At 43.3% G+C, this 144,179-nt stretch overlaps 1 protein-coding gene across 1 annotated transcript; it reads left to right on the top strand.

The window, feature by feature from the left end:
- Positions 1-98,249: 98,249 nt before the first annotated feature.
- On the top strand, positions 98,250-141,897 carry NCF4 (neutrophil cytosolic factor 4). Its single transcript, XM_089681949.1, has 11 exons — positions 98,250-98,328; positions 102,089-102,158; positions 103,482-103,566; positions 106,728-106,881; positions 107,115-107,185; positions 116,661-116,788; positions 124,764-124,812; positions 129,961-130,059; positions 135,568-135,698; positions 135,786-135,851; positions 140,426-141,897. The coding sequence occupies exons 2-11, from the start codon at positions 102,127-102,129 to the stop codon at positions 140,640-140,642; spliced, it is 1,032 nt and encodes a 343-aa protein (XP_089538075.1). The 5' UTR covers positions 98,250-98,328; positions 102,089-102,126; the 3' UTR covers positions 140,643-141,897.
- Positions 141,898-144,179: the final 2,282 nt, after the last annotated feature.

The raw sequence follows: 144,179 nt of genomic DNA, 5'->3' as shown, positions 1-144,179 counted from the left end.
AAACACATTTCCAGACGAATTACAATATTCATTTTTAATTTTTTATAAATTTTCTAATTTATAAGCGTACGGATGTGAAATCAACTCCAAGCCTTGACCAATCAACTTTGGAGGTGTTATCTCACATGCTGTAAGGAGAGATCTGGTCTCCTGACGTGGCTGTAAGTTATATGGACCAATTGGTCCCGATGGCTGGATCAGAACTAGGATTCCTGGGATCACTTTCATCTTACAATATTTTATTTTGATTTTATTAGAGATGAACATCATCCTTCTGATCTTAAGAAAGTGTTTGGCTGTTTCCAGACAGTGTGTAGTTTCTGTGTATGAAGACTTCATCTGTTCTGCTGCTTTTGCACTCGCACGGTCTGTAGGATTCTTTGGAGGACTTTTGAAGTGATAGTCTGACTAAGGTTATCTATACTACAAACCTACAAGTTGTGTTAGAATTGTGTTGCATGTTAGGTGCTAATTCAGCTCTGCAGTCTTGCTGAGCCCTCAGCATCCTCACTTACAATGCAGAACTTCTGGTCCTGTGTTGTACATTAGAGCTGTGCCTTCTGGATGGACTGCCAAAGAGAATTTGGGGATTGGTTGCATAAAAGGAGGAGTTTGAGGGAGCAAGGAATGAGGTAAGTGAAAAGTGCTTTTACTGGTACCATAGGCAAAAAGGAGAGTTTAAGGCTTGCAGTGCAGGGGGAGCCCCACTACAAGGGTAGTTTTTTTATTTCTCAGAAGTTTAGCATTAAGATTCACACCAGCAACCATGCTGAACACGTGAAGGAAATAGTGCCAATGTGCAGACCCTGACGCATCCTGCAATTTACCTTTTTTTTTTTTTTTAACTTTTTTGAGGTATCACAAGTAATATTTTATTCAGTTGTATTGGCCACAGTGGAAGGCAATGTCCTACCACGCTGTGGCAAAAAAAAAATACTGCATGCAGTACTTTTTTCAGTGCACCACTGCAAGACAGTGGTGTGAAATAATGTCATACGGAGCAAGGCTTTCTTGTCTTGCATTGGCTCAATGCATCAGGCATGAGCAAGATCTTAAAATGACTATAAAATACTGTATAAACAACTTTTTTTGTACTGTGTACATACTTTTTTGTTTACAGTGTCCCCATGACTTTAACACATGTGTATGTCCATTCTTCCTCAGTATGCTACAGCTCCAAAAAAAATACACTGAAGATTACTTTAATAGTTATTTATATACTGTATTATTTTATTATAATTTTTAAATAATATACAAAAAATATTAATAAAAACCTGGCTTTCTTTACTATGGTCATTATCACCAAATCATATTTGTTTAACCACTTTGCAAATTCCCCCATTCTATTCAATCTTCTGTCGACCTAAGGCCAGTGGACAGAGACTGCCATGTTAACAAACATCATTGGGTGCTAGATAAAGTCCCTTTTTGCACTATTGTGGGGCTTCAAATAATTTATTCAACTGCAATAGTTGCAATTAGTTTACTATAAAGTAGTAACCCTATTCAAATAGGGAATTGCCATTCTTCCTGAAAATCCTCTTTAAGTATGAGTATGACTAAAAACAACTTCTAACTATACTGTTTTATTTAGTTTGGTGGATACAGTAGTAAGGCATATGTAATGCATATATATGCAACATATACCATGCGTTTGCCATAAGTTCACATTGCCTTGCAATGACAAACAAAAGAAAAGCACAATGTGATGTCAGACTGACCTGTCAGTTTGTTAAATATTAAAAGTCAGCAGCTACAAATATTGTAGCTGCTGACTTTATAGAAACAGATACTAACCAGCTCATGAAGTCCAGCATTGTTCTCACCACAGCTAATTTTTCATTGGGCTTCATCTCTGTTTGCTATCTTTGATTTGGGTTTGCTATCTGTTTGCTATCTTTTGCTATCTTTGATTTGGGAGCCGGCTGTGAGTTCCTGATGTCTCACTTATAGCAAGTCCCCACTGCGCATGCATCAGTCATGGCAGTTCAGTAAGACTGATCCTTCAGCATTCTTGGACCTGTGACGTGTCCAGGAGACTGTGTGTGTGTGTATGTGTGGGAAGGGGGGGTCAAAATTATGTCTTTCACCTAGGTAAGGATTGAATAAGTGGGAGCAGTTGCCTGTCAAAAAAAGTACCCTATTCCGGAGAAAAAAAACGTCAAATGTGTTAGAGCAGTGGATCCCAGCCACTGGGCTGTGGCCCACTGTTGAGTAATGGCCACCCTCCTCCCAGACCTTCAGCCAGCTGCAGATCCCCTAACCTACCACAGTGCCTCCCAACTCCCATAGAGCATCCAACCTCCTATAATTGCCCACAGTACCTCTCAATTCTTCTTAGTGCCAGTAAGACCTCAGCCCCCACAGTGTTCCCCAACCTCCCACAGTGCTACGCAACCTCTCACAATGCCCCCAGCCTACTGTAAAGCCTTCACCCCTTAGTGCCCTCAACCTCCAATAGTGTCTTCCAATGTCCCACAAAGCCTCCTAGCCTCTTCAGTGCTCTACAGTCTTCCATAGTTCCCCTGCAAATCCCCCAGCCTCCTGGAGAAACCTTAGCCTCTCCAGAAATCTAATTGTCTGCAAATTCCCCCTTCACCCTCCAGGACTTCCATCCATTGAGCAACACCTAGCCTAATCCAGAGCCCTCCATCATTTCAATACATTTTTTACATTCCTGTACAGGTATTATGTGGGTACAAATGTGTTTACTGTAGGGGCATAGAAGGTTTTGGAAGAAGTTACCAGGCTCTGGTCTCAATAAGGTTGGAAGCCTCTGTGTGAAAGGCTAATGGAAGGAAGATGTCCATTTTAACAGGTCCCAAAAGCCCATAAACACTAGCCTTATGTGCATCTATATAAAGACTGCATCCAGTGACAAAGTTTATTCAGAATGCCTTAGGAAATCATTTCAACAGTGCTAAAGGGAATTGTGCCCTTCCTTGTGTATGCCCTCATAACATGCAGTACAAATAGCTTTGTGCTAAACCCAGTTACAATAGAAGACAAAGACATTTATTTCCCCGGCATCAGCACTTTTAGAATTTCAAAATTGAGGAAGGGTTATGCCAGTTGTCAAAGCTGGACATGGTTTTGAAGCCAAGGATTACAGCCAGGAGAATGTAAACAGCGAGGCATTGCAGATGGTGAGGGAGTAAATAGTTGGAGAGATTCGGAGAAAGGAAACCCCCAGTTTTCACTTGATGAAAAAATGATTCATCATATGTAATGGGCATTAAAGTATTTTTTAAAAAATCCTAACTAAACAACATTTGGTTTGCTGGGACGTTGTGTATCATTTTCAATTGCCATTTTTTTTTTTTCATAAAGTAGTTCTTTTCACTTTTTCCAGCCTGTTTCCAGCCACTTGTCTACAAGCATGCATTTCAGCAATTCATTAGAGGACCATGTCCCTGCAATGTGTGTTAAAACAGACAATTGTAGGCTCCATCAGATGCTTGTGTGGAAACAGGAGCACAATTGGGAAACAAGAACACAGCAATGTATTGCTATAAAATAAAATGCTTGAACCTAGAACTTTCATGACTGGATCACCAGGTATTTCTTCAATGAAAACTGAGGATTTAAAATATTGAAAACGTCATGTAAAAGGTTTTATGAGCTTTTAAAGTATGTTAAAGGGTATTAAAGAACAAAAATTAATATATTTCAGCTTATTGGCCCACAGATATGGTAGCTGCATTTGTTTTCTTTGTTCAGGCTTTTTTCTCTTATTGTCATCTGGTGATTTGGCCAGTGAGACACTTCCTGTCCTAGGGTGACAACACTCACTGTACTGTATCTATGGAGGGCCAACATTGTCGATCTAGGCTGCTCTTTTGACAAGAAGTACAAACACTTTACCCTCTCCTCCAAACCCTTAACATAGTAGGGAGGTGTTCTGTAGATTGTTTGAGATTTCAGTCCTGTGTACTGGAAATTACAAGGACATTGGCTTTCTGGCCTCTGTGCAGAAGTTCCTGTAATAAAGACTGCTTACCACTGCTATCTGTCCTTGTGCAGGTTGACTGGTCTTGCATCTGCACCCCCCAGCCCATAGTTTTCTGCAGACAGCTTGTAGTGGGAGGACCTCTTGGGCCCCTCCCACAGCTCCTCCCTCTATACATGCTAGGTGCAACACAGCAATGATGTCACTGCCACTTTTACATGATAATACTTGGGTTTACTAAATAATCTGGTGCACAAAACTGATTTATTTGGCTATTAAGGGATTTGTTCTTGGCAGGGGTGGACTGACCATTTGGAAACTCGGGCACTGCCCGAGGGCCCGGGGTCAGTAGGGGGCCCCTTGAGATGCCCCTGGTACCTTTTTCATAGGCTTTTTTGAGTTTGGGTAAGGACACAGGGGCCCCATGATCCCCTATTGCCCGGGGGCCCCATGAGTTGTCAGTCCGCCCCTGGTTCTTGGTGTTCAGCTTTAACATCTCCTGTCTAAAAAACACTACAGCCTGAAAAAGCGAATAGTAAAAAAAAATTAGAGCAAGGCTTACCTTTCCTATCCTCGCTGCCTGCTGCAAAATGATAGGGACGCATTAGAATCTGTAATTTTACTGTGCAAGATTTAATGTCGTGATACGCACTGTCAATAATTAACTGATTATAATTGTTTACTGAGTCTTTCTTATCTTTTTATCCTCATTAGGATTACAGAAAACAGATTATGTGGCACTTAAAAGATTAGTAAAACAACCATGTTTAAGTAGTAAATGTGGATTTGGATGAAAGTCTGATTTTACATGCTGCATCAACCTTTGCTATAATATAATGAAAACATTGCATCCCAGGTAGTAAACACAGCTGCTTTTCATAAACGCTGAAAAGTGTGTAGAGAACATGCTGCTATGCTGAGCACAATATGCGACTCTTAGTAAAAATATGCTATCCTTATAACTAAATATTTTCCTTTACATTAGCCAAACATTTGTACCACATGCCATGATAGCAGGGTCATAATATGTGTTATGGGAACCCAAAGAAATATATCTGAAGGCAATGTCTCTAGTGATAAAGGGACATTATCGTTTCGAAAAAACACATAGACCTGTCTTCAGTTACCTGAGGAAGCTTCCAAAACCTTGTCATTATGGTCGAATCCAAGGCCAAACTTAAACTAGTCATACATTAGTAGATTTCATACCAAAGTTTTTATGAATATTCATGGCAAGATTATCAGTACATTAAATAACTTGATGAAATGTTTGAAAGTACTTCAAAATTTTGTTTGCTTTTGTAGCAAGTAAATTACCGGTAGTAAACCGCCCAGTAATGCTATTACTAGTCTGCAGCTAGAAGGAGCTGTAATGATTTATAGTGTGAATTCAGGAGACTAACAACAAACAAGCTAATATTAAACTCAGAATGAGCAAGTGAGCACATGTGTTTTCTCTTCTCCTCTTGATACAGATTAGTCACACTTGGTTTATGCTCAGTTTAGTGTTTTGCTCAGTTTATCTTTGTTCAGTTTAGTGTTTATAATGACATTCACTTTCTCTGTTTAGTATCATATATGTTAGTAATTGTAACCCTCTAACACAAATTTATATGCTTCTTCATGTGGCCTGCGCTGTCACTATAAATAAAGTAATTAGTCTGATTAATTTCTGTTTGACATATTCAGATCAGAATAAGCAAGTGAGCAAGTATTTTCTGTTCTCCTCTTGATACAGATACCGCAGGCTGCATCTTTGTTTTACCTCACACTCAGATCACTGATAATCTTGTAACATTTTTAACATTCGACTTTGGAAGAAGTGGTCATTACTGAACAAAAACACATTCAAAATTTGTTAATTTGAGGAAAATGGTCCATCCTGCTCCTTTGAATTTTCTTATCACTGCGGTCCAAAACATTTTTGACTGAACTTCTGCTAGTGTATGGTCAGATTTAGGCTACATGCGCATATTGAGGCATAAAAACACACCTAGCATAAAATCCTGGTGTTTTTGTGTGCCTGGGGTACTGTGTGTGGTACATACAGCTGGCCATAAAACTGAATGGCTATATGTGGCTGTGCTCGAGTAAAGTGCATCGACATAAACATTTGCGAATTATGCATTTCTCTAAATGCAGAACTTCCACATTTGTGGAAATACATCATACACATGTGCATGTGTTTACCTGAGTACTGCAACGTACATCCATCCACTTCTATAGCCAGCTGTATGCACCATAGCCTGCTATTGTTTAACACTTATTCCAGAATAATCCCTTTTATTTGTATCCCCTTTTTCCATAATATAATATTTTTTAAAAACATCACTAAAATCTGTTAAAACCCTCTTTGCTTTCTTTAGTATTTATAGATGTTGGTGTAAATTAAAGCCTAAATTTAGTTAAATTTAAAACAAACCAAAAAACAAAATCAGCACACGGGATGTACTGTTACATCATGTGAAGTGTCCATTGGCTGGCTGGTTTCTTAGTTGAAATCTGAAGTTCTCTGCTCCCCATACCCCTGACCCCTGCAGCCGTAATCCTCCAGTGCTGAAGAGATTATTACAGTCGCTGGACTTGTTACAGCCACTTGCTAAAAGTGCTGTCATGCCTGCAATTTCCACCATCCTCCTTTATTCATAGAGGCTGTGGAGAATGGGCAGATGGATAAGGCCTCATGCAGCTATGGGAACATTTAACATATTCCTATAGCTGCAGCCACGCCCGCCGTCACCCCTCTGACAGATAGAATGGGGAGAGGTTTCACCTGTACTATCTGTCAGATTTGAAAACAGTGCGGACTTCTGTGAATGAATGAACTGCAAGTCCTGACAGCCGTAGCAGCCCTAGGCTTGTAGTTTTCAGTGAACTACCATGGCACTGTGGAGCGTCGTGGTACTTCATTGAAGCTTCCTGTTAGAATATCTGCTTGGCCGTACATCCTATACTACAAGCAGATATTCTGACAGGTCTGCAGGAGACCTGCATGGTATCAGCGATCTACTGATCACTGGTTCAATGCTTTCCAGGCTCCTGTGGACAAAAATAATAAATGCACATTTCTTTTATTTTTTTTGATCAAAAGGTAAACTTATCCTTTAACAACTCACCTAAACTGCGTTTTTTCAATCCAGTGTAGCAGAGTTTAGCAGCATTTGGACATTTATTTATTTTATAGTCTAGAGTTTTAATTTATTCTAGCTTTTGAAATGAATAAACGCTGAAGTGCTAAATGTAGCTAGCGTTTAGGCGCGTTTAGATGTGTTTAGCAACGTCAACTGTTTTTTCTGGCAGAACTCTGCTGCTCCTGGACGCACTGGCAGTGTTTTTTTTCCCCTGTCTCTAAACTCTCCTGCCCCTTAAAGCTGCTAAAAGCCTTTGTGTGCATGGACAAAGGCTAACATGCAGGGGAGTTTAGAGTCAGGAAAAAACAAACGTCAGATGCCCCTAGGAGCAGCTGTAAAAACGTCCATTGTGCATGAGGCCTAAAAGGTCCACCTCCTCTATTCATAGATTTGTTGTCGATGATGGAAGCTATAGTACAGCTTCTACTAGTGGAGGGGGCAGAATGGATGGGCATAGTTGGCACGCTGGACAAATGACTATGAAAGGTCCAGTTAATCATATTAACCCCTGTAATATTAGAAGATTACCACTTTGGGGGTAGCGGGGAGGCAGAGGACTTCGAATTTCAACTAAGAGACCAACCAGCAGCATAAATGAACACTTCATATTGAATAAGTATTGTCCATTATGTTGATTGTTTTTTTTGTTTTTTTAAATAAACTTAGGCTTTAACATTCTTTCGATAATATGATCCCATTTTAATGTTTGTGTATTTGCAGCCTGCAATGGTCACATGACTACTATTATCTTACCGCTGCCAATAGTAGCTTTCAGCTGGCACGCTGTAGCCCCATGCACCTGCTCTAAGATTTAAATATAGACAGCACATCTCACACTCGTTGAAATAGCAGCTGCATACTTTTCTGGCTCTATCATTTAAGTATACAGCGGAATACTTTTTATACAGTTAAATATTGCAATGTGCATGCAAATTTACGTTAAGCAAATGTACTTAAAGGGTTAATCAAATCAAAGGTGGTATTCCAGTTAAAGATGGAGCCTTGTGTGCTTAAAGTGATTCTGAAGATAAAGTTATACTTACCTGCTCTGTGCAATAGTTTTACACAGACCAGTCCTCAACCTTCTCTTCTACGGTCCATAGACACACACAGTGTGGCTCACCCCGCCCCCGCTCCCTCCTCACTGGCTATGATTGACATCAGTGGGAGCCAATTGGCTCATGTTGATGTCTCTGAGCCAATGAAGAGAGAGAGAGAGATTTGAGAAAGCCGCTGATCTCTTTCACATCGCTGGATAGAGATCAAGTTCAGGTAAGTATGGAGAGAGGAGTGAGCATTGAAGATTTATTACCTTCATGCTTCTACAACCACTGTAACTGAAACCAGTCGTAAGAAAAAAAACAGAGACTGCCATGTTTGATCTTTTGAAAATGCTAGTTGCCTGGCTGTATCTGATTTCAATGCATTCTTAATTAGTGACTCCTAGCAGGCATAAACTGGATCTAACTCTAGCTTTCTCTGTAGCTGCACTGTTCTTTATTAGTTATACCGCATGTTCTGTATAAATCCCACAGAAGGCCAGCAGGAAATGGAATCCTTTGTATTTCCCTTATCAGAGATTTCCTTCATTATATATATTGCGTGGCACTTTACAGAGCACATAAAGTGCCACATTTATATCAGTCCCTGTTACCACACAGGGCTGGATCTAGTGCAGTGCTGGGGTGGGCTTTACCCTCCCCAGATTTCAGTGGTGCCCCACTAGGGACAGTGACATTGGTGCCACGTTGGTATGGCAACACAGTGCTCTGCCCTACCCACTGCACCACATCATTTGTTTCTATGGTGCGGAGGGTTATGTGGACCAGGACCATCATTTGTTGCTATTTTTGAAGTGGGGGCTCTGTTGTGATGGGGGGACTCTGTTGGGATGGGGAAGACACTCTGTTGTGATGGGGGGGACCCTATTGCGATAGAGGACTCTGTTGTGATGGGGGGGACTCCAATGGGAAGATGGGATTCTAATAGGACAGAGGCGACTCTGATTGGAAGGATGTGATGTAAATGGAGGAGTGTGAAGTAAAGGGGGCTGACTCAGAAGTAATGGGTGGAAGCTGATGTGAATGGGGAACGCTGATGTGAAGGGGGAGCTCCCCATATGGCACAGGAGTGGACAACATTATCATCTAGTGCAGATGTCAGTGTGCTTCGGACCAATAAACACAGTTCAAGACTGGGGTGTCTCAGGATTTTGCATACTTTTTTAAGGGCGCCATGAATACAAAAAAGGTTGAGAAACGCTGGCCTAATACATTTGCTTTTCATTGCAGCCACATAGAAATGTAGGCAGTCGCCTTAGGGCTCCCCTATGGGGGGGGGGGGGGGGGGGCAGCAAAAATTTGAATCCCCAGCCACTTGCTGGGGTTTCAGATTTCTAAAGGGAGTCTCTAGCGGTCTGCAGGTCCTGGTGCCGGAAGTTCTGTGTCTGCTGCCACCTGCACTCACACAGGATTGGCTGAATAATGTGAACATAGCCCTGGAGGCTGCTGAGCTTGGTTGTGAGTGGAAGGGGGGAGGCTCGCCCCCAGTATACATTCACCTTGTCGGCAGTTGGGATGGAGATCGGGGCTGGGGGATGGTGAGCAGGCAGATCACCCTTCTCTTTACTGCCTGTCTGCTGACCGGACTGCGGGGGCTCAGAATGGTGAGTGCCAAGTTGTGTATGGTGGAAGAGGGGGGGGGGGGGTGAACACCAGCTTGGTACAGAGCATGTCCCAGCATCTGCTCTTCTGAACTTCTCCTCACCTAGATCTGGAACCCTCCTCTGTGTCTTCCAGTACCTGCCACTCGGGGGGTGGGAGAGCAGCTCAGGAAACTGTGATCAGGTAAGGGGAAGGAAAGGGAATGTGGAGATGTTAAATAGCATTTCTACTGACCACCAGTGTGTATGGGGGAGGGTAGAATGGCACTGCCACTGACCACCAATGTTGGGGGGGGTTTGTCACCATAGTTAACCATAAAGCCACAGGGTTATTAATGTGGCCATGAGTGCTGGGTGTCATTGATGTGGCCATGGAAAGACACTGACACCAATGCTGAGGGTTATTATTGAGGCCACTCATGCCAATGCAAAGGTTTATTATTGCGACCACTAACACTAATGCTGGGGTTTATTATTCCAGCCACTGACACCAATGCTGGGAGTTATTATTGTGGCCACCTACATCAGTGCTGGGGGTTATTATTGCAGCCACTGATGCCAAAGTCAGGGATTTTCATTGCAGCCACTGACACCATAGTTGGGGGTTTTATTGCTGGCATTCAACCCAATTCTGAGGGTAATTATGGCAACCACTGACACCAATGCTGGGGTTTAATATTCCAGTCACTGACACTAATCCTGGGGTTTATTATTGTGGCCACTGACACCAATGTTGGAGGTTACTATTACAGCCACTGAAAACACAGACGGTGGTTATTATTGCAGCACCTGACACCCATGCTGAGGGTTAATATTGCAGCCATTGACACCATAGTTGGGGTTATTATTGCAGCCACTGACACCTTAGTTGGGAGTTATTAGTGCTGCCACTGACACCATAGTTGGGGGTTATTTTTGCAGCCACTGACACCGTAATTGGCCTTTTGACACTGATGTTGGGAGTTAATAACGTGGCCATGGAAACTGGTGCTGGGGGTTATTATTGCAGCCACTGAACCACTATAGTTTAATGGAGCACAAATAAAGTGTATGCCATATTGGGGTGAGGGTTGCATTGTGGGGGGGAGGGGAGAGGAGTGGCGGGAAGACGGTTGAGGGGGCACCAAAATGCCTGCGTAGACAAAAATCCTTGTACTGGCCCTGGATATCGGGAACAAAGAGAAGGAAGGGTAAAATGATAATGTGTTGACCTTATACCCCCTTGATTTATTTTGCTGCACCCCCAGTTTAGATATATCCAGCCCTGTTGCCCCGCACACTCTTAGGTTAACCACCAAACAGCAAGTTTTTGGATCACGGGGGCAAACTGGAGTACCTGGAGGGAATAAAGTTGCCCTAGTTTTACACAAAAAAAGATGTGGCCCTGTGCATTGTACTGTAGCACTAACCCCTTAGGAGTTGCTGAGTTATTTTCAGGCTCCCTGTCATTCTGGACCCCTTCTCTAAAAGCCCATCCCCTGCTGACACCTCAAGTGCTTTGCCCAGAGTAAATTAACACCAGAAAGTAAACTCACACACTGATTAGAGTAAACTGGTTTATATTAAACTTCAATGCAAACTAGTTGAACAGTACAGACTGGTATCGATACCTGGAAGGGCAATAATTACTCTTAGCAACTCTAAGCAAAGAAGTAACACATATAGCAGAAGTTCAATCAATGTTGGCAGGCCTGCTTTCAGAAATTAACCCAATGCCTCCGACCTGAGGTGGTAACAACCCCAGTGAGCAATGAGCAACTAGCAACAATGAGACTAGCTCACTTTAGGCCCCCAGAGTCTGGCAGCAAGGTTTAAATCTAAGGTGAGAGAGCTCTTTGACCAGGGTAGTCATTGTCCCTTTAATTGCTGTAAGGACTCTTCTGAATGCTCGCTGGGGCCCAGTTGGTGCACAAATAAACAGGATTGTAGGTGATGTAAGTGATAGTTCCTGACAGAATTGATAATTGATACAAAGAAGAATAGAATTAAAGACAAAGACTTTCTCTTTAAATTACACTTGACTTGTGTGTTGTCTCTAATGCGCTGGGAAAAGAGCAACAAATAAAGTGTTAAAGGGCTTGTTGGCAAAAGGGACTCTGGGATGCGATGACCAATGGCAATGGTGACAGAAGTTCCTTTAGGAGGATAGGACAATGGTTCAGGGAGCACTGATGTGGTCTGACCTGCAGGAGGCATACACTGTGGTCAGGTCTGATGATTCAACCATACTGAAAATGTGTTCAAAAATAGCAGCTATGGGAACTAGGCCCAACATGTGTTAACTGAATGCAATGTCCACAACTATGTGCAGGTAAAGTAGCAGGTATGAGGAGAACATCAGTGTTCTCTCCCTTCTCACTTCCTGTCCAGTCTCCCAGGCTTCTGTATATATCTGCACCTGCCAACATGCCAGCACTCCTGGGAAAAGTAGTCCTCTGGTACACTGCTTCCCATTAAAGTCCTGTGATTCAGCATACAAGATTCATGGGGCTGCTCTGCAGAATGTTAGTGCCACTGAATTTGTGGACACTGCTATCTCTTGTTGTTTTAACAACCTGCAGCTGACATTACAGCAAGATTGTTACAGTACCTTAAGCAGGCCATACATGGGTCGAATTCCAAACGATTTTTCGATCGAAAATCGAAAACGTTGTTCGTTCTGTGATCCGATGGTGCCACCAATGATTTTGAAAATAGGTTGTTTTTCATCAATTTTCCAACCTGCCCGCTAAAGGAAATGGGGAGGAACCATGAAAATCGGTCGGTGCCATTGTCCAACTAACAGAGCGTAAATCGGTCGATTATTCTTAGATCCGATTGTTGAACGCAAAATCATTTGGAAATCGACCCTTAGCCAAAACATTCATTCTAGGTTTTTATTGCTGTCTGAGTCACCATTGAAGACATACCCATCTTGTTTGTTCATTGACACCAGAACAGAAAGTGACACTGAATTCAACATTTTACAGTTGTCACCAGAACAGAAAGTGCGTGAAAATTTTCCACTCAGGACACCTGTTCTACTGACACGTCTCTAGGGCAAAAAGTAAAAGTAAATCTCAATAGGACAGAAACATCCAAAAAAAAACTGATATCAGTTCTAGGACAGCTAAAGGAACCACGACATTTGGAGGGGCACAAAGCTTTCAACACACCCAGAAGTGTGTTTGATGCTAACAATTCTTAGTATTTAAGCTTTTTAACTCAGCACCCTTTTCAGAGGGGCAGATGTTTGGTCCCCAAGCCGGAGTAAATGCACATGGAAGCCAAGGAATGCAACTCAAAGTTCCAAAAAGGTAGCAATGGGACCTGAATCTCACAACCAAACCCAGTACAGCAGTACCTTACAGAGGGATGTATAGTGAACAGTCTCAATACTGTAGAAGACATGTTAGCAGGTTTGCAATACCCAACAGCATCTGGCAAAGGAGGTGACGGTAGGCAGAGTGGTGACAAAGGAACCTGAGAGGCAGAAGGAAGGAGGTCCAAGGTAGCAGCTGAGGTGTAAGATCCCTACACTGTCCCTCCTCCACTGGAACCTTTTCCTATACTAGACACACTGACTCTCACCAGCAGGTTCTTGTCCCTGACTTAGCCATTTTTTAAATGTATGCCAACAGCAGTGGGACAGTGCTATTTATTAGCACTGCCCTCACTAAAGATGGTCGTCAAGGTCATCCAGCACAGCAGTGTCTAATTGTATGGCTGCTCCTGTGATGACCCCTACCCCTTTCCTCCCCCATCCTCTCTGCATAGTGGCTATCATAACAGCGCCACCAGTGCACGGGGGCTTAAATTCATCTGCCTACACCCTGGAACCCCAGTGCTGTAGAATCTAGTATATTGCAATAAAGCTGAACTCCAGGTATGATCTTTATTGCATATGTACATTGGTCCATCTTGGCACAGTGTAAGCATATCTTATATCTGTTGGCCACTGAGGAATTTGAAAATCACTGCATTGGTTCTGTGTAAGTGGCTTTCCCTTTGCACACTGACCACAAGAGGTCACCCTGCTTAGCATTGCAAACATTCATAGAATGAGTTGTTAGAAATTCTGTATATAGGCGTACCGTGGTTTTCGAACGCTTCAGTTAATGTAATTTTGGGTTTACAAATGAAAATCCATTGAAAATAATGCCTCTGCTTACTCATTTTTTCTGCAATACGAATGGATTAATTGGTTTTCAATGCGTTTACAAATTTTTTTTAATCATGTCCTTATACAGTATTTATGCCTTTAAAGTGCACTTTATAAAGAGTTTTGAACAGATAAGACTTTTTTTTACTTTTTTTGACCTCCGGAATGCATTAATTGGTTTTCAATGCATTCCTATGGGAAACTGCATTTCGGTTTTCGAATTCTTTGCAATACGAAAAGTCCCGCAGAACACATTAAATTCGTAAACCGAGGTACGCCTGTATAGCCCTACAGACAGTGCACAGTCCACAGGTGTTTATCTGCTGCTTCTCTGTTAGCAGGAAACTTTATTCTATCAGAGAAGACATAGAGTTTAAACATAGATGCAGCTACAGACTTATAAACATTGCCATCTACTGGTTAAAGAATATATCTCTACTGAATTCTGAAGTAGTTGTTGCAGAAAGAATACATGAACATTGCATTCCAACACTTGTATTTTTTTTTTCAATGAATACAGTACAAGGCATTCTCTGATTGGACAAGATGGAGAGTAGGGGTGATAACATCACAATCTCTGCCAATTACTGGTACACCTTGTATTCATTGATAAAAATGAATTCTATCTCTTAGATTGTAAGCTCCAAGGAGCAGGGCCCTCCTAATCCTCTTGTACTGCTGTATTGTTTCCCATTATATTGTAAAATGCTGAGCAAACTGTTGGAGCTATATCAATCCTGTATAATAATAATAATGAATGGCGAAACTGCCGAGCAAGTGGCCTACTATGCTTTGGTCAGTGTGCAGAAGGGGAAGCTGCTCGCACAGGACCCTGAAGATTGTGGCTCTCACTGTAGTAATGATGACTACTATGGTGATTTTCAGCTTCGCCAGTGCCCCATTAGGTTTGAGATATGCATACTCATATTGTGCCAAGCTGGATCAATGTAAATATGTAGTAAGGGCTCATGTATACAGCAGCTGATAACTCACATTTAGGAGCTGTTCAGCGTTTTTTTCAACAGCCCCTGAACTCACCCTAATGTTTTCCTATGTGTCCATGTACACATCTTTGTTTACAGTTGTTTACAGGCATTTGAGTTTACAGTCGTTTTTTTGAATGCAGAAAACTTGCGTTTAGCAGTTGATTTTATCAGTGTTTCAAATGCAAAACACTTGTAAACGTGGCACAAAGCGACTAAACGCGGCAAATCACGTTTATAAGCGTTTGCATTTGAAATTTTTTTTTTAACTCTTCCAGTTCCAGATGCCGTCCAGAGCCTTTTTTCATCATGAAAAATGCATGCAAAGCCTTTTCAAGGTACTCAAATGGACAAAACACTGAACACAGGATGTTCCAACCAAGCTTGTCACACATTGTAATGACCAATTCACACCTCAGACCTCTTCCACCCTTGGAAACAAAAGATATGTTAATGACCATTCACACCTCAAATTCCTCATGAAGACCCCCTGGCAGGTGGCCTTAATGACTCACTCCAGATACCTTTCCCACCCTTGGAAACAAAAGAAATATTAATGAGCAACTCACACCTGAGCTAATCTCAACACATACTGCTCTCTCTGCTTCTACTCTCTGTATTTCTCTGAAACAGTCTGAAATAGTTATTAATTTACCACTTTTCAGTGCATTCTGGACATTTGGGAGGTTCTCCTGTGCTTATCTTTAAAAAATGCTTCTAAATGCAAACGTGCATAAATGCGCTATGTAAATGTAGCTAAACAGACGTTTTTTAACCTACGTTTTCCAGCAGTCAGTTTCCATCTTTTAGAAGTGTCCCGTGTACATGGGGCCTAAAGAACACTCCTGGAGTTCAGCTTTAAGGATGCACATAGCCAACGATATATTCATTCATGAATAAAAACTATTTGAAGTAAACCTGTTTGGCGTAATTATGGAGTTTATGTCTAGCAGCCCCTTAACAAAGCTTTACTGTAAATAAATGTTTCATAGTTCACAGAGCTAAGCAAATACATACTCCATTTGCTGCAGATGAAGGTGAATCTGGTAAATCCAATACTTTCCTGCTGCATGCCGATTTGCTGATTCTCTGAGTTCACTTGTGTCGATCTACAGTGAAACTCAGAATCCATTAATCCTGATTTGGCATGGTTCAATTGAACTGACTTGTGTATATAGTAGGGATTCAGTAAATCGAGATTTGCCTCAGCTGCTCTGATTTGCCTGATTTTTTGCAAATTGCTAAACAGTTGTCTTAGCTCTAATCTCGGCCTTATTTGTCAATGTGTCTAAATGAAGAACCTTCCTTTTTACCCCTATCAACAAATATTTTTTTTCTTTCATTGTCCTAGTGCAGGATGCAGAATAAAATGATCAGAACCTTGCTGAAAAATGGAATGAGGAGCAGTTCTTCCTTTACACTCTATGATAAATAGAAAATTCTATCTGGGGTCTGGGAGTTTAGATACAAAAATTAGCAGTTTAACAGTCCACATTTTCATCCTAATAGCATTCACTTTGGACACATATCAAAGGAGTTCAGTAAATGTGCAAATGTTTGCATATACAACAATCTACCATAACTTTATGACCACACAACTAATATTGAGTAGGTCCTCCTTTTGCCACCAAAACAGCCCTGACCCATTGAGGCATGGATGTAAGTAGACCTATGAGGGTATGCTGTGGTATCTGGCACCAAGCCACCAGTAGTAGATCCTTTAAGTCCTGCAAGTTACATGGTGGGGGCTCCACTGATCAGACTTTTCCAGCACTTTCCACAGATGCTCAATTGCATTGAGATCTGGAGAATTTGGAGGCAAAGTCAACACCTCAAACTTGTTATGTTCTTTAAAACATTCTTGAACCATTTTTGCACTGTGGCAGGGCACATTATCCTGTTGAAAAAGGCCACTGCCAACAGGAAATGCTGTTTTCATGAAGGGGTGTACTTGGCCAGCAACAATGTTCAGGTAGGTGGTATGTGTCAAAATATCATCCACATGAATGGTAGGACCCAAGGTTTCCCAGCAGAACATAGCCAAAGCATCATACCTTCACCGGCTTGCCTTTTTCTCATAGTGCATCCTGGTGCCATCTCTTCCCCAGGTAAGCAACGAGCACTCACCCAGCCATCCACAGGATGTAAAAGAAAATCTGATTCATCAGACCAGGTCACCTTTTTCCATTGCTCCATGATCCAGTTCTGATGCTCATGTACCCATTGTAGGCAATTTTGGCTGTAGACATGGGTCAGCACCCTGACCGATCAGTGCTCCTCCATAAAGCGGATTACACAGAATACTCTTAGATAGGATGTATATGGCTTGATTACCCATCCCCTACCTCCTCCAAGGACTGGTCATCTCCCGGAAATGTAGGTAGGGGGCGGATAATCAAGCCATGTATAGTCTGATCCAAGAGGATCCTGTGTAATCCGCTGTGTGGAGGAGTGTTCCACTTACAGGAGCGAGGAGAGCACAGAGAGTCTACACACCTTCCCAGCTCTCTCCTTGCTGACAATTCTGTCCAGACGTGCTGCAGGTGTGGGTACTATGTTCACGGGGGGGTGGCTGGGGGGGCACAACTGAAATCTTGGGGCATGCAGCCCACTCTAGCAGCACCCCCTTAGGTCCAGCCATGTACAAACAGGTACCCCTCTAGGGAGGTCACCTGTAGGTAGGTGCCTACAGTGCTTAATGAAAAATACACCCCCGGCTGTCCTGGGTCTCTCTCTCCTCATTGGTTGAGACACAGCAGCGGGAGCCATTGGCTCTCACTGCTTGCAGTCACAGCCAGTGAGCCAATGATAGGAGAGTGGGTGGTGGGGCTGAGCCACAGTTCTATGTGTCCTATGGATGCATAGAGCAGGGCTTGGGAGTGAGCACGTACCAGTAACCCCATAGCAAGAGGCTTGCTATTGGGGACCAGTGGTCAATGGGGAGGAACTAGGAGAACAGGCGGGGAACTCGAGAAGAAGAGGATTGAGGCTGCTCTATGAAAAACCATTGCACAGAGCGGGTAAGTAAAGCATGTTTGTTATTTGAAAAAAAACAAAGCTTTAATATCACTTTAACCTGTCAGTGGTTATAAAATTATAGCTGATCTGTGTATTTCCCACCAACTGTCAGTTGCCATTGTAACGAGATAATCAAACTTATTCACTTAACCTGTCAGTGGTCATAAAGTTATGGCCAATTGGTATATATCATGTCAGTAATTCCTAAAGGTATGTGTATCCACATGAAGTATTTACTGTCTAGCAGTCCTGTAGCTAATGATCACATATCATATTCATATTTTCAATTGCTGGCCATAAAAATGCCATACATTGTAACTGCACCATTAGTGTACAGTTATTCATAGCTAATAAGCTAACCTACCAATATATTATATGATCCCTACCTGTACCTTAGTATTTTATGCATGTACATCTTTGTTTCGTTAATTGCATATCATAATATTATATAATTTCCTTTCCAATCTTAGTGTGTGAATGTGTGATCCACATAGCATCTCTTTTCTGAATTAATATTAGCAAGTGTGGATATGCGTCATTCTATCAAGAAATGACAGCTTGTATACACTCACTTGACACCTTTATAACTCATTGCACCACTAATGTAAATGTATGAGAAAGTGACTGACAATTGGCAGACCAATGATTTTAGGTCTTTAAACACTCCTACGGTGCTGCTGGCCAGCAATCTGGCCACTAGACATACAGTTACACCTGATCCTACTTCCCAGTGGCTCCAAGTTTTAATTTAGCCTCAGGCTTGGCCATGTTTCGGATGCTGATAAATTTAGTGGGGGATTAAGGAGCCCAAAAGCCATGAGAGGCCCTTAAAAGGAGATTTAGGGCGGGAGAGAGAGAGAGTTAAGCAAAGCATCTTGACTTGCCTTGAATGGTGATCCAGTACGGAGATTCACTGAAGAAGCAGCTCGCACTGTGATTTTGGAGAGAGATGCACATCTTTTGCATTGAAACTTTTCTCCTTATTCTAACGCTTTCTAAATGTTCCTATTTATTCGGAAACCCTTAAAGCTGATGTATGTTATTCTTTAGGAGCCTTAAACACTTATAGAGTTAGACACCTTATGGTATGTCAAATGTGGTGGAACTAAAAAATTCCAGCATATGCCACCAACTTCTAAACTCAGATCCCAAAAGGGCTGGTCTGAGAGCACATTTTAGCTGATGAATTCCCCCTATGACCTTTCTCTTCCTCTTATAATCTTTTAATAATAAAACATCAGATATGCACAGATACTATATTACATAAGTAGCGGTAGCAGTACTTAAAGATTATTAACAATATTCAACAGGAGATTTTAAAGCATTTGCACCTTGCGAGTGCCAGCATTCTGGCGCAAGTCAGCATTCCTTACTGTTTGCACCTGTTGCGGTTAGCGGGTTTCTCTTTGCAAAAGTGAAAACTGCAAGACTTAACCAATGCGGCTAACAACAGATTAATCTATCAGTTACCACTTAGCAAATACTGTACGGCTGCTCATAACTGACATATTTGGTAAGCCACTTCAGAAGGATTCCATGATGACTTTGAAAGTCTATTCATTTCTGAGCGTGCATGGTTTTATTGAATTCCGATGTATCTAGTTTGGGTATATACCTAAATAGAGGCTACTATAAGTCCTAAATGAGGAACTGTTGAAGCGTTACAGCTTTCTAACTGCTGGTCTGTACAATATAGATGATATAAGCATTGTTTTGCAAGTTGCATTCCATGGAGTCACAAAATCTAGGAGTCTAGGCCATGTGTTTTGGGCCTTCCAGCTCAAGGTTGGGACTTTAGATTGCTGAACACTGGTGGTATTGTGGATGACTGTTCCTCTACAACAGTGTTTCTCAACTCCAGTCCTCATGGACCCCCAACAGGTCATGTTTTCAGGATTTCCCTCAGATGAAACAGCTGTGGTAATTACTAAGGCAGTGAAACTGATCAAATCACCTGTGCAAAATAATGGAAATCCTGAAAACATGACTTGTTGGGGGTCCATGAGGACTGGAGTTGAGAAACACTGCTCTACAAAGACCCAATCTCACAAATCCCTAGAGCCTGGTTATATAACCCAAGGTGTCACTTTGAGGGGATACATGGGACCAAATATCTGAAGGGTCAAGAAACATGTTGCTTCCCTGCACATTTTTAGAGGTCAGTATCCCTACACATGGCAGCTTGTCCAGTGTAGTTTGTCTCCAGAGGACATGGCAGGAAAATTTTCTCTACATCAGTCACTCCAGTGTGATCTCACGCTACTTGGCATATTTCCTGTTGTGTTTTTTTTACTATATTGCAGGCTCTTCAGAGCAAATTCTCCACATGGACGACTCTCCTGGGAATTTTCTCACCTATAGCAGTATTTCCACATATCATGCTCTTAACAAGACATTATGGGAATTATTTCCTAAAACTGGAGAGTGCAAAATCTGGTGCAGCTCTGCATAGAAACCAATAATCTTCCAGGTTTTATTGCCAAAGCTAAATTAAATAAGCTGAAGTTAGAAGCTGATTGGTTACACAACTGCACCAGAGTGCTCCAGTTTTAGTAAATCTGAACTGGTCAAACTTTGCTTCATAGTTGGCCCTGTAGACACCTTCCCACCTGACATTCCTTCAACTAAAAATTAGCAGGAGGCAGGCAGAAAATTGTCAGCTGAACAGAAGCTGAAAGCCACTGGCTTTGACTGTTATAATACAATAGCCACGGTGGTATAGCGTGGAGAGAAGAATCTGTTGGAATTTTTGCAGGCTGAATGAAAAAAATCCAAGTGTGTATGGCCAACCTAAGCTTTATCTTGAGCGAATGAGAGCAGGGAGATCAGAATCTCGTAATTTCAGGGTCCTAATATGTTAAAAATCAAGTGTTTCAGGACAGGAAAAGTAGGAACCATTTTAAAGGGTAAGTTTACAAAAATGAACAAACTCCAAATATCATGGTCAACCCTCCAGATCCCGCTGCATATAGTGGCTGTGATGCCCAAGCTGTAGGTATGGCAGTCTGTACACTGTACACTGCAAAGCACAGAGTGAGCATCCATCATAATGCTTGCAATGGCAAGTGCTCTTTGGTCAGGGTGATTATGTGGCTATGCTGAGCAATGAGAAGTGCTTCTTTCTTCTGGGATACCTTAATGGAAGATAACCTCATATGTGCCTTTTAGTGGTCAGCACTGTCACCTGGTTGCACTGACCAATGAGCACTTGCCATTGCAAGCATTATGATGGATACTCACTCCAGGGCTGTGCATTGAGATGCCACAATGGCAGCACGGGGCACCCTGGCCACTATGTGCAATAAGGTCTGGAGGGGTGGCCAGAATATGTAGAGCAGAGGCAGGCTGACAACTCAAAGGGCCCCCGGCAATAGGAGATCATGGGGCCCCCCCTGTGTCCACACTTAAGGGGCCTGCATGGAAGTTCCTGGCTTCTTTCTGTAGAAGCCACTGGGCACTACCAGGTGTAGGATGGCTGCCGGAAGTGTGAAAAATATTGGGTGTGGTTTTTGGAGACTCTAGGTAGTGCCCGCTGGTTACATACAGTGATACAATAAAGATGCCTGATGATTGAGGGGTTAATTGCCTTGTGCGGCTGTTCGGCTCCCACTCAGCCCTTCCTGACAGGGTTGCAAACCTCCCAAAACTTTTTTTTTACTGAAAAAACAGAAAATCTACTGGCAGAATGCATTTTTTAGTGAGAACATGAAGTATAGCAGAAACTCCTATTAGAAACTGAGGGGGAAGGGGGAGAGAGAGGGGGGGAGGGAGAGAGAGGGAGGGGAAAAGAGAAAAGGGCAGAGAGTGAGGGAGAAAGGGGAGGGGAGAGAGAATGTGAGATGAGAGGGGGGGAGGGGGGGTGAAAGAGGGAGAAGGGGTTGAGGGTGTGTGTGAGAGAGGGGGTGGTGAGAGAAGGGGGTGAGAGAGAGAGAGGGTTGAGAGACAGAGGGAGGTGAAGGGGGGTGAGAGAGAGGGTGAGAGTGGGGGGTTGTGAGAGAGGGGAGTGAGAGTCAAAGAGAGGGGTGAGAGACGGGGGTGAGTGAGAGAGAGGGGAAGTGAGAGACAGAGAGGTGGTAAGAGATTGAGAGGGGGGCAAGAGAGAGGGAGGTGAGAAGGGGTGAGTGAGAGAGGGGGGGAGAGAGGGAGGGGTGCTACCCTTCCCCCATACTACACTAGGAGACCCCCCCAGCCCCCCTGTATAATGTTCTACAATGTTCATATGCCTGTAATGTACCTGGATCCTATCAGCAGGCTTCCCTGATCACTACATTAGCTGTGGTGAAGGACTCAGCGTATTGTCATGTAATCTAATATCACATACTCCTCTCACCTTCCCGCTGCCTGCCAGCTCCATCACCATATAACGAGGCCAGGTCACAGCCCAGGACCCTGACCACCTCCGACACTACATCACACCTGAGCTACTTCCGGCATCAGGTTGGGTGCCACCATCACCTCCTCCTCCGCTCTCCTTACAGCAGTCCCTTGCTCGTCCTGCCTCCTCTTCCGCTCCCACTCTGGGCTCCCCTAACCCCTCTGCCAGGCCCCACTCCAAACCACATTCCTGTCTGGATAATGTGTCCTAGTTTCAGGGGGACTCATAATTCAGACCAAGTTAAATAAACCGCAACCTGTATGTGAAGCCTCTCATGGGGCACCCTACTGACCCCGGGCACTCGGGCACTGCCTGAATGGTCAGTTGCCCCTGGTGTGGAGTTAATTTGCTTTTTAATTTTTCATGAAAAGGTGAACTTACCCTTTAAATAGAAGCCCGATTTTCTTAGTAGCCATTTTGATGCACTGAGTCATCTTTCCTCTGCATTAAATAACTGACCTCTACTTGCTTGTGTTCATTTTTTTTTAATTTTTTTAAATCTGCCATGGCTTTGTGCTAGTATTGCAGCTGTTCTAGAGCTGGGAGGTTTGGTGGCAGGCTGCTAATTGGCCGCTGTTCTAAGAGTAATGAATTTTACAGCATGTCATAGAATGCTTCTAATTAAAAATACAACTCTCCTGCACATATTGGCCTCACCGGCTCCAGGCACAAGCTCCCATATAATGGACACGGAGCCTAACGCTGAAACCTGGGCTCTAACATTCTTGTGATTTGCTATTTTCTAGTCCTGTTGTTATGGATGATGCTGTGACATGCAAACAGAAGTAGTGAGATGCAAATGATCCTTCCAAGTGCATTTCTTTTATCCGTCCTTCATTCTGATCTGTTTGGAAACTTGTGATGACATTTTGAGGGAAAGGATTCATCCCCAAATGCTAATTTGTATTGTTTCCTAATAACTTCCTTTTCTAATTCTCCAAGAAGGAAAACAACAATTTCTGGGAGGTAAATAAATGTGCATCCAGGGGCGGACTGACCATTCGAGCAGTGGGCACTGCCCGAGGGCCCAGGGTCAGTAGGGGGCCCAAGAAATGCCCCTGGTACCTTTTTATAGGCTTTTTTGGGTGTGCTTTGAGTGTGGGCAAGCACACAGGGGCCCCATGATCCCCTATTGCCCGGGGGCCCCATGAGTTGTCAGTCCACCCCTGTTTGCACCTGTAAATCTGTGACAAACCTCAGCAATTTAAACCGAGAATATAATGAAAACAAATATTATCTGATGTATACTGACAGCTTAAAGTGGGCCTGTGGTCATCCTATGGATGTTCAAGTGTTCTCATATTTCTAACAAGCAGTAAGTGCTTGCTTACACATGTATTGCCCTCTGAAGAGTGATCTGCAGTGGATCACTTTGCGAAAGCCTTTTGACAGGGGGTGAAGGAGTGATATGTTGCCTCCTCGCCACCTGTTTTAACCCCTAAAATTCTGCACCACTATGCTTCAACTGCATTTCACTTGAATGGGTCGTATGCAATGGGCTGAACTACCCTCTGAACATGACAGGGGGTATCATTTTTGCTGAGCCGCGAAGCCCTTCTGGCTGTCTAAGCTTAAGGGAGGAGAGGGCCTCAAAATGTGGCTATACTGTCTGTTTTTACCACCCCCAAACTACAAGTGTGGATTTAGCCTTAACCGCTTAAGAACCGCCCTATAGCAGATATTCTGCTACAGGGCGGCACCTGTGCGCAGAATCACGTATATATACGTGATTTTGCATTTCCGGGTTTACACTGAGCATCTCCGATGGGGAGGAAGATTGTTTCGTTTACAAACAATCTTCCTCCCTGTCAGCTTGAGCACACTGCTCGGGATGGCTGTGCACAGTACAGCTATCCCGATCAGTGTGCTTAAAGTGAAGAACACATCCCCCGCCCCCTAGTAAAACACTCCCAGCACACAGTTAACCCTTTTATTGCCCCTCACATTCCTGCCCAGTGTCAGTGCTTTTTTTTTTTTTTTAGCACTGATCACTGTATTGGTGTCACTGAGGTGTCAGTGACACCAGGTTAGTACCCCCCCCCCAGTGTCAGAATGTTTACCACAGTCCCTCAGTCCTGCAGTCCCGCTAAAAGTTGCTGATCATCGTCATTACTAGTAGAAAAAGAAAATCATATTATCTATACCACCATTTGTAAAGGCTATAACTTTCACGTAAACCAATTTACATGTATTGGGATTTTTTTTTTTAGCAAAGACATGTAGCAGAATAAATTTTGGCCTAAATTTATGGCGAAATTTTATTTTTTCAAATTTTTTACTGTACATGTTTAATTGCAAAAAGTGCAAAATATTGTTTTTTTTTTCTCAAAATTGTAGGTCTTTTTTTGCTTATAGTGCAAAAAACAAACAAACGCACAGGCGATCAAATACCACCAAAAGAAAGCTCAATTTGTGGGGAAAAAAAAGACGTAAATTTAATTTGGGTGCAGTGTTGCACGATCGCGCAATTGTCCGTTAAAGTAACACAGCTCCATAACACAGAAAATGGCCTGGTCATGAAGGGAGGTAAATCCTCAGGAGGGCAAGTGGTTAAAATTTTTGTAAACACATGAAGTGACATGAAATATGAACCAAGCATATCTTTATATAGTGTGTACTTGTCTGCATCCAAAGTGTCATTTCTGTCTGCTGCCTTGTTCCTACAAGTTTTCCAGACACCAAGAGTTAAAAAAGGTGAAAAGGGAGAGAGCCCCAGCGCACAGCCTGTGATTGACAGCCTCAGCTCTGTTCCTGTGTGCTCTGAAGGAGGGAGTGTCCTTTCTCTCCAATCAGCTCTCAGCTCTCCTCACTGAGCTCTGCAGAGTGTAATTTCAGCTCCAAGCCCCCTGTTTTCTGGGAGCTCAGGCAAGCTGTATAAATTCTTCACTTTGAAAGGCTGTAGATGAGACTGCAGGTACAACTTATGTCAGAGGATTTGTTTAATCTCTGTGTATCACCTAAGGTTTCTCGTCTCATTGGGTATACATAAAGACTTACAACCACTATAATAGGCTTTACCTCTGTAGCATGTAAATTTAAAATAAAATTAAATAGTGTAAATAAAAGTTAAACTTGACCCAAATGTTTCTGTACATCTTCCGTGAATTGTGTGCCGACATGCACTCAGTTCTGTGGTTGCATTGTGAATAGACGCAGCAGGTCACAGGCAAAAGGTACAGAGTGAATGACAGTGGCTGTATACTATGTGATTGCTGTGACTAATCACAATATATAAAAACAGGCTACAGCTAGCAGCCATGTGTCACTTACTGGATGGGAAAAGGGAAGCATAGTTTGCTCTCAAAAACTGATCAGTGCATGAAAGTAAAGCACCAGCAGTTCATACCAGTTAAACTGAGTATAGTGCCAGCAGTATTAAAATCAACCCCCCTTCCCCGCTGTCCCTTACCTCTCTATTGCACATGTCAGTCTCATCCATCTCTGATGTGACTTGTATATTAACCCCTCACCTATCCAATCCTGCACATCTGTACAACCCCCTTCTACTATGTGTGACCTGCACATTAACCCTTTCACGTTATGATCCTTCTGTGTATGATCTGTACATTTAATGTACCTAGTGCACTAATTTCTTTATTTAAAAAAAATATGTTTCTTTATTTAAAAAAAAATTGTGGCAAAAAATCAGATCACCTTGGGGTGATCAAAAAGGGGTAATGTCAGGGGTTTTCATACAGTCCTGGCATTTTATACAGTATGTTATATTGTAGCCTCCCTGGCGGTATTCCTGAGTGTAGCTCGGGGTAAAGTTTCAGTACCACAACCGGTAACCCCGAGCTACACTCGGGCTTACCATGCGGCGCTGCTCCGGGATCTGTTCTTCACTTACCTTGTCCTGCACTCCCGCGATGTCCCTCCTGTAGCGTCTCCTGTAATGTCCTACGGCCGATGCCAGCATCTGTCTTCTGGGTTCCGTTGCCTGCGACGTTGGGACGTACGGGGGACAGAATGGCGGGAAATTTGAAAATGACAAAAAGTGACATTCACTAAATACACTAAAATTACATAGTAAAACATTACTGTATCAAACCATTTCACATACATTTTGTCCCTAGTGCTTTGTCCTGTGCCCTGCCTGCATTTTTACTGTTCTTTCTGCCTGGAAACTGAGAAATGTCCATGGCGTCCAAACAGCGTCCTTTTAGGTCAAAAGCGGTTTTAGACCAGCTAGAGAACAGCGATAGTAAATCAGAACTACTTGCAGAATTGAGTGATAATGATTCGTGGGGAAATTCGTCATCAGACACTGAAAACGATTTTGCAACTTTGCTCAGTGATGTGCGAACTTGGTGATATATTTCAAATATCAGTGTTTTTGGTTTGATTATATTATTGAATTAAATTTAGTATTATTATATTATTTTTTATGATTATTTATTCAATTATAATTTATGATTTCCTGTTTCAAATTTTATCATACCCGGGATGTTTACTAGACTCTTGTTCAGACAGATTTCAGTGAGTTATTCCTAAAAATTACAGGCCTACAATAAAGAAAATACATATTTCCATGCAAAAAATGTACTGCTTTGAGCACAGAAATATGGACATAATCAGACCACTAGGGAGGTTAAAACATATGTATCACCCTACTGCAATGTCAGCCGCAGTATGCTAAAACAGACACAAGATGGCAGTGTCCTGAAACTCAGTGACACACACACTCTGGTAAAAGCTCTATGGATCTAACCAGATGAGCTGTAGGACGTTGTTAGAAGGCTGCTAATTGGGGGACTACATTTTTCCCAAAACAGCTGGTGTGTAGGCAGAGGCATACAAATTTGGAAGCCCAGGAACAGGAAGTGAGAGAGGGAGAAGCAAGGCTCTGGGGGAGAAGCACATCAGAGCCAGACAGCAAGCCACTGGAGTCCACTTCTGCTGTGCACCCGAGTGGAGGAACAACCATACAGCCCAGCACCATCCCAGAGGGAGAGGCAGGCTGCTGAGAGAGAGAACCACTCTGCCCAGCATCACCAGCCAAGGAGGGACGGAACCACTGCCAAGGTATAGACGTGCTGCATCACAGACCAAAGTGTTCCAGAGCAACTGAAAGCGATCTTCCATGCTGAGGGATCACTGTCGCAGCTTCACTGGGTCTGGTAAGAGGGACTGTTGGCTGTTACCCACTACTGTACTCAGGGACTGAGCGCTTAGGAACTGCTGCTCTGCCTTTCTTTAGCTCTAATAATGCCTAGATAACATATTTACGGCTGCAACGAGCTCCATCATACCAGCCGGTGAAGATCAAGAATTAAAGCCTACCCCTTCCCATAACCATACTTACCCAAGGCCCAGCTGTTGCTATTCAAAGTGCTGCTCTACCATCTCCCATTCTTTTGAGTGCACTCAAAACTGTTAGGGAACTGTTATCCCTTTAGATATTTGTTAGAGTACAGTAGTGCTTATTATTATTGATTTACCTTTTCACGTGTTGATTTTTCTGCTGTTGATATAGAGCTGCTTACATAGAGATATATTTGTCTTACCTTCATTACCAGAGGACAGTTTTACTTTGCCTAGCAAGGTGCACTTAAATAGCCATTTATGCAAGCTCTTAATTACAGTCTAACAGTGTCTACCACTAAGCAGGTGTCAAGGTCCTACCTTTTCCCAGAGGTTATGTTACTCCATGTGCTGGCATCCATCTTGGATTTCTGCTGAGCATGGTGGGAATCTTTTATGCCTTCAGGTCTCTGAGGTCCATCCCCCAGAGGGGTGTGGCTGAGTACATATAAGCCTGTGATCCTCACATGCTCTTTGCACTTGTGTCTTGTGTCTTTGTCTTGCTACAGCTCTGTGTATACGCTCGTGACTCGTCTGGTATTTGTCTCGGCTTGTGACTAAGACCATTCTCTGTGTTTTCCTTTGATCTGACCTTCCGTTGCTGAACCTGGCCCGTGACCTGTTATTCTCTGTCTACTGTTCTGTACCGTTTTGTCCCGTTGTTGTCGACCCGGCTTGCCTGACTATTGTCATTCTCACCAGCTACACGCCATTGGCGGCGGCCATTACCGCAGCCGGGGTGTCTCGGGGGGCCGTGACCTGGTACCTGGCTGCGTCAAGTCCATCCCCACCATCAGGGGCCCTGGTGAAGGGCAGCCTGGGACTTAGACTCCGCGCCCTGAGGGACTTCGGTCTGTTGGTGGTGGTTGTCGTCAGCCAGTGCGTTACCCTGCCACTAGGCCTACCTGTCCGTTCCACAGCCCTGCCCCGACATTACACAAGTGCCATGAACCCTGACGGTGCAGGTACGCCTTCGCTTCCAATGTTGGTCGCCAGACTGGATCAACAGGATCTCCTGTTGGATCAGTTCGCTCAGGCGTTGCAAACTCTGCTTGCACGCACTGCGCACCTTACTCCTGGTGTTATTAGGCCGGTTGTCACTCCGGTGGTCGCTCCCGCTGCTGTTCCGCTTGTTGCGCCCGCGGCGCCCAGTGGTATGACTAGTTCAGCCCCTCTTCCACAGCGCTTTGGGGGTGAGCCGAGTCAGTGTCGTGGATTTCTCAACCAGGTGGGGATTTACTTCGAATTAATACCCCACGCTTTTCCGACTGAGAGGTCAAAGGTGGGTTTCCTAATATCGCTACTCTCAGACAAGGCCTTGGCCTGGGCGAATCCCTTATGGGAGAGGAATGACCCAGTGATTCACGAGTTTTCCGGTTTTGTCGATGCCTTCCGTAGGGTATTCGACGTACCGGCTCGCTCCACCTCGGCTGCCAAGCTGCTCATGTCTATGCATCAGGGTTCACGGACCGTTGCCAAGTACGCCATAGAGTTTTGTACCCTGGCAGCAGAGGTGGGTTGGAACAATGAGGCTCTGGTGGCTGCGTTTTCTCAGGGTCTTTCTGATGCATTGAAGGACGAGATCGCAGCCAAGGAATTGCCTGTGGAGCTGGAAGCACTAATTTCCTTCCTGATCCTGATTGATACCAGGCTCAGGGAGAGGCCTTCACTCAAGGCCTTCCAATCGACTGGCACCTGCGTTTTCTGTCCCACCCGTTCCTCCCTCTCCTCCCACGCCTCCTGGGGATAGATTGTCTGGTGGTGAGCCCATGCAGCTGGGGTTTGCTTACCTTTCCGAGGGAGAGCGGGCCGCTCGGCGTCGGGAGGGTCGCTGCCTGTACTGTGGCCTTGGTGGGCACTTTCGGCAGTCCTGTTCGGTCCGTCCGGGAAACGCTCGCACCTGAGATCCTGTCGGGGACAGATCTTGGGTGGAGTCTCCTCGTCCCCGGCGTTCCGTAGAGATAAGCAACTGATCACCATTGTCCTCTCTTGGGCGGAGGGCTCGGTGACGGCCCAGGCGTTGGTAGATTCTGGGGCCGACGGGTTGTTTATGGACAGCTCGTTTGGTGCCCAGCACTCCATTCCCCTGCAGGCTCGAGTTACCCCATTGGTTCTCGAGGCGATAGATGGCAGGCCCCTGCAACCACCGCAGGTTACCCACGAGACTATGCCAGTTGAAGTAGCTATTGGGGCTGTTCACAGGGAGTTGGCCTGTTTCCAGGTGATTTCTTCTCCGCACTATTCGGTGGTTTTGGGGTATCCCTGGCTCCAAATGCACAATCCAACCTTCAATTGGCAAAAAGCCGAGATTCTCTCGTGGTCTCCACAGTGTGGGTCCGGATGCATCCGTGGGCCGGTTAAGGTGTTGTGTGCCTCCTCGGACTCTGCGTTGCCCACTGATTATGGGGAGTACCAGGACGTGTTTGATAAGGTACGCGCTGGTGCCTTACCTGCTCATCGTCCTTACGACTGCGCCATATCCTTGCAACCCGGTGCCACTCCTCCGCGTGGCAGGGTGTATCCTCTCTCGGTTGCGGAGAATAAGGCCATGGAGGAGTACGTTGCGGATGCGCTTTCCCGGGGGCACATTCATAAGTCTACTTCCCCAGCAGGAGCGGGCTTTTTCTTTGTAAAGAAGAAGGGTGGTGAATTGAGGCCTTGCATTGATTATAGGGGTCTCAATCGAATCACCACTAAGAATGCCTACCCGATTCCCTTGATTACTGAGTTGTTCGACCGCCTTAAGGGGGCAACAGTCTTTACCAAACTTGACCTTAGGGCGGCGTACAACCTCGTACGGATCAAACAGGGGGATGAGTGGAAGACCGCGTTTAACACCAGAACCGGTCACTACGAATACTTGGTGATGCCCTTCGGGTTGTGTAACGCGCCCGCAGTTTTTCAGGAATTCATAAATGATGTCCTTCGTGACTTGTTGCAGCAGTGCGTGGTAGTTTACTTGGATGACATCCTGGTTTACTCTGCCTCCATGGAGTCCCATATCCAGGATGTCAAGCAGGTGCTGCAACGATTACGTGAGAACGAACTTTTTTGTAAACTTGAGAAGTGCGAATTCCATCGATCCCAAGTTGCCTTTTTAGGCTACATCATTTCTGCGGAGGGATTCTCCATGGACCCTCAGAAGGTTTCGGCGGTTCTGCAGTGGCCTCGTCCCAATGGTCTTCGGTCCATTCAGCGCTTTTTGGGTTTTGCCAACTACTATCGGAAGTTCATCAGGAACTTCTCCACGCTGGCAAAGCCTCTCTCAGACCTAACCAAGAAGGGCAGTAATCCTCACGAGAGGCCATCGTAGCTTTCGAGGCTCTGAAATCTGCCTTCGCTTCGGCTCCGATACTGTCTCATCCCAATCCTGGTGTCAGAAATGGACTCAGCACTGGTGGTGGGACTCACCTGCCGCGTGGGCTGCAGTACCAGGGCTGACCAGCGGGTGCTCTCAGCAGCCAGAAGCTCACTCCAGGCAATCTGCCAACACCTGGGGCTGATTGCAGGGGGTGTATTTAAGGAATGGCCAGACCTGTGATCAGGGCCTTGGTGTATGTTTTCCCATGAGCCCCTGTACCTGGTATCCTGTGTTCCTGCCTCGTTGCTGACCCTGCTTGATCCTGACCTCTGCTGACCGTCTCCTGTTGAACCCCTGGCTTGCCTGACCATCCTTCTGCCTGATCCCCTGTACCATGCTGTCCGTGAGTTACTGAACCCGGCTTGTGACCCTGACTATTCTCTGCCTGCTCCCCCTGTACCACGCTGCCCGCACGATACCGACCCGGCTAGTCTGACCTCGCCTACTCCTGACAGTCGCCCAGCCATCCCGCTCGGATCGGGATCTGTCATCCCATCCATCCCGCTCGGATCGGGATCTGTCATCCCATCCATCCCGCTCGGATCGGGATCTGTCATCCCATCCATCCAGCTCGGATCGGGATCTGTCATCCCCTTCACAGCAGGCTCAACCCGGGCACATACCCTCAGCGGGACCCCTCTGCCACCGCGGGGGGTGCCCAGGAACGCGACCTGGTTTCAGTCTTGCACCAAGTCCATCCCCACCATCAGGGGCCCTGGTGAAAAGGCAGACTGGGACTTAGACTCCGCGTCCTGGGAAACCTCGTGCCGTGGACCACTAGAGATCCCGTTGGGCGGAGCCTGACAGTACCTTGCGGCCTTGCCTGACCAATCCACCTCTCCAGCCCTGACTACGCCTGTGTTCCTGAAGCCTGCTACTTCCCTGTGTCAGTCCACACATTTCTGGTCACACCCGGATCCCTAACACCTGGATTGCCCTTCGTCCTTGAGGTTGATGCATCCGAGACGGGAATAGGCGCTCTCCTGTCTCAACGTCGGTCGCCCGATGGACCCCTACTTCCCTGTGGGTTCTACTCCAGGAAGCTTTCCTCTGCAGAGTGCAACTACCAGATTGGAGATAGGGAGTTGTTGGCAATCATTCTGGCTCTCAAGGAGTGGAGGCACCTGGTCGAGGGCTCCGCGGTTCCGGTCCTCATTCTTACCGATCATAAGAACCTGACTTATCTTTCGGAGGCCAAAAGATTAACACCCCGTCAGGCCAGATGGGCCTTGTTCTTGTCGCGGTTCAACTATGTGGTCTCCTATTTGCCTGGTTCCAAGAATGTCAGGGCTGATGCATTATCGCGGCAATACTGAGTTGTCCAGGGAGGACTCTGAGCCAACCTCGGTCATACCTCCGGATCAGATCCTGGCTGCCATTCGCACCAGTCTGACTTCTCCCCTTGGGGAGCAGATTTTGGCGGCTCAAACTGACGCTCCTCCCGAGAGACCGGATGGTAGATGTTTTGTACCCGAGGGGTTGCGCACCCGTCTGCTGCGTACCTACCATAACTCCAAAACTTCTGGGCATCCGGGGAGGAACCAGTTGTCTTGGGTCGTCTCTCGGTTGTTCTGGTGGCCAACTCTCCGTGCCGACATCGCCTCTTATGTAGCGGCATGTTCGATCTGTGCCCAGAATAAATCTCCACGGCATCTTCCAATGGGTCTTCTGCAACCCATTCCCAATGGGGAGCGTCCTTGGTCACACCTGGGCATGGACTTTATTGTAGACCTCCCTGTGTCTCGGGGTCATACGGTCATTCTCATGGTTGTCGATAGTTTTTCCAAAATGTGCCATTGTATTCCACTCAGGAAATTACCAACAGCGCAAGAACTGGCCACGGTCTTTTCCAGGGAGATTTTTCGCCTGCATGGGTTCCCAAGGTGATGGTCTCGGACCGCGGGAGTCAGTTCGTGTCCAGATTCTGGCGTGCCTTCTGCTCCCAGTTGAGTATTAGTCTCTCCTTTTCTTCAGCCTACCACCCGCAGTCCAATGGGGCTGCGGAGCGTTCCAATCAGGCCTTAGAACAATTCCTTCGGTGTTATATCTCGGACCATCAGGACGATTGGGCCGATCTCCTGCCTTGGGCAGAGTTTGCCAGGAACTCAGCGGTCAACTCCTCCTCCGGGATGTCTCCCTTCATGGCCAACTATGGGTACCAACCTGCGGTATTACCTGAGAGGTTCTCACCACAGGACATTCCGGCTGTGGAGAACCATCTCGCTGCCCTGCGTTCTTCATGGGGGCAGATCCAGAGGGCTTTGAGGGACTCGGCTCAGCGTCAGAAGTTCCAGGCTGATCGCAGACGGTTGCCCGCTCCTTCATACCAGGTCGGCGATCGGTTGTGGTTGTCTACTCGTAACCTCAATCTTCGGGTGCCCACACCCAAACTAGCTCCCCGTTTTGTCGGTCCTTTTCGCATTCTCCGCAAGGTGAATCCGGTGGCCTATGCCCTTGCCCTTCCACCTGGGATGCGGATCTCCAATATCTTTCATGTATCACTGTTGAAACCTCTGATCTGCAATCGCTTTTACTACCTCTCTGCCTCGGCCCCGTCCCATTCGGGTTGACGGTCATGAGGAGTATGAGGTGGGCCGGATCCTTGACTCTCGATTGGTGCGCGGTCGATTACAGTTCCTGGTTCATTGGCGCGGTTATGGTCCCGAGGAGCGTTCCTGGGTTCCTTCCGCGGATGTCCATGCTCCTGCCCTCCTCCGCGCTTTTCATACCCGCTTTCCTCAGAAACCTTTTGTTGAGCCGCGGAGGGGGAGGGGTCCTTGAGGGGGAGGTACTGTCAAGGTCCTACCTTTTCCCAGAGGTTATCTTACTCCATGTGCTGGCATCCATCTTGGATTTCTGCTGAGCATGGTGGGAATCTTTTATGCCTTCAGGTCTCTGAGGTCCATCCCCCAGAGGGGTGTGGCTGAGTACATATAAGCCTGTGATCCGCACATGCTCTTTGCACTTGTGTCTTTGTCTTGCTACAGCTCTGTGTATACGCTCGTGACTCTTCTGGTATTTGACTCGGCTTGTGACTAAGACCATTCTCTGTGTTTTCCTTCGATCTGACCTTCTGTTGCTGAACCCGGCCCGTGACCTGTTATTCTCTGTCTACTGTTCTGTACCGTTTTGTCCCGTTGTTGTCGACCCGGCTTGCCTGACTACGCTATTGTCATTCTCACCAGCTACACGCCATTGGCGGCGGCCATTACCGCAGCCGGGGTGTCTCGGGGGGGCCGTGACCTGGTACCTGGCTGCGTCAAGTCCATCCCCACCATCAGGGGCCCTGGTGAAGGGCAGCCTGGGACTTAGACTCCGCGCCCTGAGGGTCTTCGGTCTGTTGGTGGTGGTTTTCGTCAGCCAGTGCGTTACCCTGCCACTAGGCCTACCTGTCCGTTCCACAGCCCTGCCCTGACAGCAGGTGTGTGTCCAATTTTTGCCTATGTCCTAGGTAAAGGTACTATACACTGGTGTTGTAATTTTGTGTTTTGTAGTGATTTATTGAACTAGGTGTCCCTGAGGGGCTGAGGGTGTTCTTGGAGTCGAGACGCAGAACAGGGAACCCAAACTTAGCAAGCGGCTCCTTTGAGGGTAACGCTACACATAAATTAGGGGAACTTTTTTTTACATTTTTGTTGTTTTATTTATTGTAAAAATTAAAAAAACAGTGGTTGTTAACTGCTTGCCGCCCGGCCGGGCGAACATCTCGTCCCTCCGGGAGGGCGTCATATGACCTCCTTCCGGGATTGTGCTTTGCCTGATTGGCAGCTGGCTCCGGCTCTCAGAACTAGCACTGAATGAGGGAATATGGACGAAAAAATGAGTATTTATCTAGGACCACATTAACGTGCACTAAACAAAAGTGCAGGACAGAGGGAGAAACCAAATCCCATAACATACAGTTTGCAGTGCCCCACAATCACCACTAGACGTCAGCATACATCAAAACAATAGTAACCTGATGCAGTTCAATAGCTGTGATTCAGAGGATCGCAGCTATTCTCTGGTCATTCACAGTTTGACACTCACTAGATCAGTGGAGAACTGTTCAGCTCTTCACTGGAGATCTGTGTTCTCCCTCCAGATTCTCCAGCCCAGAGCTGGAGAATCGGAGGGACCGCAAACTAAGCAGCGATAATTTACCTCTGTTTAGTAAACTGATCTTTTACTGTAATCTCGCAAGATTGTAGTAAAATCAGACGTTTTCCACCATTTGTGGACTGTTCGCCAGTGTTTAGAGAACCTTCTCACTTCGTTCGGAGAACTGCTTCATAAAAGGCAGGAGAACTGTGTTCTCCGGGAATGCCGGAGAACTGAGCAGCGATCATTTATCGCTGGTTCATAAACGGACACCTTAGCTTGTAAACACACGAGGAGGGGGCAGTATAAAGGTTGTGCTTAATGGCAAACATACATTGTGTTAGTCTACCAGCTAAGAGGATCATTTCATTAGGGATTAATGGATGTCAGTATGAAGTCTTCATCAGGAATGACTGGAATTAGGTTCTTAAAAGTGGTAATCAAGCCAAAATCAAAAATTAAATATATTGAAGCTTAACAATAATTAAATGTAGTGATTGCATTTGTTTTTTTGGGGGGTTTTTAGGCTTTTTCCCCTCAGTTTTCACTTAGCGATTTGCCATTAACACACCTTCTGTATTAGAGTCCCCCCACTCTGAATGAAGGAGCACAGGGGGCACAGCAGACAGCAGCCTTGTTAATCTGGGGTAGCAGGTGTTCCAAGAGGGTTGTGAAGTGTTAAAAATGTTCTACTGTGTTCATGCTCTGAGGTTAATCAGGTCAACAATGTTTTTGTGTCAAAGCTACTTATTACAATGTAGAACAGTTGCACTGTGTCCTTAAGTTGCCCTTCTGAGCTGGTGGTTCCCTAGAAGGAAGTGTTAACGCTGCTGGTCAGGTTCTCCTGCTCTTTTCAGGAAGGTTACTGCCCCCTGCAGGTTATACCATATAAATAGGTGCTCATTAGTCCCCTAAGAGTGTCACCTTGAGAAATACTGCCAAGATGTAGCCGTTATGATGTTGGTCTGAAGCACCCCTTGGGGGAATCTAGTCAGGGTTTCCAGTGGGATCTGGAACCTGTTTTGCTTGGTGAATATTAATGTTACTTTACATTATAAGCAAAGAAGCTTAGAGTATTAGTGCGCCTCTGCTAAAAAAAAATTCTGTAAATACAAAACATTACAATTTAGAAAAGCGATAGACTGGCACATATTACACACCACAAATGCTACCTACTTCCTAGTGAATAAGCATGAACCGTATATGCAACAAGTATACTAAACATCTACTTAACTTGGGCCTTTCGTTGATGGAATCTTCTTATGGTTCCTTCCTTCGTAGAGTCCTGCAAGAAAACTGATTTCTACGAAGTCTCAAAACCACTGTGTCCTTTGTTCGTTATCATACGGCTTGTTCAAAGTACTCCTTCCTTTCCTCTACCCCTGATACCTCATTTCCTGTAGTGAGCTTTCTGTACTGAGCTCATAATCAAGTTCCATGAGTTTACCAGCATATCAATGGGGGAGACCTAGCTTCCAAAAATCACACATGTAACTAAAATGTTATTCCATATTAGTGCTGTAAAAATCACTACAAATAGCCACGGCAACACAAACTTATGGATATATATATGGACGTGTGTGATCTTAAGCTAGACCCTCTAATGATTATTCCCACCTTTTATGGATTTACTGCTTATTATGGACTCTTGCCTTGAGAAGGATTCTTTATGGATTTAGCCATCTGTGTAAGGTATGACTACCTCATAGGGCACTACTTTGGGACACTAGAGAGCTTTGTACAGGAAGCTATGTGAAAGAAAACTGTTTACTTATTACCTGCAATTACCTCAGTAAGAGACCTTTATTGTTCATCTAATTTGCCTGGTCTGAAGTCTCTAGGGGTGCATGTAAGACGTATCAAAAGAACAGGGATTAAAACAAGGGGACTGGAGATGTTAGAGATGATACAGAACAGAGGTCTAACATGCAGAGAGCTGTCCTGAGGAGGCTTTATTGCCATTGTTAATGACTACCATATTTGTGTCACTTGCTAAAACAGCCAACTAGTCAGGAAACTGGTGACATGGTAGAGGGTGACGGATGCTCTGGTAGTGAACGGGTGTTATGCTTGGCCCCTTTACTAGCGATCATGTTCCTTACATTTTGGGACTGAACTTACGGCACAGAGTACCTAGGGACCTAGTCTGGAGTCACGGAGAGAGATGTAGTAGGGGCACTAGGAGGCGAACAAAATTTTTTGATCAGTTTTCATGTTCATTTGGTAACTCAACACTGGGAAATGGCTGAAAACAAGGGTTAAAGGCTTAAAGCAAAACTGTACTTACCTTCTCTCCAGGGCTGTGGTGTCCTGGAGCTCCTTGCTGGCTGTTGACATCTTCAGCCAGTCTGCTTCCAGGTACAGATCCCTGGCTGTTTTCATTGACTGGGCCAAGATGATATCACGTCCATGCATGTCTGGGGGTTCATTCATCTCAGCATTGCTGAAATTGTACACTGAGCATGCACAGGTCAGTGTACAGAGACAATAGACAGGTAAGAAACTTTAATGCAGAAGAGACATAGTATATCTCTTCTGCATTCAAAATCCCCAACCCCCCTGTTCACAAGTTTTTTTTTGTTAACTTAAGTTCTGCTTATTTTCCCAACCAATAACTTACCAAGCCTTGTTTCACACTTTGTCTCTGTGTTGAGGTGATCATTTTGGTAGAGGCAGAGCTTTGCTTCCTTATGTTAGAACTACAAACCCTGATGAATGAGGGGTATGTAATGCTAATCTTCAAAATGAATGAAGCAGAAGTATGGCGACCCTTGTAATTCTTCTCTCTCTCCAGCAAGGAGAACAATGAGCAGCACAGAATGTTCATCAGCAGACCTTAGTCCAAATCTTATGAAATATCAGTTAGGCTGGACATAGATGGCTTGAGTTTCAGTTGGTTCTTACTGAAATTGCTGAAATTTGAGCAGTTGGTGGCCCAAAAAGCCCACAGCTCAACAAAAGTTGATTTAAAGTTGACTGAGCTTTGCAAAAAATTATCATCCAACCAGTGACCGCATCCTATCAGAGTACCTTGACTGTCCATCAGGTTGCCGCAAGCCTGAACAAAATAGCCGGTTGTAGACATTCCATCCACTCTGTTTTTGTAGAGATATAGCAAGGCCAAGGATTAATGTGAATAGCTCTGTGAACTCAGCAAAGCACTGCATAATGTATTAGCACTATATATATATTTCTGAGAGATAAAACGATACATCTAATGGTTCATGGAACTGGGGTGTGTTGCTATTTCAAGAACAATGCTTTACAAAAAGGGGCCCAGAAAAAGAGATATAGGAATATACTCAGAATTCATTATTGTTAGGTATAACCTATGTTACAGTTTTACTATGAACAGCAAAAATACCTTTTGATGGTGTGCAAATGCTCTGGGTGAAATGATGAAACTAGATCTAGAAGCAGCGGAGTTTTTGTTCTTGTCACTAAGCTTTGTATTCTTCATATAATATCCAAGAAAGGTGGTCCACAAATTTGTGTTTGATTGATATGCTCTGCTTATGTATCATGCACGTCACCTTCAATTTTCATTACCTCTATTTTTATATTTTTCTGTATAGAGGGATATTATGCTTTTTAAACTAAACCTCTGCTTGCCTATGTAGGGCACAGTAACAGGTTCACAATACAGTCAGCCCCAACAGCACCTTTTACTTACTTTCCTTTGCTCCCCTTCTACTCCGTACAGTGTTAGGACTGAAAAAGATGCACAATGAAATCCCCCAGTTTGGCCTTAGATGACTCTGATGTGGAAGCAGCCTATTGTCAAACACCAGCACTGTCATGTAGACAAGGATGGGTGGGGGTGGGGGGCTTCACATGCTCCTATTTTTTAATGTGCCAGTTATTTTTTTTATATATTTAAATTGACTCAGTATTGAATGATAGTTGAAATATATAAAGACAGCATTTGACAAAAGGCTTTATTTGCATATGTGCTTTAATGTATTGATAGTTTTTGTAGAATACTTCACACGCTCTAGATAGTGAGGAGTATAAGGGAATAAAAGGGCAAAATTACACATTACCTGTAAAAACTGAATGACCAGACTATTTTTATGCCAGAACTGCTTCCCTATCCAAGTAAATGAGAATAAGGCCCCTTTCACACTGAAAAAAAAAAACTGGTCCGATCAGGTCCGCCTTTCAGTTTTTCAGGCAGACCTGATCAGATCATCCATTCACCCGTATGGACAGGCGGGTGTATTCTGGTCCGCTAAATAAAAATGGAAGAGGATCTGGTTTATTCTGATTAGGCAGATCTGTTCGGAGGGTAGTTGGGTGTAAATGGACAGTGGAGTCCGTTTACACCTGGTCGCACATAGAGCAGAGTGGGCTCTGCCCACTCTGTATAAACTGAGCAGACACAGATGTATCATCCGCCTGCTCTGTTTAGATCAGCAGGGAATCTGTGAGCGGATCCTTTGCTGCTTGGGACAGAGTTTGCCATTTTAAAGGGGCTTAAAAGAGCAGCTCAAATCAGGTCAAACGCTGGTCAGAGGGAGGTCAACAACATGTCAAATACACCTATCAAATTTTGAACAATCTCAGAAACATCTCAAACTGAAGGGGGAAGGGGTAGGGGAAACAGGACGGAGCATGATTTTTCCTAAAAGAAGAGAAATCAGCAGAAGGGACACATCTCACCGACTAAGTTATGTCCCCTGTGCTGATTTTTCTGGTTGTGATTTTGGCTGCACTTAAGCTTTAAATCATGTATAAGAAAGAAGTGAAGTTGAATTCAAAAGTAATCAGCATTTCTTCATTCCTTCCTGCATTTAAAGTGTGTGTACAGTCAAAATCTTTTATAGTAGTTTGGAATAGCATAAGGAAGGTTTAAACTGCTGTCAAGTTTTTGTTGGTATTTGTGTTTCACTTTGGATATTACCTTTCACTCCCTGACCTGGAGTTGCAACAGGAAATGAGAGGAAAATTCTCCAAAGTGAAGGGAATTCCCATTTGTCAACATAACAGGTGTCCCTACTGAATTAATAGTTTACCCTCACTTCTTGCTCAAGTGACAAATCTAAAATTTTGCATTCAATTTCATTTTCTGTCTTGGTGGTAATGGTCATAAGGACAAACAGTGGCCCTGATTGTTGGGCTGTCTATTGGTGGCTCCACCAGTGGTTTCTGGAGCCCTCCAGTTCCCTCCCATCCAGTTTGTCCATCCCTGCCATGGACAGCAGCGATCTGTTCTTGGTCCCTACACATCGGTTTGTGTGCCAGTTGCCCTGCTGGGGATTTCTCCAGGTTTTGTACCATCTGGCCCACTTGCTTAGACCCCTCTCTCCCAGAACTTGGGATACACCTTCCAGAGAGGTAGTGAGGAACCTAATGATTAGGCTGTTATATCTTGGTTCATGTGAGTGCAATGGTTGAACATTTTAACAGAGTGCTTTCTGTTTTTGTTTTTCAAACACAGAAGGAAAATTTCCCAAGCGAGAGAGCCAGCAATAAAACCTTGACAGAGGGTCTACCCCTAATCAACTCTATTCAAGACTAAATAAAATGTTTTGCCTATATGTAGCGCTACCCTCTTGAGAGCTGCAGGATTTGGGTCCCCCTATTTCCTGCACAGCCAGGCAACAAGAATTTTCCAACGTCCATTCAGAGTCACTAAACAGTCAATGGGCTTGTTTTTGTTGTTTTATTTAGGGGAAACAAACCTTGGATAGGGTCTAGGGGTTTATCGGATGCCCAAATTATGTATAAAAAGGATGAATCCTGGACTTTCTACTCCCTCTAGAGTGGCATTAATCTCAGTAACACAGTCTCTGTAAGGAGCACTTGATCCCCTCTTTATGTGAACCTCTTCAGACCCCATCTACAAACTGCCCATCTACCTGGCTATCTTTGAAGAGTATCTCACAGAAAGAGATTCTAGAACAGACCTGTATCACTGTCTGAGGGAGAGCTGGTTGGGTATGGCATCTAGCAGCCCTCTCGCTTGTAGGCCGCTGCGGTGTAGAGGTATTCACACTGTTGTGTCCTGTAGCTTTGGATAAACTGCTTTCATGCCTTTTGCTGAGCTAGTTTCCCTCCAGGCTAGCAGGCTTCCCTTCCTCCATGGACTGCAGAGCAGTGAAGCTCCCTCTATTAACTTCTCCCTTCTCCCATTCTTCCAACCTCCAGCTTGAAGGTAGAACCCTCCCCTCCCCTCCCAGACTACACAGCAGCACACCTCTGCACTCCATATTCCACCCGACTCCCCTGCTGGCCAGGCTCTCTAATATTTATGGGCAGATTAGGCCACCTTGCTAGGCCTCCTGCCTGAGAATTGGCCAGATTCCCATAAATATGCAGATCAGCACCTTCTGGCCTCCACCCGCTAGTTTCTAGAAACTTCTCCAAGCTTCTAGAACCAGGAGGAGGTACCAGAAGCCAGATAGCCCTCTAGCCTAACCTAAAGTAAACTCACTGACTCACACCCAGGCTTCTAACAAGTCTCAAACTACACTACAAACTATGTACTCAAGAGGGTGCTACATATACATACACTTTAATTAGAATATTGGAATCCATCAGGCAGTCTAAAAGGATCTACAAATGTATATATCATTATTTTCTATTGTGTATTTTTTTTTTTAATGCTCACTCCTGCCAGTTGCTGTGCTGCCCACAGGGAGTCACAGGCACCACCAGGAAGTATTTTGGCTGGCCAGCTTCTTCTATGTATGAAGAAAACAAATATCCATCCATTACTATAGATGCAGCCATTTTTAAACTTTTTATGATGCTAGGATGCCTGTATCTCCGACCCTACTCATCGTTTTGACATGTGATTTCTCCAGAAATGTGGACACCAGAGGCAATAATTGGCTTCAACAGTGAACAAAACGTTGGAGAGGATCAGTGGGTTTGTAAGACCCATATGAACAGGGCCAGGGGGTGGGCAGAAGAGGAGGCCATCTTGAGTGCAAAAAGGGGCAGAAGAAGCAACCTATACTGCTAAGGTAGTTCACAACTCATGGACGGGGGGCACACTTTGGCCTTTTCACTTTGGGTGCAAAGGGACATATAGGGACTACTCTAGATCAAAAGGTGAGTATTTGGGTACCCTTTTTAGATTTTAAAGGAGGTTGGTATGAGTATGTGTGTTGTCCCTGTTTCCCATCTCTCAAATCTGGAAGGTATGTTTTATCAGCTACACATAAATATAGGTAACTAAGTTCAGACTGTTGTCATAGTCAACTTTATGGAATGGAAATGCAATAACATTCCAACTTGCAGACCATAAAGAAACATATTTGTTTTAGATATATTGTTTTTAGTGAAGTGTAATATAACATTTGTTTACTAACCATCTGTTCTTTGTGCCCAATGGTGACATTGTGTCTGAATATGTCAGCGATACGCAGTGTGCATGTCACTGATACCAGTTCGGTGAGTCTGACTCTAAGAGAGGGCAGTGTGAGCTCTGATTGAATTTCTTATTTTCAGCAGTTTAATCCCTGCAGGTTGCTTACCAAAGCTGCTTGCTACTTCCATCTGCAGTTCACTCGGAACATTACAACAACCAGGAATTACAATGAATCGGATTTAAGAAACATACTGGAGCAAATAGGTGGGTGTAGACTAGAGAAACAGCTGAGAACAAGCAAAATGACATGAAACATGATTTCAAACTATATTGAATTTGCAAATATAATTTGTTTAGTTTTCCACTACAAGACATACCTGCCAATTTTCTAAAATGCATTTTGTCACTGCACCTGCAAAAGAAGAGGCTCTCTGTTCCTCTGATATTTGCTGTGTTCAAGAGCTACTGCATAAACTCTTCTCACCTCCGGGAGTGTTGGATGCTGACCTCTGCATCAGTAATGTGTCCCATAGTGATGTATAGGTCAGCGGGCGGAACCACAGCACGTTGGGAGACCAGGCACCCAACACACATGGAAGTGTGTTGGATGTTGCCTTAAAGCTTAGGAATTGCGTTTTTTGGGGTTTTTTTTTACTACAACTTCAGTCACATGTCTTGACTGAAGCTGTAGCCAAACATGAATGCATACCATGTCCCGCTAATTCCTCCCTAGAATGGACATCTCCTCTCCAGCAGTGACAGGTCCTCCTCACAGTGCCGAACTTACATCACTGGATGGTTAATTGCCTTGAGTCTAACATTACATTTGCTATGAATGACAGGATCCTATCTCCCATTCAGAGAACGTGTTGTTTTCAGTGAAAACAATGCAAGGACTCGTATGAATGGAGGATAGGACAAGAAGGGGCTGGTGGCTGTCAGAACTTCTCCAATGTTCTACAATGTTTGAGCTGAGGCAGTTAACCCATACAATGCTGGAAAGTCAGTGCTGTGAAGAAGATATGTCATTAATACATTAAGGAGTAATCAGCAGGACGTGGACATACTTAATGACAGGTAAGTTATGTTATGGGGAACCAGTGACATCATTCATAATCATGTTTATATATGGTCAGTGATGTCACTCGGAAGACCCAACCCCTTTGTATATATCAGTTGTCATCCACCAGACCTGTTGTTTGGTGGAAGTAAAGTGAAATGACAAGACGGTTGTTTTGTTTTCTTTCTAATGGTGGGCATCGAGCATCATGGTTGATGTGAATTCACATCACTGAATGACTTATTTTTTTCCATTAAAGGACTTGCCAAATCCCTTCTGTGTTTTTTTACTGTTTATATTTTTTTGCCAATGAGTAGGGGTACTATGCACCCCTTACTTATTGGGGGTGATATCTGGGGGGCCCGTATTGTTAAAGGGGACTTCCAGATTCCGATAAAGCCCCCAAACTACAGAGCCCCACAACCACTGAGCCAGGGTTGTGGGAAAGAGGTCCTTGTGCTTTGATTTGCCAGGGGTGGTCCCCCTGACAAGGTACCCCCTGATGTTGAGGACATATGGCCTGGTATAGTTCAGGGGGGGAGAGAAATGTCTCTACCTCTTCTCCTGCATGAACTTTGTCTGGTATGTATTTTTGGGGATCTCATGATTTTTATTTTATTTTTGCTTGAGGTTCCTCCCTAATATTTTTTTGCAAACAGTAGGAAACGTCTGTGAGCTGTCACTTTGCTGGCAATCTAAACACATTGTTTCTTTATAAAAGGTCAGTTTTGCTGTAATAGGCTCTATACAGATGCATTATTTTACAGGCAAGGTCACGACATTTTCTAGGTGTTTTATTTAATGGACTTTTGCATGTATAAACTTTCACATTAAGCACTACTAAAATCACTGGTCCCAGTCAAGTAACATTTTTCGATTTTTTTTATTTTTTTTGCTTTGGTGCATTTTCCCCATAACAGTGCCCAGCTCCTCATGCTAATTCTTTGACAACTACTTGCCTATTAGCCTATAAAATGACCAGAACTGTCTTTTAATGTTCGACTCCCTTTGACCTATCACTAGTTAGAACACATGGACAGCTAATGAGTAACCAGGAAAATACATGAGCAATAAAGAGGTAGTGGTGTCAATATGCAGTCATATGGGAGAGATTGGGGGGTTGTGATGACAAGCTGTGGCCCCTTGAGAGCTTACCATTTACAGGTCAGGTATGAGGAGGTAGGTAGAGGGGTCAGGTATGAAGGGGTAGGTAGTTCAGGTACGAGAAGTTGGGTAGACAGATTAGCATGCAAATAATGCTGGCTGGTAAATCTCCTAATCCTGCAATTAGCTTCCTTAAATAGATTCACACAGGAAAGCTCTATTTTGAGTCAATTCCAGTTTCTTATTTTAACTGAAGTCCTGATGAAGGTGGAGTTTTCTCTGTTCCCAGAAACACATTGGCTGTTTTTTAATGTAACCCTATACATTGATTTGGACTCTTATATTATTTGATTTGGCACTCTCTCCATTGGTGCATGTTTTTTTTCTAGGCATGAGGATATAGGTAGACAGGTCTGGTTTGAGGAGGTAGGTGGACAGGTATGGCTTGAGGAGGTAGATGAACAGGTCAGGTATGAGGAGATAGGTGGACAGGTTAGGTATAAGGAGGTAGGTGGATGGGCCAGGTATGTGGAGTTAGGTGGATTCATCACAAGAGAGGGACGGAGGGAGGATTGGGGTCCAAAACAGAGGAGAGGTTTAAGTTTCAATGGAACAGAAAGGGTTACTGATTTCACTCACATAACAGCAGAGATATGCTTCCCCATCTGATTCCATTGTGCACTCTGTTCTTGCGCCTTCCTCTTCTCTTTTCTCCAGGCAATGATGTCAGAATGTTTACAGTTTTAAATGTTCGGGCACATCCAGGGACACTTTGCAGCTTGGGGCAGCCTCCTCAAATTAGAGACTGTCCCCAGAAACTGGGATATTTGATAAACTTGTTTTGAGAAGCAATATCTGAACTTTGAGACAGTTTTTTATCCCTATATTTCAGGTACTGTATATTTTCAGATCACAAACTTAGAAAACATTAAAGCCTATGCATTATCATGACAAGGAACGAACATTGTCAAAGGAGTCACTTTTATACAGACAGGTATTTTCCTTCCACAACACAAGGTAAGTGATGCCCTAATCTTACATAATTAGCCTATAAGACAGTACATACAATGGAGAGAAACACTGACGCAGAATCTACAGCACTACCTGACTGTGTTGTGGGACACTGTGGATTTATCTGTAAATGGGGTATGGCTAAGGGTTCATGTCAACAGGTGTAGAATTCAAATGCAGAGATTTCTATTAAAATGCAGAACGAAACGCTTGACAAGAAAAGGCTGTTTTTGACCTGTTTTGTCTGCAGCCTAAAGTGGTTTTAAAGGCAATTTTTTTTTTCACCTTAATGCATTCCCTTCCAGCCCCCTAAATACTTACCTGAGCCTGATCTCGATCTAACACTGGGCATGAGAGCAGAAGCTCTCTCAGCTCTCTCTCTCCTCACTGGCTCAGAGACATTGGCTCTAGCTGCTGTCAATCAAAGCTAGCGAAGAGGGAGCAGGTGGCAGGGTCGATCCATGCTCTGTGTGTCTTATAGGAACACAGAGCTGGCTTGGAAGCAAGCGCATCCAACTGCCCCCATAGCAAGTGGTTTCCTATGGAGGCATTTGGCAGGGGGGAGGCAAGGGACCCCAGAAAAGGAGGATTGTGGCTGCTCTATGCATAGAGCAGATGAATATAGCGTGTTTGTTATTTTTTAAAAATAAAAAGTTTGCCTTTAGAAGCACTTCAAATGAACAATAATAGATGTTGTGTCAAAAGAAATGCAGCACAATGAAAAGCAGGTCAACTGCATCCAGTGAAAGGCCATATGTACTGCTCAATTAAAGTGAAAAGAATTTTCTGACTTGCATTTGAGGATCATTCTAAACACAGGAATGCAGCGCCCATCAAACATGAGCCCTTAAACAGTGGAATTCTTATAAAGTGTCTACAGCAATGCTTAGAATTCAGTCTTGTCTGCATGACAAATGTTGGTGTGGGCAACAGATTCATGTACATGTTGGAAAAATGTCACTCTGCTACACAGCATACAGAGACAGGCATTCTGCTACACAGCATACAGAGACAGGCATTCTGCTACACAGCATACAGAGACAGGCACTCTGCCTGTCTCTGTATACCAAATTAGAGTTGTTCTTAATTACCGCTGGGGAGCTAATTATTTTTTAAATTTAGTGCAGCTATCGTGTCTTTTTTTTACAAGTGGCGCTATTAATAACTACCTGAATCTGCTGCATGTGTCACTGTTGTTACCAAAACTGGAGGCAGGCATTTTTTTAATTTGGCGCAAGGCATTTTAAAAGGGGCCATGCCATCAGAAAATTGTTGGTAATGTTTCATTGAATTCCCCCCCCCCACAGTGTTTCGTTGGTAAAGCTTTTCAAGAACTGTCTCATAGATGTAATATTACAGATAGTTCTATGTACTTATTCATATGTCAGACCTAAAACAGGCACAGTTGTGAAGAAAAGAAATACAAAGGCATTGCAGTCGAAAATCTGAGCTTTTTGTCTTCTGGTTGAAATCACATTTTTGTTGCTTTCCTAACATATCCGTTCTAGTCTTTTATTGTGCTCTGCAGCATTAATTAAAGAATCGCATTTGCTGTGTAGAATGATTGCCTCTATTTCTCAGCCACGGTTTACTGAGAAGAGGAGACACAAGCCTGCAGCTCTCTGCCTGCTTTAAACTAAAGCATTCATCATGCTCTGCCAGTTGCTGACGGTAAGGTGACTGGCTGTACATGCTATAAATCTGCAAGCTAAAGTATAAATGCATGACTGCCACCAGTAAATGTTGTGTTAATACCATTTTACATGGCGGTTATATGGTGCTTTATATTTGCTGAGATGAAGATGTTTGTGGGAAATTACAAACCAAATGAATCAGTGCACATCTATGTTTATTATGTGGATTAAAGGGCCAGTCCACCTAAGGCCGATATTTTCTGGTGGAGTATGTTTCCTACTGCATTCTAATAGCTCTCAGGAGCTGCCTCTGCAACACAATAAAATCTTACAGTGTATTTTTTGTAATGCAAAAATACAACAGGGAGAGTAAGGTTCGTCACAGAGGGGTTGATTTAAAAAAAGCACATTGTTGGCAAATAGGCGCACTTCTATAAATGACCGCCTACATTTAATTGGAGAAAAGATTTACTATAGCACGTGTGACTAAATAGTCGCGAAAGTGAATTTACTATTGAACACAAAAAATAGTGACTGCCTATTTATGTTCATGTTTTAAAACCATGTGAATGGCACAGACAAACATTCTTTTAAATATGATCTCCTGCACTTTATAATCTCTTAATATCTTTCATAAGATGAACAATTGTGCTAAAAGCATTCCAAATTTGTGTTTTAAAAGTGTACGAAAAGTAATTTTTGAGTAGAAGAATCCATCATTACCACAGACTTCACCTAGTTCCAAGGTCTACCACATAAATCCATGGTTTGTGTGAGAAATATATAATTTAAATGACAACTTTGTGTAAAAAAAAAAAAAAAAAAAATACTGTCTTAATATTTTAGCACCTCAAGAAATGTGACGAGCAGTCAGAAAGTAAAAGCTGTGTAAATTCCATTATCTATACCATAGATTGTAGACACTATAACTTTCACACAAATTATTCAAAATACACTTCTTGGGATTTTGTAAGCAAAAACATGTAGCAGAATACACTTTGGCCTAAATTTATGATGAAATTTGAGTTTTTTGGATATTTCTTATGACAGAAATGAGAAAATATTGGTTTTTTTTTTCAATTTTTTTTCTTTCCAAAAATTTTTTTGTTTATAGCATCAAAAATAAGAAAGCGCACAGATGATCAAATACCACCAAAAGAAATCTCTATTTGTGTGAAACAAAGGATGTAAATTTCATTTATGTGCCATATTGCATGACTGTGCAATTGTCAATTAAACTAGTTCAGCGCTGTATAGCAGAATAAAATGGCGTACATTGCAGTATCTATACCATAGTTTGTAGACGCTATAACTTTCACACAAAGCAATCAATATACACTTATTGGGATTTTTTTTTTACCAAAAACATGTAGCAGAATACATTTTGGCCTAAATTTATGACTAACTTTGAGTTTACTATATATTTTTTATAGCCGAAAGTTAAAAAAATATAGTTTTTCTTCAAAATTTTCAGTATTTTTTTGTTTATAGCACGAAAAATAAAAAGTGCACAGGTGATCAAATACCACCGAAAGAAAGCTCTATTTGTGTGAAAAAAAGGACGTAAATTTTGTTTGGGTAAAGCATTGCATGACCGCGCAATTATCAGTTGAAATAATGCAGCGCTGAATAGCAAAATGAGGCCTGGTCATTGAGGGGTAAATTCTCAGGATGGAGAGTGGTTAATAGATTTAGGCTAGGTTCACATCTGTGTGGGTGGTGCCGCTGCGGATCCACACGAAAATCCGTGCAGACGCGCCACCCGCACAGAGAAATGCGGACCCGTGGGTGGGTGCCATTAGTTCTAATGGCAGGCTGCCCGCACTGGAAAATGCAACCGTACTGGGAACCGAGGTTCCCGTGCAGGCTGCATTTTCAGGAGAAGTTCAGGAACTTCTTCCCTGCATGTCACGGGCACAGGAGTACATTCAAATGAATGAGCTCTCGTGCCCGTGCAAAACTCGGCTCGCACAGCCACGTACAGTGGGGCAAAAAAGTATTTAGTCAGCCACCAATTGTGCAAGTTCTCCCACTTAAAAAGATGAGAGAGGCCTGTAATTGGCATCATAGGTAGACCTCAACTATGAGAGACAAATGAGAAAAAAAATCCAGACAATCACATTGGCTGATTTGGAAAGTATTTATTTGCATATTATGGTGGAAAATAAGTATTTGGTCAATATCAAAAGTTCATCTCAATACTTTGTTATATATCCTTTGTTGGCAATGACAGAGGTCAAACGTTTCCTGTAAGTCTTCACAAGGTTGGCACACACTGTTGCTGGTATGTTGGCCCATTCCTGGGAGAACTTTCACAATTGGTGGATGACTAAATACTTTTTTGCCCCACTGTATATGTGAACTGGGGCTAAGGCCATGCCTCAGCTTTTTGGGAGATGGCCTCCTCCCTTCCAGTACACAGCAGATTAATCATACCATAAACTCAATAGGTATCTCTGACCAGGGGCGGACTGACCATTTGGAAACTTGGGCACTGCCTGAGGGCCTGGGCTCAGTAGGGGGCCCCATGAGATGCCCCTGGTACCTTTTTCATAGGCTTTTTTGAGTTTGGGCAAGGACACAGGGGTCCCATGATCCCCTATTGCCCGGGGGCCCCATGAGTTGTCAGTCTGCCCCTGTCTCTGACCCTGTGTGGAGGGAATTGTGCACCTTTCCTTGTATTGTCTCACAGATTATACTCCATTATATTCTCTAGATATGTATCATGTGTGGACTGTGATTCACATCCCTTGCTATTGATCGGAATCCTTGGACATGTCTGTTCTGAAGCTCTGTCGGGGAGCGAGGTGTGCCAAGAAACAGGTTGAACATATGTAGGAGGAATTGTTTCATCTTTGTGTGGTATATATATGCAGAGCTTCACAATTGTACTAGAACTTTGATTGTGGATGCATGCACTGTTTACCTCTGATGAGCATGCCTGTTTATTGAGATGTGTCCTTTTTTCAAAGACTGTTGCTGCTGTCGGGACCAAAATAATCTGTCGTCTTGAATAATGAGATTTCTTAAAATCGTAAGTACTTTGTGGTGTGTCCTGCTTCATAGGTAGCCAATCTTTCTCGCTGTAGTTGTAGATCGACATATCCAGAAACCATTTGCAGGACTCTGATGGCTATGGCTGCAGTGGCCAAACTTGCTTACCTGGAATGCATTTTTGGAACCCAAAAAAGTGTAGACTATTTGCTGGAAAGTACAGACTGAATTTATGAAAACTGGAGCAGACAGGAGAGCAATGTTTAGCAGCTGCCCCTAGTAAGCAATTGAGTTCAGTCTTAAGCTTGTTATATTAACCACTTCACAACCGTGCTATAGCTGAAAGACAGCTACAGCGCGGTTGTCCAGTTCTGGGAGGGATTCATATGATGTCCTCCCAGAACGCGCCCTCCCGCACACCCCCAGTGGTGCGCACCAGCGCTGTCCACGATCGCTGTGTCCTACTGACACAGCTGATCACATAATGAGGTAAAATTCCAATCACATCGCTGACAGTTCGAGAGGAGAGGAGAGCCGGTAATCGGCATTCCGCGGAGGGGACATGTACACTGATCATCAGGGCACTGATGATCAGTGTGGCCCCAGAAGTGCCACCTGTCAGTGTCCATCAGTGCTAGCAGTCAGTGCTCATCAGTGCCCCGTGCCAGTGCCCATCAGTGCCACATATCAGTGCCTACCAGTGCACATCAATGCCACATATCAGTGGCCATCTGAGCTGCCTTTCAGTGTCACCCATCAGTGCCAGTCAGTGCCACCTATCAGTGCCACCTATCAGTGCTAGTCAGTGTCGCCTATCAGTGCCAGTCAGTGCTGCCTATCAGTGTGCATCAGTGCCGCCTATCAGTGCAGTCAGTCCCACCTAACAGTGCCAGTCAGTCCCACCTAACAGTTCAGTCAGTGCCGCCTATCAGTGCTGCCTATCAGTGCCATGTATCAGTGCTGCCTTTCAGTGCCCATCAGTGATGCCTGTCAATGCCCATCAGTGCCACCTACCAGTGCCTCCTCATCAGTGCCCATCAGTGCCACCTACCAGTGTCCATCAGTGCCCATCACTGCAGCCTCATTAGCGCACATCAGTGAAGAAGAAAAATCACTTATTTAGAAAATTGTATAACAAAAACTAAGGGAAAAAAATTTTTTTCAAAATTTTCAGTGGTTTTGGGTTTGTTTAAGAAAAAATAAAAAACCCAGAGGTGATTAAATACCACCAAAATAAAGCTCTAGCTGTCACAAAAAAATGATAAAAATTTCATATAGGTACAGTGTTGCATGACCGCGCAATTGTCATTCAAAGTGCAACAGCGCTGAAAGCTGGAAATTGGCCTGGGCAGGAAGGGGGTATAAGTGCCCAGTAGGCAAGTGGTTAAAGTGTGAAAGCACTGAAAGCTTAACATTGACCTGGGCACAAAGGGGGTAAAAGTGCCCGGTAGGCAAGTGGTTAAGCTTGGATACAGTATGATTGAAGCTGTATGCTTACCATCTGCAACTACTCCTAATGCTTGTTTGCCTCATCTTAGGAAATGCAACTACTTGCCTACTGGGCACTTTTACCCCCTTCGTGCCCAGGCCAATTTTCAGCTTTCAGTGCTGTTGCACTTTGAATGACAATTGCACAGTCATTGTACCCATGACATTTTTATCATTTTTTCAGACAAACAGCTTTTTTTAATAGTATTTAATCACCATGGGGGGGTTTTATTTTTTGCCCCATAAACAAAAAAAGACCAAAAAATTTGAAAAAAAAAAATTCTCCTTCACTGATGTGCATTGATTAGGCTGCACTGATGGGCACTAATGAGGTAGCACCGATGAGGTGGCACTGATGATGCTGCACTGATGGGCACTGACTGGCGGCACTGCTGGACACTGATGGGTGCAACTGCTGGGCAGAACTGCTGGGTGGCACTGCTGGGCACTGGTGGGTGGCACTGGTGATCAGTCAGGGCACTAATCATCAGTGCCCTGTTTATCAGTGTGGATGTCCTTTGTGACATTTTTCAGTTATCAGCAGTATTTTCCTCATGCTGTGACAGCGTCAGGAAAGTGCTGCCGATAACCAGCAACTGTATGTACTTTGTGACCTGTTGTGTCATTTTGGTTTGCCAGAACACAGAAGTTCCATGATTTGCAAGCTGCTCTTGGAAGGACTAGCAGTTAGGGATGAGCTCATTTTTGTGCAATGTCTAAATAAAGAGAAGGAGACCTAATTAGCACCTAGTCTATCTGCTCAACACACCATTTGTATGTCACTTGTTGCTCATCCACATGTCAATGTTAGTCTAGGTTCACACCTATACATTTTCCACTGTGTTTTGTAGAAACACACAGCAGTCCATTTAACATGATTTCCTATGGGACAGGTTCACATCTCCGTGTTTTCACCGATGCGTTTTTTGAAAAGGGTCAGGGACTTTTTTTAAACACAAAACATTGAGTTTTTTTGGTTCTATAGACTTCAATTGAGACTCTCCAGAAAAGCATGTAGTGTGTTTTTGATGAATTTTTTTTATGCATTTTGCGTTTTATTCTGCCCAGCAACAAGTTGAATAAAAAAACCCTCAAAATGCATCAAAAACACATGTGCAAAAATGCAAAATGCGCCGCAAAAACAAATCAAAAACAAACTGCATAGGTGTAAACCTAGTCTTATAGTCATAGGAGGTGGGGTGGGAGGATGTGATGGAGTGCATTGACTAACTAGTGTCCTCTGTGGACGGAAATTCTAGGGCATACCTAGACAGGATCATGCAGCAAATTATTATATGCTCAAAACCTAAGGCTCGGGGGAACATGTTACATGGTGCCAAATCAGACCTTAGCCTTTATCAAGTTAATAAAGCAGAATAAAATACAAACCCAAAGGAAAGACAGATTTCTGAGGAAAACATTATATATACATATATGCTGCATTTCTTTGCAGGCTCTACATTTAGAATTTGGTACTTTTAGAACCAGGTGACATTTATACACCTCCTTTAGAGTGTCTGCGAAGGAGCACAGGAGGCATATTTGGCCAACATTGTCATTTTAGGGGAGGAGAATGTTGGATACACTAGTCTTTTCAAATCCAACAGACAAAGGCGAGGCCAAATCCAAATAACACTGCTAAACCTGTAGTAGCATTCTCCTTTTATGTCTTTTAGAATAGCCTCGCCCCCAAGAAACTGAATTATTAGCTTCCATTTGACAGCAAAATCATTAGCATCTAATGCCTACCTGCTACATGTACTAGTGCGTGTGTTAGAATGGGGCTCCTCCCAAGCTATTTGCAGGACAGACCACCAGGAGAAAACAGCAAAGAAAGTCCAAATCAGAAAAGATTCCAGCCACCACCACTAAGAATCATTATCCTGCTATATGAGATATGTGTCCTTGGGAATGTCATGCCATTTGAAGGGTTACATTTAGTTTAGTTTTCTTAGGTGCTGATGGTTATTATTAAAAAAATGTCAACACTCAGAAAAGCACATATGTTGGCTTCCCTACATGACCGTGCCATGAACATTATCTCAAAAGCATTATTGCAAATGAAAAAACACAGGTTTATAGAAATGAGTTAGACAATATGTATTACAAAAAAATACAAATGAACATAAATACAAAAAACAAAAACAAAATTAACGGGAAAGTGTGGGTAGGGGCTTGTAAGGAGGGGCGGGTAGAGGGGGCTTGACAGGGTGTTGAGGAGGGTTGGCAAGGGAGGGCCGGGAGAGTGCAGCACCGGCTTTCTTAGGAGGAGCATGTTGAGGGGGCTGGTGGAGGGTCTTGAGAGGGTGTGTGGGGTGGGAAGGGGGGGCAGGAAAAGATGGTTTGGAAGTCGCACAGCAACCTTGACATCCCTCTTCTTTATGCTGCTGGTGGGGGTGCATAATTGCTTCTCATTCTGGAAAGAACCTGCAACAGATAGTGCAGTCCCCATGTTTTCGAAATGTGGTAGAGCTGTGTGCTAGCGAATAGCGGGACCTTTTTTTTTGTTTGGGAAGATATTTTGGAATTTTCAGCTTCCATCAAAACACCAGAAGCTTGACTTCAAATCCAACCATTTCTCTAATAAAGACATTTTTATTAAAAAAAACAAGTGTCATGTCAACTCTTTTTTTTATTTCCGAGAATAAGGATGGCCATACACTATGCAATATGATTGTCCAATCTCTGCACAATTTCCTTTACATGTAGCAAAACTCTGTAATAGGCATGTAATGAGCCAGGTCCCTGCACTACATAACTATACTTGATGTGAAGGAAATTTCACCTTTGGATACCTGAGGTCATTTGGTTTGTGTAAAGATACTTCTCTGTCCTTTGTAACGTATTGACTAATGCAGCTCAACCTAGCTCAGACATAAACACAATAGTACCTTGTCCATACACAAGCCACTCTGATTGTCCTATCTGGGCACCCAGATCTGGATACTGCATAATTGGGTCCATTCATAAAATGAGAATTATTATTGCTTTCTAATAATACACGTGTTGAAAGGATGGATTATTTCATGGACACTGCAGGCAAAACATTCATAATAATTAGTGTATTATTAGTAGAAGACGTGTGAATTTACTATTCACATTTAGGTGCATAGCAGAGGTTCTGGTTATTCAATAGAAGAGAATATTGTTATTCCTAACTATACAGGTGGCACAGACACAAGCAAACACCAGTCAGCTATTCTACTCCTCCATTCTCTAGCTCTAAATCCACAACAGTTTGGAATGTAATGTGTTAATAGCCAAATTCTTAATTTATTATTAATTATTACAGGGACCTATAGAGCACAGGTAATATACTTACATATTTTGTTCATTCACCTCAATCTGTAACCTCAAGGAGCTTACAATCTAAGGCCACAAACTGACATTCATACACATATTAGGGCCAATTAACCTACCAGCATGTCTTTGGCGTGTGGGAGGAAACCCACACAGGCACAGAGAAAACATGGAAAATCTTAATGGGAGGTGCCATAGCTGGGTTTGGAGCCCACGATCCAAGTGCTGCTAGGCAGGAGTGCTAACCACTAAGCTACTGTACCAACCACAATTTTAGCTAGAATATATAGTAGTAGCATTATTCAAATACAACAAATCACCCACGCTTCTATGTGTAAAAACAATATGTGAAAAAATTATATATAAATCAAATTCCACTAAACAATGCTGCTGTTCAAAAAGTGCAAAAACACCATAACATATAATAATAAATAACAGCGCAAAAGATATATGGGTATAATAAAGTCCACAATCTTAAATAATTCGTACTTAAGTGCTCCAATAAAGAAATCCGTGTAAAAGAAAGGAAAGTCCAAAAAATATATATCCCATTCCTTTAAGACAAAAGATGATAACACGTAGTGCTCAGTGGACCCTCCCTTGTGTCTTCCACACTCATCAGATATGATGGGATCCTAGCTTTTTGGGCCTAAGAGTCAAAAACGCTTATTTTATGTGTATAAATCTCTGACAAATTAAAATTCTTTGGTACAAATTTTCATCGGGGGGTGTGTATCCCAGAGGTGTGCTTGGGCCAGGGATTACATAGTAAACATATTTTTCCTGGAGGGGGAAGAGCAACCAGACCCATAAACCAGTCCAGTACAAAACCAGTGAAGCACAAAGGATACCGTGAGTATTTTCCACTAGACACCAATGGAAAGGCTAAAAGTGCTGCAAAGTTGAAGATCTATGAAGCTATAGCAGGAGACATACCAGCCATAACTTCATCAACAAATTGTCCACTGAAACAATTTTAACTAATTATAACAAATATTTTGGTTTTAATTTTCTCTGTTTATTTGGTGCCTTTAAAGACCTCCATTTTTTGCTATTTCCCTCAAAAAACAAAAAACAAAGGTTTTTGTTGCATATATTTGCAAATACATGTGAATATTATGCTGCTGTGCCAAGATACCTCTGTAAAGTGTGTTCCCTAACTCCAATCCAACAGATCTCCTATCTTAGGACATACAGTATATAGCAATAAAGAAAATAAAGGCAGGGATTTCTTGGAGGTATCCTATCCCATTCCTTCATAAAGGTGCATGAATACACCAGGAGTCCAGCACAGCTCAAATGGTAAGTGAAGTCCTCTGGTGTCAATCTGAAAAAATACAAGCAATTTGAAGAAAAAAAGAGAGACCCAAAGGGCGGTTGATGATGCACAGAAAAGAAGTTTTGATGTGCAGGAAGGGGCTCAATGGTGAGCAGTTGTGGCTGTTGATGTTCTTGGAAATGATGCAAGCTGCTTTAGGAACAGGAAATTCTATCAGTGTAAGTAAGTCAGCTTTAGTAAATTATCCACGCAGAGTTATATCCAAGTAACCTAATGCATATAGACACTACAAAATTTGGCCTGGCATATAGCCACGAAAGAAGCCCTGGTCACAAAAGGGTTATCATCACTTCAGCCTCACTTTATTTGTTGCATTAACCAAAAATGTGTTATACTTGGAATTAAAGTGTATGTGGTCTGTGAAATCAAAGCTAAATTACTGACATTTCTGATGACTAAGGTTTTGTATTGGAAACCATGCAAAGATGTGTAAATGCTGCATTTAAAGGATAAGAACACTTTTACAGCACTTACTGTAACCTGTATTTCCCCCTAGTGATAAACATTTTTAATAGGATAGGATACACTGACTTGCCTATACTACTGGGGTTTGGTTATCTTCACTTAGACTCTGGATACAGCACAACCTTTTCTTCAAAGTCTACCCATTGTCCCATTTTCATTAATTTCAACAAAAGGCCTGTTAAAAAAAGGCACGTGTTGACCGTGAACAAAAAAGAAAAAGGTGATAAGAGCTGTCAATTCCAACCATTTTTGCCATATTGTATGATATATACAGTGGGGATCGAAAGTTTGGGCACCCCAGCTAAAAATTTGTATTAATGTGCATAAAGAAGCCAAGGAAAGATGGAAAAATCTTCAAAAGCATCAAATTACAGATTAGACATTCTTATAATATGTCAACAAAAGTTAGATTTTATTTCCATCATTTACACTTTCAAAATAACAGAAAACAAAAAAATGGCATCTGCAAAAGTTTGGGCACCCTGCAGAATTTATAGCATGCACTGCCCCCTTTGCAAAGCTGAGACCTGCCAGTGTCATGGATTGTTCTCAGTCATCGTCTGGGAAGACCAGGTTATGTCAATCTCAAAGGTTTTAAATGCCCAGACTCATCTGACCTTGCCCCAACAATCAGCACCATAGGTTCTTCTAAGCAGTTGTCTAGAAAACTGAAACTGAAAATAGTTGACGCTTACAAAGCTGGAGAAGGCTATAAGAAGATAGCAAAGCATTTTCAGATGTCAATATCCTCTGTTCGGAATGTAATTAAGAAATGGCAGTCATCAGGAACAGTGGAAGTTAAAGCAAGATCTGGAAGACCAAGAAAAATATCAGACAGAACAGCTCGCAGGATTGTGAGAAAAACAATTCAAAACCCACGTTTGACTGCACGATCCCTCCAGAAAGATCTGGCAGACACTGGAGTTGTGGTACACTATTCCACTATAAAGAGATACTTGTACAAATATGGTCTTCATGGAAGAGTCATCAGAAGAAAACCTCTTCTACGTCCTCACCACAAAAATCATCGTTTGAACTTTGCAAATGAACATATAGAGAAGCCTGATGCATTTTGGAAACAAGTTCTGTGGACCAATGAGGTTAAAATTGAACTTTTTGGCCGGAATGAGCAAATGTACGTTTGGCGAAGAAGGGGCACAGAATTTAATGAAAAGAACCTCTGTCCAACTGTTAAGCATGGGGTTGGATCAATCATGCTTTGGGGTTGTGTTGCAGCCAGTGGCACAGGGAACATCTCATGAGTAGAAGGACAAATGGATTCAATAAAATTTCAACAAATTTTGGATGGTGACTTGATGCCATCTGTGAAAAAGCTGAAGTTAAAGAGAAGATGGCTTCTACAAATGGATAATGATCCTAAACACACCTCGAAATCCATGGGGGATTACATCAAGAGGCATAAACTGAAGGTTTTGCCATGGCCTTCACAATCTCCTGACCTCAACATAATTGAAAATCTATGGATAGACCTTAAAAGAGCAGTGCGTGACAGACAGCCCAGAAATCTCAAAGAACTGGAAGACTTTTGTAAGGAAGAATAGGCAAAGATACCTCAAACAAGAATTGAAAGACTCTTGGCTGGCTACAAAAAGCTGGGGTGCCCAAACTTTCGATCCCCACTGTATATATATATATATATATATGTAAACACTCACCGGCCACTTTATTAGGTACACCTGTTCAATTGCTTGATAACACAAATTGTTAATCAGCCAATCACATGGCAGCAACTCAATGCATTTAGCCATGTAGACATGGTGAAGATGACTTGCTGAAGTTCAAAACCAGCATCGGAATGGGGAAGAAATGGGATTTAAGTGGCTTTGAACATGGCATTTTTGTTGGCGCCAGATGGGCTGGTCTGAGTATTTCAAAAACTGCTGATCTACTAGGATTTTCATGCACAACCATCTCCAGGGTTTACAGAGAATGGTCCAAAAAAGAGAAAATATCTGGTGAGTGGCAGTTGTGTGGACTAAAATGCGTTGCTGATGTCAGAGGTTAGAGGAGAATGGGCAGATTGGTTGCTACGACATTCAGATGGTAGGGTCAGAAATTGGTGTAAACAACATGAGAGCATGGATCCATCCTGCCTTGTATCAACGGTTCAGGCTGGTGGTGGTATATTGGTGTGGGGGATATTTTGTTGGCACTAGCAAGGTGTACCTAATAAAGTGGCCGGTGAGTGTATATATACTGTATACATTATATATATATATATATATATATATATAATCTGCTTGTGTGTACTAGGCATTACACTTTGTGAAAGCTTGGCATACTTTTTCTAGTACACCATTTAACTGTTCAATCCTCTATAAATGTGGTAGAAAATAACCAGTGTACAGGCTACTAAGGCTTTATGCACGCTATGCTCTTTCCTGACACCTCAGAATCAGATCTGACAGTAGAAAAGCAGTCTTAAAAACACACCTAAAGCCACATTTTTTTCAAACATGTTTAGGCATGTTTAGACACGTTCAGGCTCATCAAGCATTTGGGCATTCATTAATTTCTTTGGCTAGAATAGTAATTTATTCTGTCCGTTGAAACAAATGAATGCTGAAACAATAAACATGCCTAGCATTTAGGCTTATGTAGACACGTAGGGGTTTTTCTGCCCAAAAGCTCCTTAACACGATTTTGTTCCAATTTCTGCCCCCAAATGCCTCTGTCTCTAAATGCCTGTAAACACCTATGTGTGCATGGACACATAGACTCACATAGAGGGGCTTTTAGGGACAAAACAAAGGTCAGACACCTGTAAAACAGGCACTTGATAGCTGCAATGTGCATGAGGCATAAAAGTGGTATATGAGTAAATGACAGTAAAATTTTAGAATGTCCCTTTATATTTAGGTCTTTAAGAGTCGACAGCTACTTTTAGGTAAGTGGGGACACCAATACCCTAGGTCACAGGGGTCAAACACAAGGCCCCCAGGCCAAATCCGGCCCTCCAGGCCATTTCATGTGGTCCTTTCCTACAGGTACCCCCTCCGTCTCAGCAGTTGGCAGCAGAGAGGAGAATAGAACTCCTCTGCCAAATACTGCACCTCTCAGAGCAGCTGCAGCACCCCCTCATCTCTGCTTCCCCTGGTTTCAGCATTTAATAGACTTTGAAAACTGACTCCACTCGTCCTCTGGTCCTCCTCCAGACCCTGTGCTTTCTGTTTTCCAGCTCTGCCCCCAAAGGGGATGCACAGTTATGATAGGGAGGGTGTGGGATTCTTGACATCTGATGTAATGGAGGGTGGGGTGCTCTGGACATCTAGTCTTACAGATACAACCGGCCCTTTGAGGGCAACCAAAATGCTAATATGGCCCAGGATAAAATGGAGTTTGACACCCCTGCCCTAGATCCTTTAGGATTCCAATCATGTGTCATAAGTAAAGTTACTGAAATGATGACACAAGTTACAATATGCAAGACCTCAGATCAGAGAAAAGAGAAGGAAGCTACAAGGGAAACTTCTTGTAAGGGTAGATAGAGATGATGTATTCTGCACGTATTCTGGACTCTTACTCCACTGTAAAACTCACAAGACTAGTAAATCTAAACTACTTTTGAGCTTCTAAAAAGGACCACTAGTACCATTCACAAATACAGAGAATGCAAAAAAACACTTTGCCTGGTACAAAATAGTGGGTTGGCATTTTATTTTTTACTGTTTTGTAAATTAGGGATGAGTACATTGATTTTGCAGTGAAATCTATGATTTTCCTTGTACAGTTGTGGCCAAAATTATTCAACCCCCAATGCTGTAAAGGGGTTTAGGGACTATAGTGTACATTTGGAATTGTATTCAGAATCAAATCCTACAAGGACGTTGTAACTACCCAAATGCAACTAAAATGACATCAATTGTTTATGTAATACAGTAGTAAATGGTTCTTATGTGGTTTCTTCATTGCCACAATTATTCAACCCCTTAAAGACTACCACTCTGAAGAACAGAGGTTCATACAGGTGCTTTCCATCAGGTATTGAAAACACCTGTGGATGTCACCGAGCAGCAATCAAGCATAATAAGCACCAATTAGGCAGCTTTAAAATGACTGTGATACTCAGCTCCTTCTAGACATTTACTGGTGTGGTTACAAACATGGTGAAGGCAAGAGAATGGTCCAGGAAGACAAGAGAAGAGGTGATTTCTCTTCACAGGAAGGGCAATGGCTATAAGAAGATTGCAAAGATGTTAAACATACCAAGAGACACCTTAGGAAGCATCATTCGCAAATTCAAGGCAAAGGGCACTGTTGAAACGCTACCTGGTCGTGGCAGAAAGAAGATGCTGACTTCGACTGCTGTGCGCTACCTGAAGCGTAGAGTGGAGAGAAGTCCCCGTGTGACTGCTGAGGAACTGAGAAAAGATTTGTCAGATGTGGGTACAGAAGTTTCAGCCCAGACAATAAGACGCACACTGCGTAATGAAGGCCTCCGTGCCAGAACTCCCAGGCGTACCCCCTTGCTGTCTCCAAAGAATAAGAAGAGTCGACTGCAGTATGCCAAAAGCCATGTGGACAAACCACAAAAGTTGTGGGATAGTGTTCTGTGGACTGATGAAACAAAATTAGAACTGTTTGGGCCCATGGATCAACGCTATGTTTGGAGGAGGAAGAACAAGGCCTATGATGAAAAGAACACCTTGCCTACTGTGAAGCATGGTGGAGGGTCAATCATGCTTTGGGGCTGTTTTGCTTCTGCAGGTACAGGGAAGCTTCAGCGTGTGCAAGGTACCATGAATTCTCTTCAGTACCAGGAGATATTGGATGGAAACGTGATGCAGTCCGTCACACACCTGAGGCTTGGGAGACGTTGGACCTTTCAACAGGACAATGATCCCAAGCATACCTCCAAGTCCACTAGAGCATGGTTGCAGAGGAAAGGCTGGAACATTTTGGAGTGGCCATCGCAGTCACCAGACTTAAATCCGATTGAGAACCTCTGGTGGGACTTAAAGAAAGCAGTTGCAGTGCGCAAGCCTAAGAATGTGACTGAACTGGAGGCCTTTGCCCATGAAGAATGGGCGAAGATACCCGTAGATCGCTGCAAGACACTTGTGTCAAGCTATGCTTCACGTTTAAAAGCTGTTATAACTGTAAAAGGATGCTGTACTAAGTACTAAGATTGAATGTCACTTGGGGGTTGAATAAAACTGATAATGCTGTGAGCACAGAAAAGACATTTGTGGTTATTTCATTATAACTGTTATGTTATATTTGTCTGACCTACAAGTGCCTCTTTAATGTAAATGTAAGCAAGATGACTGAATGATCAAAAGCAATGTCAAACTGGCCAAAACACTCAATTTCAGTGGGGGTTGAATAATTTTGGCCACAACTGTAGCTCTACCCCGGCAGGGGCTGCTTGGTAATGCTTGTCCCCAGTGGTTGTCCCAACCTTGCAAGCCTCTCGACACCTCTGACACTCTGGTTTCAGACAGATTTCAGCAGTATAGGATAATAATGCAATAGACACAATTCTTTAGTAACACCTCTATATTAGTCTTGTTCAAAAGAGTAGACCACAAGAATAATGGGTTTAGGATATAGAACCCCAGTTAACACATAAAAATAGTACACTGGTAAAACAGAAATAATTAGCAACATTTAACAAATTACACAGTCATTAGTAGTAAGCTTCAACACATTGGCTCTGAAGAAGAGGTGTTTTCCTCAAAACGCATCAGCCACCTGCTATCCAGAGGCTTCCAGTCTCCCACCAAACCATCCACAGGGGTTCCTGTACCATACTGCTATCTTGTGTGACATGCTTCCCACGTTTATCTGATTTTACACCATTTAATTTTGTGAGTATTCACTTTTTATTAATAAATCCTATTTGTATGGTAACGCACTAGGCCCTTCTTTTTTGTCTTTTATGTACAGTAAGCTTCAACTATTAATCTGCAACACCAGCAGTATGAGGGGGAAGAAAAGGCTTGTTGACTCATCAGCTACCTCTAAGCCACCAGTTCCGCAGTGGTGTATGCAGAGAATTATGTAAATGTACACTCCTGCATAAATAGAGATAAGTATCATAATTTGAATAATAATGGCCTTATAAGGGAAAAGGTCCCTTTAACTAGAGATTGCAACTTGAGTCCTGTGATGTTTAAAGTTCCAGTTATTGTGGTGTTCTCTGCTAGCAATGGTGAGGCCCATAAACAGTAGCGAATACTGGTAATTCAATTAATTTAAACAGATAGGCTGTGTTACTGCTCAAAGCAGAGATCTCCTGATACTGAGGTGTAAAGGTGTCTGCATGCAGTGTCTCAAGAGTGATGACAGAAGGAGGTTGGGCATCTGCCTGCTCCTCAATCCCAAGGATAGCACAGCTTCCTAGGCATAAGAGTTCATACACAGGCTATTGGTTGTTTGCAGGGATGTGCAGGGTTGCCGCCTGATGGCCTATCAGCCCAGGGTGCAGAGATGTCTATGTGAAGACTGGATAGTGACAGTCCTGATGCAGAGAAGCTGATGTGATCCCAGTGTTGCAATTGGCATCACTGATGTGCTGAACTGATGTGCAGAGTCCTGAAGCAATAGACAAACAACTTGTCTCTGGAGGAGAATGCTAGTCCCTCTGTGTTCAGCTCTAAATCCCACGCCAAGAGAGTGAGCCAGTTCTTTGCTGCAGAATATATCTGCTCTCCCAGCAACTTCCTGGTTCCCCAGCTCTCTTGTAGTCGTAGGTCAATCAGCACTCAGAAATAAAGTATGTACAGTATAGGCTATAGGACTACAGGTCCCAGGATCCTCTGCTGTCAGAAGAACTGGATCCACTCTGTTAACAGGAAGTGATGTAGCAGTCCCAGTACTGTGCACTAGGCAGAAAAGGATTAATCATAGTCTCGTCTGTAAGTGTCCCTGAAAGGCATAATGATATAGCACGAACCTGGCTTGATCCCTATAGTGAGATTGCTTTGGAACTACCATTGAACTTTGCCATGCAGACTGCTTTCAGCTGGAACATATATTCAGATAAATGAGCTTAATCATATCATGTCTTACAAACCACAAAATTGTTAGAAGTGATGTAAGAATCAAGGAATTGTACACTGTATAGGTGGATGTAAATGGTAAACTCTTTGCAAAGGGCCTGTTAGTTTTCCTAGAGGTCTAAGGGCTTGTTCATACTTGATAAAATTTCTAACTCTTACCAAACGCTCCTATAGCTTTAGCAACCCTTGCAATTTCCACTCGCCCACTAGCATTGGGCAAGTGGAAATAAGGTGGGGCCGAGCAGCACTGGGACTAGAGGTGTGTGGGAGCAGTGACAAGCAGTGATCTCCTGTATGGCTTTCAATGAAGCAGCTAGAAGCCGCGGGAGGGAGAGGAGAAGTGATTTCCAGCTGTTTCTATAAAAGCCATACAGAAGTTTGCTGCTTCTCACTGGCCCTCACTGCCCCCTTCCTTCGCCCCTCCCTCCCTTCCTTCCCACCCCTTCTTTCCACCCCTCCCTCCCTGTGTTCCTTCCTTTCACCTCTTCCTTCCTTCCTTTCACCCCTCCTTCCATCCTTCCCTTCCTTCCACCCTTTTTTCCCACACCTGCCTTCCTTCTCACCCCTTCCTTCTTTCCACCCCTTCCTCCCTTCCACTCCTCCCTCCCTTTCACCCCTTCATTCCTTCCACCCCTCCCTTCCTTTGCACCCCTCCCTCCCTTTGACCCCTCCCTCCCACTCATCCTTTCCACCCCTCCCTTCCTTTTCAACCCTCCCTCTCTTCCTTCCACCCCTCTCTTCCTTCCACCCCTCTCTCCCTTCGTTACTGCCATTTTCTTCCTTCCTTCCATCCTTCCTTCCTTCCTTCCTTCCTTCCTTCTGCATAAAACATTTAACAGTGTCATTTCATGATATAATTTACAAGTGTGTGTTTAGGGGTGGAATTAAGGGCAGAGCAGGGTAGGGGTTGGTTGGGGCAACTGGTGGCGAGTAGCTCAGGACTTGACATTTTGAGCCCTGGCTTTAGTATAGGCTTTAGACAAGTGTTAATGAGCTTTAGTATGGGCATTAGACAGGCATTAATGAGCTTTAGTATGGACATTAGACAGGCATTAATGAGCTTTAGTATGGGCGTTAAGCGTTAATGAACTTTAGACAGGCTTTTTACAAACGTTAAAAATGCTCCCCAAACGCTCTATGTGCAGTTGTGAAGCGTTTTATAGGCATTTGACAAGCGTTAAAACCATACCACAAACTAAATAAACTGTAATATTATTAACGCTCTGCAAACGCAGCACAAATGCCTCGCAAACGCCTGCCTATGCGTTTGAGAAGCATCACCATAGACTTGAATGGGAGGCGTTGAAAGGCTTCAAACTCCAATAGAAAAAAAATGGACCAGTACGTAAAAAACCCACTAGGAAAGAAGTCCTCATGAGAACATACTGCGGCTTAAAACATAATGTTTATTAACACTTTCATGGCAAAATACAAAAAGCTGTAGAACCCTCCACCCTACACAATAAAACCATGATAACATTGCCATACTGTAAAACACCCATCCCGGGATCCTGGTCCACACCACACGCACCCACACAGGTACCGCACACTCCATCAGCAAACACAATAAAACACCATGAGACCCCTAGATCATGTGGTATCAGGTGGGACAACCAGAATAGGATGGAAATCAAAAAAGGACAATGCTCAGATTAATGGCAGGATCAAACGGATAAATGTTGGAACAATCTCAATCAGGTCCTCAGGAGGAAATTTGTGAGTAAGGTCGATCCAGATAGTATATGGTAGGCAGTCCTCAAATTTCCCAAGTAAGCAATGTTGCAGAGAATGTTGACACAATACGTGACTCTCATATGAAATGAGAAATAGCACCCAATGAGGGTATAAATGACACAACCAGATCAATGCACTGGTATAACAAGGAGAGGCAGTCAATAATGTTGCATAGGACCATAGAGGTCAGTCCTTAGATCCTAAGTGAAATCATACAATTGTGTGGCAGACCCATGTATAACCCTTGAAAGACAGTCCACTGTGATGTCTTCAAGAATTAAATGATGTCACGTTCCTTGATCTCTTAGTATCAATTGAGGGGGATGCCCTCCATACCAAAACATTCAGGAAATCTACAGCCGCAAATTCCTTGTTCCTCTAACCATCATCCCCTGATTCGGAGCATCCCCAATGGACAGTCAATTCCCCCCCAGTGTCAGAATGACGTCCTTCCCAGATCGCGTTTTGCGTGTGCTCGCAGGGCCGCGCTGTGGCGAGTGTACCTAAGACACGGCCGATGACAGATCTGTGTAGCGGCCCCATTGCCAGTACCATGTGACCTGCTGTAACCAATCACAGCAGGTCATATGACAGTTGTATACAATGGATGGCTTCCTTTCATACCATCCATTGTATACAAGTGTGTCTAGCTGTGAATGGTCACAGTGATTACATGCACAGGCTGGGCCAATTACAGCCTATCTGTGTCATGTGTTTAGCTGTGGCCAATCACAGCTAATCACAACAAAAAAACCTGAATCAATTGATTTCATTCAGTTAAATGCTTGCTTATAGCAAATACATTCTTTGCTATAAGCAATCAAATTGTGTAAAAAAACCCAAAAACTATCATTCCCCAAAGTAGTACAATGTTACTATGGTAACATTATACTACTTTGGTCATAATGTAATATGAAAAAAAATCTTAAATACAGAGAAAAACGTAATATAAAATATTTTTTTTTTTTTTTTTTTTTTTTGTGTACTGTCCTCAGTCAGTGTCCCTGATCATCACCACACCAGTTATATGCTGATGCTGTACTGCACTGGTGACAGTAAGTAAAAAAAAAATTGTGAAAATAATTTTCCGAAAAATTATGACAAAAAAATTACAACTTTGAAAAACTCGCCATGCCTCTTATGAAATACATTGGACTGTCTGTTTTGCAAAAAGGGGTCATTTGAGGGATATCTGTACTGTTCCGACATTTTTGGGCCTCAAGAAATTAGATTGCCTGTCAGTACTTCAGGATCGATCAATTTTCAGATATATTCCATAGTTTGTGAACTGATTTGGGTTATTTTCAACAAAGAAATGTAGCAGAATACATCTTGGCCTAAATTTATGAAGAACAATTATTTATTTGCAAACTTTTATAACAGAAACAAAGAAACGTGTTTTTTTTTTAAATTTTCGGTTTTATTTGTTAATTTAGCAAAAAATAAAAACCCCAGTGGTGATTAAATACCACCAAAAGAAAGCTCTACTTGTGTGAACAAAATATTAAAATTTTAGTTTGGGTACAGTGTTGCATGACTGCGCAATTCTCATTCAAAATGTGAGAGCGCTGAAACCTGAAAATTGACCTGGGCAGGAAGGGGGTAAAAGTGCCCAGTATTGAAGTGGTTAATGCACTGGGAAAAGAGCAGCTTCTAGGCAAATAAAGTGTTAAACTGGCAAATGGACTTGGCAAAAGGGCAACTCCTCTCTGGTATGCGGTGACCAATGGCATTGGTGGCTGAAGTTCCTTTGGGAAGGTAGGTCAATGGGTCACTGATCAGGACTGGCCTGCAGGAGGCGTGCACTGTGGTCAGCTCTAATGATTTAACTGTACCGCAAATGTATTCAACAGCAATGGCTATGGGAACTAGGCCGCAACACGTGTTACCTGAATGTAATGTCCACAACTATGTGCAGCACCACTCTCTCTCTCGGCTTCCTCTCTCCAACTCTCTCACTTCCTGTCCAGTCTCCTGAGCTTCTGCATATATCTAACCCCGCCCACATGCCAGCACTTTTTGGAAAAGTAGTCCTCTGGTATACTGCTCCCCAGTAAAGTCCTGCGGTTCAACATACAAGATCCATGGGACTGCTCTGCAGAATGTGAGTGCCACGGAATTTGTAGGACACTGCCATCTTGTGTTGTTTTGACATCCTACACCTGATATTACAGCAAGAGAGTTAGGCCCCATGTACACGGGACACATCTGAACGATGGACACTGACTGCTGGACAACGTAGGTTGTTTAGCCACGTTTGCATAACGTGTTTATGCGCGTTTATGTGCGTTTGCATTTAGAAGCATTTTTTAAAGATAAGCACAAGAGAACCTCCCAAATGCCCAGAATGCACTGAAAAGTGGTAAATTATTAACTATTTCAGACTGTTTCAGAGAAATACAGAGAGTAGAAGCAGAGACAGCAGTATGTGTTGAGATTAGCTTAGGTGTGAGTTGCTCATTAACATTTCTTTTGTTTCCAAGGGTGGGAAAGGTGTCTGGTGGAGTGAGTCATTAAGGCTACCTGGCAGGGGGTCTTCAGGAGGAATTTGAGGTGTGAATGGTCATCAACATATCTTTTGTTTCCAAGGGTGGGAGAGGTCTGAGGTGTGAATTGGTCATTACAATGTGTGACAAGCTTGGTAGGAACATCCTGTTTTCAGTGTTTTGTCCATCTGAGTACCTTGAAAACGCTTTGCATACATTTTTCATGATGAAAAAAAGGCTCTGGACAGCATCGGGAAATGGAAGAGTTAAAAAAAAAATTCAGACGCAAATGCTTATAAATGCGATTTGCCACGTTTACAAGCGTTTTGCGTTTGAAACGCTGATAAAATCGACTGCTGAACGCAAGTTTTCTGCATTCAAAAAAACAACTGTAAACTCAAATGCATGCATTTTTCATGATGAAAAAAGGCTCTGGACGGCATCAGGAACTGGAAGAGTTGAAAAAAAATTTCAAATGCAAACGCTTATAAACGTGATTTGCCGCGTTTAATCGCTTTGTGCCACATTTACAAGTGTTTTGCGTTTGAAACGCTGATAAAATCAACTGCTAAAGGCAAGTTTTCCGCGTTCAAAAAAACGACTGTAAACTCAAATGCCTGTAAACGACAATGTGTACATGGACACATAGGAAAACATTAGGGGGAGTTCAGGGGCTGCTGAAAAAAACGCTGAACAGCTCCTAAACGTGAGTTTATCACCTGCAGTGTACATGAGCCCTTACACTTGCAATGCTGTTCTCATCAAAACTTCCCATAAAATGAAAGATCTTGAATGTAGAAAGGGTAGTGAGGACAGACAGAAAAATAAGAATTACAACAAAAGAAACACGCATAACTATATTTATAAGGGATATTCTAGATGAATTATATATTTGTTTCAAGATCAGGAGCACCATTTTCCCTTATCAGGAGCCCTACACACTGATTTTAGCTTATTACCATCTGATATATTTTGTCCATTAACACCACATAAAGTTTTTCCGCAGTGTAAACATGTTCCATTCTGTTTATAACTGTTTGAAATGGAATACCCCAAGAAATCCAATGGTTCACTATAGGGTGACTTGCTGCAGTCATACAGAGCAAATGTAATACCTTTCCAAGACTTAGCTAGAAAAAAGGAAGAAGAACAAATGTTGGCAGTCCGTGGTTAGAATAATATAATGCTTAAACTAGCAAACATATTCAGTGAATGCTTGCAATGTGGAATGAGTGCAGTATTGGACTGTCAGTAAAAAATAAGGGCAGGGCTGTGAATAAAGAACAGTAAGAGATACTGTAGTTAATATAAATAAATATATACAGTATACTGTATATACATAATTTACGTATCTTCACTTATTGGCAAGTTAATGAAAATGCATATCCATATCATGTGTTCCAGTTCCTCAAATGCTGAAAGCTTGTGTAGCTGGTTTTTAATTTGCAGAAAAATAGCAACTACAGTCTTACTGAGCTGTTGCTGCTTCTGAGTGAGTTACCGTACCCACAAAGGACTTCTACACAGATACAGTCAGTGTTAATCCTGCCTCCATCCACTAGAGGGCACCCGGGGGACATGGAGTACAAGAGAGACTCTGAGGAAAATAGTGGAGGGCTATGGGATATGTAGATTGAGGAATAAACAGCTATTATCACAGGTTGGCTGGAAAACTACAATTCACAAAAAAGAATAATTAAAGCAGAGAGACAGCAGTAGTTTTCCTGGACTGAGGGAGGAAGAAGGGTCTCTTTCTGCAGGGAGCCCAGCATGGAGACAGACTGTAACCCTCATGAGTCCAGTGAGGGCGGTGAGCAGGTGATTCCTTCCTGAGAGCAGTAGAAGAGGAGTGAGGACTCGGACCATGCAGAGCCTGCTGGGCACTTAATGGGCGAGAGAGAGAAGGAGAGAGAGAGAGAGGGGAGAGAGAGGAGTTGCAGTTATTAGCAGGGGGGAAGATTTCCTGGGTAGGAACACTTAATCATTGCATGCAGGAACTTTTAGAGGTACACTAGCATGAGTGCTCCAATGCTAGGGGTTGAGCCCTAATGAGCTGGCCAGCAGAAGGTCTAGAACATGCGTATTACTAATTGCTGACTGTTGCTGTGATCACCTAATTGTACTTCCCTTAGTTAGACTAACCAGTGCAAGTTAAGAAAGAGGTGGACTATTACAGTGGTTCTAAAGAATAGACATTTTTACCTTAATGTATTCCCTGCATTAGGATAAAAAATGTGCCAGTATTTGACCCCCCCCCCCCCCCAATATATTTACTTGAGTCCTTTCTCGATCCAGTGCTGTGTCCTTCTGCATTGGCACTGGTCTATGTTCCTCTCCACACAGGCTCAGCGGCAGCAGTGGCAGCCATTGACTCCTGCTACTATCAATCAAATCTTGTGAAGGAGTAGGGGTCGAGCCACGCTGCGTGTGTCTATGGATGCACATAGTATGGCTTGAGAGCAAGTCAAGAGTGCTGTCGGGGGACTCCTTAAGAGGAGGTTCAGGGTCAGTAAGTATACCATAATGGTTATTTTAGAAAAAAAAAATTTAAGTATTACAACCATTTTAAGCGTTCACTGTTGGCAGGCAGCCTGTTAATTAAATTGGTTGACTACTGCCCTACTACTTCTTGTTGCTTGATTGATGGTTGCCATGTTATATCTTCTATCTGTGAATCAATCCGGTATAATCTTTCCTTGTGCTGTAGATCAAAGGAAAGTCTAGGAGGCCAAACTAAAGCACATATCCACTTTATAGTATAGAGGTTATGATTAACTGCTGAGGTTAGCGCAATACATGTGAACCTTTTTTCCCCCACTGGGGTTTTTAAGCTGCTTTTCTATATAATAAAGTGGATATTTGCTTTAGTGCGGCCTCCCGGACTTTCATTCGATCTTTTTCCAGAAGTGCATTTGTAAGATCAGGCACTGATGTCAGATGAGAAGGTCTGGCTCGCAGTCTCCACTTTAATTCATCCCAATGGTGTTCTGTGGGTTGAGGTCAGGACTCTGTGTAGGCCAGTCAAGTTCCTCCATCCCAGACTCCCTCATCCATGTTTTTATGGACCTTGCTTTGTGCACTGGTGCGCAGTCATGTTGGAACAGGAAAGGCCATCCCCAAACTCTTCCCACAAAGTTGGGAGCATGAACTTGTCCAAAATGTCTTAGTATGCTGATGCCTTAAAATTTCCCTTCACTGGAACTAAGGGGCCAAGCCCAACCCCTGAAAAACACTCCCACACCATAATCCCCCCTTCACCAAACTTTACATATGGCACAATCCAGTCAGGCAAGTTCTCCTGGCAACCACCAAACCCAGACATGTCCATCAGATTGCCAGACAGAGAAGCGGGATTTGTCACTCCAGAGAACACGTCTCCACTGCTCTAGAGTTCATTGGCGGCGTGCTTTATACCACTTTGCAGTGCACTTGGTGATGTAAGGCTTGGATGCAGCTGCTTTGCCATAGAAACTCATTCCATGAAGCTCTCTATGCGCTGTTGTTGTTGTGCACACGAAGTTTGGAGGTCTTTAGCTATTGATTTTGCATACAGTTGGCAACTTCTGCGCAGTGTGCGTTTCAGCATTCACTGACCCCACTTTGTCATGTTACGTGGCCTACTACATTGTGGCTGAGTTGCTGTTCCCAGTTGCTTCCACTATGTTATAATACCACTAACAGTTGACCTTGGAATATTTAGTAGCAAGGACATTTCACAGACGGACTTATTGCACAGGAGCAAACCTATGACGGTACCCCACTTGAATTCTCTGAGCTGCTGAGAGCAACCCATTCTTTTACAAATGGTTGTAGAAGCAGTCTGCATGCCTAAGTTCTTGATTTTATACACCTGTGGCCATGGAGTTGATTGGAACACCTGAATCCAATGATTTGGAGGGTGTCCCAATACTTTTGGCAATATAGTGTATATCTATATACACAAACAGGTATCTGCAACCATATCTTTAGCCCACCCAGGTGAGTCAAAAAGTACAGAGCTGTTCACAGAGTCATGAGAACAAGAATAGAGGACCCAACACATCAAGTGGCTCCTTCAAGGGTAAGTGCTACACTTGATCTAGGGCAGTGATTTACAATTCAGTACAGAAGTTTACTTAAGGGACTGTAGGGGCTATTCCTCCGCCAAAGATGCAGTGTTTACTCCAAATGACGCAGGACAATTTCTACTCCCAATGGCAACAATCCGGCCCCCCTAAAGTCTGAAAGCCAGTAAACTGGCCCTGTGTTTAGAAAGTTTGGAGACCCCTGTGTCGCAAACCTGCGCAACACACAGTGAAGGACACAGACTCCATTTTTATTTTATCCCCTCACTCCCTCCTCCCTCTCTGAGGGGAGACATTTGGCCAGCGTGCGTGTGTGTGTGTGTGTGCTGGTTGTGGGGCACTGGCAGGCCAAAGCATCTCTGAGCTAGGTGCCTAGCTGTCTGGGAAAGCTGTACCTTTTCACACCTTGGAAGAGATAAGGCAAGCTTTCTGTGGAGTTGAGAGAGATTACAACCTCATAAAACTTAACTCAGCGTAGGTGACAGAATCAGATAACCTCAGTTAAAATCATTTTTCCCCTATGTCTCATATCTTGGAATATGAGAGACTTACATAAAAACTGAACATATCGTCAGATGGACGATGAGCAGGCGAACAGTTTGATGGGTCACTCGCCTTGTTTTGGACACACAGGAAAACAGAAAAATAGATCTCGTGAACCGTTTAGTGTACACTTTCATAATTCATATCTAATCAATCCTCAGACTGGTCTGCATAATAATCTACCCACGGGTTGAATGTCACTTGTGCAGATGAAAAGGTATGGGCCAAATATGAGTTATGGGAAATTTTTGCTCTAGTTGAGGCATTCACCCATCTCTCCACGCCCTAAGCGGAGATTGGTCCTTGACTGCAGAGCCACCCCCTGCTGGGGACTACAAAACGAGCTGTCAGGCCTAAGATTAAGAAGTCAAAGACGTCTCCCATTTTTAACATCAATACCACCTGGGGAGACAGGTGCCCTCTTGCTCTGAAATTTGGATCTGGTAACCCAGGACTTTGGCAAGTACCTTAACTCTTTCACTTCTCTCTGATATCTCTTTGCTGTGCTATGGTTCTTTGTATATTTATATATATATCTTATTTCCATCTTTTTTCTGTAAATATTTTATTGCACCCGTTTGACCTTTTAGTAATAAATCTTTCTTTCTGAAAGTGTTGAACTGTTTCTATAGCTCTGTATTGCAATTTACGAATCCCTGCTTCTAAAGAGAACGCTACTGTTTGTTTGACTCTCTGTAGAACAGGCCTGTGTTATGACCGTGTTATGCAGTCGATTATTTCAATCATTATAGTGTTATAGCTGATAACGCTGAGTTTCCTCTTTCTCTGTACAAAAAGGAGGTGGTGGCAGTGTGAAGGGTTAATTGCGTAATTAACCTGACCCAGTAACAATCGCCCAGGCTGCCGGTACATCGATTGTGGCCCATTAACTGGGAAATCGTTGTGCAGGGTGCAGCTGGGTGTGGCATTGTTACGCACGTCACATCGTGGTTTTAGATTGGCTAGTCCTTTGGTCACAAGTTTGGTGAGAAGGTCTGGGGTCTGACGCCGCGATTGTGACATATTGGTGGCAGCGATCGTGTGATCGTGAGACCCTGGTCTAAGAGGTGTTATGGGGTTGTGGTGTTGCCATTATCATTCTAGGATAAGTAAGGGAAACCTTTTCTTTTAGCTTTGGCTAAAGTGACAAAGTGCCAGAAGCTTTTATATAGTTGTGTTTGTCCTATTTTTAACAAAAGAGTACAATTTCACTTCCTATGTGGTTATCAGGATTGAAAGTAAGGGGAAAACCCATGCTTTAGGGATACAGCTAGCAATAAACATGTGATAGAATTTGTCAGCATGCTTTCCTGTTGTAAACCAACAAAAATATACAAATTGAAATACTGACTACATTGTTGCTTAAAATTAGAGATGTCTTTTTCACATAATTTCCAGCTGTCCCTCCTTAAGCACAGACCTTAGAAACAAGACCCCTATCCTACCTGTTCTCATTAAAACTTCCCATAAAACCCCAAACCAGAAATGTACTATACTGCAGCTTACCAATCATTAGATGTGGTGGATACATCAGTTTTCTTTTCTTTTGCTTTTTTCCTCTGTTTTCACCTGGTGATCTGGCAAGTAACACACCTCATATATAAGTGAGACACCACTCTGGAGGAATTAACCAGGACACAGCACACAGCAGCATTGTAAGTCTGGGTGGATGGGAGTGTTAAATGTATTAGCAGATTTGAATACAAATAACAAATTAAAGCCAAACCCTAGCAAACACTTTATAGTCAGCTACAGCGAACACATTTTTCCTTTTGGGATAAATGTTTTACATGAATAAATAAAAGCAATTTAATCACCCCTGCCAGTAAGCTGATACAGTCTGCTGAAGAGCTTAAACTTGTGAAAAACAGCAGGGTTGCTGGCTGAATCATCAGATGAAAACAGAAGAAAGAAAGCTTAGAAAAGGAAACTAATGCAGCGATCACATCTAGAAATTGCTAATAAATGTTTGTTTTAGGGTTTAATACCACTTAAATGAAGAAACTAATCTTCTCACTGCTGTTTCATTAAGTATTTGCATCCTGCAACATTCCAGGTGTTACCAGCAAAATTGTTCATGTATCAGGACCGGCCATGGTACCATAAAGAGGAACCTATCTTAGACCTAGAGGAACCTAGAGTCTTAGACTCTGTCCATTCCTGGCCGAGGTGACTGTAAAAAGATGATGTCCAGGGGTGGACTGAACATTTGAGCACTCGGGCACTTCCCGAGGGCCCAGGATTAGTAGGGGACCCCATGAAATGCCCCTGGTACCTTTTATAGGCTTTTGTGGGTGTGCTTTGAGTGTGGGCAAGGACACAGGGGCCCCATGATACCCTATTGCCCAGAGGTCCCATGAGTTGTCAGTCTACCCCTGATGATGTCTACTGTAGATCTGACCTCCCTAATTCAATGGACGGATTTGGATTTTGTTTGAAAAGTGTAATTAGCCTTTAGCACAAATTAATTTTAACATTTTACATTTCAAAGTCATTATTGAGTTTTAAAGAGTGGCATTCAGAATAAAATATGAATAAAAGTGGCTTCACCTGACTTGTTATCTTATGTCTTTTTTTTTATATATCATTCATGGCCTTTTCTCAAGCAACTCATCCTAATATATACTTTTAAAATATATAAATGTAGCGTCTGTTATATGTGCTAATGTTATGCATACCCCTGAAGGAACTGCTGTTTCTCCGGTCCCACTATTCCTGTACCCACGACTCAGGAAGTAGCACCACACACTCTGGTACACCTGGGCTGAAGGGGGTTGGAGGATATTTATTGAAAATATACGTACACAGTACCCCAATAGCCAAAAGAATAGAAACAGCAGTAATTGCACAACAAATAGGAAACAAACAATGGCAAAGATAATATATTGTTGATGACAAACAACTGGATCAGAGAGTAACCCCTAAACCCTATACTAGGGACAATCCTACCTAAGGAAAGTTATGCCACAATAACAGTTCAGCAGTTGATGTTAAATCCTCTCTCCCTGCTGGCCTGTAGGTTGGGGCCCAAATCTGGTGTTGGAGTGCTCAGGATAAAGTTCCTCCAAATACAGGTAAAGGCACCTGTACTGTGACCCACTCAAACAACACAGCTCCTCTCTTTAACAAGATGTAGTTGGGCTTCTCACTTCTATGGCAACAGATGATCTCTCTCCATTACCCATCAGCAGCTCAATAAATTCTGTGTCCGGTACTATGAAATGTTTGCTGCTGCTCCTCTCTCTGTCTCAGATGCGGTGGTAAGCAGTCTGTGAGCAACCATATGCATAGTCTGTCTCTCAGAATGTCCTTATAACATCCCTCTCTCTGTTCGGAAACAATCCTCCCCCCTTTCCTCTAGAGCACCAGTGCCTCTGGGATCTGTAGCTCTATCCCCCAGTCTACAAACAGGCTTAGTCTGTATAGGAACTGCATTCCCCACAATCCTTCACTCCTTCCAGTATTTTCAGCAGTCCACATCCTCTTCCTCTGTCTAGTCCTCCTAGGTGGTGGGTAGGTTTATAATAGGCTGCACACAGCTCTAAAAACAGTCTCCTCTGTGCCTGTCCCTCTGTCAGCTCTGATTCTTGCACACTGAACAATTAACCACAGTTTTGACTTTGACATTATGATCCTTGGTATATTTCATTCACTGATGGGCCTTCATGCAAGTCTTTCTGCGTACGCCACACAGTAACTATTAGCTATGGCACTGGCAGAAGAAACAAATGGAGAGTAAAGACTCCTTTAAACAGCTGATTAGTTGCATTCTCTGGATTCCAGCTGCAGCTTCATGTGGCTGGAATGTCCAGAATAGGCGAATAGCAGTGACCACTCAGCCTATATAAACTAATGGTGGGCTGACAGCAGCTGCCACTGTTCACTTGTGGCTATGCAAAAAGCATTTATTTGTGGATGTTCGAGCCTGCATGCAGTCAGCTGCATCCAGGCTCAGGCATCCGTAGGTAAACGCTTCGTGTGCAGCAGCCGCTGTCATTCCAGCTGCAATAATCTGCCTCTAGAATCTAGAGAATCTAGCTAACTGGCCATGTGCAAAGGGGGCCTGTGAGTGAGAGACCTGAGAAGAGCAGGGAAAGGGGAAGAGAAGAGTGTTCTGTGGGGGGTTACTGCAGTACAGGGGCGGACTGACCATTTGGAAACTCGGGCACTGCCCGAGGGCCCGGGCTCAGTAGGGGGCCCCATGAGATGCTCCTGGTACCTTTTTCATAGGCTTTTTTGAGTTTGGGCAAGGACACAGGGGCCCCATGATCCCCTATTGCCTGGGGGCCCCATGAGTTGTCAGTCCGCCCTTGCTGCAGTATGTTAAGTTATACATTATCTGTGGTAGACGTTTTCGTCCAGGGTGCCCAAGCAACCTGGGGTACCTTCAGGATTTTTCAGGGGTGACTTGGCAAAACGCCTAAAAATTGCCCAAAACTATATACAAGCCAGAAAGTGGATCAAGCATACCTTTTAATTACACAAAGCCACAAGTTTTCATTGTGCACTCTTTACAACCTTCCAGCCACCTGCGTTCTAACCACCAATGATGTCATCGGTTGATAAGGAAGACATGGGGAGCCTGAACAGCATCTTGTTTTTCCCCTGCCCTGACCCTCTCCGTTAGTGCTGGGGTCACATTAGCTGAGTGAAGGAGAGAAAGTGAGGGAGAAGGGAATACTAGTCAGTACCAGTGTGCAAAGGTGCATTTGCTCTGGAAGAATAAACGACCTCTAACGTTGGGTATCCTACATGTGTGGATGTTGCTGTGTTATGTAAAACATTTCGTTTTGTTTTTCACATTTTAGAAAGGGGAGCCCTTGAGATTGTGTACCATGTTAAAGGATGCATTGACTAAAAAAAGGTTGAGAAACACTGATTTATGGGTCTGAAGACTTTTCAAATAAGAATCTTGCTTCCTTTTTATCCGACCTAAAACACACTGACACTGATACTAATTAAAAAAATGTTTTAACCCTACCTAAAGTACACTGATCCTGACCTTTGACTCCAACCATTGACCCTGACCTTGGACTCTGACCAAGACCTTTGACCCTAGCCCTGACACTGACCTAGATCAAACCCTGATCTAACTATCTCAGCTTTATTGTTTGTTTTAAAAATATAGTGCAGCGCTGTAATATATGTAAACAGATATGTAGATATATAAACAAGTAAGTAAGCATAAAGTTCATGAGGTCTCCATAAATGCGAAAAAACTTGTAGTGAGAATCTTCTCTATATCAAAATAGGTGACTGGAACCGTATAGATAAAATGCGCACTCATGGACCGCACATTAAAAATGCGCATGTATATGACCATCTATCGGGTAATCAGCCAAACACACGGACCATCCCTCCCAGGTGGATCATCAGCCTTGGGTGTAGTGATATGTAGCAAGGTCCAGAGAACACTTAAAGCCAGTAAGTGGAGGCGGATGAGCTCTCTCCTCTGGATACAGGGTGCACTAGGAACCAGCTGCTATAGATCTGAAACCTCTGTTATCAGCAGCTGGCCCGGCAGACTCCGCTTTTTTGCGGATTACCCGATAGATGGTCATATACATGTGCATTTTTAATGTGCGGTCCATGAGTGCGCATTTTATCTATACGGTTCCAGTCACCTATTTTGATATAGAGAAGATTCTCACTACAAGTTTTTTTACAAGTTTTTTCGCATTTATGGAAAACTCATGAACTTTATGCTTACTTACTTGTTTATATATCTACATATCTGTTTACATATATTACAGCGCTGCACTATATTTTTAATACTTATGATATGAGGTCTGGTGATTTCTTTGAGTGTTCTAGCGGCTGATTACAATGAGCGCTCGCTATATTCCTTTTAATCCTGTTTTATTGTTTGTTTGTTTGTTTTTTACATACTTCTTTGTTTACACATTTCTCTTCTGGGAGGAGAAAAAGATACAATGTATCTTTTTCTTTATTCAAGATGAAAAAACAACACGGGCAAGCTATAAAGTGACTGATCACTGTGATAGCCAATTCTCCACGGGTTCTCCAGACTTCTTCATGCTCAGGTTGAACCGGCTCTCATCTGTGAAAGGCACATGACGTCAGCGGTGGACCTGCCAATTCTGGTGTTCAATGTCAAATGCCAAATCGAGCTCTATGGTGATGGGCAGTGAGCACATGGCATACTAGAGAATGTCAGGCCCTCAGGCCACCCTCATGAAGTCTGTTTCTGATTGTTTGGTCAGAGACATTTACACCAGTGGCCTGCTGGAGGTAATTTTGTAGGGCTCTGGCATTGCTCATCCTGTTCCTCTTTGCACAAAAGATACCGGTCTGGCTTATGGGCTAAGGGCTTTCCACAGCCCTGTCCAGCTCTCCTAGAGTAATTGCCTGTCTCCTGGAATCTCCTCCATGCTCTTGAGACTGTGCTGGGAGACACAGCAAACCTTCTGGCAATGGCACGTATTGATGTGCCATCCTGGAGTAGTTGGACTGCCTGTGCAACCTCTGTAGGGTCAAGGTATCGCCTCATGCTACCAGTAGTGACACTGACCCTAGCCAAATGCAAAACTAGTGAAAAACAGTAAGAAAAGATGATTAGGGGAAAAATGTCAGTGGCCTCCACCTGTAAAACCATTTCTGTTTTGGGGGTCCTCTCATTGTTGCCCATCAAATGCACCTGTTGTTAATTTTATTAACACCAAAGCAACTGAAACTGATTAACAACCCCCTCTGCTACTTAACTGTCTAGATCAATATCCCAGGAGTTTAATTGACTTGATGCTATACTCTGATTAAATAGTGTTCCTTTAATTTTTTTGAGCAGTATATTGAGTTGATCCACCCTTTGCCGCTATAATAGCTTCAGCTCTTCTGGGAAGGCTGTCTACAAGGTTTAGGAGCGTGGAATGTTTGACCATTCTTCTAGAAGCGCATTTGTCAAGCAGTGATGTTGGACAAGAAGACCTGGCTCACAGTCTCTGCTATAATTCATTCCAAAGGTGTTCTATCAGGTTGAGGTGCAGGCCAGTCAAGTTCCTCCACCCCAAACACACTTATCTATGTCTTTCAGGACCTTGCTTTGTGCATGGTGTGCTGTCATGTTGGAACAGGAAGGGGCCATCACCAAACTGTTCCCACAGAGTTGGGAGCATGAAATTGTCTAAAATGTCTTGGTATGCTGATGCCTTAAGAGTTCCCTTCACTGGAACTTAAGGGCCAAGCCCAACCCCTGAAAAACAACCCCACGCCATAATTCCCCTCCACCAAACTTGGCACAATGCAGTCAGACAAGTACCATTCTCCTGGAAACCGCCAAACCCAGACATGTCCATTGGATTGCCAGACAGAGAAGCGTGATTCGCCACTCCATAGAACACGTCTCCACTGCTCTGGAGCCCAGTGGCGGCGTGCTTTACACCACCGCATTTGACGCTTTGCATTGCATTGGCCATGGAAACTCATTCCATGAAGCTCTCTACACACTGTTGTTGTGCTAATCTGAAGACCACATGAATTTTGGAGGTCTTTAGCTACTGACTTTGCAGACAATTGGTGAGTTCTGCGCACAGTGCACTTCAGCATGCACTTACTCCCCTCTGTCATTTTACGTGGCCTACTACTTTGTGGCTGAGTTGCTGTTGTTCCCAGTTGCTTCCACTTTGTTATAATATTACTAACAATTGACCTTGGATTATTTAGTAGCAAGGAAATTTCACAGATGGATGTATTGCACAGGTGGCAACCTATCACAGTACTACGCTTGAATTCACTGAGCTCATGCAATGCCCTCCAGGTTAGCCAGATAGGCTGGGTTTTTGTTTTTTAGGCAGAGTCTGAGTAGCAGCCTGGGATGAGTCAGTCTGGGAGTGAGGTAGAGAGGACAGGCTAGGGAGGTTCTGAAGGTCAAGCTTCTGGAGCCCTCCCACCTCTTCATAAACCTGAGAGCTTTCTGGAGGAGGGATGGAGGTGGGAAAGAGGCTCAGATCTGCATACTTGAGGGACACTGGCCAATCTCCTGGAAGGAGGCTGGGCGTGGTGGCCAAGGCAACCCTTAAGTATGATAGAGCCTGGGAAGTGAGTCAGTGAGTGTCAGGTGGAAGATGGAGTGAAGGCTGGAGTGTGGAGCCGGGGAGGGGGCCCAGGGACGGGGCCTACCTATAGGCAGGTGCTGGAAAAGGGAATCTCCAACGCACCACCATCTTCTAAGTGGGACAAAATGAGCAGCAGAGAAGGAGCCACCCCAGTGGAAGGCCTGAAGGCAGCCACCAACCCAACAAGCTGACAGGAAAGTACCCTTACACCCCCTGGGTCAGATAAGGGGAGAGGGCAGACAGGTGGAAAACCCAACTAGCTTCTCGTCTAGGACTTTTCTATATTGGCAGCTTCTGGGTCCCCTTGCCCAAGCAATACCCACAGTACTGCTGGGTAAAGCGAAGGATTCATCTGGGGTCTGAGGAGGTACACTAGAGGACTCTGAATGCTCTCAGAGAAGAGACTATTTCTTTTTGTCCACATCTTTGTACATAGTTGCTCTGAGTTGTCCTCAGGTTTCTACAGTTCCTTGGGCATCCCATACACTCCTCAACCGAATCCAAGTTCTAAACGGAGAGGGCGGGAGGAGGAGGAGCAGAACCAGCTCTTTCTCTCTCCTCTCTTGTCCATGGTGGTGGTGGTGGGTGGGTGGGGGGGCAACTGTCAGTGCTGGCTCTGGGCAGTGAGATGGAGACTCTCAGAGCTCAGAGCCCTGCAGCCGCTGGGGAGCCACAGTTTGGCCTCCTGGGGACCCCAACAGTGGCATCAGAGTGGCTCGGGGGGCAATTGCCACCCTGTTACCTGGCCCAGTCCACTACAGGTACGGAATGATGAGGGGGATTGGTGAATTTGTTTGGCTACAGAAGGACACTTTCAAGGTAAGTGTGAATGTGCTGTATATACTTGCACATTATTGCAAAAACTCCTGTGAGGCCTGAAAACATAAGATCCACATTAAGTGTTTTGTCAGTTAACTTAAAGCAGAACATAAAGTAGAACTGAAAGCAAATTTTTCATTTATTTATTTTTTATAGCATTACAGAGGTTTATAACCACTGTAAGGTTTATTTTTCCATCTGCATCCCATTGGGGAGATTTCCCTTCACTTCTTAGCTTCACTTCTTCACTTCCCCTATCCCTCTATAGCAGGGGTGTCAAACTTGTGGCCCTCCAGCTGTTGCGAAACTACAAGTCCCATCATGCCTCTGCCTTTGGGAAGCTTATTGTATTAGGGTGTGCACACCAGAGCTCAAAGCCGCAGTGAATGGTGGGTGTGGCCAAATAGCAGTTACCATGGGATAGGGTTTAAAGGGATGTGGTTAAATAAAACAAAAGCTCCCCTGTTCCTGAGAAACAGGAAGTGAGAGGAAATCTATCCCTAGGAAGGGAAATTATCATGGTAAAAAGATGTCTTTGCTGAAAGTTTAATACCAATCCTTTTTTTGTCCACGACAACCCAAAATTTTCAAAATCCAATTGTCACAGGGACAGAAAGCGAGGTTAAATCTTCTGACCAGGGGCACAGACAGCAAAACAAATGGTACAGGGGTGTTAACCCCTCTCTATGCTATCCAAAAACCTTAATAATATTTTTTTTGCCCGTAGCTACACTTAAAAAATGTACCTGTTCCAACTTACATACAAATTCAGCTTAAGAACAAACCCTATCGTGTTCATAACCCAGGGACTGCCTGTATGCTTTTGATCCTCCCTCTCTCCAGTAGGGCACGTTTACACTGATGCGGTGCGATTTTCCCACACCATGGGTGCAACGCAGTGTACCCGTAGTTTTCATGTGGGTTAGCTGCCATTTGCCATAGACTTCTATTATAGCCCATGGTTTTGGTGCTCTTTCTGTAACATAAAACTGAAAGCGTGGTCTTGGTGCACTTTCAGGGAGTGCATCAAAACTGTGAGATACAATAGAAGTGTATAGCAAAGCGCAGCTAACCTATGTGAAAACCGTGGGTACACTGTGCTGCACCCAAAACTGCACTGCATTAGTCTGAAAGCTAAGCTGACCATTAATTACTACTGACCTCTCCATTAACCTCTTCACGCCGGAGCCTCCTGGCCCGGGTTTCAAACACCGGGAGGTGGGGCGGTGTTTTAGGGTCATGTGACCACCGTGATTTGCTGTCACAGCGATTACATGATCGGAAAAGGTCCTGATTGCAAGGGGAGATTGGGACATTTCCATGCACTCTCAGCACATACGTGTTTTCAAATGGTACACAAATATGCGGCCGCTTGGCGTTCAAGGCCCAGCCACCGAGAGGCCACATATTTGAGTATGGGTGGTGTCAAGGTGTTACAGTTGTGGCCAAAATTATTCAACCCCCAATGCTGTAAAGGGGTTTAGGGACTATAGTGTACATTTGGAATTGTATTCAGAATCAAATCCTACAAGGACGTTGTAACTACCCAAATGCAACTAAAATGACATCAATTGTTTATGTAATACAGTAGTAAATGGTTCTTATGTGGTTTCTTCATTGCCACAATTATTCAACCCCTTAAAGACTACCACTCTGAAGAACAGAGGTTCATACAGGTGCTTTCCATCAGGTATTGAAAACACCTGTGGATGTCACCGAGCAGCAATCAAGCATAATAAGCACCAATTAGGCAGCTTTAAAATGACTGTGATACTCAGCTCCTTCTAGACATTTACTGGTGTGGTTACAAACATGGTGAAGGCAAGAGAATGGTCCAGGAAGACAAGAGAAGAGGTGATTTCTCTTCACAGGAAGGGCAATGGCTATAAGAAGATTGCAAAGATGTTAAACATACCAAGAGACACCTTAGGAAGCATCATTCGCAAATTCAAGGCAAAGGGCACTGTTGAAACGCTACCTGGTCGTGGCAGAAAGAAGATGCTGACTTCGACTGCTGTGCGCTACCTGAAGCGTAGAGTGGAGAGAAGTCCCCGTGTGACTGCTGAGGAACTGAGAAAAGATTTGTCAGATGTGGGTACAGAAGTTTCAGCCCAGACAATAAGACGCACACTGCGTAATGAAGGCCTCCGTGCCAGAACTCCCAGGCGTACCCCCTTGCTGTCTCCAAAGAATAAGAAGAGTCGACTGCAGTATGCCAAAAGCCATGTGGACAAACCACAAAAGTTGTGGGATAGTGTTCTGTGGACTGATGAAACAAAATTAGAACTGTTTGGGCCCATGGATCAACGCTATGTTTGGAGGAGGAAGAACAAGGCCTATGATGAAAAGAACACCTTGCCTACTGTGAAGCATGGTGGAGGGTCAATCATGCTTTGGGGCTGTTTTGCTTCTGCAGGTACAGGGAAGCTTCAGCGTGTGCAAGGTACCATGAATTCTCTTCAGTACCAGGAGATATTGGATGGAAACGTGATGCAGTCCGTCACACACCTGAGGCTTGGGAGACGTTGGACCTTTCAACAGGACAATGATCCCAAGCATACCTCCAAGTCCACTAGAGCATGGTTGCAGAGGAAAGGCTGGAACATTTTGGAGTGGCCATCGCAGTCACCAGACTTAAATCCGATTGAGAACCTCTGGTGGGACTTAAAGAAAGCAGTTGCAGTGCGCAAGCCTAAGAATGTGACTGAACTGGAGGCCTTTGCCCATGAAGAATGGGCGAAGATACCCGTAGATCGCTGCAAGACACTTGTGTCAAGCTATGCTTCACGTTTAAAAGCTGTTATAACTGTAAAAGGATGCTGTACTAAGTACTAAGATTGAATGTCACTTGGGGGTTGAATAAAACTGATAATGCTGTGAGCACAGAAAAGACATTTGTGGTTATTTCATTATAACTGTTATGTTATATTTGTCTGACCTACAAGTGCCTCTTTAATGTAAATGTAAGCAAGATGACTGAATGATCAAAAGCAATGTCAAACTGGCCAAAACACTCAATTTCAGTGGGGGTTGAATAATTTTGGCCACAACTGTAATTACTACTTGCCCTGGAACTCTGTTTCAGTTACTACTGACCTCTTAGTCACTTCTGAGCTCTGCGCCACTTACTACAGAGTTCAAAGGTCAGAGCTATGTGAGGTAACGTCCAGAGGTCAGTACTAAATGATGGAGAGTTCAGAGGTCAGTGCTAAGTGATGAAGAGTTCAGTGGTCAATACTAAGTGATGAAGAATTCAGAGGTCAGGGTTAATTGATGTAGAGTTCAGAGGTCAGGGCTGTGATGCAGAGTTCACAGGTCAGTGCTTAGTGAGGCAGAGTTCAGAGATCAATATTAAGTGATGGAGAGTTCAGAGGTCAGTGCTATGTGATGCAGAGTGCAGGGGCCAGTGCTAAGTGATGTAGAGTTCAGAGGTCAGTGCTAAGTGATGTAGAGTTCAGAGGTCAGTGCTAAGTGATGGAGAGTTCAGAGATCAGTGCTAAGTGATGGAGAGTTCAGAGATCAGTGCTAAGTGATGGAGAGTTCAGAGGTCAGTGCTAAGTGATGGAGAGTTCAGAGGTCAGTGCTAAGTGATGGAGAGTTCAGAGGTCCGTGCTAAGTGATGTAGAGTTCAGAGGTCAGTGCTAAGTGATGTAGAGTTCAGAGGTCAGTGCTAAGTTTTGTAGAGTTCAGTGCTAAGTGATGGAGAGTTCAGAGGTCAGTGCTAAGTGATGGAGAGTTCAGAGGTCAGTGCTAAGTGATGTAGAGTTCAGAGGTCAGTGCTAAGTGATGTAGAGTTCAAAGGTCAGTGCTAAGTTAGGCAGAGGTTAGGGGTCAGTAGTGACATAGAGTGCAGTAGTAAGTGACCCTCTGTCTCACCTCTGCACTGCTCACCTGCATTCTGTTTCTCCTAGGACTGTGCACATTACTCAGGGTACTTCAGCTCTGACTGTTCTCCCGCTTCACCTATTCCCTGGTCTAGTAGGTAGAACTATATTACAGCTACTCATAGCCCTGCCCACAGGACCAGGCAATAGGAGAAGGGGGAGCAGAAGCTGCAGTACCCCGAGTACTGTGAAGAGTCCCAGGGTGAAGAACAGACATAAATTAATCCTCTTTCTGTGCCTCCCCTGCAGCTGTGCTTGTTATAGGCAGCTACAGAGGAAACACTGTTTGTTTGTGCCAAGGAGGATGGTACGGTGAGTAGGGGGCAGGGCTATGATTGGCTTGTAGCCGTGCCAAACCTTAGCACCTGCCCCCTCCCCATACAAACCCAATCACTGTGAGTCACAGCCCAGCCTCTTTATTCCCTGTGCCAGCCTTTACAACCCGCCCCCTTCCCAGAATAAACAAGCATTGATTCTTCTGTGGCTACCTGAGACAAGCGCAACTCCGCTAATTAGTGGAGCCAAATGCCAAAACGGCTTTGGGAAACAGCATGGATTGCTGGGACACCTGGAATTAATTTAAATCTTGGGATGGTCCCGCCCAATCCAGGACAGTTGAGAGGTATGCACACGGTGTGATTAAGGTGTGCCCAGGCATACCCGGCACACCCATGCGCACTAGATGACATTTTATGGGCTTCTGAGCAAAATTAGTTGACTCAATGATGGCAAGATCAAATTTTTTTAGAATTTCCAAATAAATATTCCTAAGACATTCTACTGGTGTATAGCCAGCTTTAAAAGGAAAGATGTGTAGCTCCCTCCTAGGTTGCTAGGATCTATATAGTTCAGTTTAATATAGCATAGTCTCCTACTTAACAAGAGGTTAAACATAGCAGCTTTTCTGCTTAACAGAAAAGGTACAATTGTTTAGTAAGGATATCTTGTGTGACTCACAGTGCTGCTGCTGTGATTGGCTTCTCTGTATACAGGTGACCTTGGAAGGCTCTGGGTGAACAAGAGTGACCCATGCAGATCAGCAGCATGAATATGAATACCATCTCAGCCCATAAAAAGGGAGTGGTGATCCTTTGCATGCTGGGTGTTGGTATGTATGTTCAGTGAGCACATGGGGTAATGTTAAATATGGAATGTATAGTGTGGAGTGTATGGTGGTAGGTAGTATGTGCAGGAGAGGAGTGCAGAGTGTATGGCGGAAGGTGGTATGTCGTGTGGACATCATCGGACCGTATCCCCAGAATCCTCATGCAGACAGATCCTCCCCCATCCCTGGACTCGTTGTACAGGCGTCACCACCGGCACCCTGAGCAGCCTCTGCACTTCCAGGGTGAAAACACAAGACACATGGGGGGCGGGACTGCCCCTGCCAGCCAACCCGGCAGCCTAAGGCTAATTGGTCTCTGGACGACCAGAGGGTAGAGGAACAGGTGGGGGCAGCACCACAGGAGGTAAGCAGAGGGACAGGAGGAGGGCAGTGTCAAAGGATGGGGGCAGTGTTACAGGAGGAGGGCAGCATCACAGGAGGGGGCCACTGGGACAGGAGGGGGTAGTGTTACAGAAGGGGGGCAGCGTCACAGGAGGGGGCAGTGAGACAGGAGGGGGGCAGTGTTACAGAAGGGGGTCAGCATCACAGGAGGGGGGCAGCAGGACAGGAAGGGGACAGCATCACAGGAAGGGGGTAGCGTTACAAGAGGGGGTCAGTGGACAGGAGTGGGGCAGCATCGCAGGAGGGGGCAGTGGAACAGGAGGGGTGCAGCGTCACAGGAAGTGGGCAGCATTACAGGGGGAGCAGTGGTACAGGAGGGGGCAGCATCACAAGAGGGGGCAGTGGGACAGGAAGGAGGCAGTGTTACAGAAGGGGGGCAGCGTCACAGGAGGTGGGCAGCAGAACAGTAGGGGGGAAGTGTTACAGGAGGGGGCAGTGTCCCAGGAACGGGGCAGTGTTACAGGAGGGGGGCAACAGGAGAGAAGGGGGGCAGTGGGACAGGAGGGAGGCAGTGTTACAGAAAGGGGCAGCATCACAGGAGGGGGGGCAGTGGGACAGGAGGGGGGCAGCATCACAGGATAGGGGGCAGTGGAACAGGGGGGGCAGAGAGACAGGAGGGGAGCAGTGTTACAGGAGGGGGGTAGCATCACAGGTGGGGAGCAGAGAGACAGGAGGGGGATATTGTTATAGGAGGGGGGCAGTGGGACAGAAGGAGGCAGTGTTAAAGGAGGGGGGCAGCAAGACAGGAGGGGAGCAGTGTTACAGGAGGGGGGTAGCATCACAGGAAAGGTTCAAAGTTTCAAGAGGGGGCAGTGGGACAGGACGGGGGCAGTGTTACAGGAGGGGGGCAGGGGGGAGAGCTGAGACACCAGAGACATCCTGATTACTGCTGTAAACAATGCTTATTGCGCCCTGTGCCCCCTGATCACCTTTGATGCCCGGCTCCCCCTCCTCCTCCCCGCTGCCTTCTATCTGACCCCCTTCCTGTCCAGGATCACCAGCCATCCACCTGCGGCCTGGGGTCCCTGCTGCTCAAGTGAGGAGCTCTTCTCATTCGTGATGAAGTGCTCAGCACCTACTTTCTCCTCCTGCTTGCTGTGCCGTTGCCATTGGTCCAGTGTGCAGAGGATCCCATTCTTTGTGCAGTCTGCTACATAGTTCTGCTAAGGAAACCCACATATCTGCTTAAGATGTCCGCCATTGTGAATAGTTCAGTTTGGAGTATTCCACTATATATCCCTTTCCTATCTCAGTTGTAAAACAAAAATAAAAACAACAAATACTACAACCCCTAGACTGATCATTGGAGTAACAAACGGAAGGTGTGCACCTGGCTATAGGAAATTCTGTGCGCTTGGCTGTGGGAGAAGATCTAGAGCAGGGGTATTGAATTAAAATTCACAGAGGTCCAGGTAGTAAAATGTTCATGCATCAGAGGTCCGAATCGCATGTAGGCGTTACTGTCCTCTGCCCCCCACCCCCCCTCCATGTTACCGTCCTCAACCAATCCACATTACAGTTCTTAGCCCCCCACTTTAATGTCCTCAGCCTTCACACACCACAGTCCTTAGCCCCCAAATTACTGTCCTCAGTGCCCTCCCCCCATTTTAATGCTCTCAGTCCCCCCATATCACAGTCTCTAGCCCTTCACATTTCAGGCCTCAGCTCCTCCACTTTAATTTTAATGTCCTCAACCCCCTCCCACACACACACACACACACTACTGTCCTCAGTCCCTCACATTACTGTTCTCAGCCCTCCCCCCAATATTACTGTTCTAAGCCCCCCCCACATTAAGTCTTCAGCCCCCCCCCCCACATTCAGTCCTCGCCTCCTTTTCACATCAGCCCCCCTTCACACTAATGTCCTTATCCCCTTTAACTTTGCCCCCCCCCCCCCACTGTCCTACCTTACAGTGACAGTGAGTGACAGATAGTGATTGATTGCTAGGACTGCCCTTCATCCTAACAACCAATCACATGCTTGTTAACCTCAGGCTGCTCCTGTCCTCCATCCAGAACTGTCCTGCCTCCCTCTGTCAGCTCTGTGAAGATGACCACGAGACAGCTGGGGGAAGAAAAGGCTTCTAAATGGCGGGACCGCATGGGTCTGGATGGGACAGTGACTCGGTCCACATCCAGACCTGGTCTGCCATTTAGTGATGCCTGATCTAGAGGAAAGCCTGGGCAAGATACAAGTGGCTCCTAAAGGGGTAGTGCTACAGATGTTTACTTAGCTTGAACTGTGATACTTGATACAGGTATATGCAATCACACCTGTTACAAATGCAGTTGGCTGAACCTCAATAATAGTTAAAGAGGAACTTCAGTATTCAAAAAATAAATTAAAAGTCACTGTCCCCACCCAACACAGTTCTTCACAGGTCTTCTGGTCCCTGCACCAGTATATTTGCTAAGGGAAGCCAGTTGTGACTCCTTGCAGCTTCACAGATGGCTTACTATTGTGAATGTGTGAGCTGCACTGCTCTATGTGAATGGTCCCGCAGCCTTCTAAGACCTGTGACGTGTCCCAGAAGGTTGTGGGCAGGAAAGGACGGAAGGAGAACTTCCACTGGGTCTGCCTAGGACAGGGGTGGGCAAACTTTTTGACTTGAGGGCCGCAATGGGTTCATATATTGGACCCGGGGGCCGGACCAAGAGTAGATGAATGATGTGTATGTGTCATCCATAGTAAGTATAGTAATATTCCCCCATAGTAAGCATAGTAATTAATCCCCCATAGTAATTAATCCCCCATATAGTAATTCATCCCCCATATAGTAATTCATCCCCCATAGTAATTCATCCCCCATATAGTAATTTGTCCCCCATATAGTAATTCGTCCCCCATATAGTAATTCGTCCCCCATAGTAATTCATCCCCCCTATAGTAATTCATCCCCCATAGTAATTCATCCCCCATATAGTAATTCATCCCCCATAGTAATTCATCCCCCACATAGTAATTCATCCCCCACATAGTAATTCATCCCCCATATTAATTCATCCCCCATATTAATTCATCCCCCATATAGTAATTCATCCCCCATATAGTAAGTCCTCCATATAGTAATTCATTCCCCATATAGTAAGTCCTCCATATAGTAATTCATTCCCCATATAGTAAGTCCCCCATATAGTAATTCATTCCCCATATAGTAAGTCCTCCATATAGTAATTCATTCCCCATATAGTAAGTCCCCCATATAGTAATTCATTCCCCATATAGTAAGTCCTCCATATAGTAATTAATTCCCCATATAGTAAGTCCCCCATATAGTAATTCATCCCCCATATAGTAAGTCCTCCATATAGTAATTCATTCCCCATATAGTAAGTCCTCCATATAGTAATTCATTCCCCATATAGTAAGTCCCCCATATAGTAATTCATTCCCCATATAGTAAGTCCTCCATATAGTAATTAATTCCCCATATAGTAAGTCCCCCATATAGTAATTCATTCCCCATATAGTAAGTCCCCCATATAGTAATTCATTCCCCATATAGTAAGTCCTCCATATAGTAATTAATTCCCCATATAGTAAGTCCCCCCTATAGTAATTCATCCCCCATATAGTAAGTCCCCCATATAGTAAGTCCCCCCCCTGTGTCAATTCACTTACCTTTGGTCCGCGCGTTCCTCTCGTATTCCCGCGCCGTTCTGGTCTTCAGGGAGGACTGTGAGAGGAGTTCGTCACGCTGCCCCGCCTACATCCTGGCTGCCCCGCCTACATCCTGACAGCTGCAGAGTCCTGACGTCCGAGAGGAGGGAGGGGGGCGGCCATCCGAGAGGGGGGGCGGCCATCCGAGAGGAGAGGAGGGGAGAGGAGGGAGGGGAGCGGGCGCCCGGCACACAGGAGAGCCGCATCTAAATTTGTAAAGAGCCGCGGCTTGCCGACCACTGGCCTTGCGGGAGCCTAGCTCCGCGGGCCGGATTAAAAGGTCCGCCGGGCCGTATACGGCCCGCGGGCCGTAGTTTGCCCATTGCTGGCCTAGGAGGTTGGAGAGGAACTGAAAGCAGGTACCTGCTAAAAGTAAGTACTCATTCCCTCTCCAAAAGTGGGTGAGGAGGAGGGAAGGAGGTGTTAAAGTGGAACTTCCCTTTTAGGGTGAAATTCTGCTTTAATGTGGGAACTTCAGGTTCCTCCAACTGGGGAAATAAAAAAGTAATTATCCAAAGCTTCCTGACAACCTAGATATGAGCTCTTCTTTCTACTTGAGAGCTGACGTGTGCAAGATATTTTCACTGATCAACTGGTTTTCATCATTCAATTGGAAATTGCAGCACGTCAGCAAGAGAATTGTAGTACCTATTTTGCTTTGCATTACTGTATGTGTTAATTAAAGTCAGCTTTATGTCTATGCCATATTTTGATTATTATGATTGCTGAGTTATGCTGTTTGATATCAAAAGAACGTGCAGATGATATTTATACAAATCCAGTTTAAAAGTTCATGACTGTCAGAATGTTTGCTAAGCAATTTGTCTGGATCTCAATTGTCAGACTCAAACGCATTCCTGAAAAATAGCTTGCCATTTGCAAGTAAATATACCTTTTAAATACATATAATGAAGCTGTTTTGCCTACACTCCAACAAGATCTTGGATATACATAGCATTAAAGCTAAAATCTGGGCACAACATTTTTCATTTAAATATATTCCTCAATAGCCTCAAAGGATAAAAATGTATTTTGTGTGCAGCAAACGGCTTATCAAAACCCAGATTTTGCCTCAAAAAGTAGCAGCTCCCACTGCTGTCAAAGCCAGTGATGAGGGAGCGGGAGTGGGGCCAAGTCCCACTGTCTGTGTCTATAGACGCAAGCAGTGGGGCTTGGGAGCAAGCCTGCATGAGTGCCCCCACAGATAGGGGCTTTTCATGGGGGCACTCACCAGAGAGGAGGAGTCAGGAGTGTTGGTGGGGGACTGGACCACTCTTTGCAATTTCTCTATAAAATAAATCTGTTTGTTGTTTAAAAAAAAAATTACAATCATTTTAACCACTTGCCCTCCAGAGTATATACCCCCCTTCCTGACCAGGCCATTGTTAGCGTTACGGCGCTGCATTACATTTACTGACAATTGCGCGGTCATGCAACGCTGCACCCAAATTAAATTTACATCCTCTTTACGTCCAGTGTCCTAATAAAAAAGCACTGACACTGTACTAACGGCACTGTGGAGGAAGGGGTTAATATGTGGGGCAATCAAAGGGTTAACAGTTTGCTGTTTTACTATAGGGCTATCTCTGTGTGCTTTACTGTAAGCACACTGCTTTGCATGGCTGTGCTATGCACAGCCATGCAAAGCAGTGTGCTGGAGCTGACGGGAGAGAACTGTTTTGTTTACTAACAGTTCTTACCCCTCATTGGAGATGCTCGGCAATCACCGGGCACCGGCGAGTAATCACCGTCCGGGACTAGAAATACAAAATCAGGTATATCACGTGTGTGTATATATATATATATATATATATATATATATATATATATATATATATATATACATGTGATTTTGCGCACCCGTGCCGCCCTGTAGCAATGCTTTTGCTATAGGGTGGGCAGGAAGCGGTTAAGCATACGCTAGTGTGAGGACCATGTCCACATGGAATGCACAGATGTTCCCTGCAACTGCAGGAAGTCCCATTCATCTCAATTGGGTTGCAGCTGCTGCACAGACACAGCTGCTGCTCCCAATTTGATATCTGTGCTCAGGGCCGTGGATAAGGGAGTACCACCAGACCTCTTGGCTAGCAGGAGGGCCCAGGCAGCTGGCTGAATCAGATGTGGGCAGGGAGGGTGATCGGCACGGCGGGGGCCAATTACTGGAACCCATCCCCTATAGTGCTCTCTCTGCAGCAACTGAAAGCTGTTCAGTCATGCTTCTGTTTACTCTGCTCTCTCCTCCTGTCAGTATGTTTTCTGCCAGCTAATGTGCACTGCAGAAAACCCAACCCTCAGTGCTGCCACTAGCTTACTCACTGCTGCTGTACAGAGGATTAGAAATTGCTGTTACTAAGTCAAAATGAGCTACTTACACTAGCTGCTAGACATGTGCGTTTCATTTCTTAACTAACTGATTTTGGATGATAACATCAGTGACAGTCCTTTAAATCACAGCAGAAATCACAGTACAGTACACTCCAATTTTCTCTCCAAGCTCCGTGACAACTCCACTGCTGCAAACACTTTTCCTGGCTCGTTGGTTGCTGGTTGCTAGGGGCAACGACCATGCAGGTTACTATAAGAGATCCCAGAATTACGAGTCCCCACATGTATCACTATCACTGGCAGACTGACCACTCATGGGGCCCCCGGGCAATAGGGGATCATGGGGCCCCTGTGTCCTTGCCCAAACTTAAAAAAGCCTATGAAAAAAGGTACCAGGGGCATCTCATGGGGCCCCTTACTGGCCCCGAGCCCTCGGGCAGTGCATGAGTTTCCAAATGGTCAGTTCGCCCCTGATCACTATGCCCTTAAGAGTTGCTAGAGATTTGGGTCCCCCTATAGTCCTGCACAGCCAGGCAACACACATTTCCTTTCAGACTTGTACTTCAAAGACAGTAAACAGTCCTTGAACTTGTTTTTTTTAAATTTTTATTATGGGGATAATACCTGGGATGGGGATGGGGGCACATTGGTCGCCCAAGGAACTGTAAAACTAATGACAACTTCCTGGAACTATGTACAAGTAGTCAGAAAGGGTTTTCTCTTCTTGGAGAGATAGCCAGCCTATCCCTGTGTACCTCTTCAGACCCAAGATGAAATATCCTCTTCACACAGTTGCCTGAGAGAATCCCTGGCCAAAAAGTCCCAGCTGCCATCTTAATTCAAAGCAGTCCCAGATGGGGGCTAGTTAGGTTTCCCACCCGAATGCCCTTTCCCCTTATCTGGCCCAGGGGGTGTGGGGTTACCCACTTAGTCTCCCCTGAAAGCTTATGGTGGCTGCCTTCAGAGCTGGGCTGGCTGCTTCCCTGGTTCCCAGGCTGTCCTCTCTCAGGGGACAGTGAGGCTGAGAGATCCTCCCTTCCAGCTACCCTGCCTGTAGGTAGGCCTTTCTCCTGGACCCCTCCCCCCCAGGCTTCACACACCCTCCTGCTCACTCCATCTTCCCCCCAAACTCCCCTGCTGCTGAGCAAGCGCGGTCACTTTTAAGGGCTGTCCTGACCCCATGCCAAGCCTCCTGCTTTGGGATTGTAATGGATCACTTGAGAGTACAGACCAGCCACTCCTCAATCCAACCCACTGATTTCTAGAGACTTCTCCAAGACTCTAGATCCAAGGGAAGTTCCTGAGAGCTGGTCTGCAGAGCCTCTAAGCTCTTACTGAAATGTGACCCCCTCTGACTATTCCACCAGGCTGCTACTCAGCCTCTAATTAACCACTTCCCTGCCAAGAATGCAACCAGAGAGAAGGAGAAATTATTGCTTTTACAGCCTTTATTGGAGACATTCTGTGCAGAGAAAAACAAAACAGCATGTCCTTGCTGGCAGGAGAGAGACCTGTGTTGTTTACACACAGGTCTCTCCCCTGTCAGCTGTGATCACCAGGTGCCGGTGGGGAATCTCCGGTCGGGACCCAGTGATTGACATGCCTAGCCACCAATGTTGGCGCAGATAGGACAGCGTGCACACGCGCTCCCTGCCCGGGGATGCAAATGACGTATATATATATACATAATGTTGTGCAGCCCTGCCGACCTGTAGCAGTATTTCTGCTGTAAGGTGGCGGGCAAGCGGTTAATTACCAGGAGTCTAGCTTTTCATCCATGGCCACTTTGTTTACATGGTTAAGGATTCGCCACAAGTAAACAAATAGGGCTGGATGACATCACTAGTTGCTAAGAATATGATGAGTACTGGCACCCACCACTTCCTTCACAACTTTGACAGTGGAAGAAGGAAATTATCACAATTATTAATACGTGGAGAAAAAACACCTACTGTTTATGAAGTTTGGCCAAAGGGGCTGAAAGTCCACCGATCCAACTAACACTTGAACAAGCAAGGATCGGTTCAAACCTTTGTTCAGACCAGACCTGGAGCTCATTCATATTGTTGGCCAGTCTCAATGACCTATAGGGTGGCAAGAAAAGCAAGGCCATGCTTGACTTTTACAAAGTCAAGATTTACATTTAATTTAATCTGCCTATTTATTAGGATCTGCTAAGCATTTTAACATGTAGGTTTCACATACGCTTAAGAATTTTATCATCATAAATTCGGTTTGAATTTCCCATTATAGTGACATTAAACATTTTAAACCTGTTACACGGATGTTGGCAGAAATACACATTTCTTGCCTTCTCCTGTACTTCTATACTAAAGTTCCTGGCTACATAAACCTATATTACTATTCAGGCATGGTTGAGCAAAATTACTTCGCATCTTATTTTAACCACTTGCCTACTGGACACTTTCACCCCCTTCCTGCCCAGGCCAATTTTCAGCTTTCTGCATTGTCGCACTTTGAATGACAATTGTGTGGTCATGCAACACTGTACCCATATGAAATTTTTATAATTTTGAGACAGATAGAGCTTTCTTTTGGTGGTATTTAATCACCTCTGGGTTTTTTATTTTTTGCTAAACAAACCAAAAACAACTGAAAATTTGGAAAAAATAAGTTTATTTCTTAGTTTCTGTTATAAAATTTTGTAATTGAGTAATTTTTCTCCTTCACTGATGTGCGCTAATGAGGCTGCACTGATGGGCACTGATAGGCTGCACTGATGGGCACTGATAGGCTGCACTGATGGGCACTGATAGGCAGCACTGATGGGCACTGATGCGGAGGCACTGGTAGTTGGCACTGATGGGCATTGAAACAAAGAAACACAGTGCCTCTAAGTGTGTACTGTAAAGGTATTTAATAGATAATTAGTAACTCACATCTTAAAATATAAAAACAGGCTCATAGGTAAGAGGGTGAGACGTCTGTAGCCAGATGTCGTTGTGTGTCTGATCCAGAGAGGAGATCGATTGAGACCATCAGCAGGTGGTGCTGTGCATGTGCAACATGGATGGTAAACCTGGTGGAATCTCCAAGGTGTCTGCCAGCAGATGGTGCCGTGCATATACAGCATGGATGGTGGAGCCTGGCAGAGTCTCTAAGATGTCCGGGATCAGCACATGTGGCGTCTGACGTCATCAAAATGCAATGCATTTCTGAGCCTGTGCAGGACGAGATGAGTCCAGGTGCTCTCTTTCATCAGGCAGGCACCACCTGCTGACGGACTCAATCGATCTCCTCTCTGGATCAGACACACAACAGCATCTGGCTACAGTCGTCTCACCCTCTTACCCATGAGCCTGTTTTTATATTCCAAGATGCGAATTACTACTTATCTTTCTATTAAATACCTTCACAGTACACACATAGAGGTGCTGTGTTTCTTTGTTTCCCTTCTGCAGAGTTATGATTCGCTCCTACGCAGCTGGCCCTGAGTGCTTACTGGACTACCATCACCCCTGCCCACTTGGAACTCATCAATACATACATGGACTGCTACACCATGTGCCTGTTATCCCTTTTGTACTGATATGTGGCATTGATGGACACTGACAGGTGGCACTGATGGTGCTACACTGATCATCAGGGCACTGATGATCAGTGCCCTGATGATCAGTGTAGATGTCCCCTCTGAGGAATGCTGATTACCGTCTCTCTTCTCCTCATGAGCTGTCAGAGTGACAGATCGTGAGGAGAGAAATGCCGAAAACCTGCATTTCCTTATTTACATGTGATCAGCTGTGATTGGACATAGCTGATCACATGACAGAGCCAAAGTCATCCACTCTTGCTGCTGATCTGCTGTGTCCCAGGACACAGCGCACCACCGATTGCCACGCTGCATGCCCCTGTGAGCTCGCACACGTGGTTAGAATGGGACGACGTTATATAACATCCTCCCAGAACGAGAGAACCTCCTTGCGCCTGTAATTTTCTTATATGGCGGGCGGGAGGTGCTTAAATTGTCTTGCTTTATGTTGGCCGAACACATATACAGTAGATTTCTCCTTCCATGCTATACAGCACAGATGGATGAATCTCCTGCTGCAAATATTGTATTATGACAACTGGCCTTGCACCTGAACAGTGTTTGCATCTCACTGGATGCAGCTACTGTTTGACTGACAATTCCACACAGAATCCTTAGATATTTCATTGACAAATGTCGGGAGGGAGGGGGCAGACAGGGCCACCCAGTGAGTGAATGTTGGCCTGTTTATGGGACTGTAGGCAGTATTCTTTATTCTATACACAATAAAAGATCACAACTCTTATTGTTTGGTGCTAACTTGCCCACGGCCGTTTTATTATTGGTTTAAATATCATTCTTCATAATAACACTTTATTTTTTCATATTAGCTTACTAATAATTGTAAAAAATTTTTGCTTAAATTATTCTTACTTAAACCCCCAGCTTAATCACTATGACTCAAGCTATACCTATTAACACAACACTTATCAACCATACTCATCAACCATTCATCTTTTTGCAGTTGACATACTTACTTATTCTACCATCATTTAATATGATACTTACCAATAATATTGGCCACAAATAAAATAGGCGGGTGGGAGGGGAGCACCACAGAGATGCCTCCCAGGTTTCTGTTTTTTCCGTTAACAGAACCCCCTTTTATAGCCCTCTCCTCTCTCCAATTCTTCTCTCTATTGGTCACTTTTTCTACCAGGAATGTCCAGGTGTAGTGGGGGGCTAAAAACTCCCAATTTCTAGAATCTTCCCCATTATATAATATACCCTGGGGGGGGAGCTTAAAACTGTCCAGGTGTAGTTGGGGACTAAAAACTCCTATTTTCTAGAAGCTTCCCCATTATGTTAGAATACCATGGGGGGACTTGAAACTTTAACGGGTTTTTCTCCTCCTCTCACTAATGGGGGGGGGGCTAAAAACCCTACTGACCTTCTAGAATGTTCCCCCACTGTATTTATAACCTTATATCCCCTGCCACTGTCCCATAAAAAAAGGGGGGCCCTATTAATTCCACCTATTCTTTTCCTATTTCATTGACAAATGTCGGGAGGGAGATGGCAGACAGGGGCACCCAGTGAGTGAATTTTGGCCTGTTTATCAGGGACCAGCTTAGATTCGATCAGTATATGGCCAACCATAGCTCAGGCTAAAGTGGTTTCTGTTTTGAAGCTTGCTGTTTAGCTGAATACAACTTCTAGACATTGTTTGGTACTATTTATAAAAATGAATGTTATGACATCTAAGTGCTTCCTAAATGAGGTAACTGTCATTTTCTGTTCTTGGAATCTATAGTCCCAATAACATTTTTGCTGGTAGGTGGGGGATTTTTGACAAAAGACTTGAGTGGGAGGTTTAAATCTGTCTTCACTTCCTATTTCACTACTTGAGCTCTTTGCTATTTACGTTGTATACTTCCTTATTCTGACACAAGCAGCACAAAACTTTGTTCAGAGAAGCAGCTTGTGAGTGGCGAAGGTAAGACTGTTTCTATCAGTTTCTTTCATTGTTAGTCAGTGCATAATTTTTTTGCACGTTGAAGCTATAAATATTTGTTTTATGCTTTATTAGCACTATGGTGCACTGTTAGCTATGGGGATTGCAAGAGGAAGAATAGACTGGTTTGTCTCCTGGTGATAGTATTCTGCTAGCACCTGATGTATTCATTTAACATTTGTTGGTTATAATGCGTAATGCAGGCCATACATGGATCGAATTCCAAACGCATTTTCTTTAGAAAATCAGAAATTTTGTGCATTTTGTAATCCGATGGTGCCACCATTGATGTAGAAATTCAACCAACTAAGCCTTCAATTTCTCATGTTACTACAGAAAAGAATTTTCGTGACCAAGAATTTTCTTTTCTTTCCAGGTCACAGCTTTATATTTCTTGCACGATTCTTCCATCATTGATTTGAAATTAGTTCGTCTTTCAAATAATTTCAACATGCCCGATCACTCAGATTCGATAGTCACATGAAAATTGGCCATTTCTGTGACCCACTAATGGTGTGAAATTCTAACGAAAATTCTTAGAAAAGATTTTCGAAAGAAAATTCTTTTCGGAATTCGACCCGTGTAAGGCACTTGTGAATAGATATCCTTTTCACAGACTCCTACTTTTTTTTAATGAAATTTTTAATTTTTTTTTAATTCATGCTTAAGAACAGAGAAACAGACTCCAACTTTATCTGTCTATGGAGAGGTACTTGCGCTCCAGCGTGTACGTCCCACACAGCAGATCCACTGCCCACACTAGTGGTTTTGTGGCGGTTCCTGGTTACCAGTCACCCCCTCAGATAAGCAGTGATTTTATTTATGAGTGCTTTACTTTTTTTTCTACACAATAAAGACAAATTGTTAGGCTATGCTGGTGCACTGTGTTCTTGTATTGAAGTTTTAAGAAAGCTCCTCTCTTCTCTTCAACAGAGAATGTCATTTCTTTACTCGTAAACTCATTTTATTTGATTTTCTTGTTGTAGCTGATTTTTGAAGTTATTTCCATTAACTATTTAGTGACTAAACAGCACTTTTATTAATTATTAATAATGATTATTATTAATGTCACACAGGGGCTTTTCATATATTGTTTTTTTTTTTTTTTGCTGCGCCCTTTTGTCTTAAGTGCTGTTCAGATCCAATTTTTATTACTGTTTGATTACTGCTTAAAAACTCAGCAATTCCCATTTTGCACATTCCAAAAAAATGCAAAATGCACAAGAGCTCATACCTTTTTATAAAAGCTGCTTATTGGAAATGTCAGTAGATTCAGATATAGACATCACTAAAATGATATGCAAATCTTTACTTTTCCTCTAAAGTCAACCTGGACCAACTCCCTCCTGAGATTTTTTTTGGTCCTTTATTGATATAAGCAGTCTCATCGACCTATAGGGGGATAGGAGCCATCCTCATCTCAATGACAGCTGTCTCCGAGACAGAGGCCTTGTTCACACCATACGTGCAGAAAACCTGATGGAAAATGATGCGCAGATTTCACTTGCAGAAACATCAGTTTTTATGTGCGCCTAATGAGTTACAAATTCCTGCGTGGAATAAATCTGCATGTGACACCAGTGTTGTGGTGTGAACAGGGCACATAGAGAACAGTTGGTTTTGTTGTGCCCTTGCAGAATACCTGCAGAAAAACTTACGGCTCTGAACCAAGGTGTGCACGAATCCAGAAAGTAAAGGGAATATATGGACACAAATCCCCAAAACAGACACAAATAATAATACAAATCTGAAAGAGCTCCCAACCCTTCTCTATATCCAAAATTTAACAAAAATATATTTTTTTAACTTTTAGCAGAACTTGTCATGTTTCACACATATGTATTTCTAGGTTAGCTAGCTGAATGCAGGCTGTTATTTTCTGTTATCTGTCATTTCAGATTAGTGGAAGGTGTTTGCTGTGTCTTTCTGTGGGATTAACCAACAGGAAGTCTACTGCACCTTCCATTGGGACAGTGGGATTACTTAACAGGAAGAGTGTTGTGTGTTGCTGAATATTGCAACATCTTTCTTTGAAACATCTTCAATTCTGATAATCTCTTGAACCGTGCACGCATATGTTACACACGCACACACACACATATATATATATATATACTGTATATCTCCAGAAATAATAATCCTTGCTCCACCTCTGATCAGGTGGACCATGAATTAACATGCACAAATTATCATTTAAGCTCCATTCACACTTGCGTGTCTATGGAGTCGCATACTTTCCAGTGCAACTTTGGAGTGTAACTTTGAGTGCGACTTTGATCTGACATTACACTCTCTGGTACTAAGTCACATCAAAGTTGTTCAGGCACTTTTCCAAAGTTACTACGACTATAAATTGCACCAATCTGAACGAGTGCTGTTTAAAACAATGGGCTGAAACTTGTCATGTGACAAAGTGGCACAAAGATGCATAGTGCCTTACTGCTAAACAATGCAATGATTTGCAGGACAGTCAAAAGTTTAATGCAATAAAACAACTTTGGCAGATAAGGCCCCTTTCAGATGGGGCGGACCTGTCAGCTGATCTGCCTGCTTAGCGGGCGATTTCTCCACTGATCCCCGCTGAGCAGTTGGATGACAGCTCTGTGTCCACTCCGCTGCTGCAGAGTGGACACAGACACTGCCCGCTGTCTTCTGTGGGGCGGTCGGATGGAAACGGATTGCCTATCTGTTTCCATCCGACTGCCATCTGATCCACCATCCATCTATTTTTGGTATACAGGATTGGATTGGATTGGATGCCAGCAGGCAGGGGCGGACTGACAACTCATGGGGCCCCCGGGAAAAAGGGGATCATGGGGCCCCTGTGTCCTCGCCCACACCCAAAAAAGCCTATGAAAAAGCCAATGAAAGGTACTGGGGGCATCTCATGGGGCCCCCTACTGACATCGGGCCTCGGGCAGTGCCCGAGTGCTGGAATGGTCAGTCCGCCCCTGCCAGCAGGTATCAACAGACATTTGTCCACTGATAGACAGGGTCCACGTGATTGCGGCGTCCCGGGTGACATCACCGCAATGACTGGGAGATGGAGGGGAGGAACCAACATTGTGGCCGCAAGCAGGAGAGAAGGCCAGTTACCAGGATGACATGTTTCGCACGCATGCGCCTTTTCAAGTCCCTTGAAGTCACTTAAAAAGGTGCATGCGTGTGAAACATGTCGTTCTGGTAACCTGGAAACATGTTGTCCTTCTCTCCTGCTTGCAGCCACAGTGTTGGTTCCTCCCCTCCATCTCCCGGGCATCGCGGTTACGTCACTGACTGACAGGCGATTCCTACCACCAAGCAGACTTCCATCAGAGTGGACGGGCCGTCCATCCTGACCCAGACTTCCTCTTAAGCTACAGGCTTGTGTACTCACGTTTTTATCCATTGTCTTTCCCAATAAAGATACACCTCCTGGTGAGGTTTTTTCATCATTACACTCCCCACAGCCCTATGGTTTCTTTGGAACTTTTGGATTCATTCACATGATGTTAACAGCAGCAGTGGCTGCTATCCAGTGAATGCACTGTATGGAATTTGTTCTCATGGTTGGTTCTTCATTGCGCTTAAGAATATAGAACTTATCGACTTGTCCACTGACACCTGCTGGTCCTTAGAGATCTATAGATGGTCCAGACCACCTGATCGGACCATCAGTATGAAAGAGGTCTTATAGAAAATGTGTTTATATAGCAACTATACTATTTCAGACATTATTGTCCTAACTGGTTGTTGTTTACAGATTTGATGAGGTTGTGCCAAAACTGAAATTTGCTGACAATGTCCCTCCCTCGTCAGCTCAGAGATGAGAGGTAAGCAACACGTAGCAAAATGAGAGTGTTCATATATATTATATTATATTAATAGGTGATACAATCCGGATCACTCTATTAAATGTTTACCATTTGAAAGAAAATGTAAGACAAAGTAGGCATTAAATAACAAATATATTACACTAATGGATATTTGGCAAAAAGTCAGCATTTATTGTTGAATTCAATGTTAAATCTGAACTCTGGGCACCATCATTTGAATACGTTCAGAGGGATTAGTAGATGGTTTACCTACTCAGCATGTTAATTCAGTCTTTTTTCTATTTGCATAGCCTGAACTTGGCTTAGTCGCACTGGATAGTTCAACTCTTACTGCTCTAAAGGTATTAAAATGATGGCCTGAGTTCAGTTTTATATGCCAAGTACCATCTTCAGCAAGTCAAGATGAAAGGACTGGAAAGCTTTTTCTATATTATGAAGTAGCATTGTTCAGGTGTACCAGTGAGGCCTGGAGAATGTTTTATGCCTGACAGCATTTTTAGAAGAGTAAATAAGCTGACATTGCTTTTGCTCCAGTTCACATCTGAGATATTTGATGCTTCAATTTTCAACTTTAAAAAAGAAGTACAGTATCAAAAAAAATTAACACACATTCTCACCTAGATGGCTACAGCATCGAGCCAAGCTGTAGCTGTCCCCTGCCGGCTCTACACTGAGAACTGAGTGATCAAAGACAGCTGATCGCTCAGTTCTTAGGTCTGCTCTGAGGACAGAGCGGTGACTGTCAGTCATTGCTCTGTGCTTTGCCCCTCCAGTGTTCACAGGAGCACTGGACTGTGAATGGGCGGGAGCTGCTGCTCAGCCATTGTTGTCGGGATCCCTGCAGAGCCTGGACTGGCTCTCTGATGTCAGCCAACAGCGGACTATAGACTGCTGTTGACTGAATCTGGGTCAAAAGGAGTTCAGAACTAAATACACTGCTGTGACCCACAGAAGTATGGCCAAAAGAGCTTCTATATTTACTAGTTGTCACTCAGCTCAGCTCAGAAAAATACATGAGCTTCTTTAAGGCAGACTTGGTGGCTTCAGGGGCTTTTGACCTGTTTTGTTAACTATATTTGCAAATGTTTTTTTCTCAAAAAGTGTTCTTTTTCCTAAATCACCTTGGATTGTGCTGTGTGACCAGGTTGGATGCATGTAGCATTTGACTGAGTTCCTCTTCAAGTGGAGGTACATCTGAGATACAGTTTGACAAGTTTAAAAAAATTACATTGGTAGTACATTTGTTAAGATAAGGAATTAGTTCATAGTTTGTGGATTATTTATTTATGTCCTTAGATCTTTGTTTCTTTTTTCATCTAGTGACTATGAACAACTGCCGGGAGATGTTGCAGTCTCTGCCCACATTGCTGATGTTGAGGAGAGAAGTGGGTTCACAGTATATTATGTAAGGAGCTCAGTTTCTCAGTTTGTACAAGTAATATGGTATCTGACTGTTAAAGCAGCAAAGTACCTGTCAGTTAATTACTACAGTTTAGTTTTTCCCTAACATACCAGTTAAAAAAACTTTGCAGAACATCTAAAAAAATGTTGTGTCCTATGTAGGAAAAGTGTGCTAGCAAGAATATTTATGTTCCCATAGCAGCTAGTCAGTTTGCAAATGTAATTTCTGGAGAGTTGAAATTGAAGCAGGCATTCTAATTGGTCGCTATGGCCTACAAGAAGAGCCCACCATTCGTACATGGACATAGTTAATGCATGTACTCTGAAGACTGGTCTCTGTGGATAATTAATGATCCTACACCAGATACTGGTCATACATACATTACACTTGAGATTGGTCACTGGAGATTGGTCACTTAGTGGTTAATGTACGAAGAATTGAAGCTGCTCACAGATAGCTTAATGTATATACACTAGAGACTGGTTACTGAGGGTCAATGCACACACACAGGAGACTGATGGTTTAATGCTCACAATGGGTCACTGATGGGTTAATGCTTGCACACAAGTCAGTGATAACTGAGATGTACATACATTGAATTGAGTGGTCTGTGATGCATTAAAGCATAACTTTGCCTATAACAACTTGATAAAAGAAATAATGTTCTTTAGCAAGAAACATACATTCCACATTAATAATTATACTGTCAAAATTAGTGTGTGCTGTAAATTGCCTCCAGCATTGTTCCTGATTTCTTCCTGCTGGAGGCTGCCATTTTGCTGAAGCTCAGAACCCCTGAGCAGCAGTAAATCTTTAGGCTGTCAGTAGATTGACCTCTACATTTTCAGCAAAGTGTCAAAAAATAGAGAGCAACTGAGCATGTGCAAAGCAGGGTGAGTGCATTACTGGGCTTTAACCACTTGCCTACCAGGCACTTATACCCCCTTATTTACCAGGCCAATTTTCAGCTTTCAGAACTGCCGCACTTTGATTGACAATTGCGCGGTCATGCAACATTGTACCCATATGAAATTTTGATCATTTTTTTCTCACAAATAGAGCTTTCTTTTGGTGGTATTTAATCGCCACTGGGTGCTTTACTTTTTGCGCTATAAATTAAAAAATTTAAAAAAAAAAAAAAGTTTCTTTGTTTCTATTATAAAATTTTTCAAACAGGTAATTTTTCTCCTTCACTGATGTGCGTTGATGAGGCAGCACTGATGGGCACTGATAGGCGGCACTGATGGGCACTGATAGGCAGCACTAAAGGGCACTGATAGGCAGCACTAATGAGGTGGCACGGATAGGCGGCACTGATAGGCAGCACTAATGAGGTGTCACGGATAGGCAGCACTAATATGCAGCACTGATAGGCGGCACTGATAGGTGACACTGATGATGGGTACTGATAGATGGCACTGACTGGCATCACTGCTGGGCACTGACTGGCGGCACTGACTGGCACAACCGCTAGGCACTGACTGGTGGCACTGACTGGCAGCACTGTTGGGCTGCACTGGTGGGTGGCACTGGTGGGCAGCACTGGTGGGTGGGCACAGGTGGGCACAGGTGGGTGGCACTGGTGTTCACAGGTGGGTGGGCACAGGTGGGTGGGCACAGGTGGGTGGCACTGCTGGGCACAGGTAGGTGGCACTTCTGGGCACAGGTGTGTGACACTGCAGAGTGGCACAGGTGGGTGCACTGCTGGGCACAGGTGGGTGCACTGCTGGGCACAGGTGGGTGATCTGCTGGGCACAGGTGGGCGGAGCTAGTGGGCACACTGCTGGGCATAGGTGGGCGGAACTTGCGGGTGGCACTGCTGGGCACCGATCATCAGGGCACTGATCATCAGTGCCCTGATGATCGGTGCCGATCCCCGCTCTGACAACTGCCGGTTCTTGGCAGTACTTTCCTCACGATCTGACAGCGTGAGTAAAGTGCAGCCGAGAACCGGCACTTGCATTTCCCTGTGATCAGCGTGTCATTGGATACCGCTGATCACGTGGTAAAAGGCCGGTATGATTGGCCTTTTACCACATCACGTGATCAGCTGTGTCCGTAGGACACAGCGATCACGGAGATCGCCGGGTGCGCGCCCCCTGGGGCGCGCAGGAGAGCGCGTTCTGGGGGGACGTCATATGACGTCCACCCAGAACTGGCCGGCCACAGTGCAGCCGTCATTCGGCTATCTGCGGTCGGCAACTAGTTAAACAGTATAGGCACTTATTTTTTAATGTTTTACATAGCTATACCTGCAATAGGGGCCATCCTGAAGTGACCTAGCGGTTAATTTCCTGACTAAAGTTCCACTTTAATGTGCATTGATTAGAGATGGTTCACTGAGGGGTTAAAACAACTGCCAGTAAAATATAAAAATATGCTTCTGAAGGTCTACTGAAAAAGAGAGTGAATGCTTAAATCACCTCCACTCCCTGTGTCACCAAGCACTGCTCCTTTCAAGTAAAATCCCCAGCAGAAGTATTTAGGAAAACTTACATTTTTGGGAGTCAATCTCATTGGTCCCCACTGTACTCAGAGGCTCCTCAATTTCCCCCACCACAATCTCTGCAGTTGCTGGCAGGAGGTCAAGGAGATTGATAAATATTGGAATGTGAGGTGTGTATGTTGGACAAGGTTCAAGAAAAGACCAAAGGGTGTACGGGGGCTGGTATCTCACTGGTATAGTACACTGATCAGCCAAATTCACAACAGGAGGCACAATCCTCCAATAAGAAAACCAAACTTTAATACTATAATTCTACAGTATAAACAAAAATATACTGTATGGCACTATATACTGTATATCAGCATTCTCCAAACTGCAGCCTTTTGCTAGCCTTCATCTTACCCTTGGGGCACTATTCCTCCCACTGACACCAACAATGGGGCACTATGTCTTCCACTGATACCAACAATGGTGCACGATTTCCTCCACTAATACCAATGATGGCACTACTCCTAATTACCACCAACCCTGAGGCCATGTTTATTTTCACTGATGCTGTGCCCAGGACATTTTCTACTCCAGCTGTCCACAGTCCAGCCGCCATAAATTCTGAAGGACAGTACACTGGCCCTTTGTTTGAAAAGTTTGGAGTCCCCTGCTGTATATAATACTATTAGCGCACTGCTTAATATAATTGGTTGTTTTCTTTCTTTCATAGACATTTGTCATTGAGGTTAAAACAAAAGGAGGCAGTAAGTATTTTATATACAGAAGATACAGCGAGTTCTTTACTCTGCACTCTAAGCTAGAGCAGAATTATGGACCAGAGAATGGAGCTGCACCATACATTTGCTCCCTGCCCCCTTTGCCAGGTATGTGGCTGTAGTGTCTGTGATCTGAGAAATGGAATTCTCCTTTCTCAGGAGATCTGACTGAACATTTTTGTGTCTCTTGTGGCTCCTTTGTAATTGGCGCTGTCTGTACCCCTAGTTTTTCATGTTAAGGGATATGCACTCCTCTGCAGCCCAATTTAACTTGTATTTGACAGTATGATGATCAGTTGCTTCTTTCGTCCTTAGCATCTGTCTGTGTCCTTGTCTTGTAGCAAAGATTTATGTTGGAAACAAGAAGGATATTGCTGAAGGTCGCATCCCCCTTCTCAATGCATACATGAAGGTATGGTTGACAGACACCCTATTTATAGTTTATTAGGATTAGTCAAATCTCACTTACTCCCCAGTTATCTAAACCTTCTTTTAAGTACCACTTATAGTGCATACCTTTCATATCTCAGTCACAGGTGGGATAATTATGATGGTTCTTTTAAAATGTTTCACTTATTGTCACACTAATGTTCTTGTCTTAAAAGATTGCCGCTATTTTCAGGAAAATTCTGTTCTATATCAGCAATATATATCCATTGAATGTGACATCTTCCATGGCTTTTGATATTTTGGTTGCCCACCTTTGGTTAAATCTTCTAACTTGTTTTTACAGCGCAGTGCTTAGAAATAATATCCCATAGTCAATATATGGCCTATCGTTGTATTCATACAACGGTAATACCATTATATACCAGTATTTTTATTTCCCATTTTCTACATCTCAGGATTTCTTGTGATTTTACATCTACTGCTTGGCATCTAAGTCATACTCCAGTTCTCTTTTCCCCAACTGTAATATAGTGGTCATGCTATTATCACAGCTCGGGTATATAAACCGTACATTTAACAGCATTAAATGTAATCTGCAATTTAAATGCTGGTTGACATTTTATTAAAGTCCTTTTATAATCCTGCTGAGTTGATAGATCTGGCCTAATTCAATATTAGTTTGGCTTATTTTAATATGTATAATTTACAAGTAAACCTAGGGGCAATGTACAAGAACAATAGACTCCGGATTAAGTCAAGTATGGCAGGCTTTCAGGGAAAACAGCTTGCATTTGAAATGTGCTTTCCACACATTTACCGCACGTTTGCATTGCAACGGGATTGCAGAAATAACAATGAACACACGTTTACACTGCTCTATAAAATCCAATTCAAAATCCAATCACTGCATTCCACATCCATCAAAAATGTCAGTCAGGAGCACAATACAACTCCCCATGCACACTAACCCTTTCCTTTCTATCATTTAACTGGATCATACAAATGTCATTACAATGTCATTAAAAGGGAATCAAACCCAACATTTTAATCGTACTTAAACTTACTTAAAGCAGAACTTAAGTGCCCAATACTCATCTTCACTTCAGCAATTGGGCATGAGTCTTCTTGCTGGTGTCAACATCTTTGCTAAGTCTTCTTTTGGGTTTGACATCTTTGGCCATCTTATTTTGCAAGCCCAGGATGACATAGCTCCCACACATGTGTGCAGGGAGTTAAATCATTTGGACATCAAGGCATGCTGACATTGTACACTGAGCTGCGCATGTACAGTTTTCTGAAATTTGGGCCCAGAAACAGCTTATTAACTATATAGTTCCTCCATACAGGAGAATGCATCGATCCTATATAAGGTGTAAATAAGTTATTAAATGAGAACACCTATATTCTTCACCATATTCCACCAGTGTGGTTAATCTATCTTAGTGCTCTCATATCGTCCTGAACTATATGCATTAGAAGATATATTACCACCGCTGAACAGTATGGTCCACCAGTGAGGGGGATATCATCCCTACATCGCCGTTTGGGATTCCACTTAAATGGCCCCTGCAGTGATTATCCTGAAAGCCTTTTGGCCCCTTAGGGTCTGAGCGCAAAGGTGAGGAGGCATTTTAGCCAGTGTGGGATTCACTAATCATTTACCTATCCACGTTGCGTTTTTTTTTTTTTCGTTTTGGATGCGTGTTTGTTGGACGTTCTTGCACATGGACTTTATATCGCATTTATGATTTTTTTTAGTCACATGATATTTATTTCTTAATTTTGTTATTGTATTTTACAGTGCACAGTAATACATTCATTTGGTTTCATTATGCGTCTGTATCACAATTTTCTGTTTTATACTAGTCGCGTTCTATATGTTTGCCACATTTATTTATGGTATTTATATAGTCACTTATTAGTTGTTTCATGTCACATGGCTTTTTGATGCACAGTGTGTTATGACCCTTTAGTTGCATGGTCACATTTTTTGGCCTCACTGTGCTTTGTTATTGTCATTCTTCTGTGATAAGTGGTTTGTCCACTTTTAATATTTAAGCACTTCATTTTGTATTTTTCACATTTTGCTCCACTTTCTCATCAGTTGAATTCACGTTATTTCATTTATGTTATGACGGACTCATATGTCCCACTATTACTGTGATTTAGTTAACATTTTATTTTTCCCTGATCATTTCCATGCGTTTGGCCAACAGTCACAGTTTATTGTCTGTTACACCTTTTGGTCCTCATTTTGGACCATTATTATTTCACCTTTCCCTTCACTCCCATATTCCTTCCATTTACTGATTTTGTTATGGTGTATTATCTATTGTCTTCTCATCTCATTATTTGTTTTGGAATGTCTGTGACATTATTGTGACTAGGGCAACATCAATTTTATGTTCATTGTGCACCATTACGACCTTCTAGGTGCCGGCATCCTGACAACCAATGGCATCATCAGTTGATAAGGAGGATGTTGGTTGCCTGCACAACATCCTTGTTTGACTCTCCCCTGTCCCCCTCCATCAGGGCTGGGGTCACGTCAGCTCAATGAGAGAGAGAAAAACTGAGGGAGAAGAGAAACATTGGAATATTAGTCAGTACTAGTGTGCAAAAGTGTATTTGCTTTGAAGAATAAATCACCTCTAACAATGGGTGTCCTACATGTGGATGCTGCTGCATTGTGTAAAAAAAATTAGAATAGTTTTTTCACATTTTAGAATGGGGTGCCTCAAGACTCTCCAAAATTTTAGAGGGTGCCCTGACTGAAAAAAAGGTTGAGAAACACTATGCTGTACAGATTTTTATCAATATTTATTACTTTGTTCTCAAAAATAATAATTATAGCAAATTATATGATAATGAAACATTTTCAAAATCCCCATGGCTGTTGGGTACTTGAATTGAACTATCCAATCTGTTGTCTAATTTCAACATATGCTAATCGAATGTTCTATAGCAAGGGTGTCAAACTGGTGGCCCTCCAGCTGTTGCGAAACTACAAGTCTCATCATGCCTCTGCCTTTGGGAGTCATGCCTGTAGCTGTCAGGCTTGCAATGCCTCATGGGACTTGTAGTTTGGCAACAGCTGGAGGGCTGCCAGTTTGACACCCATGTTCTATAGGGATAGACGGGAGAACCGCTGAAACCAACCATATAGTCTTATTCCTCTAAGAATACTTGGAGGTTCATCTTAGTATTTAAACCCAATAGGAACTTATATAGCCACCATTTTTCTTTCCTGTGCAGGATAGTATTAAAGCCACTTTGTCTTTGAGAGAGTTTAAGGGCATAAATACCTTTAACTTTCACACCATCCAAACTCCCCCCAGGAAATTTATGAAAGTGTTTGGCTAGTGGATTCTCTGCATTTTTCAGATTTTTTTCTTTAATCTGTCTTTTGGTTTTGCCAACATAGATTTATTGCAATGGACAAGTGATCATATATATCACCTTAGTGGTTGAACAATTAATTAGATCTCTAATTTCAAACCTTTTTTCTTTAAGGGAGTCCATGAACATATTAGTCTACTCTACATACTGGCACATCTTCCACAATCTTCCACATCTTCTCGAATAGCCAGAAAGCCAACCACTGGTCAGTGTTTTAACTAATTCAGAATGAATTAAGATCTCCCCAAGATTCTGTGCCCTCCGGGCTACCATTTGGGGGGACTACCCACAATTTTAGCGAGTCTTGGGTAATTGGCAAGGATACCTCAATTCTTTTGGAGCATCCCTCTTATTTTATCCCATTGGGAACCAAAAGGAGTAATTAGCCTTACAGGGCCGGCAGTATTCATTTTTCCTTCAAGATTCTTTTTACCAGGTCTTTTTTTAGGGTCTTACTATCATAGCTGGCAGCTCTTCGTTTAGCCATACGTAGCTGTCTATGTGAGTATCCCTGTTCTCAAAATCGAGAATAGAGATCTCTTTCCTCCTTTCTGTAGTCACTGACCCACCGGTATTCCATTTTTTAGCCATGTTGGATGATGGCTGTCAGCTTGTAATAAAGTATTTACAGTAGTCACCTTACAAAAAGTACAGGTCACTAAAGATCCCCGCTCTACCAAAATCGACAAATCTATAAAAGAGATCTGATTTCTGTCAAAGTAAGTCAAATGGATATTCCTATCGTTCTGATTTAGATGACCTATAAATTGATGGAGAGTGTCAATCTCTCCTCTTCATATGACAAACACGTCATCAGTGTACCTCAGCCATGTGTGTACCTGGCATTGGTACATTGATGAGGTGTAAACATACTTCCCACATACCTAAATGGAGGCATGCGCTCATTGAGGTCCCTGTATCTGTTGATAATATTTACTTGAAAACTGAAAGAAGTTATTATTTAGTGCAAATTCTAATAATGCTAAAATCAATTCATATTGTGGGACCATTCCAGGAAAGAAGTGATTCAGAAAGAATTCTACTGCTAATAATACGCAAAGATGTGGAATTGACGTGTAAAGAGATTCTACGTCTATTCCAATTAACCAGAAATCCCCTTCTACTTCCAATTCTGCTATTTTAGATAAGACATCACTGGCATCCTGTACATACGATTTTAATTGGCATACCATGTCCTTTAATAGGTGGTCAAGGTACCACCCTACCCTTTCTAAGGGGTCCCTTACTGCGAAGACTACATTAGATCATTATATTATATTCCCGTACTCTCAGATTTTCGTATTCCGGCCTGGGTAATAGCCATCTTCAGTTATTCATTGACTTAATTTACCAAAATGGGGAAGGGATTTGAGTCTTGTTGTCTATAAGTGGTCTGGTCATCCAGTTGTCGTTTGACATCTCATAGGATGTTTTATTCAGAAGAAGAGCATTTCCCAACTTGTCATTTCTCTTTATTATTATGTGTTTGGTTTCCCTTAGTTCAATGAGAGCCTGTCATTCATCTGGTCTCTTGCTGTCCAATCTATAGTCCTTAGATCCATCTGTACAATCTCCAGGAACAGGCTCAACCATTTGTTTTTACTGAGGGGGGCATCCTTGTTGATCAAATCTTTAGGGTGGCTCATCTTCTGGAAGTGGTAACCTGTTCCTCCATGGCCTCATTCTTATCTAATAGCAAGGCTAAAATATCTAGCATTACTTCATCCTCATTGTCCAGCTGTACGTCTGCTTACAATGTTGGGGCTTTTTGGTCATATAATGACCTTAAAACACTTTCCAAAGAACAAAGTAATGTCTTTGTAGACTGTAAATTCATCCATATTGCTAGTTGTTGAAAAAGACAACCCCCTTTGTAGGAGGTGTGTATGTCTAGGGGCCAATGGGAATCTGAGAGGTGTATGACTTTCCTGTCAGAAATTTGTATATCACTACTCCCCATTATTTCTCTCTCCTCTGACACTTCTGCTTGTGTCTTTCTGTCTTGGGTAGGTTTGTCTTTTATTTTCCCTTTTCCTGTCCAGTCTGGTAGGGGTTCCGGGGGGCCCTTGTCTACACATCTTACCGCTTCTTGATCTAAAAAAGGCACTGTTTTTTCTACTTCTCATCAGTATCACTAGGTGTTCTGTCATCCCCTGATCTTGATGAATAACGTAATCTCCTTCTCCTAGACCTACTTCATTCACGTTTAATGGTCAAATCAAATATTTCACCGGTCTCCAAGTCATTTAAGTCTCTCCAGAACTCAGATGAAGTTGCACTTTTCAAGGGAAGTTTCTCCAGAGCTTAGCAAATTAGGTGAAGCTCTGCTGACTTCCATCATCCAATCAAGTCCAAGCAAAATAATGTTTTTCCTAATTTCCTTGCATGTGATTGGGTATTCTTTGCAAAGTGAAACTTCACCACGTTCACTAAGAGGTAAATTCCCTTGCAAAGTGAACAGCCTATTTGCTTTAAGCAAATTAATTTATTGGCTATATCTCTATGACAGATCGTTTGATACTGGCAACACCTCTGTGAAGACACTTGAAATTTTTTTTTAAATGTGTCACTGTTGCTTTGCCCCCCAAAATTACATTTTCTCATTTACTTGAAAAGTACTATATTTTTTAAATGTTTTTAACTTAGCTTATATCATTTTAAAACTTAATATGGTATTTCATTTCATATCATTAGAAATTAGATTTTTAACTTCAGTCTTTGCTAATATATTTTAAGAAATTTATATGACATTCCTTAACTTTCCTTTATTCATTTTAGTACTGCCAGATATTAAGAATTCAAATGCTCTCCTTTTGTGAATTGGTTTCTTATGTGTTGGTATTCAAGCTATGTCCTTGTGTTAAACAATGCCCTTAGTTTCAAATCACACGTACTGACAGTTGAAAAACTTGCTGCGCTCAGAAAATCTGACTTGCTATTCCAGAAATTTGAACCTCAGTTAGAACAAAGTCACAGGTGCAGTAAGTTAAAAACGAGTGACGAGTCTGACAAAGAGCCAGATGTTCAATGGCTGGACTGAACAAGATTGTTCAGTAAAATTATAAATCTGCACTAATATATTCTGGGAAAATCACAGTACTCAACAACAATATTCTTTTTCAGAGAACCCGTAACACTGATCATTAAGGCCCCATTCACACTAGTGGAATCGACCCGAATCCACCCCCCCACCCCACCCCCGATTTCAAAACGTTCTGCTAAAATGATAAATTGGAGAACCATGTGTTTAGGTGTCACGCAGTGCAGTTCTGCCGTGATTGTTGCACACATTGCACAAGGTGTGTCGCCCAACCTAAAACTTAAAAATACCATTTCAGTCTTTGCAGATGACACCAAGCTGTGTAGTGGAATAATGTCCTTACAGGATGTCTTCAACTTACAAGCCGACCTCAATGCTATTTAGTTGGGCAACAATGTGGCAAATGAGGTTTAATGTTTATAAATGTAAGGCTGTGCACTTGGGGGCTAAGAATATGCATGCATCATACATACTAGGGGGAGTACAACTGGGGGAATCAATGGTGGAGAAGGATCTGGGGGTTCTGGTAGATCACAAGCTTAATAATGTCATGCAATGTCAAACTGCGGTTTCTAAAGCGAGTAAAATCCTCTCTTGTATTAAAAGAGGTATAGACTCCAGAGAGAGAGACATCATATTACCCTTGTACAAATCATTAGTACTACCTCATCTGGAATATGCAGTTCAATTTTGGGCACCAATTCACAAAAAGAACATTGGGAAACTGAAGAAAGTACAGAGAAGGCCAACCAAACTGATAAGAGGCATGGAGAAGCTCAGCTATGAGGAAAGATCAGAGGAACTGAATTTATTCTCTCTTGAGAAGAGGAGATTAAGGGGGGATATGATCAACATGTATAAATACATCAGTGGTTCATATAGTGAACTCAGTGTACAGTTATTCACCCTGCGGTCATCACAGAGGACAAGGGGGCACTCTTTATGTCTGGAGGAGAAGAAATTTAATCTCCGAACACGGAAAGGTTTCTTCACAGTAGGAGCTTTGAAAATGTGGAATAGACTCCCTCAAGAGTTGGTTATGGCCAGCTCAGTGGATTGCTTTAAAAAAAGGTTGGATTTTTTCTTGGATACACAGAATATAGCTGGATATAACATTTATAGGTAAAGTTGAGCCAGAGAATATCCGGGGATCAGGAAGGAATTTTTTCCTCTGCAGGAGCAAATTTGATCATGCTTTGCTGGGTTTTTTGCCTTCCTTTTTTTCATATGGTTGAACTAGATGGACTTTTGTCTTTTTTCAGCCAGACTAACTATGTAACATCTTTTGAAATCACGAATGGAATTGCAGTGATTCTGCCCATGAATCAAAACACTGTAGTGTGAAGGGGCTTAAACAGTAGTTCTTGAGCTTCTGTCAATCGACTAGGCCTGAAAGGAGTATCTTTAAAGCATTATACCTTGAGCTTATTGCAGATAGGAGCAAGTCTTTCCTCAAAGTCGTTCTAAAGGCTCAAGGTTTTTTACCATCATGTATTCTATGCATGAAGGTAAAAAATAGTCTGTGTGCAGTGGTCTCCCAGCCCCCCTAATCCTTATCTGAGCCACCTCTGATCCAGCAACGTTCTCGACAGCCTCTGCTGTCTATGGACTCTTTGGCTGAGACAGCAGTGGGAGCCCATTGATGCTGTCAATCACAGCCAGTGAGCCAATGAGGAGAGAGCAGGGGGGTGGGGACGCATAGAGAAGTGGCTCGGGGATGAACACGCAGCCGTGCCCCTGGGCGAGTGGCTTTCCCTGGGGGCATTGCTTGAGGGAAAGTGCCAGAAGGGCCAACAGGGATCCAAAAAGAAGATCAGGGCTGCTTCATGCAAAATCACTGCACGGAGCAGGTAAGTATAACATATTTGTTATTTAAAAAAAGAAAGCTTTAGTGCCACTTTAAGCTGGCTGTACATGGATCGAAATTTGGCTGGCTCTCAAAGACCAGCTGAATTTCAATCCATGTATGGACAGGCTGGCTGTACACAATTCAACCTATCAATCAACTACTGTACAACCAACCTGTTGGCAAATTTTCTTTCAATCAACACCTCCAGCTATAGCCACCGGTGCTGATGAGTGTATTCTGATGGTGGGAAAATCTCCCCAATGTCTTTCATTCAACACACTGACTGAATTAAAAAAATGACTGGTGTATGGCCAGCCTTAGTCTTCCATGCCCCAGTGGTCACTGGTTCTAGGTATTTAGGGGGCTAATATGTGTCAGAGTGTTAGGCTTAGATTACACTTGTGGTCATCTGAATGGCAAAAATAGGTGGCTGAGCCATGGTTTTACCTCCTACCCCCCCCCCCCCCCCACTGGTGTATTTGCCGTGAGGTAAACAAGACATTTGCCTTAGTCAGCATTTTAAAGGGGTGTGGCGCTTCCCCCAGGCAGGAGGGACACATTGGTTGTGAGCGGCAGGACTGCCATGGGAGGGGGGGAACAGCCAAGCCAACACACTAGCAGGGGCCAGGGGACCGGCTGCAGAGGAGGGAGGAGTGGTGGGCTGGTCCCTGGTGCACTTAGAGAGCAATGGAGGGCTGGGGCCCGCTGTCAGTATGTGCCAGGCTGTGCAGGGTGGGTGAGCTCAGGAGGTGCCAGCGAAGGGCCTGTGGAGGAAGAAGAAGAGGATGAGGCCAGGGTGGAGTAGCGAGGGGGGGGCTCCTTCTCCTTATATTGATTGTTATCATAGAGTAGTGTGCGCCAGCAGTTTGTTTATTTATATCTTGTAAAAGTAGCAGTGACATCATTCCTGTGCAGAGAGCAAAACTGTAGGAGGAAACCAGTTGGCCACATCCACTACAGTCTGCCTTCAGAAATGTACAAGAGAGGACGGATACAAGACCAGTCACTGCACAAGGTGAGATAGCAGCAGTCTTCATTCCTCTTGCACAAAGGCAAAATGTCATATTGGGTTACTGCACAGATCTGGATGAAACACACATTTTGATATTTGTGCATTTGTGTCACTCAGTATGTATTTTATGTTCAATGCAGTGACAGTACATAGAATCTGTTCTGCATTTTCTAACAAAAAAAATTATTATTTTACAGGGCCTGTTGAATTCCCCTGTATGGCTTCTGCTAGATGATGACCTTAGGATATTTTTCTACCAGACAGACTTTGACAGTAAAGGGGTCCCACGTGCTTTGCGCAGGTTACGTCCTCCAACTCGGAAAATGTAAGCCTTGTTATACAATCTCAATCTTCTTAAATAACTTCCTGACATAAATGCAAATGATCTTGAGATAGTGGTACCCAAACACAGTACAATAGCCATCCACTCTCAGCTTATTACACACTGGGTGTTTGAGTGGATGCAACGAGTGTTGATTGGTAGCCTGCAGTGACTGTACTAAGAAATGTAGTTAATAAGGGTCTCTATGATAGCTACACCTACTATACAGACATTTTAGCATTGCACCCATTTCAGGACATTATCTGACTTATTCAGTAAAGCATGGGATTGTAGACCGAATATTTGTTCCCTAAATAATAAAACATCAACCATTAATATTAAATACACAGACAACAAAATATGTGGTATTAAATGGCTGCGGCACCTTTATTGGTTTATAAAATAGAAATGTAAAATAACTTTATTAAATACAATAAATACTGAAACATCAAAACCTATAGCTCAGTCATAGAACTCTAGTGAGACAGTATAAATATTAATTCAACAATGTCCCTCCTTATAATCCCACTTTGCAAGAACTCCATTCTTTGCCTGACCCCCAACATTGGTCTTCTAGAGGACTCTAATACCTATGCCATCTGTTCACTACCCGGGGTTTTAAGACTTTCCAGAGTGGAGTGGAATTTAACCTGCCCTCCCACTAATTTTTTTATTATCAACTCCGCCATGCAGTGTGTACACAATTTGGGACTTTAGATAATCCTTTACAGATCACCCATTTAGAAAAGTTATTACTACAACCTGACCCTACTAAATTGATCACTACTTATTACTCTGCTCTAGTGATGGACTCCAAACCTAGATTCCTGGTTGCCCAGGCTAAATGGGTTTCAATGGACATACCGTTTGAGGAGGTGGACTGGTCCAGATTCAGTGATACCTACAATAAATCTGTTATCCCCTCTAAAGATAGAATCATCCAACTTAAAATTTTCTATCTTTCTACCTTACTCCTGCCCAGTTACATAAAATGGGTTTACTACCAACAGCAGATTGTTTCAACGGCTGTGGACAAAGGGCTGACTTCCTGCATTGTTTCTGGTTCTGTCCGACAGTCTGGGAATTCTGTCTCCTTTATAACCTCCACAATGGGCCTATCTAATTTCCCAATAATTGTCTCTTAGGCATTTTTGGGGATCTAGTACTCTCACAATGTATTAAAAGATTGTTACGGTTATTGTATTTCTATGCTAAAAAAATGATTCTGTTGTCCTGGAAGGGTTCCAGTCGACCCACAGTGGCTTCTTGTTAATGATTCCCTTCCCCTGTATAACTTACTTTTGAGCTCAGGAAAACATCCAAAGTATTCCATAAAATATGGGACAGATGGCTTTCCAATCCCCTTACTTTGTCCTCTATAGATCCATTATCTTGAGTGAGTTCTTTCTAGTTAAGCTTAGTTATGTATAGCCCCCCTTTTTTTTTCAATTGGAATACAATTATTTTGTTTGTTGTACACTTTGACATATTGGACATGTAAGGCAATGTGAGATGTTTTGACTGTTCACTACTTTAATTGTTGGACCTTTGTCTTGGTTTTTTTTTTTATTTCTTGTATGTCTTGTGTTAAAACTCAATAAACATATCTTAAAAAAAAAACAATGCCCCCCTTGATACAAGGGTGACAAAACCACATAAAGTGTCAGCAACCAGAGTGGAAGGGAGGGGAGCTTGTCGAGTCAATCCCGATCAACTGCGATGAGAGGCTAAAGATAGGGTCCTTATATAGTGCTTGCACGTGCTGTAGAATCTTTTGGAAAAGCAAGTTTTTCCCACTGCAAGTTCATATAATAGCCCAACTTAGTCTTAAAGGGGCAGTAACATAAAATGTCAATCCACATTTTTTTTTTTTATGAGCCGCAGCCACATTCCCATGTGTGTGGGTCCTAATTTGTGCCCCCCTTTTTCATTCAATCAGCTTTTAGTTTTCAGAAGATGGAATTGTGGAATTGAAATCTGATTAGTTATTGCATTTTTCACACATATGGCCATTTGCCTTAGTGAATAGGTTCATGATGTGTTTGTGTAAAATGATTGGTATCCATAATCTAGTAATTCAGTAATGGACACTGCTACATCAATACATCATGAGCAAATCAGACAACAGCCAATAAATGGGCATGATGAGTAACTGCAAATGTGATCAATGCAAAATACAGTCTGCATCTAGTCAAAACCAAATTAATTTAAAAAAAAAGTCTGGTCTCCAAAAAGAAGAGACAGACCTAGCAGAGAACCTCCAATACAACATAAATAGAACCCCACCCCTTAAAATGACATTCTGATCTCACTAAGCCTACACAGCAGACCTGATGGGGAACCACACAAGCTAAACCCTCAATTCCATTACCAATGAATTGTATCACATGGACGTGCCAATGCAATGGTCTGAACAGGCCCTTAGAGCATGCATGCTAAAACATGCAGTCATCGCTAAGATTAACTAACGCCATGTGGCTGTGGCAGCTGTTCTGAAGTTTAATTCCTATTCACCTATCTTATTCTATTATGGTGTATGTATATTAACCACTTGCCGACCGCGCATAGCCGAATGACGGCTTCACCGCGGCCGGCCAGTTCTGAGTGGACGTCATATGACGTCCTCCCAGAACGCGCTCTCCTGCGCGCCCCAGGGGGCGCGCACCCGGCGATCTCCGTGATCGCTGTGTCCTACGGACACAGCTGATCACGAGATGTGGTGAAAGGCCGATCCCACCGGCCTTTTACCACGTGATCAGCGGTGTCCAATGACACGCTGATCACAGGAAAATGCAAGTGCCGGTTCTCGGCTGCACTTTCCTCACGCTGTCAGATCGTGAGGAAAGTACTGCCGAGAACCGGCAGTTGTCAGAGCGGGGATCGGCACCGATCATCAGGGCACTGATGATCAGTGCCCTGATGATCGGTGCCCAGCAGTGACCCCCGCAAGTTCCGATCAGCTGTGCGCCCACTAGCCCCGCCCACCCATTCCCAGCAGTGCCCCCACCTGTGCCCAGCAGTGCCCCCACCTGTGCCCAGCAGTGCCCCCACCTGTGCCACTCTGCAGTGCCACCTACCTGTGCCCAGCAGTGCCACCTACATGTGCCCAGCAGTGCCACCCACCTGTGCCCACCCACCTGTGCCCACCAGTGCCACCCACCTGTGCCCACCAGTGCCACCCACCTGTGCCCACCCACCAGTGCTGTCCACCAGTGCCACCCACCAGTGCCACCCACCAGTGCTGCCAGTCAGTGCCACCAGTCAGTGCCCAGGGGTTGTGCCAGTCAGTGCCGCCAGTCAGTGCCCAGAAGTGATGCCAGTCAGTGCCGTCTATCAGTACCCATCATCAGTGTCACCTATCAGTGCCGCCTATCAGTGCTGCATATCAGTGCCGCCTATCCGTGACCCCTAATTAGTGCTGTCTATCAGTGCCGCCTATCCGTGCCACCTCATTAGTACTGCCTATCAGTGCCCTTTAGTGCTGCCTATCAGTGCCCATCAGTGCCGCCTATCAGTGCCCATCAGTGCCGCCTATCAGTGCCCATCAGTGCCGCCTCATCAACGCAAATCAGTGAAGGAGAAAAAATACCTGTTTGAAAAATTTTATAAAAGCAACAAATAAACTTTTTTTTTTTTTCAAATTTTTTGCACATTTTTTAATTTATAGCGCAAAAAGTAAAGCGCCCAGTGGCGATTAAATACCACCAAAAGAAAGCTCTATTTGTGAGAAAAAAATGATCAAAATTTCATATTTGTACAATGTTGCATGACCGCGCAATTGTCAATCAAAGTGCGGCAGCGCTGAAAGCTGAAAATTGGCCTGGTAAGGAAGGGGGTATAAGTGCCTGGTAGGCAAGTGGTTAAGCAGAGATAAGCTGCGATAATGATTATGGAGGCTTATCTTCCCTGGGGAGCAGTTTATGAAGCTGCAATGAAAGAGGACATTCTCTGCTTCTCATCGCAGCACAGTGAATGGCTGGCCATGGACATAAATACCAAAGGCCAGTGTAACCACTTACGGACTGCCCGCCCACAATGTACTGCAGATGGACAACCCCGTACATGCACAGCAACATACCTGTTCATCGCTGCAGCTCCTGCATTACATACTCTTGCTCCCTTTCCATCGGCTCCCGGGACCCATGCAGGACAAGGTCCAGGGTGAAATGCCTGATCTTATTTCACTTCTAGTGAGTTGCCATTGTTTCACCTTGCAATAAAAAGATACCTTTTAATGCTGCACTTAGTCTAGCGCCCCTCTCTTCTCTATCCTTACATGTTCACACACGCTGTGTACACAGCAGGAGTTTGTCAGCAGGTCACGGTCAATGATTCATGGCTGGGACCTTCTTATCAGCTGTGTGCAATCACAGCCCAGAGCCCTGTGTTGACAATCAACACAGGGCTCTGTACAGAGGGAACAATCTCTCTGTTTCTTCTCCCTGCAAAAGGAGACAAAGATATTTAGTAAAATGCAGTACAAATTATGCACATTATCACTTGTTAGGCACACATTTAACCCCTTGATTACCCTAGATGTTAACCCCTTCTAAGCCAGTGTAATTAGGACAGTGACAGTATTATCACTGATTACTGTATTTGTGTCACTAGAGATGTCAGTGTCAGTTAGTCAGTTCCCAATATCTATAAATCCGTGCACTTCCTAAAAATAATTCAAAATTATCCCAAACAAGAAAAGTAAACCTTTCACTCTTGAAAGTATGTAAATTCTATATCACCTTTTCTCAATACCCCAATAAATTTAAATAATGTCTAAATCATCCAAATCACATGAAATAAATTACAATTTTAAATAATATAATATTTAAATAAATGTCCCACAACTGACATTGTCCAACAGAAATTCCAAAAGTCTCTGTGTAAATATTCCAAAATATCTTGCACGTATTCCAGTGTAGACTTTCAAAATCGTCGTGTACCTCCAAAACAAAAAACTTTAGATAGTGTATTACTCTTTAAACTACATACAACCATGAACCTTGATACTGGTGTAACATGCGAACTCCTAAACGTGCACAATTCACACGTGAGAGAAAACAAACAACAACACACACAAAAAAAAAAAATAAAATAAATAAATTGGTGCTCCCATCCATACAGTAAACCACTGTGCATAAGGCAGCCACCCCTCTTTCTTACCCCTTCTTCCATATTTGGATACACCCTGTCACATTTGAATGCTCAATGTATAAAGCAAAGACTAGATCTAAGTGTTCATCTCTTACCAGCTGCTCACAGAATTTGTGTCTCAATATTTTCTTTTAAGTGCTATAAAGAGAGATTCAGGGTTTGTTCACACCATATTGACTAAGCTGCATTTTTATGCACAATAGGTATCAATAGGGAACCAAACAATTTTTTGGTGGTGTGTAGCGGTGTGCAGCTCAAAGGATATGATGTGAACAAACCCTGAAACTTCCATTTTTACTGATGAAAGATTCTTCCACCAGAAGTGTAGCAGGAAAGTATATATCTCACCTCTCCAATCTGATCTATTTTGGATCAGCTTCACTCACCTCCTCAAGAGAATTATACAAAAGGGATAACAGGAGCATGGTGTGGCAGTCCATGTATGTATTGATGAGTTCCATGTGGGCAGTGTTAAGGGTAGGCAATGTTAAGGGTAGTCCAGTAAGTACTCAGGGCAAGCTGCGAAGGAGCGAAGCATAACTCTGCAGAACGGAAACAAAGAAACACAGCACCTCTATGTGTGTACTGTGAAGGTATTTAATAAAAAGATAAGTAGTAACTCACATCTTAGAATATAAAAACAGGCTCATGGGTAAGAGGGTGAGATGTCTATAGCCAGATGTTGTGTGACTGATCCAGAGAGGAGATCGACTGAGTCCACCAGCAGGTGGTGCTCTGCATGTGCAACATGAATGGTAAGCCTGGTGGAATCTCCAAAGTGTCTGCCAGCAGATGGTGCTGTGCACATGCAGCATAGATGGTGAAGCCTGGCAGAGTCTCCAAGATGTCTGGGATCGGCCCGTGTGGCGTCTGACGTCATAAAAGTGTGAAGCGTTTCTGAGCATGAGCGGGACGAGCTGAGTCCGCTCTTTCATCAGTCACGGAGGAGCAGGGGGTGGATAATATTTTTATAATTTTTTTTCTCTTCCCTCTCTCCCCTTCTTTCCCCTCCCCCCCACTTTTTTTCTGGTGTTTGCTTTTTGAATTTTTTTTCTTAGTAACAGTGCTTACTGCAGAATTTTCCAGCTTTCACAGGGATTGGCCAGGATATCCCTATTAACACTGGACCAAGCTGGACCAATGTAACTATGCAAAAATATCCATACCTAAACTTTGTCTGTAACCGATTCCCACCCAGTCTATTGTAATATGAGGGCCAGGCAGGACCACTGCTGTCCTGGATGCACGTCATGTGACATCCTCTAGGATCGTGCTTCACACTCCCCCCACGGGCAGCACTGCAGCCCACTGTGTCCCACAGCCCACTGGTGGATGACAGATCAGTGTACCGGGCCTCTGCTAATACCATGTGATCACTGTGATCAGTCACAGCAGATCACATGACAATTGTACATAATGAATAGCTTCCATTCTTGCCATTCATTGTGTACTATTGTGTTTATCTCTTATCACATAGCAATTATATGATGACACTGTACTGCGCTAGAGACAGAAAAAAAAAATTGTGGAAAAAAACCCAATTTTTAAAAATGTCTTAATTTTTCAAAAAATTGTAACAAAAAATTACAACTTCAAAAAACTCACCATACCTCTTACTAAATACCTCCTTTGGGGGATGTTTGTACTCTCCTGGCTTTTTCAGACCTAAAGACATGAGGCTGTCAGTACATCAGGATTGACAGATTTTCAGATATACAGTAACTATAACTTTTCTTTAGACTTAATAATATACACTTTGGGTTATTTTCACTAAGGAAATGTAGCAGAATACATCTGGCCTAAATGTATGAAGAAACATTATTTATCAGAAAAATTTTATAACAGAAATAAAGAAAATGCTTTTTTTTTCAAAATGCTTAGTCTTTTTTAATTTATTTAGCAAAGAATTATTAACTCAGTGGTGATTCAATACCACTAAAAGGAAGCTCAATTTGTGTGAAAAAATGCTGAAAAAATCATATGGTATAGTGTCGCATGACCATGCAATTGTCATTCAAAGTGTGACAGCGCTGAAAGATGAAAACTGGCCTGGGCAGGAAAGGGGTGAAAGTGTCCGGTATTGAAGTGGTTAATGTATGTCCTGCAGTAACCTCCATTTACCATAGAGATAAACAGAAGTCCATAGACAGCCACTAATGCCGTTTAAGGGGGCACTCTTTATGTCTGGAGGAAAAGAAATTTAATCTCCAAATACGGAAAGGTTTTTTCAGAGTAAGAACTGTGAAAATGTGGAATAGACTCCCTCAAGAGTTGGTTCTGGCCAGCTCAGTGGATTGCTTTAAAAAAGGCCTGGATTCTTTCTTGGATACACAGAATATAACTGGTTGCTAACATTTATAAGTAAAGTTGATCCAGCAAATATCCGATTGCCTCGCGGGGGATCAGGAAGGAATTTTTTCCCCTGCAGGAGCAAATTGGATCATGCTTTGCTGGGTTTTTTGCCTTCCTCTGGATCAACTGTGGGTGCAGGATTAGAACTTTTTTTTTTTTCTTAATGGTTGAACTGGATGGACTTTTGTCTTTTTTCAGCCAGACTAACTATGTAATTATGTAATAACCAATATGCAGGTGTGAAGATCGGTGTATGGGCACTACAATTGCTAACAACTGCAAGGCAAGAGAAAAACATTTTGTAGTTAGGATCCGCAGGATTATCAACCTCTGTTTCTCATCCTCTCTCATGTACACAAAGCATGGAGTATAAAAAATTGGCAAATGTATTGTTGTGCTTTAGGTTCAATATATACTGAACAAAATCAGCTAGGAATGTGCATCATCTGAGAGTGTGTATTTTGTTTCTCAACAGTAAGAAAAATTCCCAACACATTTCAGAAATGGAGCGACCAAGAGCAGAGGTCAGATTGTATTGGCTGATTTATAAATTTTGGTGTATAAATGTCTCTGCTGCCAACTGCATCCAATCATAGCTCTGGCTGCTTTGGGAATGCAGAATCCTTTTCTTGTTTGGTTTTATAATAACTTTATTGTATACAAAATGAAGACAAAATTGCTAACATAGAACAATAATGGTGGCTGTAATATAAGAAGCAGAGGTGCCACTTGAACCCATCAGTGCTTCAAGGAATTCTGTAGCAGTGAAAGATACAGCTCAGTTGACATTATTAACCTTCTTCTGAAAATGCTAGTTTGTTACTGTCTGTCTGAGTTAGGGGACTTTTCTTTTACTTACCTTGCCAGTGATTGTTGTCATTGAGCTTGGAATTGACGGGAAATCTCAATAACAAGGTAAACAAAACTTACGTAGGTTCTCACCCTTCCACACGGTATTCAAAACTAAAAAAGCTTTGCCTGGACTGGCAGCTGTTCTCCTTTATGGACCATAGCCAGTGGTGTATTTTGGTTTTGTGCTGCCCTAGGCAAGACTAAAATCGGGCACCCCCCCGCATCTAAATGTGTCCCACCCCTTCCTGTTTAAGTGTTTAAGATCCACCCCTTCATCTGTAAACCCCACCCTCTCCTGTATAGGCTCCACCTCTTCATATTAGAGCTCCGCCCACTGACAACGATGGGGCGCTTTTCCTTCCACTGACACCAATGATGGGGCACTATTCCTCCCACTGACACCAATGATGGGGTACTATTCCTTCCACACTGACACTAATGATGGGGCACTATTCCTCCCACACTGGCACTAATGATGGGGCACTTCCTCCCACTGACACCAATGATGGGGCACTATTCCTCCCGCACTGGCACTAATGATGGGGCACTATTCGTCCAACTGATACCAACGATGGGGTACTATTACTTCCACACTGACACCAATGATGGGGCACTATTCCTCCCACACTGGCACTAATGATGGGGCACTATTCCTCCCACTGACACCAATCAGAGAGAGAGAGGAGGGAGAGAGAGAGGAGAAAGAGGGAGAGGAGAGGGAGAGGGGAGAGAGAGGGAGGGAGAGAGAAGAGAAAGAGAGGGGGGAGAGAAGTGAGGGAAGAGAGAGGGAGAGGGGGTGGAGGAGAGAGAGAGGGGGGGGGAGAAAGGGGGAGGGAAGGAGGGGAGAAAGAGAGAGAGAGAGATGAGAGAGGAGGTAGGGAGGGGGAGGGAAGAGAGAGAGAGGGGGGAGAGATAGGAGAGAGAGGGGGTGGGAGAGGAGGGAGAGAGAGAGAGGGGGGAGGGAGAGAGAGCAGAGGGAGGGAGAAAGAGAGGGCAGAGGGAGAGAGAGGGGGAGAAAGAGAGGAGAGAGAGAAAGAGAGAGAGGGGGAAAGAGAGTGAAGAGGGGGGGAGCGGGAGAGAGAGGGAGGGTGGAGGGGGAAGAGAGAGAAGAGAGGGGAGGGAGGGAGGGAGAGAGGGGGAGAGAGAGAGAAGAGAGGGGGAGAAGAGAGGGGGGAAAGGGGGGGGGGGAGAACGAGAGGAGGAGGGAGGAGGGAGAGAGAGGGGGGATATGGGGGGGAGAGAGAGTGAGAGAGGGGGAGAAGAGAGAGAGAAAAGAGGGAGAGAGAGAGAGAGAGAGAGGAGAGGGAGAGAGAGAAAGGGGGAGGGAGAGAGGGAGAGGGGGGAGGGAGAGAGGGAGAGGGGGGAGAGAAGAGAGAGAGTGAGGGGGTAGCAAGAGAGGAGGAGAGAGGGGGGAGAGGGGAGAGAGAGAGAAGAGAGAGAGGGGAGAGAGAAAATAGAGGGAGAGAAAGGGGGAGAGGGGGGAATCTGTAATTTATGCTGTACAGGAAAGCCAATTAAAATGTGTTACTGCCACTAAAGTTTATTATACATTGGTGGCATGGTGGCGAGGGGGGATGTGTCACAGGAATGTATGTATGTGTCACAAGCTAACTGTTAGTTTTATGATGACCCTCAGAACTGTGCCCTTCCCTCAGCGATGCTTCATGTCTCCGTTGTCCCACATGAGAGCCCAGAACCTGTATGGACGAGGGGTGGATGGGAGAAAGACCATGAACTTCCACTTGTGGATCTCCACTAGTTGCAAAAAACCCAGGAGCAACAAGTATAACATCACTTCAGATTTTAGGTGTCACTTTCCCTGGTCGCTGTGGCCAGGGAAGAATCTAACAAAGCACGATCCACACTTCATTAGCTTCAATGGAGGGCAGATGAAATATCAGGGGTCTAATAGACCCCAGATGTCTCAATAATTCTTATTGGCAGCCCAATGAACCTTGTTGATGCACATGCAAAATAATGCAAAAATACATGGTAACTAAGGAAAAGATGCTTGTACTTCTTTGGTGTGATTTTTCATACATAGGGCAGTCCATTCAGCCTGGGTTCACACTGATGCGGTGCGGTTTCTGTGTTCTGTGTGAATTCTGCATTGCATTAAAATTGCACCCTGTTCATATGAACCACTGTGGTTGTGTATGTTAAGTTAGCAACACCCCGAAATCGGTTTGCAAAACGCAGTGTGATGTGTAGAATCAGATCGCATGGGTGTGAATACCCATGCGATCTGATTCTAGTGCGGACTAAAAAAAGGGTCCTGCACCTTTTTGGTGTGGATGTAGTGCGATTTGAGCTGTACAAAATGTATAGCTCAAATCGCACCACACAGAATTTGCATGTGATTTGCATGTGATTTGCACAGGAATGCGGTGCGGTTCTTGTGCAAATCACATGCGATATGCCGCACCGCAAAAGTGTGAAACTAGGCTGAAACAAATTGGCGGGTCTAAATGACACACCAAAATGCACAAAAACCCAGCAGCATCATCACACCTGCATCCATAGCTCCATAGTGCTGTGGTAGTTCATTGAGAACTACAAGCCAACAACTGCAAATGCTGTCGGGACTTGTAGTTCATTCATTCACAGAACATCATAAATGAATGACGTGGCCGCATGGCCATGGTTTTTTAAAATTGTGACAGGGAGGAGAAGATCCCCCACTAGCTGTCACAATGGGGAGCAGGGAGGAATGGGGGCCAGTCCTTTCGTAACATGTTACCTGTGACACCCTGAATATGGGTTTAACATGTTATGAAAAGTGAACTTCTCCTTTAATTATAAGTATTGTCCTTTTGTGCTGTACCTACTCCTGTTCCCCCCAAAAAGTGTCAAATGTGGCAGTGAAGGGGGAGAGGATGCAATCAAGCGGAACTTCCCTTTTTGGATGAAGTTCTGCTTTAGCTAAACTTTATAAGCTTTATAAGGTGTCTGTCAAAGCTCCTACAGTATATATTCTCTATCCATTACTCGCATTATACTGACAATCATCATTTAAAGTCACAAGCTAATTTGTATATTCAACTTGGCAGGCAATAGTAAATGTTTTTTGCTCACGGCATTGTGTGTAAATATTCTGAGAAACACCCAGTACATCTTCTTTAATCTTTACTGCCTTGTGCATGCATACAGTAAATCTTCTTTAAACATAGGTAATAAATAAGGAAATTTTTTTTAATTGTGAAATAAAAAAGCAAGCTTTAACAACAAGTAATTACATGAAAACAAAACAAAATTCCCTAATGAAAAAATATACGGAGTTGAGGAAAGTTTGATTTATTTGTCGGATGTATTTATAACGCACTGAATGTTACTTTCACCAAGCGTTTCAGTGGTGATGATCAATCACTGTTACTTAAAACACATGGAAGATTCACCAACAGTGAATTTTTGATGAATGTCAGATTGAGATTTGAGTCTATGGTGACTATTGCAGGTATGCTGTGGAGCAATGCCGGATATTAAAATACATTTCTACAGTACTTAGGTAGAGGTACACAAACTTACACTGTGATTTTGTTAGTGTTCTGAGAAACCCAGTCCAATATATAATCTGAGTTTATTTAACATATTTATTTGGCATTTTAACAAAAAAGAGGAAAAGGCTAGATCATTTACTTTTCAGGGATAAATTTATACAATTTTGATCATTTAGGCAAATTATCTGATTAACATATGACATAACCCTCATACCCCCAGCCAAATCCACTTATGTAACACTCTAGACATCCAAAACTCCAAAAGACAGCCAGGGGAATTAAAATTGGGTGTTGATGATTGTGCCTGATTCGTGTACCTGTCACAGGGTGGTGTCCACACTGGACACTCTTTCCTCAGTGCACTCCCTTCCTCCCCCCCCCCCACTGACTCATCACCCTAACAGGCGCATGGTCAAGTAGTTATGTATTAGGGGTGGGCAGAGCCTGATGGGGAACTGAGAGACTAGTTACACATCAGGTCTGATTTATTTTTGATTGACAGCGCACATAAGTGGGCGAATTGATAGCCACTTTTCAGTTGAATAGTAGCTATCGAATCTGCCCACTGCCATGTGCTGTCAATCAAAAGTAAAGCAGACCTGATGGGAAACTAGTCTCTCAGTTCCTCATCAGGCTCCAGCCACCGAGTGACAAGTAGTTTCTCAAATATGGCCATTGCCATATTTGGGTAATGATATCACCAATATCCCTGGCCCCTTTGTTTTCATCCAGCTCTCGCCTGGGGAATCTCTCAGCTTACAGTTGAATGAGGCCGGGGATACAATACTATGCAAGAAACTGGCACATACATGACTGCTGCCAGCAAAGGCACAGCTCCTTGAATTCTGGAGTATCTCCTTATGTCAGGCCAGAGATGGTCTTAACTAGCACCAGATTCTTAACCTGAGAACTGGTGGCAATTCTTGAAGAATCTGTCACGGCCATAGTGACAGGTTAAAAAAGTGGCGATTATACAATGTACCAAATTTGCTGCATGTGTCAGTAATATTACTGACACTGGTGCAAATGCTTGCCTGAATTAGGAGCAGGTAGTTCTTAAAGAAACTACTTCCAGAAAGCTGTTCGAAATTTATTGTGTTCCACCAAAGTCTCTTTATTTAGCCATACTAGCTAAGAAATTCTTGTTTATTTACTCTCTGCATCGTTGGAGGAGCTGAAAGGGAATAAAACCTTCACCACCAGGCCTGTAACTCGAATGAAGCCATGTTCTGAATTCCCCAACACCATTAAATGTATAGATATACCTTTATGTGTGCATCTTTAAAGACATGACTTTCTGATACCTCTGTTTGTCGCGTGCAGGCTTTATTTGACTTTAATGGAACTGCTGCTCAAGAGTTGAACTTTAAGAGCGGAGAACTCATATATCTTCTGGGTCGAGTAAACAAAGACTGGCTGGAGGTGAGAAAAGGCAAGGACTGTATGGCTACAGGGAAAAGAATATATGAAAGACCTTATAAGTAAATCTGTTACTTTACCATGCATGCAATGTTTTCTAAATTCAATATAAAAAAAAACAGGTATAACAAGGTACCTACTGATTCCTTTATATGTTCTTAATGCCATCTCAGAATCCCCAGATCTTATCCTATAAAGTGTTTAGTTTAATTCATGTTGAACACCAAGATCTACATGCATCTCTGGAATTGAATATAAACTTTTTTTGAAATTTTGATTGAATTTGTAAATGTCGAATTTAGGTGCCAGCATACAATTGCCATGTGCAACATTAGACCCTGGCCAGTAGCTTCACAGCAGCCCACATGGGAGCTGCAATCCAGTCCCCTCATTACAAGAGTGGAGACTGAGAGCAGCCATAGGGTCAGTGTGTTGGAGTCAATGATACTCAGAGGACAGGAAAAGCTGGTTCAATTGTAGAAAGTTAGAGTAGGTGATTTAGTGAACTGTGTGTGAGTTCTGCAGTGGTGGGGTAGACTCTTCTTTTTGCCCCTTGATTTTTTTTTTAATTAAAAAAATCTGGTTAAATTGAAATTTAGCACATTCAGTCATCACTTGTGGATACCTTTGGGAAACCTTTATTTAAAATGAGTCTCTAACATTTTTGTAATACATTTGTAATACATTTTACTGTTTTTGTAAATGCCAAAAGCAGGCAGAGCTTTATGTCAGTTTCAGTTGCGGTTCACATATATGCGGATTGGATGCGGTTTGAACCATATCCAATCCGCATGACATGTGAAATAACATTGCTTCCTATGGTGCCTGTTCACATACACTATATTACCAAACGTATTGGGACAACCCCCCAAATCTTTGGATTCAGGTATTCCAATCACCTCCATGGCCACAGGTGTATAAAATCAAGCACCTAGGCATGCAGACTGCTTCTACAAACATTTGTGAAAGAATGGGTCGCTCTCAGGACCTCAGTGAATTCAAGCGTGCCACCTTGATTTGTTGCTACCTGTGCAAGAAGTCCATCCGTGAAATTTTCTTGCTACTAAAAAATTCCACAGTCAACTGTTAGTGGTATTATACCAATGTGGACGCAACTGGGAACAACAGCAACTCAGCCACAAAGTGGTAGGCCACATAAAATGACAGAGCAGGGTGAGCGTATGCTGAAGCACACAGTGCGCAGAAGTCACCAACTGTCTTGTGGACAGCCTTACCAGAAGAATTAAAGCTGTTATAGCAGCAAAGGGTGGGCCAACTCAATATTGAAAAAAAGGGGGAGAGAACAATGTTCTTGGACAACTTGCCAGCCAGCTTGCTAACAACCGAATTAACCTGTCTAACAGTATGCGTTTATAACAGGGGTTTAGTTAGCACACATTTGCAAATACATACGTAAGCCACAGAGCCACGACACGGCACCCTGATCATCTGTGGTCCTAACTCTAAAATTTGTGAGTCCCCATAGTAGAGGCACATGCATTTAATGGATAGATCAAGGGCAGGTGGACCTGAGGGAGCCACCCCTCTTAAAGGCAAAGGAGTGCACTGGACCCCAGCATGTAGCACAATGGCAACCAGGGCCCTAGTGCACCCACGTACCAAAAAACTCAAACATGCATAAAAGTGGCCACCCGCCCAAGTCTATAACTGGCTTATGAAGCAAGGACACATAAACAGGCATCACATAGTGAAAAAAAGGGGGAGAGAACAATGTTCTTGGACAACTTGCCAGCCAGCTTGCTAACAACCGAATTAACCTGTCTAACAGTATGCGTTTATAACAGGGGTTTAGTTAGCACACATTTGCAAATACATACGTAAGCCACAGAGCCACGACACAGCACCCTGATCATCTGTGGTCCTAACTCTAAAATTTGTGAGTCCCCATAGTAGAGGCACATGCATTTAATGGATAGATCAAGGGCAGGTGGACCTGAGGGAGCCACCCCTCTTAAAGGCAAAGGAGTGCACTGGACCCCAGCATGTAGCACAATGGCAACCAGGGCCCTAGTGCACCCACGTACCAAAAAACTCAAACATGCATAAAAGTGGCCACCCGCCCAAGTCTATAACTGGCTTATGAAGCAAGGACACATAAACAGGCATCACATAGTGAAAAAAAGGGGGAGAGAACAATGTTCTTGGACAACTTGCCAGCCAGCTTGCTAACAACCGAATTAACCTGTCTAACAGTATGCGTTTATAACAGGGATTTAGTTAGCACACATTTGCAAATACATACGTAAGCCACAGAGCCACGACACGGCACCCTGATCATCTGTGGTCCTAACTCTAAAATTTGTGAGTCCCCATAGTAGAGGCACATGCATTTAATGGATAGATCAAGGGCAGGTGGACCTGAGGGAGCCACCCCTCTTAAAGGCAAAGGAGTGCACTGGACCCCAGCATGTAGCACAATGGCAACCAGGGCCCTAGTGCACCCACGTACCAAAAAACTCAAACATGCATAAAAGTGGCCACCCGCCCAAGTCTATAACTGGCTTATGAAGCAAGGACACATAAACAGGCATCACATAGTGAAAAAAAGGGGGAGAGAACAATGTTCTTGGACAACTTGCCAGCCAGCTTGCTAACAACCGAATTAACCTGTCTAACAGTATGCGTTTATAACAGGGGTTTAGTTAGCACACATTTGCAAATACATACGTAAGCCACAGAGCCACGACACGGCACCCTGATCATCTGTGGTCCTAACTCTAAAATTTGTGAGTCCCCATAGTAGTCAACTCAATATTGAACCCTACGGACTAAGACTGGGATGTCATTAAAGTTCATGTGCATGTAAAGGCAGGCATCCCAATACTTTTGGCAATTTAGTGTATGTCCAGTGCACCGGCAGTGCAGATTCAATGCGGATTGAAAAAGAGTGCTGTATGATTTCTGAGCAGTGCGGTCTGGTTCAGGAACAACTACTGTATCAATTAGCTATGAAACCTGAGCTTCACCTCACATGTGTGAATCAGCACTCATACTTTATGCAGTTTCACATTCTGGACTTTCTTAAAGCGGAGTTCCACCAAAAAGGGGAAGTTCCACTTTAAAGACTGGTACCATGCCCCCCATGAAGGATTGTCACCTTTGGGGAGCGGGTACCCGAAATTGAGAGGTACCTGCTCCCAATTCCGCTGATATCATTTAGGCAAACAGAAGCGGACGTTGTCCTCCTACCCTCCCTCCCTGTAGTCTTCTGGGACACGTGACAGGTCCCAGAAGACTATGGGGCCATTCAGGAAGCGCAGTGCTGCTCATGCATGCGCAGTGGGCACCCTGCTGTGATGCAGCAAGCTGTCACAGCCGGGTACCCACACTGAAGATGCCGGCGTCTGGAACACAGGGCGGCTGGTGAAACAGGCCGCGGGGAGGATACCGTGGGATCGTGGGACAGGCAAGTGGCTGTTTTTTAAACAGTTTTTGTACTTGATGACTTTTATTTCTTTACAATGTGAGTGGAACTCCACTGTAATATAAAGCATAACATCCTCTACAAACCAAAAGTCATGTCATATATTTGAAAAATAAATATTTTATAGAGATAATAATTAATAAAAATGTTAAACGAGAGCACTGCCCTTTCATCCTGGGTGGGATTTACTAAAACTGGAGTGTGCAAAATCTGGTGCAGCTTTGCATAGTAACTGGCTTCCAGGTTTTATTATCAAAGCTTAATTGAACAAGCTGAAATTAGAAGCTGACTGGCTACCATGCACAGCTGCACCAGATTCTGAGTGCATCAGTTTTAGTAAGTCTAACCCACGTGTCAATATAATACTGCCACCTGTCTACTGGTTATATATTTGGACATACATCCAATCTGTGACTGATACTTGTAGTCTTAAATTAATATCTAGTTTTGGTTGAGGTTAACTATACATAGGTGGGTCTAATTACTCTGAGCCAAAACAATTAAACTTTTGGGCAATCCCTTCTTCAACCATGCACATCCACAATGTCTCAGTAGACACCCCATTGCTAAATATGAGGCAGCACCTCATGAGATTAGTTCATCCCTCTATCAGCAGTTATGAATATGGTTTTAAACAAAATTCTTCACTATACTGAATCTCCTGCAAGACCAGCACTGGTTTCATGTGACCTAGTGCCCTGAATGAATGGTTGTTAGTTCTTTCCATATGTATAATAAAGTGTACCTCTTGTCCTACAAGTGTGTAATAGAAGTAAGTGAATATACAAATGAGTATAATAAAGCGTTCACAGCTGCTGCTAGCATGTGCTTGTGTTCCCATAGAAGAATAAAGCAGTATATAATTTTATGATGCTGCGCTGCTGTAAGTACAATGAATAAGTGAATTATGTTCTATACTAGTGGGTAACAATATCCAGTGGATCAATACCTTAATAAAATTATTGTGTCCACAAATAAATACCAGTCAAATGAATCCAAGTAAATGCAAATTTGCACAAGGATAAAATACCAAATATCATAAATTAAAACATAAATCATAAATCCCACCTCTCTCGTGAGTATACCTAAGGCTATTATTCCACATGGAACTAAATCATAACTTAAACAAAAAAAAAGTAATAAAATATTTCAGTATGTAGCCATTCATTAGTGATATAACTCTTCTTTTGTGATTCTGAAAACTAATACCATGCGTAATAGTGCTCAAATATATATCAGAGTGTGTCCCGTTTTTGCCACCTCCAACACCTTAGTGCTCACAGAACTCTCAACTCCATGGAGATGTACATAGACCTATCAATGTTGGTACATCAAGATTCCTCCCCTGGATAACTCCTCCAACACTTGTTGCCCACAAGGGGTCCTCCCCATGTGTTCCCATTGCTTCAGCTATAGACAGGTTGGGGTCCCTTTAAGGATCTCTTGCATTCATATAGCCCTATTCATCTCGCCCAAATGAGGGGAAAGAGAAAGGCCTCCAAAAGTGTAGTATGAAGATGATATCAAGTGTATTAAAAAGTAATGAACTTACATCAATAAAACTTGTAAAAATACAGTAAAACGATCAGGGAGACCGGAATGCACTTCCACATGTGGCACTTCCAATCCGATGTCTGCCTCAGGTCACTCCCTATGCATTATGTCACAGCCAGGGGACTTCATCAGGGACCCCTGACCCACTCTTTCCATATGTAGCAGCAACTAACGTTGCTGCTAGTCTGGCAATCAAAGCTGATCCAATGGCTAATCTAATGTATACTGTAGCACTACCCTACAGTAAAATGACAGGCTATTCTGATTCCTAGATTTTGGTTGTTGGACTTGTTGCAAAGTCTCTGATACACCCACTGGGTAAGAAAAAGTGGTGGTCCTGGCACTACAGACAAGGGGCAGATATCTGACTGTCATCTTTTTCTGGGAATTTCCTGCCCATGTAAGGCTAATCATAACTGTTGGACAGAACTTAGTAAAATAATAATTATATATCAGAGGATAATGGCATGCTTTCGTATACTTCCCTCACATAACTTTCTTCTGGTTTCCAGGGAACAGTGGCTGATCGAGTAGGTATTTTCCCACAATCCTTTGTGAGAATCATCAAAGACCTACCAGAAGAGAAGTTTCCAGTGAGCTGGCTGCGTTGCTATTTTCACGATTATGACAGGTGTCACATCAGGTAACTATAGTAAGGGGTGATGCTCTGGTGACCTTCCACATCTTAGTAATGCTAAAGACATTACTTATGCATTTCTTTCTTTCATAGAGATATCTCCTTAGAAGAAGATGTGAAGAAGCTTCCCACTTACAATGAGCTACTGGAGCTAATAAGGTAAAATCCAACCTTAGGTTATTCAGAAGAGTTGTTTAATAAATCCAGAGTAATGAGACCTTTACATTGATTGTGATGGCTGCCGTCAGATTGGCTGTGGGTTTTAATTGGTAGTTTGGTTCAGTGCAGAAATTATTACTGGAAAGGGGCATTTCCCATAGCTGAAAAAGGTCACTGCTTTAAAAGCAGGTCTTCCTGCAGAAGGCAGAGGTTTGCTGCATTGGTATTTTTAGCAAAGAAGAGAATCAATACCAACTATATTTAATAAAATTTGGCTTGAAATTTTCAGAAATGCGGAATAAATCATCAGCAGTGCCACTAAAGAGGACCTGCCATCTAAAAAAGAAAAATGTATGTCCAAATTGCCTTAGAGGGAAAGTAAACATTTTATGTTTTGTAAGACAGATTTCTATATTCCCACATGCAGTAACCCTTTATTTTGCCAAAGCGCATTCCATACATCATATAGCTCTAGCTATTTTTTTTTCTTGGTTTTGGATAGATTGCAAAACAATTAAAACTTCTAACAATGTTTCATGGCTGTCGGTGTTCCTATGTTGGAGATTTCATCTCACTTTTTGTCTTTTAACAGCTGTCAGAAAGATCAGGGGAAAGGGGTATATCTCAATAAAGGGGGCACAGACAGTAAAACAAGGGCTTTTCTGGCAAAGTTGGAAAAAAGTGAAAACCGCTGTCTGTGCCACCATTGGGGAGTTCTCTTCTGACTTCCTGCCCATGTGACAGGAATCAGGGAAAAATGTTCTCTACAGGATATATATTGTTTACAAAAATGCGTGACCTTGTAATCCTGTGGAACTCTTCACACTGATCTGTTGCAGGTCCGCTGGGTTTAGTAAAATATCTCTTGCTGCATTTTTGATGCAGGTTTGGTGCAGAAAAAAATGCATCAAAAAAACATCACCCCATTGAAATGCATAGAAAATGTGGCAAAAATCGCAGGTGGTTTTTGAGTCACATGTCCTGTAAAAACCGCACCTAAAACGTGGTAAAACACGGCAAAAACACATGCATTTTTACCGTGTTTTTGTTATGGATCAGTGTGAAATTAGCCTTACAGAGGTAATATCCCACAAAGGGACAGTGTCTGGCTAAAGCGATTCACTGATGCTTCCTTTTCCAGAGATCCTCCTGCTGTATTTCCTCTGTTGCAGCCTGTTTTTGAATGATGTTGAAGCCTAGAGGGAGTAGTGACATCACCTCCTCCATTTAATGGTTTGCAGAGTAAATGGCACTTGGCCATTGTCTCAAAAACACAGTAAACCCTAAGGCAAGAACATTTGAATCTGAGGTGTGTTACATCATCGTTGTGTTTCTGGAGGGCTACTGTGGTGCTTATGATGCTGTGCATAACTAAACTGCTGTATACTAACTATAGTTGTTTCTCTTGGTGGTCCCTGAAAGGGAAAAACACACGTGTCCCTTTATACATTAGTTCTATCAATCACGACTTAGTCCAGCCTGACCAATAACCAGGGAAATTGCTCCATCCCTCCCCCCCCCCCCAAACAGGGCAGAAGCCCACAGGGGTTCTCTATATAGTCCTGGTCCTGCCCACCGAAAGAGAAAAGTTCTCACTTTACTCCCTAGAAAATACAACCATATGGGCTAAAATGTGCTCCCTGCTCTCTTCTCATGCAGGCCTTCCTGATTCCTCCCCCCAGCTCCTCACAGGGAGCACAATTGATAGAAATAATGGCTACCTAGAAACTGCTGAGAGGGACTACCCATAAAAGGAACCCACATAAATGAACAAAGGAAAAATAAGGGTGAACAGTGATGTCTAGTGATGCCTAGAAAAACGACAGCCAACACCAGGATCATTGTGCCCTGTTAAAGGCTCATATATTTTTCTGCTCCTCAACCAGTGGAAGTTTTTGACCAGTCTGATTAGTTGATTACTTGCACCCCTATTAGCTCCCTGTAGCACAGGGGTGTCAAACTGGTGGCCCTCCAGCTGTTGCAAAACTACAAGTCCCATCGAGATTTGCTTTTGGGAGTCATGCTTGTAACTGTCAATCTTGCAATGCCTCATAGGACTTCTAGTTTAGCAACAGCTGGAGGGCCGCCAGTTTGACACCTGTGCGTGTAGCAGGTGACATAAGGAGTATACATTCAGATTTATGGATTTGGGGTATTGACAAAGGAAGATGCAGATCTTCAGTCTCCAACAAGTGATGTCACCTTCATTTGACTATATAGCCATATTTGGGCTGCCCATTCTTCTTAGCAAAAATAGCTCAAGCTCTGTCAGATTGGATGGAGAGCATCTGTGAACAGCAATTTTCAAGTCTTGTCACAGATTCTCAATTGGATTTAGGTCGGGACCTTGACTGGGCCATTCTAACACATGAATATGCTTTGACCTAAACCTTTCCATTGTAGCTCTGGCTATATGTTTAGGGTCATTGTCCTGTTGGAAGGTGAGCCTCCACCCAGTCTCAAGTCTTTTGCAGACTCTACCAGGTTTTCTTCTAAGATTACCCAAGAAAAGCATCCCCACAACATGATGCTGCCACCACCATGTTTCACGGTGGGGATGGTGTGTTCAGGGTGATGTGCAGTGTTAGTTTTTCACCACACATAGCTTTTTGTTTTTAGACCAAAACGTTCAATTTTGGTCTCATCTGACCAGATCACCTTCTTTCACATGTTTGCTGTGTCTCCCACATGGCTTCTCGCAAACTGCAAACAGGACTTCTGATGGCTTTCTTTCAACAATGGCTTTCTTCTTGCCACTCTTCCATAAAGGCCAGATTTGTGGACTGCACGACTAATAGTTGTCCTGTGCACAGATTCTGCTGCCTGAGCTGTGGATCTCTGCAGCTCCTTCAGAGTTACTATGGACCTCTTGACTGCTTCTCTGATTAATGCTCTCCTTGCCTGGCCTGTCAGTTTAGGAGAACAGCCATATCTTGGGAGGGTTGCAGTTGTGCCATACTCTTTCCATTTTCGGATGATGAATTGAACAGTGCTCTGTGAGATGTTCAAATTTTGGTATTTTTTTATAACCAAACCCTTCTTTAAACTTCTCCACATCTTTAACCCTGAGCTGTCTGATGTTTTCCTTGGCCTTCATGATGCTGTTTGTTCACTAATGTTCTCTAACAAACCTCTGAGGGCTTCACAGAACAGCTGTATATACTGAGATTAAATTACACACAGGTGGACTCTATTTACCAAGTAGGTGACTTCTGAAGATAGTTGGTTCCTCTAGATTTTAGTAGGGGGTATCAGAGTAAAGGGGGCTGAATACAAATGGCATAAATACTTTTTCAAGTCACTGTAATGACAAAGGTTTAGTAGCTGAAACAGTTCAACAGATGTGTTGTCCACTGTTTATATAGCTGTCCTAACAGATATACTCTAATATGTGGACTAGCATTTATAACAGTGCTTGAAGGACAAGGGTAACGTCATGTGTGTGGGTGGTTATGCTGGAATGGTTCTAGTCAGTGATTGGCAAAATTGTGACTTGATGACATATGAAGAAGGTAGGTGTCAGGCCAAAGATGCCACAGTAAAATATAGATCCTTCAATAAAAAGTGCAACAAGTGCCAGTGCGATCTGCAAAAGATCTAATAGCATAATTCTAAAGCATTGAATGTGGCATTCATTACACATCCATTTTTGGTGAATCATTTACTGTATCATAAAAAAAAAAATCACCAGGGAGATCACCTGCGGTGAATGTTTGATCAAAACCACACTTACTGATTAATTAATGCCCCTTAGATTGACCAAACCCTTTATACAGTAGATATATAAAACAATTAATAAACAAAATGTATAGTGCTTTTCTGGCTAATAAACTAACGAATGGGACCTTGCACTAAAATATAAGGGCTACATATACTGTCCAAGCCCGCTTTCCCTTTAAAAATCACTCAATGTTACTAGATACAAAGTTAGAGTTATACTTACCCCCATCTTCCATCCGTGGCGCTTAGGCGATGGTAACGTCACATTCCTTCCAGTGAGATTCTGGGGAATACAGCGCAGCTGTAATCTTGCAAGAAGACACCAAACAATGCAGAATGTGGAGGTAAGGTAAATATAAATCTAAATTATTTTTTTACGGGTACATTTTGCACTTAGGACATAAGGTGATTTTTAAAGGAGGAAGGGGGTGCACAGCATATGTGGACCTTGTATTGTATTGCAAGGTCTGCTTAAATCAAAATAAAAATGATACTAATAATAATAACAATCATAAAACTAACAGTGAAAGACATATTACAAATGTAGCGGAAACATGCATAGTGTTTATAAAATGTAATGTCATATGAACACATTGTTAGCATGCATACCAACACCATAGGCTATAATATTATAGCCAAGCAGATAGGTACCGCAACAACAAATGACTCTTTACTAGGACAAGGATGTCTGAGCATACTTGAGGCTTGGTTTGATCCTTTGTGGCCCCTTGTGCCCTGCCTGTTTGCACATCACTTTTGGCTGTAAAAGTAAAAAAAATTTTTAAAAAAACTGGAGCAGTGTCATAAGACTTTTTTGTCTGTGTAATCATATTTGTAATTCTGCTTTCTATCAGAACTCAGTTCCCTGGGACTGACGTGGCCCTGAATATAAAAGATGCAGATGGTGACCTGATTCGCCTATTGGACAACAGTGACATGGAGCTGCTTTATACAAGAGGAAAGAGAAAGACTCACAAAGAAAACTTCTTCTCCTGGGAGTTACACATAACACACCATGAGGACCTAGATGTGTACAGTAATGGAGCCGAAGAAAATAGTCATACAGCATAGTCAAAGAATACAATACATTATATGCAAGAACAGTGACAAAGGACTCCAGTCTGGCAAGAAAAAGAGAAGAGGCTTTCTTTTTTAAAAAATGCCACTGTGTGCAAGCGTGTAAGGTCAGTGTACATACTGAACTAACACATCTAATACAGAAGGAAAAACTGCTGCCTCGCACCAGAATCCATCTGCTATTCATTTTATTGGCAGAAGCATCATCAATCATAGGCAGCTCCTGGGGGCATTACAGATGTCTTCACAACCCACAAGAGCAGGAAAAAAATGACAGATGTTATTAATTATATTTTTTCATTTTGTTCTCTGTCATTCTCTCCTTCATTTGCTTCCTTTCATTCCATCCTGTCTTTTCTTCCTTTCATTCCTTTCTGTTTTTTCCTCCTTTTGTTTCTATCTTTCCTATCTGACTTCCCTTCCTTTCTCTTCTTTCCTCCCTTATGGACAGATTCATAATCGATCATAGGCAGCTTCTGGAGCTTTACAAACGTATTTAACACTTCTCAGCAGCAGAAATAAAATGACAAATGCCATTGGATTTTTCTTTTTTCTTTCTTTCCTTCACCTAGCATCTCTTGTCAGTTCCTTTCTCTTTCCTCCCATTCCCTTTTATTTTCCTTCCTTCCTTCCTTCCTTCCTTCCTTCCTTCCTTCCTTCCTTCCTCCCTTCCTTCCTTCCTTCCCTCCCTCCTTCCTTCCTTCTCTCCTTCCTTCCTTCTCTCCTTCCTTTTTTCCCTTATTTCTTTTTTTCCCTCTTTCACTCTCCCTCTTTTACTTCAAATCTTTCTCTGTGCTGGCGTCCGCTATTTCTCTCTGTGCTCTTGTCCATTGTTATCTTACTTTCCCTGCCTTCCACATTCACTTACTTTTTCTGTTTATCTCTCCCTCGGTCTCATACCACTTTCTTTCTCATTTCACACAAGGCTATCCCTAGCTCTTTAAATTCTTGATTTCAAGTATATTAATTTTAAAAGAAAACTTCATTAAATATAAGCTATAAGATACAGTATATGCTCAAGGACCATTCTTCATGGTGATTTGATTCACAATCTGTTGTACATTTATTATTGACACTGAGACATATATAGATGTAGAGGGAGAAAGAAAACTCCTATGTGAGCACAGTGACAGGAGACCTTTTTTGCAGGGAAAACCGGACTTGTGTTTACTGTGTTGTCTTTTGATTTTTGAAGCCTATATTTTAATAAAAAAACAGAAGTTATAATAAAAGTATGCATTCCACTTTATATATGTTTGGTAAACACATGCATTTAATTGAATTAATGCTAAATATTTGCAGTGTACTCCCTGTTATCAATATGATTCTTTGCAATATGTGTATGCTAAGCATTTAGAAATAAGTTCTAAATGAACAGCCAAGGATCAGTCTAAACCGTTGGCTTATCTCCACTGGTTAGCCAGGTTGAGTCACTCGCCTTCTTCGTAAGACTCTCAGGAACCTTTGCACTTTCAATAATAAAAAGAAGCTCCAACTTTTCTTGACCCTCATGAGGGTGTAACAGAACTAACTGTACCCAATCAAAAGATTTGAGCGGTGTGACAATGGTGTTTTGTAGAGTATTGTATTACAGTATGTTCAGCAGACACTCTTTAATGCCCACTATCCTAAATACATCTATATTTCTATCTGAGAAGGTTTCACAATCCAACAGTCAGCATATTTTTGAGCAGAATGAAATTATAATACGTTAGATACCAAATATGATACAGATCTTATGTATATTTCTTCTTAGCAAGTCCAAGATGTCTTAATAGCCTTCTAGACCTTGTAAATTAGGTGTGCTTGGTGACTAACTGATTAGTGTAACCACTTTTTTTGAAGGTAACTCTGATAAAGCAGGAATTATGGCATATGTTTAATGTTGACATGTATGGAAGTTCAGTTTTCAGTTAAAAACCAGACTCGCAGATGTGTATAGCTCTCTAGACTGTTTAGGGCCTCATTAGAAGCTTTTTGGCTAGTGGGGGTTTGAAACATTTTTATACTTTCTTAGTTGGACTGTGTTATGTTCAGTGTGTCACCTTCCCTAGCTGCCTAGGACAAACAGTTACATTTTACCATTTTTGTTTTTAATGCCCAGTTATTAGGGGAAATTAGGGTGGCATAGGGTTCAGAATTACTCTCCTATTCTCTCCACTCAGTTTGGGTTTCATTAGTCTTCACTAACATCACCCTTCCCTCTTATAGGAGGTTGCACAGAAGGAATTACAAACCAACACGACCAAATTCTACTAGTTCTGCTTGCCTGTATGAATTGTCAAGGTTACTTCCTTTTTTATGCTGGATGGAAAAATTGTATTGCTGGAGAGTCAAGCTGCAATGAAGTAGCTTGCTGTTTTCCCTGGCAATGCAGTTTACCAGCTGAGTAGATTGTGTTTGGTGATTGCTGTGAAGCTGCACCCATAAAGGTAGCTTCTGCACTGCCCACAGGACCGCAAGGCACTCCTGGGGAGTAATCTCCTACTTAGGTAGAGGATGGGATGTTTCCCTCCTGATTGATCCTGGCTCAGAACTGCACATAAACCATAGGCAAATGCATTGACTTGCACCAGAAACCGATATTTGAAATCAGGTGCTTGTAATACAGGACCACTGGTCAGTGCCTCCTTCAAGTCCTTGAAGACCTTTTCTCACTGTAATATCCAAGACACCAACTTAGACAGTTTTGTTTGGGTTAGTTCAGTCGAGAGTTTGGTCAAGGCATTATAGTTTCAACAAATCTCATAGAGTATCCAGCTGTCCCCAAGAAAGACATGACCTGCTTCTTTGTAGACCAGGACATAATGGATTTGACTTTTCGTGTCTCAGGGTACTTTCTCCTACCAGGTGTTCCAAGTACTCAACTTCTTTCATGCCAATCTGACACTTACTTATTTGATTATCAGACTAACAGCTGGTAATTTGTCCAGGACCTGTGACAGATGTGCAAGGTGTTCTTTCCAAGAGGAGCTGCATATTGCAATGTCATCTAGGTAACTGTCTGAAAATGCTCCCTGTCTTTCTAGTAGGTCACCTTTGAAAGGTAGCTGGTGAGGGTTTCATCTCATATGGCATTACTGTACTTAAATAATCTTAATGGGGTGCTAAAGGCTGATTTTGACTGAGCCATAGGTGCTAGGGAAATGTTCCAGTGCACTCTGCTCATTACCAGGTTTGGTAAATGGTAGGCAGGCTATCTAAGAGCTTGTCAACACTGATGATTTGGTAGGCATCAATAGTAGTAATGGCATCCACCTTTCTGTAGTCTATGCAAAACCTGGTTGTCTGATGTCGTTTGAGGACCAGAATGACTTGTGATGCTCAGGCATGATGGCGCTTCTGAATAAGCCCTATCTGCAGCAACTCTTCATTTTCTTTTTCCATTTCTCCTGCAACTCCAGAAAGATGTAGTATGCACACAGTTTTTTTTGGAGAATGCACCCCTGTGTGTACTTTGTGGACTCCAAGGTGCATTCTCCCTGGTTTCCTGTGAAATGGTCACAGTGGGCCCAATGCACTTTCAGTAAC

The sequence above is a fragment of the Staurois parvus genome, unplaced genomic scaffold, assembly GCF_062004578.1.
Source record: "Staurois parvus isolate SC_StPar_1 unplaced genomic scaffold, SC_StPar_1.0 ptg000282l, whole genome shotgun sequence".
NCBI classification, from domain to species: Eukaryota; Metazoa; Chordata; class Amphibia; order Anura; family Ranidae; genus Staurois; species Staurois parvus.
This window is presented reverse-complemented; position numbering and strand designations above follow the sequence as displayed.

Coding starts and splice junctions, on each gene's coding strand:
- NCF4 (XM_089681949.1), top strand. CDS start 102,127: ATGTCCCTCCCTCGTCAGCTCAGAGATGAGAG. Junction 103,567..106,727: donor GTGGGTTCACAGTATATTAT/GTAAGGAGCTCA, acceptor TTTCTTTCATAG/ACATTTGTCATTGAGGTTAA. Junction 107,186..116,660: donor TTCTCAATGCATACATGAAG/GTATGGTTGACA, acceptor ATTATTTTACAG/GGCCTGTTGAATTCCCCTGT.